Source organism: Diabrotica virgifera, chromosome 1, assembly GCF_917563875.1.
Source record: "Diabrotica virgifera virgifera chromosome 1, PGI_DIABVI_V3a".
Taxonomy (NCBI): Eukaryota; Metazoa; Arthropoda; class Insecta; order Coleoptera; family Chrysomelidae; genus Diabrotica; species Diabrotica virgifera.
The window spans coordinates 139,923,860-140,064,484 of record NC_065443.1 but is presented as its reverse complement, the minus strand read 5'-3'; the positions used below and the strand labels follow the sequence as shown (position 1 = coordinate 140,064,484).

Sequence of the window (140,625 nt, the reverse complement as noted above, 5' to 3'; positions counted from 1 at the left end):
ACTCAATGTTAAAACGTCCTTACAAAATCTGACAGCGTGTCACGTGACTGTAAATAGAGGGAAGACGCACGGAGCCAATACAAAATCAAACTGATAATCAATATTGGAAAGTGAAGAATTTATATCAGATTAAATGCGTTTTTATTTTCTGTTTATATTAATACATAATATCACTAGCGTGACACGGCATTTTTTTTTAAATGTCTCATTTAAACATACACAAAGCGTCCTTATAAAATTTCAAAAAACCGCCACCATGAGCAGGTCGATCTATTTTGCTTTGACACTTTGTTAACGCTCGGAGCGAATAATAAATAGCTTAGATACAACGCGCAGCAACCCTCGAAGACCATTTTTATCATTTGGGCGCCTTTCGTAGGTATAAATACCCGCTATTTCTATTATAATGTGCGCGGCGCCCTCGGAGACCATTTTTACGATTCGGGCCATGATCAATAATCATATGGTAATATACTTTTTGACGAACCAAAATATTATATAATTTTTATATAGCCTGATTTTATACAACCCAAATAACAATGATGATTGATGATGTATAAAATAGTAATGCCATTGAAATGCTGACCTCTTTTGGTTCGGTTGTGCGACGAGTCTTAGCGTCTCCAGCTTGACTCCGTCTATGCCAGGGCCGAGAGCACGCCAAATAGAATTCTATTTTAGTGACGTCACGTTGCCTAGCAACCGTCGATTCTCCCATTATGAAATTCTATTTTGTGACGTCAGCAAAATAGAATTCTATTTTGCTGACGTCACAAAATAGAATTTCATAATGGGAGAATCGACGGTTGCTAGGCAACGTGACGTCAAAATAGAATTCTATTTTGCTGACGTCACAAAATAGAATTTCATAATGGGAGAATCGACGGTTGCTAGGCAACGTGACGTCACTAAAATAGAATTCTATTTGGAGTGCTCCCACAGCTGGTGCCTTTTGGATGCTCCTGACATTGGAGACATCCGTCTAATGCTATCGCTGAGTTCCGACTCAGTAAAGGGTACCGCCTCTACAAAACCGGTAACTCTTGAAACGTGCCCCAAAAAGAGGGTGTTACACAACAAGGAACATGGCCATGGTCGCTACTGTCTCAGAGCTTTGAAAAGGGGTGGATTCTTAAAAGGTGTTATGATATATTCTTATTAGCTTAGAAGAATTAAAAAGATAGAAAAATCGAAATAAGGATGTAAAATAGAAAATAAAAAAATATTGGGCGCCACTGGTTACCTTACGCAACCAAAATTTCACAAAATAGAAATATAAAAAGAAAAATAGATATATCACTCAGAAAATATACATAAAATACAAAATACTATAACGTAACTTAGCTTATTTACTCTATACTCAAATATGCTATACTCAGCCAATTCTTTATTGTTCTTACGATTCAAGAGAGAAGGAAAGAAATAATAAATTTATATTTTGTAAATCAAACATTATTTATTAAAAAACAAACAAAATGAATCTCAGATCTCTCGGTGTTACAGATTGAGACCAGATTACCAAATCAAAAAAAAATGAAACGAAAAGTTCTACAAACATAAAAATGATACCTTTACAATCATTGTCCTGTTTTCTTCTGGTTGTTGGTTGGTTTGTAAGTCCAAGACGCTATTTCACTACGCGAAAATCACTTCACATTGTTAATAGCTACAGCAACAGTACATAAGGTTATCCATAGTTCATTACAAAAGTTATCATAGAAAAATTCAGCTTTCTACTCGAACAAAAATATTTTAAAGTTCATTAAACGGGATCAAAATTTACTAGCAACCTTAGGATCCAATTAGGGGGTTCAAACTAGTATCAGAAAAAAGAAAACTTATACTGCATAATTCCTGGATCTGACTGCATAAAAAAAATTATTTAATACCAAAAGTGGTATGAAATCATATCGGCGATTCGCTTAAAAACAGCGAGAAAATTGCCGGAGCTCACGCTACACACCATCATATACGTCGGGCTGTCTCAACTTAGCCGGCCAGGAAACTGGTAACTACATTTTGAAACACTCTGGAACTCAAAACTAAACTTCCTTGATGACAGAACTGAACTGCTTGATTGCTTCCACGGAACTGACTTACTCGATCTCTCAAACTACCATCTCTCAAAATCAACGCCCTCTCAAAATCATCACAGAATCCATCCCATCGACCAATTAATCAAATCTCAGCCAATAGAAAACTAAAATCATACTTCGTCAAGCCCTAATTTGACGCCATGCAAATTTGTCCACCAATAAGGGATACTTACTTTTTGCATAAACAAGTTTCTCGGTTCTCACAAAATTGCTGAGTCAGGACCAACGGTCAACTCTGAGAATCCAACTACTTAAGAATTTTATCAACACTAAAGACGTTGTTTATGTCGACATCCAGATATAATATAAACACACTTAAAGGCTCTTATCGATATTCCAACTCTAAAATAAATATAACCCCCGACTTTCTGTCGGTAAAAACAATTTACTGAAGGATTTATAGCTTTTAACTTCCTTGGCGGCGAGTTTCCACAAAGCATCGCTGAGGCACTCAAAGACAATTACGTCATATTCTGCGTAAAAACAGATCATAAATGCGACTTTCGTGTGAATCAAGAAAGAACTACGTAATACTTAACATTGTGGGAGCGTGAAATCGACAAACACACATCATGTGAGAGAACTTACGATTCTTCGATACAATATACAGGGCGTAACGAAAGTGTTACAACTGTAAACTGGGTCGGAATTGGTAATATTTAGACGGTGACTTTGAGATTGTTTCACTGCCTCCCCCACGATTTCAACGTCGTGCAAACCAGTTTGAAATCGGAAAAAAAATAAAAAAAAAAATGAAACGGTCAAAACAAAAAAGAAGAAGATTAACATAATGCAATCTCACGACAAAAAAGTTAAACTGGACATTCGACTTGACGAGTCGACTCCAGGAGCGGTTCGTTGGCTCTTAAGCACAACTACCAATAGCAGATTTTTAATAAAATGGCTCTAACCTAACCAAAAGAGTGGAACAGACCAATGCTGAAGTTTCTGGAAACGGAAAAGTGTGGTGCTTCCAGCTCAGCAAAGGCGGGTGGCCAACAGGCATGCTATTCGCATCAAAAAGTAAAAAAAAATCAGCTTCCAACCAGCAATTGAAACTTTCCAACTACAAGTTGAAACTACGAAACAAAAAGAAGAAAAAAGGATGGCCAAAAAAATTTCACAAATAAGGAAACTCCCACAAAGACAAGAGATATATTTTAAAAAAACGTTAAAACAAAAATATAAATTTGAAAACAAAAGGGTAAATGTCAAGAAGAAAAGTTCTTAACGATATCAATTCAACCAAAACAAAAAGAATTGATTCAAAACAAAAAACAAAATAAACAAAAGCAAACTACTAAATAAGTAATTAATTACAGTGGGTTCACTGATAACAAAATAATTACAGCAAAACTAAAATAAACAAAAGCAAAGCTAAATAAACTAATTAGCAATTTGTCATAGTGTAAAACTAATAACAAGAGAGCTAAACAAACTGAACTAAAATAAATATATACAGGAGAAGTCAAGGATTCATTGACCCAGGACCCTTAAAATATTTTAGCAATGACAACACGAAATTGTTGTCCCAAAACACAAATAACTAAATCGTCGTGTAATTGTTCAGAGACCTTAGGCTCACGCTAACAAATACACTCACAACGCATAGACAAAATCGAAAACAAAATACGACCACGCAACGCGTCGTCATAAGCTCAAATAAACTCAAAAAAAATGCGATAACGCAACGCGTCATCCTAAACACAAATAAATCTCAATCGTCAAATACGACGACACTGCGCGTCATCGTTAACAAAATAACGCACAAAAAAGACGACGACGCTCTACGTCATCAGCAACAAAATCTAGCCAAGGTATGTTATCGTTATAATGGACGCATGGGAGTATCTCATACCTGACTAACACCACAAATAACATACGAATAATGATGGTATGCATCATTAACGCCATAAAAAAACATAAAATAACATGTTGTCCTTGTTTTGGATGCGTAAAGTCTTTCATTTACGACTAACTCCAAGGACAACATAGTTTGATAACGCTACAAGCTGTTATCTAACAAAACGAACACATATACACACAAAAAAAAGGTTGCCGATAGTTTACGAACCATTTTAGTTCTTCAAAGGTAAACTATCGTTAGTAACTGGACAAAGATATTTATTTACAAAAAAAATGGGGTGGTGGATGCTTAGATTAGTTGTGATAACCAGAATAAATGATATCTAACGCGTTATCAGACGCCTAATATAAATAGGGACATAATCAGTGAATGGGGTCATAGTCGGTGATTCATAATCAGGTAGGGTCATAATCAGTGAATGGGATCATAGTCGGTAGTGTCTAACATTCCAGGTTACACAACCAAAAAAAGTACCATATTCCACCAAAGATATAGAAAAAATAAAATAAGACCAAGTTTTACTAACACCCTTAAAATTAATAGAAAGTTTGGTCGGGGTAGCAAGAACTAAAATCTGACAAACTAAAATAAACAAAAACTAAACTATATACAAATATTTACACAAAATAGGACAAAGTTCACATCAGTGTAACTTTTCCTGTAACACGGACAAATAAAAATTATGAAGATAAAGTACGCTAGGGCGTAAAACGAATTAAAAAAAAAGAACAAATAAAAAAATAAGCAAGCAGTCAAAGGAATCGATAAAATCAAAAATTAAAAAGAAAATAAAGAATGCTTTAAGAACTATTCTTCACAACGAAACAGATTTGAAATAGTAAATTACGGTCCTGTCCAAAAATAAAAATTGTGATTTTACACATACAGAAAATAACTAAAGAGCAAAACATTTTCACAACCTGGTTGGATTCAAAGATATGCTTGTGATAAGTTTACTAACAAAGCGCAAGAATCCCGAAAAACACTGGATCTGTTGCTGAATTGCAACCATGAACAACTTCTCATTCCGACGGGTCAACTGCCGAGTTTATCCCAAATCAAAACCCTAAGCTTCCCCAGTGTCTGGTCACTCACACTGCCAAACAACAACTCCTAACAACAAAAAAATCGGAACTCATAGGCCCCATAAGCAAGAGCAAACCAAAGCAAACCAAAAGCAAAAAAATGTCTACCATCCGTCGGCAAAACTTCAAAAAAACGTAAAATAAAATAAAGAACAGTATATGTTCTTACTGGGTCAAAGTAAGGTAGTACAAAAATATCAAGGTGGTCTAACAATAAGGTGAGTTGGTGTAACGGTTACCCGTTGCCCATCAATAATTTTTCTTCGCCCGCCTATGGCGACTGAGCAACCAACAGAGGTCGCTCCTCGGACTTGCTTGGCGCTAGGCAAAATCGTAAGCGAGAAACTTTAGTATGGTCAGTATACTCGCCGCGGACACGTCTGAGATTTTATTCTCATTGTTTGTGACAGAATTGAAACCAAATGAAATGTAACCAAAAGGAAATCGAACGCCTAATACATGTGGGAAAACTAATAAATTAAACTTGAATACATCTGGAAACATATTCATATAAACGAATTATATTTCCCGCAACGCGACGTGTCCGCTGTTTCAGTAAGTACATAATACATTTATACTATATCTCACATTTCTTCCTTGTAATATTCCATGCATCATTGTAGTCAGGTGTTTCGTTAGATTGATTTACCACATACATTTATATATAATCCATATTATAATAATGATATTCATTCCCATTTGCAAAGGAACAGTCATTCAAGGTCATAAGTTTTATTGTTACATTTAAATTTCAATTTACTTCATGTGCTACCATTAGGCTTTTTGCCGTTTTTTTTATATAAAAAAATTTTCCATAAGTATTATACAGCCTTCTGCACTCTGCGCATGTTCATGCTTCGCGCAAGTCTGTCATGTCTACATTGAAGTAACTTCATAAATTTTGACGTGAAACATACCTAACCTGAGCTTTTTGTTTTGGATCCCAGTGCAGTGAACTTGTACTGTATACATACTGTTATTAAGAATATAATTAAACTTGATAAACTTTATTTTAGATTCCGTTACATCCTCATTCAGTAACTTAGCCACAGTCAATTAGTGGTTTAATCATTTAGTTACCTTACCTCACTTGAAGTATGTACCAGCAATATTATTAGCAACTTTGCCATGGTTCACTCATAGAGTGTGCTGTTTTTGTTGAAGAAAACCACTACCTGAGTTGACAACATCCAGGATTCTCCAATAAGACTTACCCACCACAGCAGCCAACTAGCTTTGTTGTGCCAAAAGGATTTTTCCTAAGGACTTTTATTTTTTTAACCATCGGCTGTTGTACAAGATAAGTTCTTATTTACTTTAATTATTTACTTTAGGTAATCTAGATTTGTTACTCTGTAAACTAATTGTATATATACAAATAGGTGAACTAAGTGGTACATATTTTCGTGATAGATAGGTTTTAGGTCGTTGTTTTTTCTTTCTTTGGTTCTATATAATTAGTAATTTGCTTAAATAAATAAAATCAGGTCTTCCTTTTCAATAATAATTTTTTTTTTTTTTTTTTTTATTTACACACATAAACCCGCATCAACCACTAAGGGTTATTAGCGGGGGGACATACACAAACAGTAAGATACATATTATTATATAAACATGCTTTACAATCTGGTGTATTGTTTAGTCATTTTGAGATAATTTAATAAGGAGTTTAGGTTTGAAGTCAGTACACTTTTAATATTGTCACTAAGAGCACACGCGATCCTTTCTTTCTGGTACACTGGACACTCGATAATTATATGTTTCACTGTCAGTTGCGTGTTGCAATTGGTACACATCGGAGCGGCCTCCTTGTTGAAGATATGCTTGTGTGTTAGTAACGTATGTCCTATTCGGAGTCGGTTGATGATGACTTGGTCTTTTCTATTTCTTGGTAACATGAGTTTAGTTCCTACTTGACTTAGGCATTCTTTTAGTTTGTTGTTAGTCTGATCCCAAGTAGTTTGCCACGTTCTGTGGACATGACCTTTGATATTTACTTTGTGATCAGTCCAAGGTATTTGATCTGTGATAGAAATACTTTGGTCGGTAGTTGCATTGCTTGCTAGAGAGTCCACTTCCTCGTTGCCAGTTATTCCCATATGGGAAGGTACCCAGATGAAGAGAATATCTTTCTGTTGATTCTGTAGATAAGATAATTCTTCTTTGATTTTGAGAAGAATAGCGTGAGTTGTATATAGCTGTTTTATCCCAAGTAATGCGCTCATTGAATCGGTGATAATCACAAATTTGCTTTCATGGATAGAACCACATTTTTTCATTGCCTGGTGAATTGCTGTAAGTTCTCCGGTATATATACAACAATTTGTTGGGATTCGTACGGTAGACTTGATGTTTCCGCAGATATAAGCTGCAGCATGTCCTTCATCACATTTGGAAGCATCAGTGAAGATTCGATGAGTTGTTGGGTATTTGGAAATTAAATTTTTAAAAGCTTGCTGGATAAGGAAAGGATGTGTGGAATGTTTAGGGAGATCTTTTAGAGACATATCTATTTTTGGAGGATTGATCATCCAGGGAGGAAAATTTACATGAATGGGTATAGTGAGACTGAACTGTTCTAAATTAAAACCAATACGTTTTGTTCGCTCAGGAAATGGTAGCATATTTCTTGCAATGTTTTCGTAATGATCAGAAGATATATTTGTTCTGTAGAATATTGTTGAGTAGGTTACGTTGCTTTTGTTTGCTGAAATTCTGGCAACGTAATTCAGTGATAGAAGTTGCCTTCGTTGGCTTAAAGGGAGTTCATTAGCCAGAACTTGTAAACTACTTACTGGACTAGTTCGTGTGGCACCTAAAACCAATCTCAAGCACGTATTTTGAATGTAGTCAAGTTTTTTTAAAGATGTTTTGTTAGCAGTATCGTAGCATAAACAGCCGTAATCTAATTTACTTCTTATTAATGATCTATATAGATTAAGTAAAGTTGTTGTATCAGCCCCCCAAGAGGTATTTGACAGCATTTTTAGTAGGTTAATTCTGGATTGGCAAGAACGTTGCAGATTCGTTACGTGGTTTTTCCATTTTAAGTCACGTTCAAAAGAAAGTCCTAAGAAATTTATTTCTTCTGACTGCTTCAGCATAACTCCGTTAAGTGTTAATTGAATATTAGGATAGTCTTTCCTTTTGCTAAAAATTAAATAACGTGTCTTTTCGCCAGAAAATATAAAACCCGTGTTTTGCGACCAGTTTTCAATTGTATGTAAGGCCGTTTGCAATATATGTGATCCCAGAGTTACATTATTTGTTTTTAGATAAATGACTAAGTCGTCTGCATATAGGCTAGTAAATACAGGCAGCTTTATTTGATGTATAATACTATTTATTGCAATCAGAAAGAGTGTAGGACTTAGAGTAGATCCTTGTGGAGTGCCATTTTGCAGTACTCGTCTGGAAGATGTGAATCCATTGGCTCTAACTCGAAAAGTTCGTGTTTCTAGAAAATTTTTAATAAACGACAACATATGCCCTTGGACATTCCATTCTTGAAGTGTTTTTAGTATAAGATGTCTCCATGTTGTGTCAAAAGCTTTTCTTATGTCAAAAAATACGGCAATAAGTTTTTGATTGTGCAGAAAAGATTCATGTACAGCTGATTCAAGGGTTATTAGATTGTCTGTTGTGGATCTACCCGTACGAAATCCACTTTGTCTGATACTTATTAGGTTATTGTTTTCGAGATACCATTTAAGACGATAATTAAGGATTTTTTCTAAAAGTTTGCAGGTACAGCAAGTAAGTGAGATTGGACGATAGGAATTTGGATCGTCTTTTGGTTTATTATATTTAAGGATTGGAATTATAGTTGCTTGCGACCATAGATCAGGAAAGTAGTGCTGAATGAAAATATTATTAAAAATATCAACTAATATTAGTTTTGCATTTAGAGGAAGATTTCGTAAGAAAAGAGGGTGGATATCATCAGGTCCTGGCGTCGAATTTTTTGCGCTTAAACAAAATTCTAATTCTTGAAGACTTATGGGTTTGTTTATTGGATTGTCGCTCTCGGTGATTTGTATATTTGACGATTCCATTAGATTTTTATATTCTAAAAAAGATATGCTATAGTTGGAATCACTAGAATTAAGTTCATATATATCTGCTAGTATTTCTGGAATAGCTACCTTGTTTGAATGCATTTGGTTATTGTATGATAGCGTATCTATGCCTCGGAAGTATTTTGTTCCTTTTATTCTGCGTACTTTGTTCCATATGTCGCCTATGGGAGTGGAAGGATTTATTGAAGCCACATACTTTTTCCAACTGTCTCGTTTTCCTTTCTTGATCAATTGTCTGCTTTTTGCTCTGAGATTTTTAAAAATTATAAGGTTATCGATAGTTTTATGTTTCTTATAAACGTTGAAAGCGTGTTTAGACAAAGTAAGTGCTTGCGCAATTTCGTTATTCCACCAAGGAACTGGCTGCCTTTTACTTGATTTTGTTTTTCCCACTGCGATTGTTGCTGCAGAAATAATAATATTATTAAATAGTTCCAGATTTTCGTTTGCGGTATTGGTTAAATTAAAGTTGTTTGTTTGTCCTTCTATAAGTGTTCGATACAAATCCCAGTCAGCTGACTTTATTTTCCATGTTTGGTGAATTGGAAAAGTCAATATATCATTAGTATCTATGTTTATTGTGATAGGGAAATGATCACTATCATATAAATACCCCAATGTGTCCCAGTATAATAAAGTAGCTAGCGACGGACTGCATAAAGAGAGATCTATAGCTGAAAATGTACCATTGTATGAATTGAACCTAGTAGATTTGCCAGTGTTCAGTAACACTAAATTTAAATTGTCGATGAGATTGTTTAAGAGATTACCACATTTGTCGGTTTTGTTACTTCCCCAGGTACTGTTGTGACAGTTAAAATCGCCTAATATTATTTTTGGGTGTGGAATTTGGTTTAAAACATTGCTTAGTTCAGTTATATCTAAATCAGTAGGATGAGGTAAGTATACGTTGCAAATATTGATTTTCATTTTGTGGGTGACTGACACTGCAACTATTTCCAGGTTTGTTTGCAGTTGTATTTCGGTTGACTCTATGTCATCCCTTACGAAAATTGCTGTTCCGCCGCTTGAATGATCTGTAACTCGGTTTCTTAGAAAAGGAACATAATTTTTTAATGTTACATTTTGATGTTTGAAATGGGTTTCTTCTATGCATATGACTAAAGGAAGATAATCGTTTATAAGAAGCTTGATGGATTCTATATGGGTAAAATAACCATTGAGGTTCCACTGTAATATGAATGTATTATTGGCCATTTTAACTATTTACTTGAGAACTTGATTCGTAGTCAGTTTCGTCAGTAGAAGAAAGACTGCTTAGAAGTAGTTTCTTCTTCAATCTGGTAATATTGTTTTTTAAACTTTTATTTTGTGTTTGAGAATATATAAAGTTTAGAATTTCTTTGATTTCATCGCTTTCATTTGAATAATTTTTAGCAATAAGTTCAGGATGTTTTGAGTGAAGGGAATTTGACAGAAAATCACATATTTCATGAAATGAAAGTGTGAAGGAAGGGATTCTATTTTCAATTTTTTCTTTAATTTCATTGAGAATATCTGGAATAGAATCTTGAGTTTTAGGCTTTTTATTTTTTTGTTTTTCAGTAGTGGGAGGAGGTAGGTCATTTTCAAGGATTTCGGGAGAAGTGGAAATTTGTCTTTTAGTAACATGAATAGCTTCAGAGATTTTTCTATCGCTTTCAATTACTGAATCTTGGGATATTTGTGGTTGTGACGAAATCTGTAGTTCTTTGTTTGTTTGTATGGAAGTGGTTTGGTCGTTTGTTGCTGATGTTAATTCGTGATTTTTTGTGATGTTAAGTTTCGGTTCCTTTAATGTCTGGGTACCTTCTTCGTGTTCTTTCCGTGGTTGTTCTTCTGGCTGGCTATATTCTTTATTGGCAGAGTTGAGTACGTTCACTTGATGGTCAGTTTCCGTTTGATTAATTGGACTACTTAATGATGATAAAGAAGGACAGTCAGAATCTTGATGTCCGACCGTCTTGCATCTGGAGCAGTTTAAACCGTCTATGGAAATGTATAATCTATATGATGTATTGTCGAATGAAATTAGGAATGAGTCAGGAATCGATTCATTTTCTAAAGGACTTATGAAGATTTGCCTTCTAAAGCTAAGCACGTGGCTATATTCCGGGTCTTGCATGCCTACTCGTAGAAACGTCATGTTGGAGACGGATTTTATTCCCATAGTTTTTAGATGGTCTTCAATTATGCTATTAGGTATAGTAGGACATACACTTGATATGATTAATCTCTGGGCAGGAGTTATTAATCTTCTTACTTCAATTTGGTTGCCGTCAATAATTACATGTTTGTGGGAGCTAAGAAATTGGTCAACTATATATTTAGACGAGAGGTAGATGCAGATGCGGTTGTTTGCGATTCTGGATGCCCAAATAACGTTTTTGGGCTGTACTATTGATCCAACAGCTTTTACATATTCGAAAACTTGTATTCCTTGTATGGTTGAAAGTATGATACCTTGGTCTTTTGAGGGATGTTTAAAACTGTTTAATGCATGAGAGTAAGAGATATGTGACGTAGTCGGTGTATTTCGTGAAGTAGTAGCTAATTCCGGTTCAGCCATCGTCCCGTTGAAAATTTACATGCATTGGAACAGCGGATCTGAAGCCGGACCTGGCCTCTTAACAAAATTAGACGGCAGCCTAATTACTTGAATCAGCAAAAAGTTGTTGTCGATAATCGATAATTTGGATTGAAATCGATAAAATATTGCCTTTTGACTTCTGATTTTATGGTTATATATAAATAATGCAATTTTGTACTCACAGAATCGTTGGTTTTTTAACACACTGTCACATTTAAACTTTATCTTGCAAACAATGTAAAAATTAAATTATATTTCAACTTTTAACTACTTGAATTTATAAATTTGTCAGGAGTGATATAAAGCTGTAAGATTTGCTTGCTATCAGTCAATAATAATTATAAATCACTGTATCTTAAAATTTAATATGGAATCGGGGGTAAAATTTTGTCGAGGTTTTAAAATAGGGAATATGTCTTGTAGGTTTTTACATTGTATATAGAGTCACTGACCCACTCATTTATATAAGTAATTTTGCTAGGTGACATACATTTTTTTGCAACCGTAGCTGTTATTGTAGTTTACCTATCTCACTCTAGGCTAGTTCAATTTAGGAAATAATTACTAACTTTTTAGTTGTAAGGACTTAGTGCTATTCTGACGGACTTTTGATTTGGATTTTGATTTTAATACCTTTGATTGGCCAGTGATAGTGGATAATTGCTTGTTAAGTGGCCTTTGCGGTCCTATTTGATTTTTCCCCATCCACTATCACTGTTATTACGTTGCGTTATATGTAAATTGTTAATATTTAACATTTATTATTAATATATTTGTATGTATTAAGGTTAGTGTTTTATTTCAGTCTGTATTACCAGTATATGACATAGCAAGACAAGATCAGTATTTAGTATTTTGTATTTCAGGTGGTTGTAACCAGTGTCATAGAGTTCCTGTTGTTCGTTACTTCAAAATCTCGAACCTGTCCAACTTCTTGGTTCTGAGAGCCGAGTTGTTCGTTCGAGTTGGCGCCCTTTGTTCTTCTTCTTTCTTTGTTGTATCTCGATATTATTTTATCTCTAGCTTTCTTATCTATTTTTCTTCCATTTTGTGTTTGCAGGTCTCATTTTCTTCCTAGTTGCTATCATTTCATTACCAAATTTTCTTCTCCTATCTCCAACGCCAATATTCGGTGTATTGAAGCTAGCCCGAATACTCACTTGAGATTTAGTGTCTCTCTGCCCTTTTAACTTTTTTTCCTGAGCTAAGCCCCTCTTCTTGTCGTCTTAAATCTCTGCTCATCTATTTTTCCCCATCTTTTGTCTGTTCTTCTCTTCAAAAATCTCTATACCCAGAGTATAGAGGTTTCAATTGGCGCCCAACGTGGGTAATAGGTCCTGCTTTAGATCCCTATTGTCAATATTATCTTGATGATATTCTAGTCATTACTCCTGATTTCGACACTCATATCTCTGTATTGCAACAGTTGTTTCAGCGTCTCAAAGATGCAAATTTGACTATTAACTTAGATAAAAGCAGCCTTTGTCGTGATTCTATTAAGTTTTTAGGATATGTTGTAGATTCTCATGGTTTACATACTGACCCTGACAAGGTGTCAGCTATTCGTGATTTTCCTGTGCCTAAAAATACCACCCAGGTCCGTCGATTGTTAGGAATGGTGGGCTATTATAAAAAGTTTGTTAAGTCTTATTCTACCTTGTTGTCCCCTATCACTGATTTGCTTCAAAATAGGAAAAAGGGACAAAACATTGTGTGGAGTCCTGAAGCTAATGAAGCTTTCATTAAAATCAAGGAGGCTCTCACCAACTCCCCAGTTATGGTAGCCCCAGATTTCACTAAGCCTTTCTATTTGATGACTGATTGTTCAAACACAGCATCTGGTGGTGTACTCTATCAAATTGTCGATGGAGAGGAACACCCTATAGCCTATACAAGCAGGAAATTAAACAAAGCCCAGAAAAATTATACTACAACCGAAAAAGAGTTGTTAGCTATAATTACTGGTATTGAGCATTTCAGATATTTTCTGGAAGGTCGTTCGTTTACGGTCATAACTGACCATAGTAGTTTGGTGTGGTTACAGAGTATGAAGAACCCATCTCCTCGTTTGGCTAGGTGGATTTTAAAATTGGCACAATATGATTATAAAATTGTTCATCGTAAAGCTGCAGGTGTAGTAGTCGCTGATGCACTATCTAGAACTTTTGATATTAACTTGTTAGATTTATCTACTTTACAACCAGATGACTGGTATCGAAAAATGTTGTATGATGTCCAGAATGTTCCAGGTAAATTTCCCGATTTTAAAGTTGAGCATGGTGTTTTATATAAACATGTTTTAAGTTCTATGGATGCCCTCACGGGAATGTCTGAATGGAAGATAGTCGTTCCAACAGCAAATAGAGCAGAGGTTTTGGCCAATTTTCATGACCATCCTACTGCAGCTCATTTTGGCTTCTACAAAACTTACTGTCGTATATCTGAACTGTATTACTGGCCGAATATGCGTCAGACTATTCGTAGTTATCTCGCTCGATGCAAAATTTGTGCTACGTGCAAGTCGACAAATCTTCCCCAATCAGGTTTAATGGGTAATTATCGACTGATTGATTTTCCATTCCAACTTATATCTTTAGATCTTATTTGTCCTTATCCTAGGTCATATAAAGGTGCTCAATATGCCTTAGTAGTTGTTGATTACTTTACAAAATTTCCTTTGGTTCATACGATGTCTAAAGCAACTACTTCAGCCATTATCAAGTATCTAGAGAATGAAGTTTTCCTAATTTATGGTGTTCCACAGATCGTGTCATGCGACAATGGACCCCAGTTTATAGCTAAGGCTTTTCGCGATCTCATGTCTAAATATAATGTACAAAAGATCTGGTACAATGCGAACTATCATCCTCAAATTAATCCCACTGAAAGAGTTAACATTAGTTAACATATTCATTTCCGGATCAGAGAGCTTGGGATACTCATATCCACTCTGTAGTACAAGCTATCAGGACCTCTTCTCACGAAATAACCAAATGTCCTCCATCGTACTTAATGTTTGGACGTCATGTTCCTCTTTCTGGTGATTATTTTGGTAAAATCTCAGAAAACGCTACCAATTTTCCTGCAATATCAGATAAGTTACACCGCTTAGAAGATATTCAGCATCTTCCTGACATATATGTGGATGTTCGCAAACGCTTGAAAGCATCTTATGACAGAAATAAGAGCCGTTATGACCTGAGAAAGCGAGCCTTATCTTTGCTGCAATTTTCCTGCAATATCAGATAAGTTACACCGCTTAGAAGATATTCAGCATCTTCCTGACATATATGTGGATGTTCGCAAACGCTTGAAAGCATCTTATGACAGAAATAAGAGCCGTTATGACCTGAGAAAGCGAGCCTTATCTTTCAGAGTTGGAGATTCCGTTTTAAAGAAAAATTTTGTTAAATCTGATAAAGTAAATTTCCAATCTGCCAAGCTGTGTCAAAAATACATACCTTGCACCGTTATTAAGGTTATTTCTCCTTTGATCTATGAGTTGAAGGAAACCTCCACTGGCAGGAAACTAGGAAGGTTTCATGTCAAAGATTTACTTGAGGATAAGACTGTAGGTCCACATAACTTGTCTGATAATTCAGATGGTTCATCTTCAGATGAAGATTAAATTAAGATCTGCTTATTTATTTTGTTTACCTGGTTAACATCTGTTGTTGTGCCTTTTATCTTATTTTATCTTATCTTAATGTTGGTTAATATCTTAGTTTATGGACTTGTTCATTTTGCTGTTAGTTGTGTCTTGAAAGCCCAAACTGCCTATCATAGGAGTACAAGATGGATAATGGGAATTTTCCCCATCTTGAATTCTGAGTTAAATAAGTATTTATGGGGATAATTAGGAACACATTTCAAATATTTTCTTTGATTTATGGTTTTGTATAGGTTCGAACCAAAGCCATAAAGCTTAGGCATTCACTTAACTGTGTCGGTGTTTTAGCGTGGGTTCAGGATTGATCACCCTGGACTTGTGCCCTTCACTTGGCTCAGGAATATACCAATACCTATCAGTTTTCCTAGAGTGTCTCTTAGACTGAAATTAGAATGTGTCATATATAATTGGATCGTTCTGATATTCAGCAGTAAGTAAGTCTGTTTAACTTGGTTGTCATCTCCTATGTTATTATCTTTCAAATGATTTGAGTTGTAACATATCATATTACCTTATGTTTGGTTACCTGTCTCTCTACCACTTCCTTGGATTAGTTGATGTGAGTATTTGAGTTACCTTATTTGTCTCTCTACTGAGCAGTATGTTAGTAGATGTCCTTCTGCCTTAAATATGAAAAGGGAGATGTGAGTTTATCTTTACCTTTACCTGAAGTGAGTTTAGCTTTATCTTTACCTTGAGTTTATCTCATACCTTTACCTTGATAACTTTATCTCTTATCTATATCTTGATTGAATATATATCTTATCTTTATCTTGATTATTATAAAGTCCTAAGAATCTGTCCTTCTCTGTGCTTGTCGTGAGTAAAAAATTGGACCACGTCAATAGTACAGTTTAGGTATTACAGTTGGGATTTTATTATCTTTTACCTTGTGCATACCACAAGTAGATGTGGGCTTGCAATTATCTTTTTATACTTTTAGCATACCCTATACCATGAGTATAGTGGGTTTGCTAGTATCTTTATCTAGATTGTGTCTTCCTACTGTTATGAAAGCGAGTAGATGTTATGGATTATCGCTTACCTTGAGTTTTAGATGTTGTTGATATCCGGAACCATATCATATATGTTTAGGTTTGTAGTAATGTAGTTTTAACTGGTCCTAATGAATTCGTCCCTCATTGAACTCTTGGGTGATTAATAGAATCTGTTCGCTCTAGTGTCAATGTTGGGTAAAGTTGATAGGATGTGTTGTAGTTTGATTGTTGTGTATGGTTCTTGGTAATATTGTGTTAGAGGTTGTTAATAAACACCTGTAATTTAGTTTTAATGATGATTTACTATGTAAATAATGAGAATGTAGATAGTAAGTAGTGTTAAGAGTTGACTTACTCTATAAGGTTGTATAATTATATTTAGAATATAAGTGATTAACGCGTAATTATTTGTTTTTCTCTATCTTTGGGTTTACTAAATTAAAGTAAATTATCTTGTTGAATAACTTATGTCGGTCAGTTACACATCCCTTTTATGTTTTATACTTTCTGCAAACATGATTAAATATATCTCGCGTGGCCTCTATACTGGCTGTATTACTTCGTCTCGGTTTTTTGTTCCGTCTCCTCCGCAAATACAATGACTGTTGAGCTTACCATCATTATGTTTTTATACCACAACGTTACTCCTTTACCGTGTCCATCCTCAGGTTCGCCCTAGCGTCAGTCCGTTCTGGAAAATAAAAAAAAAGGAAACTTCTAGAAGTTTTCCTTTTTTTTGTTGGAGATGAGGGAGAATGTAACGGTTACCCGTTGCCCTTCAATAATTTTTCTTCGCCCGCCTATGGCGACTGAGAAACCAACAGAGGTCGCTCCTCGGACTTGCTTGGTCCTAGGCAAAATCGTAAGCGAGAAACTTTAGTGTGGTCAGTATACTCGCCGCGGACACGTCTGAGATTTTATTCTCATTGTTTGTGACGGAATTGAAACCAAATGAAATGTAACTAAAAGTAAATCGAACGCCTAATACATGTGGGAAAACTAATAAATTAAACTTGAATACATCTGGAAACATATTCATATAAAAGAATTATATTTCCCGCAACGCGACGTGTCCGCTGTTTCAGTAAGTACATAATGCATTTATATTATATCTCACATTTCTTCCTTGTAATATTCCATGCATCATTGTAGTCAGGTATTTCGTTAGATTGATTTACCACATACATTTATATATAATCCATATTATAATAATGATATTCATTCCCATTTGCAAAGGAACAGTCATTCAAGGTCATAAGTTTTATTGTTACATTTAAATTTCAATTTACTTCATGTGCTACCATTAGGCTTTTTGCCGTTTTTTTATATAAAAAAATTTTCCATATTATACAGCCTTCTGCACTCTGCGCATGTTCATGCTTCGCGCAAGTCTGTCATGTCTACATTGAAGTAACTTCATAAATTTTGACATGAAACATACCTAACCTGAGTTTTTTGTTTTGGATCCCAGTGCAGTGAACTTGTACTGTATACATACTGTTATTAAGAATATAATTAAACTTGATAAACTTTATTTTAGATTCCGTTACATCCTCATACTTCCGTTACATCCTTCCGACATACTGTCTCTTCTTCTTTTTCTTCAAATGCAAATCCACTAATGGATGTTGGCGATCACATTTTCCATTAACTCTCTGTTTCTTGCAAGGTGTATCAGTGATTGTATGTCGGTAATCCCTGTCCATTGCCTTATGTTTCGGAGCCAGGACATTTTCTTGCGTCCTATTCCTCTCTTGCCTTCAATTTTACCCTGGATTATAAGTTCAAGGAACTGGTATTTTTCGTTTCGCATAATGTGACCCAAATACGCCGTTTTTCTTTTCTTGATGTTTTCGAAAAGCTGACGTTCTTGGTTGATTCTTTTAAGGACATCCACATTTGTGACTTTCGCCGTCCATGGTATCTTTAGGATACAGCGATAAAGCCACATTTCGAAGGCTTCTAATCTGTTTATATCCCTCGTTTTGAGTGTCCAGCCCTCTATGCCATATAGCAGCACCGACCACACGTAGCATTTAGTAAACCTTAGGCTACGGCTCCACGGGCGAGAAATTGACGCTAGCAGCAGCAGTAAAATGAACTTAAGGTTCCGCGGAACGGAATGGGAATAGCCGAACTGAACCGACTACGCACAAGTCCTGTAGTCGGTACAGTTCGGCTATTCCTATTCCGTTCCGCGGAACCTTAAGTTCATTTTACTGCTACTGCTAGCGTCAATTTCTCGCCCGTGGAGCCGTAGCCTTAGTCTCAGTGTAAGGTCGAACTCTGAGCAGCTCAGTACCTTCCTGAATTTTACGAAAGCTTATCGAGCTTGCTCAATGCGACATTTTACTTCCCTGTCCGATGCCCAGTCTTCAAAAAGCCACGTTCCTAGGTATTTGAATTTGCTCACTCTCTCAATGGACTTAGTATTCAGTGTTATGGTGGAGTTTTCAAATGCATCCAAGTTTCTGAAGATGATCATGAATTTGGTCTTTTTGGTATTAATCTCTAATCCCATTCGCTTACTGTATTCTCCTATTATAGTGACAAGTTGTTGAAGATCTGCTATGTTGTCGCAAATTAAGACAGAATCATCAGCATATCGTATGTTGTTGATTAATACTCCATTCACTTTGATTCCCATCTCTGCATCTTCCAAAGACTCTTGAAATATGGCTTCCGGAATAAATGTTAAATAAAAGAGGGGAAAGCACACATCCCTGCCGAACACCCCTTCTTATATGTATGGATTTGGATATAGAATTGTCTATTTTTAATTGTGCTGCCTGATACCAGTACAAGTTTTCAATGCATCTTATGTCTTTTTGGTCTATATCAAGCTTCTTGAGGATCTGCATTAACTTGTGATGTTGGACAGGATCAAACGCTTTCTCGTAGTCTAGAAAGCACAGGAATACGTCCTTCCTCTGATCGTAACAATTTTGGACCAACACCTGTGTTGCTACTATTGCTTCTCTTGTTCCCAAACCTTGCCTAAACCCAAACTGAGAATCACTGATATCCCATTCACATTTTTTGTATAATCTTTGATGTAGTATTTTTAAGAATATTTTTAAAGTGTGACTCATCAGGCTAATGAGTCTGTGATCCTCACATCTTTTTGCACTGACTTTTTTGGGTAGGGGAATAAATGTAGAGAGCAACCACTGCTGAGGATAGCAACCAGTTTCATAAATAAAATTAAATATTTTATGTAGTGCTGAAATTCCCCTTTCATCTAGTAGTTTGAGTATTTCTGAAGGGATTTCATCAGGTCCAGATGCCTTATTGTTTTTTGAATATAATATTGCCTTTTCTATTTCCTCTTTAGTAATTGAAGGGCCAGTCAGCTGGTCGTCTGTATAAACTTCACTCATGGGTCTTTCGTCATGAAAGAGCTCCTGAATATAGTTTTCCCATATATGAATTTTCTCTTTTTCACCTAGCACTACCTGGTTATCCTGATTAACTATAATAGTTGATCTTCGTTTTCTGTATATTCCAGCAGCCTCCTTAAGCTTTTTATGTAAATTCCGATCGTCGTGCTGTCGTTGTAAATGTCCTAGATCGATACATTGTTGCTTAAGCCATTCATTTTTTGCTATTCTTATCTTTGCTTTTATTTGCCTGTTAATGTTTTTATACATATTGCTGCCATCTGGGTCATTCTTGTGTCGTCGTCGTTCATCCATTAGTAATAGTATTTCTTCTGTCATCCATTTTTGCTTCTTGTTATTTGGTTTGTACCCCAAGTTGCTTTTCATGATGTCTGTTACAGCACTTGTAATCGTATTCCATGTTGGTGTTAGATCTTCGGTAATGTTTGTCGTCAATATTTGAATTTGTGTGTTTATTTCATTACTTATTTCTGCTTGTATCATTGGATCTTTCAGTTTATCCAATGCGATCTGTTGTTGAGTTTCGAGCTTGTTTTTGCATGAAAGAGCGATCTTTATGACGGCCACTAATAGTACATGGTCAGAAGGCACATCTGCTCTAGGATATGTGCAAGATCTTTTGACAGTTGTGCTGAATCTACCGTTGATGAGAATGAAGTCTATCTGATTTCTTATTATGTTCTGAGCTCTATCGGCTGGAGATTTCCAAGTATAAAGGCGACGGGGGTGGAGTTGGAACCATGTGTTGGTAACTCTCATGTTTTCTTCCTGACAAAATTGTACAAGTCGGTCACCCTTTTCGTTCCTTGTTCCAAGACCATAAGGTCCAACTACGTCTTCAAAGCTGCCTTTCCCTATTTTGGAATTAAAATCTCCCATAATTATGTTAACATCATGTTTCTTTGTCAATTTAAGCAATTCTTTGATTTCACTATAAAAGTTTTCCACCTCTTCATCTGCTGCATCTGTAGTTGGTGCATAGACCTGTATGATGTTGAGATTATTTGGCTTCGCTTCAATTTTTACCAAGGCTGTGCGGTCGGAATATGGTACAAACTCTGTGACAGCTCTCATCAATTTTTTAATTATCATAATCCCGACTGCACATTTCTTGAGTTAGGTTAGCCAGCTTCCCGGCTTCAAATAAGCTGCGTGTATTCCAGGTGCCTATCTTTAATGTCTTTCTTAAGTTTGCTCGTACATTTCTAACATTCAAGACCGTTCCCCCCGGAGATCCGATTGGGGAACCATTTATACCTCCGGATATTTTTGAGTTGAATGTATTCATGTGATTATCTTGGGAAAAAATAATGAAGGTGGTATCCCGTTGCCTTCCTTCATGCCACTTCCAGGCTTAGTTTTCAGCCGCCCACTATGGAACAGACGCCGTTTGCAACCGCCCATTCTGGGTACAGACGTTGCTATTTTCACTAGACGTTGCTACTGTCTCAGAGCTTTGAAAAGGGGTGGATTCTTAAAAGGTGTTATGATATACTCTTATTAGCTTAGAAGAATTAAAAAGATAGAACAATCGAATTAAGGATGTAAAATAGAAAATAAAAAAATATTGGGCGCCACTGGTTACCTTACGCAACCAAAATTTCACAAAATAGAACTATAATAAGAAAAATAGATAGATCACTCAGAAAATATATATAAAATACAAAATACTATAACGTAACTTACCTTATTTACTCTATACTCAAATATGCTATACTCAGCCAATTCTTTATTGTTCTTACGATTCAAGAGAGTAGGAAAGAAATAATAAATTTATATTTTGTAAATCAAACATTATTTATGAAAAAACAAAAAAATGAATCTCTGATCTCTCGGTGTTACAGATTGAGACCAGATTACCAAATCAAAAAAAAAAATGAAACGAAAAGTTCTACAAACATAAAAATGATACCTTTACAATCATTGTCCTGGTTTCTTCTGGTTGTTGGTTGGTTTGTAAGTCCAAGACGCTATTTCACTACGCGAAAATCACTTCACATTATTAATAGCTACAGCAACAGTACATAAGGTTATCCATAGTTCATTACAAAAGTTATCATAGAAAAATTCAGCTTTCTACTCGAACAAAAATATTTTAAATTTCATTAAACGGGATCAAAATTTACTAGCAACCTTAGGATCCAACTAGGGGGTTCAAACTAGTATCAGAAAAAAGAAAACTTATACTGCATAATTCCTGGATCTGACTGCATAAAAAAAATTATTTAATACCAAAAGTGGTATGAAATCATATCGGCGATTCGCTTAAAAACAGCGAGAAAATTGCCGGAGCTCACGCTACACACCATCATATACGCCGGGCTGGCTCAACTTAGCCGGCCAGGAAACTGGTAACTACATTTTGAAACACTCTGGAACTCAATGCTAAACGTCCTTGATGACAGAACTGAACTGCTTGATGGCTTCCACGGAACTGACTTACTCGATCTCTCAAACTACCATCTCTCAAAATCAACGCCCTCTCAAAATCATCACAGAATCCATCCCATCGACAAATTAATCAAATCTCAGCCAATAGAAAACTATAATCATACTTCGCCAAGCCCTAATTTGACGCCATGCAAATTTGTCCACCAATAAGGGATACTTACTTTTTGCATAAACAAGTTTTTCGGTTCTCACAAAATTGCCGAGTCAGGACCAACGGTCAACTCTGAGAATCCAACTACTTAAGAATTTTATTAACACTAAAGACGTTGTTTATGTCGACATCCAGATATAATATAAACACACTTAAAGGCTCTTATCGATATTCCAACTCTAAAATAAATAGAACCCCCGACTTTTTGTCGGTAAAAACAATGTACTGAAGGATTTATAGCTTTTAACTTCCTTGCCGGCGAGTTTCCACAAAACATCGCTGAGACACTCAAAGACAATCACGTCATATTCTGCGTAAAAACAGATCATAAATGCGACTTTCGTGTGAATCAAGAAAGAACTACGTAATACTTAACATTGTGGGAGCGTGAAATCGACAAACACACATCATGTGAGAGAACTTACGATTCTTCGATACAATATACAGGGCGTAACGAAACTGTTAAAACTGTAAACTGGGTCGGAATTGGTAATATTTAGACGGTGACTTTGAGACTGTTTCACTCTTTTACGTGTATCCTCCATCTGAGGAAAGAGCTACCGTATTAAACGGAGTCTCTCCTACCCTGGAAGGTGGTAGGGTGTCTTTTCCCCTTTCAATTCTCTAAACACAATCTCACTTACATCCTTACATCTCAGAACAATCACGCCAAAAGCATCCACAAAAACCATTTAAAAATCTCTTTAGATCGATATCTTCATATTTCCGTTTCCTCCTTTTGCTCGTTAGTTCAGAACTCGCATACTTATGTAAGCATTCTTCTTCCAAATCCGTTCATCTTACGACCCTGTTTAGAAGTGACGTTGAAATCAGCGAGATGTCCAGAAAGGTTTCACTATTACCTCTCACGAACGTAGGTGCCTTATTGTCATTTAGCACGGTAAGCCCCACGGCGCGGATTTATTCTGATAGGTATGTATTTGCCTCACCCATCTTGCACTCGTGGGTTCCATGAACGATCATTTACACTCAAGTCACCGGTCATGATGACCGGTACACTCTCCCTCCTAGTCTCTTGCATAATCGAGTCGTCAATGTACTCTTCATATACTCGAAACAAAACGTTTGCTGAAACATAGCAATTGTACACCACCAGGTCTCCAACTTATACCTGAATATATCTTTTCTTAATAGAGTGTCTGGTGATGCCAACTCCTCGGTTCACCACTTGTACGGTCACGTGTCCGATCTCCTATCTTTAATGACTCTTTGTCGACAGACCAAATGTCATAACATTCCCTTCGTGCGAGTGCCTCTGCAACGTCGTGAGTGACCCTCGCCCTTCCCACATTTATTTGAAGGAACTTCGTGTTAGATGATTCTAATCTCTCTAACTTACTTACCTGTATGCTGTCTGATTAATGGTCCTAGCTGCTTTCACTCGCCCTTTCCTCATCCCTTGTGGCAGGGTCTCTCTTGAGGCATATACTCCGAGCACTGTGAGCTGTCGGCTACGTCACCGGATTCTTTTCCCTTATAGAGACGAGTTTGACGTCGTTAAACTCCTTACTTCCGGTATACCTTTGAACCTGTTTCAGGATTTCTTCCTTTGTGGCATCTCCGTCTATATCGAATATGTACACGTGGACCTGATAGCCCGGACGTCCTCTACTGTGTTTCCCTCCGTGTAGTCTTCTTCAGAAGCTCGGCCTGTTCTTTCCCTGCCACTTCAAGGAGGAGATCCCAGTCCCTAGTTTTCTTAGCGCTTTTGGCGCTAATTCCCTCCTTCCTCATGTCTACGCTACCCTTGATTTGCTTGAGCAACTCGGCGTAGGATTTTCCACCTCCATTCACGATCACTTTCTGTGTCCCCACTCTCCTTTTCAAGCATTCATACTCCTCCAGTGCGAGGTGGAGGTCCATACCAATAAAGGTGACTTCCAGGAGCTTCCTGAGGTTTCTACCTCTGTAGCTGCACTACTCTTAAAGACGCCTCACTGGTATCTAGTATCTTCATTTCTTCCCTCAATTTAGAGAGAATTATCAGTAGTCTCATGTCCCTGTCCATTTCCGTCATCCCTTTCTCTACAGAAACCATGAAAACAGTCTGACGGACCTCCCGGTTCTCTTTCTCCTGACCTTTTCTTGTAATTGTGGTCATAGTATTAAGGGAGGTACTCCACCTCTCCTGATCTGTATGTACCTCCTCCGCATCCTCCCAGTTCCTGCTTTTCTCTTATCAGGTCATGGAACCTTTCCCCTCACCGAAAAGTCACTAATTTTTTCGGGAAAGAACTCTTCGAAGTCGATATGTGTGGACACACTTGCCGTCTCCTTAATCGTCCCTTCCTCACCGATTTTCTCCACTATTCTATTTCTCCACTATTCTATTTTTTTCTTAATGCTGCCGAGGGCGACTTGTCTGAAAATGCCCTCCATGTCTTCGGTGACTCTCTTAAGGTTTTTTTTTACTTCACTATTGATCTCTACTTTCACTAAATTATTTGTAACTCTGGTAAGTTTCTCCATTGCTTTTAACATGGCTGTTATGTCGGAGCTCTCTATGTCTTTTCTCCCCAAGTGAGGATGGGCGATGCCTCCCCTGGAAGATCTGTCTTGGTCAGGTCCCTATCCCAGGCACTTCTTGGAAAAACTCATTAAAACTTGTTTGAAGGGTTAAAAAAAACCTTTTTTTTAACAAGAAACAAGATTACACTCAAACAAGAAACTACACTCACCGGCACAAAAAACGGGCACCCCAAAAAATGGGTCATTTTTAATGTCTTGTATTTCCTAAACCTGATGTCCGATTTAAGAGGATCGGTACGTATTTTCGGCTGCAATGCTATTCAAGTGGGGATTCATTTTTTTCGAATCCTGAGAAAACTAATAAGTATTTTTGAAAAATTTAAATGCAGAATGAAAGATTACGTTATTAGCGAGGGCCGAAAGTCCCTGAGAACTTCTATAATGTTTATTTTAATAAGTTACAGGGGTGAAAATCTAAGGGAAAATTTAGTGTGATTTTTAATTTCAAATATCTCATTCAAAATAAACTTTTTATTTATTCTAAGGGACTTTCAGTCCTCGGTAATAATTTAGTCTTTCATTCTGCGTTTAAATTTTTCAAAAATATTTATTGGTTTTTTCAGGATTCGAAAAAAATTAACACAATGCCGTGGTAATATTTTCCAAATCTGTCTTTGTCTTATAACGCACTCAGCCGAATATAATATTGTCAGCATATATTGTCAGTCACACACTGACAATCAATGACAATTTTAAATATTTGACATTGCATCGGGAATATTTTGAGAAATTGATTAAATATTATTGATATATAGTGTATTTGATAAATAATTGATTAAAGACGTGAACTTAATAAAAAGTTATTTATTGTGTATTATTTGTGGAAAATCCAAGCAGAGAATACATCAGATATATCCTGTGATCCAAGTATTTTGTTGTTAGAGATGTTCAAAATTTTAAGCGTTCCATAATAACAATATATTATTAAAAAATTACTTTAACACTTTTCCTCTTTTCTCGATTGATTATTAGTTTTTGTTGTACAAATAAATTATTACAATCACTGAAAACATAGTTAGCGAAAAAATTATCACATTTATTAACTGAATTAATAATTTGCAATTATAAAAATAACAGTTATCCAAGAACATTCAAAAGCCATCTTTTTAAATTATTTATGACATTTTCAAGTAGAATGACATTCTAGTAATGTTTACATATCCATACCAGTGTGAATTTTACTACACGTAATTTGCCGTGTAGAGACAGAAAAAGTAGGGATACACGTAAAATATTTGCGGATTATGTACCCATAGCCTTAAGTAATTTTTTTAATATGTTATAGCCTTATTCTTTATCAATATCACTGTAATAATATTTTTGCTAGACAGGTACATTGTCATTGTATACAGGGTGCACGAATCAAACTGTGTTTTTTTCTCAAACTTTGAAAAACCCTGTGGAATGTTCTAGCTTTTATAAAATACTGAAATTAAAACCAAACTATAGTTTCAGGTTTTCTTAACATTCTGCTTTTTGATTCATTCGCTTATGTTGGATAGTAAAAAAGCTAGGCACTTTAACAACTACCCCTGTTTTTCGTCAATACAGGGTGTTTTTAAATAAGTACGGCAAACTTTAAGGGGTAATTCTGCATGATAAAATAATGACAGTTTGTTTTATAAACGTATGCCCGCAAATGCTTCGTTTCCGAGATAGGGGGTGTTGAAATTGTTCTTACAAACTGACGATTTATTTATTGCTGTAAAACGGTTTGTGATATAAAAATGAAATTTGGTAGATTTTAAGAGGTAGTTATTGCGCATTTTTGGCATAGAATTGAGAATTTTATATTCACCATTGGCGTGCATACGGGTATAAACATTTTAGATATATCCCGTATCCCGTATTTTATGCGAATATAAAATTCTTAATTGTATGCCAAAAAATGCGCAATAACTTTCTCTTAAAATCTACCAAATCCCATTTGCATATCACAACCCGTTTTAGAGCAATAAATAAATCGTCAGTTTGTAAGAACAATTTCAACACCCCTATCTCGGAAACGAAGCATTTGCGGGCATACGTTTATAAAGCAAACTGTCATTATTTTATCATGCAGAACTATCCCTTAAAGTTTGCCGTACTTATTTAAAAACACCCTGTATTGACGAAAAACAGGGCTAGTTGTTAAAGTGCCTAACTTTTTTATTATCCAACATAAGCGAATGAATCAAAAAACAGAATGTTAAGAAAATCTGAGGCTATAGTTGGTATAAAAAACACAGTTTGATTCGTACACCCTGTATACAATGACAATGTACCTGTCTAGCAACAATATTATTACAGCGATATTGATAAAGAATAAGGCTATAACATATTAAAAAAATTACTTAAATCGGACATCAGGTTTAGGAAATACAAGACATTAAAAATGACCCATTTTTTGTGGTGCCCATTTTTTGTGCCGGTGAGTGTAGCATCAAAACTAAGCAAGCTACGCTCAAAATAAAGTTGGTCCTTTTTTTAGTAAAAAGATCGTGAAAATCACCCCCTAATTAGCATCCCAAATGAAATTAATCGTTACCTCTTCACAAATCGCTTTATTGTGTATGTATTTTTTATAAATATGATCTGTAACTTTCATCGGTTCAAAGTGCATACATATCATTGAAAGGGCTGTAGTTGAATGGGCTTGTACGAGTCACTAATCACTAATGTATGCAAATTTTGAACAACCATATCTTTCAGAAAAACAAAATATCCAAAATATTCAGAAAAGCAAAACTTACATTTCTTACATTGTTTTCAAAATTAAAAGTTAAAAAAATTTACTTTAAAACCAATTTTTTTCAAAAATAAGCACTTTGAACCGATAAAATTTACAGACCAAATAAACAACACATACACGAGTAAAGCAGCTTGCGAAGCGGTAACGATTAATTTCATTTGGGGTGCTAATTAGGGAGTGATTTTCACGTTTTTTTTTACAAAAAAGGGGAACAACTTTATTTTGACGTAGCTTGCTTAGTTTTGACGCTAGAAACTTTTTTTCAAAATAACAGTATTTTTTTAAACACTTAAAAAGATTGTAATGAGTTTTCCTCAAGAAGTTCTTTACTTTTTTATTATTTCATGTAGAAATATTCAATTTATAATTTGAAGAGTATAAACCTATTTTCATTAGCTTTAACTCTTCTTCCACTGACTGGGTGGAAAAACTCACCCCTAGAGGTAAAGCACACGTCTGCACAATATCACTTTTTTTCTTTGACATGTTAGCTATGCGTATGCCAAAGTTCATGTCAATCGAAGCGTTTGTTTAAAATTTGGAGCAAAAACCATGGACTATGTAAAGACGGTTCTTAGACCATTTTTAGATGCGCCATAATACGCAAATTAGTGCCTTCTCAAATGACGGGACCTAAATAGTTGTTAATATCCTAATGATGGATAAAAAATCCTAAGGAGAAATCAATAAATAAATAATAGAAAACACAAACACATTTTTCTACTACCCAAATGCTAGGTAATTAAAATTTCAAAAATTTATTAACTGACAGAAATGAAATTAAACTAGAAGTAGAAAATGGATGATTTAAATTCTACAACATTCATATATAATGTAAAAAGGTTAAAGTTATCAAAAGTTGTCTAACTAGTTCTATAAATTAATTGTTACTTGTTAAGTGTTCAAAACTACTTAATAATGCTTATTATGTCCTCTATATAAACTGTGTTCTAGTTTAACAGTTTTCAAATATTATTTCATTTCCAATGCCAGAGAAAGTATCAAAAGTAAGTAACAATGATTTTAATTATTTATCCAACGATCTTATGGGCAAACAATTTTTTTTCGTGTTGCTGCGTTTAATCTTTTAGTGTTTTTGATGTAGGTACTAGGGCTTCCAATCCCGCAGCCTGAGTTCAATCTCGGTATTTGCGGGACTACGAATTTTCAATCCCGCGGGATCTCGGTATTTGCGGGATCCCGCATGTTGAAAATAGTCATTGTATTTATATAAGGCAAATAAAACAATAAATTAATCAACTAACTCCACATTTATTTAACTATCACTATTAGTATGAGATCAAAACTGTTTTTTCTTCAAAAAAAAACAGTTACAAATACTGAAAAAAACAAAAAATCTATCTTCTTCAAAAAACACACCAACAAAATTTTAAAAATCAACCAAAAAAACCTATTTTCAACTAAAAATTAATATAGTTTACTAATTTAGTTGCTATATTACTTTAGCTATAAGTTACTATCTATTATTTAGCTAAAGCTTTCAATTGAAAGTTTTGCAATGGAAACACAACATACTGGATGGTATAAATAAAAACGGAGTATTAACTCCGAATACGTTCTCATGAGTATGAGCATAAAGTACCAGTTTATACTACATTTATTTCATATGAATAAAAATATGTTGATGAGTTTGTTTCATGAGTTTCTACTCACCGTACATAAGAGTAGATATTACCGCGTGGAATATGTACTCCAAAATTTGGAGTATAAACTACATTCCTATTTTTATTCATACGAGCCAATATCTAAATCTAAACTGTCATCTGCCAAACTCCTGCGTATTTTAGACACAATATAGCCAGCAGCAGAAAATGACCCTTCGGCTTCCATACGTCGACGGTATTCCTTTTTAGGCTTTATATGTAAATGTAAGATATTATCCCATTGACTCCCCAGATTCGTAGAGAGTCATTTCTATTTTAATAATGGACTCAAGTGTATTAGCTCGAGATGGCGACGGGCAAAGTAAATAACACATGCTGACGATATAGTTAACTCTAACTCCTGTTACAATGTAAGATCAAGATCGGAACCCCATGATGGAACCTCTACATTGTTTCTCACGTGTTTCTGACTTAATCAGAATCTTCCTCATCATTGCTCTCAGATGAATTTAAAAGGCTGAAGTTCATTCCCGTTACAATATCATTAATTTCTTTTCGAAGTAAACTTTTCGGTGGGAGATGAAATGTTTCATCGTCACACGACGCTTGGTAACTACGAGGCTTTTGGAGATAAATTAGTAGTGCCGTCACATGTCTACATCGTTGTAAAATACGGCGCAAAGACAAAGCTAATTCTGAAGCTAACCTTGAATAATTTTTTTCCAGTTTTTTGATAATTTTGAGCGTAGCTACAGCAGTAATTTACGCTTTTTTCAGTCCCGCAAATTCCGCGGATCCCGCAAATCCCGCGGATCCCGCGCCTGTAATCCCGCATCAAGCGGGATTGGAAAATGACGCGGGATCCCGCAATACCGAGATCTCGGTACTGCGGGATTGGAAGCCCTAGTAGGTACGTTCTCGATTATTGTACGATATAATAGGTACCCTAATAATATTATTTGTATTGCGTATTGTCTCCTTAGCTTTATCTTTCTCGGTACATACACTTCAAGAATAATTGTTTATTCTCTGATTCCCTGTAGATCTTCCAACTACTTTTTATTTTTTCTTCTTTTATATTTCAATGAAAATAACTAGTAAACATATTGAGTACTGATGCTCTTTGTAATGCTATTGATAATGCTAATCACATATCCCTTTCGTGACCGACTGACACGATCGTGAGCTCATGTTTATGTGGGTATCAATATCAAAATAAACATATTTTTACTAGGAAAGATGATATCAATATGTTGTGTCTATCGTGTATTATTATCAGAGTAACTGAAATTATTTAACGAATTCGCGCTTAGTTTGCAATAGAATAATCTACAAGATCGCTGTGTATTTTGACGACAAAACCGGTAAAGGTAAGTAAAAGATATCTTGTTTTTATGTGTTTAGTGTTTAGGTTATTGTAACGGGGTTGTGGTATAGCTAAAGTTTCAACTTCAAGATAATAAACAAGATTTAAGAAATTATTGGTTTGTTTGTAGAGATCTTGTCCCTTAATGTTTGAATAGCACGATAGTTAGTTGCCGTCACACATTCAATTTTCAATGGCAGGAAATTAAAATACTAAATATTTATTGGTTTGACTTTTTATTAGTTTTTCTATATTTTAAGGGGGGGGGGGGGTATGGTTTGAAATCAACATATCAAGCACATTTTTGTGAATTTTTTTTCGAACCTATGGTAGAATTATTTTATTTTTAAATTAAATAATCATAATAAGTGCAATTCAAAGAATATTTATAAAAAAATTCAATCCAAAATATTGAAAAGTAAGCCATTGGTGACACATTTTGATAGGCAGCTCACAAAAAAATGGATTTTGCGGTGGACATCAGAACTCGTCACTAGATCATACGAAACAAAAAATTTAAAAAGAGTTAATTAGTTTATGAGTTTCACGAGGTCACAACGTCGAGTTTTTTTTATTTTTAATGATTTTTGAATATTTGGTATCCCTCAGAAATCAAAAAACTGAAATTTTTGGTAAAAATTTTGTGAAAATCAACAGATTTATTATTGTTGAACAAAAAATAAGCAAAAAAAGAAAAATACCTCGACGTTGTTACCTCATGAAATGTCTCAAGAAAATCTGTGCAAAATATGAGGTAGATCGGCCAAGTAGTTTTTCAGTTACAATGTCCACCGCATTTGAAAAAGCAGTTTTGAGAAAAATGCGTTTAAAGTTTTGACAACTGCATCTTCATCTTCTTATTTGTCTGCCAAATCGTAAAGTGATGCACATTGGAATATGTTTTTTGAATCGAGGAGTAATCTACAAAAGAGAAGGCGAACAGTTGTTTAACGTTTCTCACTACGCTCAAGCGAGTCGAAGGTAGAGATATTCAACACGCTGTATCTCTGGTAATTTTACTCCGATTATTTTGAAATTTTCAGAGAGTATTCTTGAAAGTATGCACTTTTATTTAAAATAATAAAAAAAATTAAATATTTTTTTAAATAAAAATATTTAATATTTTTTAATATAAAAATAAATATTTTTTTAAGATAAAAGTAGTTTTTCTAATTATTACAGGTGTGCCTCTCACCCACGATTTGGCTCTAGAGGTGTTAAATGATGGTAACAAGTCCAAAATAGAAGATTTAGATGGCGAAGATGATGTTACTTTTGACGTTCAAATGTTTAAAAATAACACCGATGACAAGGATATTGAAGAAACTGTATTAGATGAAGAACCTGTATTGGATGAAGAACCTGTTCCTTCAACGAGCTCTTCTTCAGCAAAGAGGCGATGGAAAGACATGACATTTCAGCAAAAAATTTTTGTTCTATTTTAGTTAGTATATAATAGCATATTAAACAATTATAAAAGTAATTTTTATTTGGTCCTAATGGTGTTTTACGTTTAATAAAAATGAATTTTTTCATACACTTACGATCCTGCATTCATAGAACATAAGCCCACAGCGCACGAACGTGGCATGTCATTTGTGACAGATACACCTTTTTTAAATACCGTATATCGTATTTATTCAAAGGGAAACTTCATTTTCAATCAAAAAAAATTCAGGCCTGAAAGGGATATCACATATTATAGTACGGGATCCGAATCTAGGTCGACCTTCACCATCGGCTTTCCTGATAAAACATTTTTTTATTCAATTTCATACCTACATAGATAAATATGACTTGCATGACTTGCAACATTTCAATCACATTTTTGTGAACTTTTTTGAAAGTATGGTGTACCTAATTATTTTATTTTTAAATTAAATAAGCACATTCAGTACAATTCATAGATTACTCAAGGAAAAATACTGAAAAATAAGCCAACGGTGGCAAACTTTTAAAGACACCTCAAAAACAATGGATTTTGCGGTGGACATCAGAACTCATCATTGGATCATGTTAAACAAAAAATTCAAAAAGATATATTCTTATGAGTTTCTCTAGGTAACGCTGCAGCGCGCTGTTGAGTTTTTTAGTTTTAACGATTTTTGATTTATGGTATCACTAGAGATTTAACATATCGGAAAAAAAACGGAAAAAATTTAGCAAAAAACAGGTTTTTTTAAAGACCATTGGAAAAATTGGAAAAAATTTAAATTTTTCATTAAGACTTGAAACGTGAAAAAATACCAATTTTCAACTCGTTTAAATATATTTTGTAATAATAATATCGAAGATATAAGTACAAACATGTAGTATATAGGGTCAAAAATTATAATTATTAATTATTATCTAATAATTCAAAGTATCAAATCCGAAACTTCAAACGTAGAAAGCACATTATTTAACCAAAGCGCTCAGTGGTATATTTTCATCTGAGTCTAAACCTGAATCTTCAGACCAAGCATCTGATTCAGACTCGAAATCAGCCTCATCATCCTGGATGCATAAAACAACACGATTTTTGTCAGTCCCTTCAAAAATGGATCTGGTCTAGCATCGTAAATGAATATCTGTTTTCCTTTTATAACCAAATTTAAATGAATACCAACAACTTCTGAATTTTTTCCTGTGATAATATATTTAGTTCGCTTGTACGACCGATATATTGTATGAGACCGTGTAAAGACCAGTTTCTTTCCGAAGAGGCAGAAGATGGAGATCCCTTTAAAATTCGAGAGGCAATTGGCATAAGTGGCTGCGATGTACACAAACCTTGCCACCATATAACGGGATGAGTATATTCGCAGTATCCCATAAAGAATTTCGACCAAAAGAATCCAGTTTTTGTTCTAAATCGGGCCAGATTTGCCACCACCTTCCCTACATCTAGATTTAGGGCTTTCCATATGAGGGCGGTTTGCCAACGTCGACTGCGCGGTTTTCCTGTTTTCCTTGGTAACTTCAAAGGCGGCATTAGGGTGAGAACAAGTAAAACAGGTAAACCGCGCAGTCGACGTCGGCAAACCGCCCTCATATGGAGAAGCCCTTAGTGAATGAACCATTTCAGCAATATAAGTAAGTCTATAGCTTCCATTAGCTGGTTTTCATTCAAGTGTTCTCCTTTAAGGCGAGCACCAAGAAAATGAATTGGCATAGAACAAAATTCGTAACTTTCTTCAACATATTATTTTAGCAAGCTTTCGATAAAAGAAATAGTCTGGTAAACTTGTTGGAAATATTTATTATTGTAAAAAAATTGAAGAATCTCAGATGCAGAATCCACCAATTTAATAAATTAAAATGGTAGAAAACTGAGATCCTTCGTGTTTGAAAGTTCTTACTGGTACATCCTCAATCTGCGACTTTTTCAATTAATAAGACAGCAGACGACGAATATAGAAAACGAAAGGGAAACGATCACATTTCGCTTTCATTCGTCTAGGAAAAACGGGCAGCAGAGGAACTTTCAGTACTCAAATCCGAGTAATAGGAAATATTACTCGGATTATTATATACTCTATTATTTTATTATTATTATTATTATTTATATTTATTATTGTGTTTATTATATACTTAGATATTAAAGACAAAGATATATTGTCTATTAAAGACAAAGGCACTTCTGATAATATAGATCTATCCGATTCTACTAAATTTATCAATTTTGATACGGGATGCAGAATTTGTTTAGTATATTGTAGCAAATTTCAATTTTTCCGTATTTTTCCTGTTTTTTCCGGAAAAAAAACAGGCTTTTTTCCTGAATCCAATTTTTCGGGAAATATTAAATCTCTAGGTATCACTCATAAGTCAAATCAAAGAATTATTTTGAAAAAAACGGGTGAAAATCAACATATTTATTATTGTTAAACAAAAAGTCAGTATAAAACTAAAAATATCTTGACAGCGTTACCTCACGAAATGTCTAAAGGAAATATATACAAAATTCCAGGTGGATCAGTCTAGTAGATTTTTAGTTAAAATATCTGCCTTATGTCTTGTTACTGCCTTTGAAAAAAACAGTTTTGAAAAAAACTCTTTTAACGTTTTGTCAACTTTTAATTTCAATTTATTTTTTGTCTGTCAAATCGTAAAGTGATGCAAACCGGAGTGTGTTTTGAATCGCGGAGTATTTTACAAAAAAGCGTGGGTACAGCTATTGACCGTTACTCACTACGTTCAACAGACAAGGCGAAAACGGCGGGTTCGTTGGAAGAAATATTCCCATAAGATTTTTTTCCATAATTACATTCGTGAGACATCCCAGAATAAGGCTCAAGAAGTCGCCCACGTAAAAAGGTCCATTGGCCCATTGGTCCGAAATTTTGCGCCTACGGTCTTAATCTCTTTTATGCGATTTGGCTAAAATCAACAGTATTAGTGTTCGTAGTCTTCGTATAAATAATGAATATTTATCTTCTGCTTTTCTTAAATACGTCTGTGTGTTTAATCTGGCGCAGTTGCGAATATTTTTCGGCCAGGGTATTGGTCGTCTACCAGGACCCCTTTTCTTCGGATTTTAGCCTTCATAATCAGCTGCTGCAACAACTTACAACAACTTACTTGCGTTATCATTTCTAAGTATGTACCCTTTCTCCTTGCTGTCTTTTTCCTTTTAATGATGGTCAAAAGTTCTCTATTCCTTTTCCATTTTGTACAACACCATTTCGTTCGTAATATGATCGATCCATGGTATTTTCAAAATTCCCCTAAAATGCCACATCTCAAAAGCTTGCAGCTTTTTCATTAAGTCAGCATTAACAATCCAATAACGAAGAATAGAGTGGACATAACATTGGTGTTATTATCCCTGATTTTTATAGTGTTCTCCGCCTTCCGGTTGCCAGTTTCCAGCTTCGTCCGTCCTTGCATTCGTCAGGGTGAAGGTTCCTTTCCGAAATTGCCTTTTGAATGCCGCCTAGCCAGGATTGTTTCGGCGTTCCTTTCTTTCTTTCCCTTGGCGTCCATTTTAAAATTTGTTTTGGCAGCCTGTCGTCGTCCATTGACGTCGTACATGACAATACCAGATCAGTTGCCTCCTTTGAATTTCGTCTATGATAGTTGACTTGACATAACATTTTACCATCCGATATCAAATTTGCAGATTGAATCTTTGGTCACTCAGAAATTTCCTCATCTTTAAAAAAGCTGCTCTTGATTACTCTATTCTTGATCGAATTTCTGAAGTTCATTTTTTATCCGGATCCTTGTTATGGTCTGGATCCTTGTTATAATGGACCATATTAAAAATTTTGTAATCTTACTAAGAACAAATTGTTCGAATGTACACACCAGAAAGACAATTTATTATTATTAACAGTCAAATGTCTTTCTCCAAATGCTTTAAAATGATACTTATAGTATTTTTTCAAAAGAATTTCTTGGGCAGAGAAAAACCTCCACCAAAAACATTAGCATACATTACATACTGGGTATAGTACTGCGGCCCGGGAGACATTTTGAAAATTTCATTTTGGCCCGCGCTTAAAAGTATTTGCCCACCCCTGCACTAGAGTGAGAATTCAAGCCGCATGTTGTGCTAAGAGACCTGGGAGCTCTTTATATTAGGAGCTTGTTAGGTACGAGTTCTTATTTATCTCATACTCGTTAAACCAGAATAATTCAAATTAATGAAAAAAAAATCTGGTCTTGTCTAAGACAAGGGGAAGAATTCTGCATGTCTTCTCTTTTAGGATCGTATTGATTATTTTTTCAATTTTAAGTAGGTATTCAGTAATATATTATTTTTGTTCATTATACTGTTTAATAAATACAATGCGATACAAAAGATGAGCGCGTTGTCTTCTTTTAATAGGGCTACGATTATCTAGCCTTTATTTGTATAATATTTACTAATATTTTCTGTATGGGACTTGTGTGCTTCCATTCCAATGCTATTACTGTATCCGTTTCATTGTTTGTTTTTGTCAAAATATTCGTTTAATAACCAATCAAACAATGTTTTAATCGTCTTTTGACACCCATTCCATGCACTATTATTTTAATATTTCCTTATCGGAAACATCTAATATTATTAGATTTTTGTTTTGATTTTTATTATAGTAATTTCCCTTTTAGAATGCAGCATTTACTGGTAGCAAAAGTACTCATGGTTTGTACCGGATCATGGAGAGTGAAAATGGAATCATTAACTGATACTACGCAAAAGCTGTACAAATTATGGTCCGTCATCATGCACATATATCTTATAATGCTTGTGATCTCATTGTATTTGGCAATAATAGTGGACAAACAAAGAGACCTGGATAAACTTATTGAGGCTGTTTCTATTATCATTCTGTGTACTTTGATACTTATAAAAGCCGGTATATGCCAGAGACGAAAAGTTACAGAAATTGTCAGGTGCGTACTATATCGGTATGACAATCAATCAAAATACTAAAGGCGCATCCTCACGGTTTGATTTTAGTTGATCAACTTTAGTGGATCAACTAAAATCGAATGAGAATTCGCTCCATGCATGACTGACGCGACACCTAACGTAGCCGCCTGAAATTTTTGGCGGACACAATTTGGCGGTAAACATATGATACACATATTTGACGTTAATGTAATATTTATTTACCATTTTTGATAAAATTTATTATACAAACAATAAGTTCCCCGTGTACAATAAACGTCAAATTAAAAAGTTGATATTTGAAAGTTCTCTGAAGAAAATATCAATTTTAAGGGGTTTTCTTCACGTTTTCGTTATAGTTTAGTTGTCGGTGTTAACATTAATGCATTAAGTGTACATCAAAAGCAATTAGGCAGTGTGAATTATTAATTTTGTGGTGTATGCGTAACATAAATTGGAAATAAGTAGATGACGATAGGAATATACCACCAGCTCGGGGAAGGAAAAAGAATCAGTATGAAAATATAAATATAAATAATAAAAATCAAAACGGCAATAATAAGGTAAGAGAAATATCTATTGAAAAAAAATATTATTCAATCATTATTCGCCAAAGTTTTCATATTTCGCCGCTATGGGCGCTGGCATAGTTTCGTGTATCCCCACAATGGTCACGCACAGAGCGAATAGCTGTGAGAACATATGTTTCAATTTTAATCGGTCAACTTTTGTTGATTCGACAAAAGATCATTACCAATAGACATTGGGTCTATTGAATAAAAAGAAGTATTAGCTTTTACTTACTCGTATTTCAGTAATTACTTAATAGTAATTGAATAAAAGAATAGTAACTACTTTATGTAAAAGAGTTTACTTGGAGCAAAAAGTAATCTGTTATTTTCAAGTAGTTACTGGAAATATAAAGTTACAGTGGGTGATCATATTATTAGAGCCACCTCAGAAAATTTTACTTTTGTTTAATAATGGTATGTAAGTTTTTTCTTTATACGGTCCACGTTGCCTTTGAAACTTTAGAAATAGATGCTATGTTTCTGTTGGAGTGATTAGTATTGAATATTAAAGTTTTTATTTCTGCTATTTTCCTTGGTGAGATGTCCTTGGATTTCCCATGATGTTCTGGTACAACTAGTGTAACGAACGCGCAATTTTTACTAAATTCACAAAATATAGTATATGACTGTGAGAATATCACTAGAGAGCAATTGAAACTAACAAAGTTTATTATAACTCTAAACACCAAGAATACAAAATAATAGGCACACGAGTTGCAAGCTAGGCTGGGCAGCACTGACAAACAATGACATCTGAGTCATGCATTGCCACACATGCGTGTTGTCACTATTGTCAGACTATTTATTGCACTTTCATAAAGTGTAACAAGACAGCCAAATGGAAACAAATGCATTAATATATATATATATATATATATATATATATATATATATATATATATATATATATATATATATATATATGATACAGCTCAATTATATACCCTTCCTCTAAAACATTGAATTTTACTAGGTGGCTCTAATAATATGATCACCCACTGTATACATAAATTTTTCCAGTTCTTACTTATTTTTAGTTGAATAAAAAGAAGGCTATTATAATTAGTAAGTAATACCTTAATATTTGGCAGCATGTTCTCCAAATACCAGAACATGCTGCCAAATTAAAATGTAGCTTCTCAGGACACAATGCCCGACTGAAGGATAAAAGATGGAATCACGAAATACAACAATGGAGACCGTGGTTAGGAAGAAGAAGTAGAGGAAGGCCACAAATGAGATGAGACGATGACATAAAGAAGTTTGGAGAACACAACTGGAAACAGGTAGCGCAAAATAGACAACACTGGATTGAATTGGGGGAGGCCTATGTCCAAAGTTGGATTACTGAAGGATGAAGAAGAAGACCTTAATATTTGTTAAGGGATCTCAAACGAATACTTACGCCAGTAGAGTACGCATACTTACACTAGTAAAGTGGTGTTTCTAAATATTTTTCCTTTGATATAATTATGGTGGACTTTATAAATGTTAGTAAAAATAAACACTACAAGCAAAGAAAAAGCATATGTCCCAGTAAATCTAAGGTTTTATTACGTTTTGAAAGCGAAAGTATAGATTTTCTATCAGATTATTTTTTGCCACAGCTTAATGATACCACAGGAGGTGCACTTTGCTCTCAAAAAAGGATGGATATTTTTCTGCGATACGTTAGTGATACTGGATTTCAGCCAGGTATTACTGAAGATTTCGGCGTTCACCATACGACGGTATGTAAAACCATAAATAATATTGCTGACAGAATTTTTCAGAAATCACATCAGTGGATCAAGTTTCCGTCTGACCTGGAAAGTATGGAAGAAGCAAGAATAAGGTGGGAAAATCGATTCCAAATACCTACAGTCATTGGTGCACCGGATTGTACCCATGTTCAAATTAAAAAACCTTAAGAATTTGGTGACGACTTTATTAATAGAAAAGGATTTCCTAGCATAAATGTACAAGTAACGTGTGATGCAAATGAAGTGATTACAAGTGTAGACACTCAGTGGCCTGGAAGTGTTCACGATTCGAGAATTTGGAAACAAAGTTCGATTTATCAAATTTTACATAGGTTTAGAGGAAATTTCTGCCTTCTTGGAGATAGTGGATATGGAATTGCTCCAATACCAGAGAACGGCAGTTCTCGTCAGTGGCGCACACCCACACCCCCCTACACGCGACACTATATACGACACTATATACAGCGTGTCTACTTGAGTTGGAAACATATGGGAAACTTTTTTATTATTAATTTTACGAAAAAAAGTTATTCTTTATAAAAAGTTCTGCATGCCCCAAAACCTAAGATTCAATCATCAGATATCAAATTTTCAGAATATTATACGAGGTATGTCAAAAAATATGAACTTCGTTCAAGAGTAAAGTACCTTTATTTCTCTCAATATCGAAAATGCTTATTCTGAAAAGTTGTTTGGAAATAAAAACTAAGCTCAAATATGCAATTACATGCTTCTAATTGGAAAAAAATATTTTCCAAATTTTTCTCAAATTTATTGATACTAACTTCGTTTTGATTCATTACACATACGATAACTCTTTTATTATTACTTTTACGAAAAAAAGGTGTTCTTTATAAAAAGCTCTGTAGGTCATAAGGCCGAAGATGCAACCAACAGATATCACATTTTATTAATTTTATACGAGTTATGTCAAAAAATATGAATTTCACTCAAGAGTAAAGTAATTTTATTTTTCACAATATTGAAAAGTTATTAAAAAAGTTGTTTTAGAACTAAAAACTATGTGTCAATATGCAATTACATCCTTCTAATTGAAATACTGTGAAATGTAAAGGTGGTATAATATTGAGCGAATTTCATATTTTTTGACACACTGTAGCATTTATTGCTACCCCGTAAGTGTTTTATTTGATGCGCCTATGTATCTTTATAACTCCCTAACGCTTCGACGTGTCGGCGCAGGCCGAACGACCTACGGGACGGTAGAGAGAAGCGAAACTCGTAATAGTAAAATCAGTTGGTTAAAGAACATCCGCTCTGATACGTGAGCTGTTGCTATTTGTAGACGAACTCTGGGAAAATAATGGACTGAAATTAAATATATTACATACCACCAGTAAACTAAACATCAGGAAACTCAACAGACAATCTCCAAAGTAACAAAAAAAAAACAAGAATTCAAGAAATTATAACATAAATTATACCACGTGGTCACGTATCAGAGATCCCAGGGTAAGCGAAATCAAATTATTTATCCTTCTGTTCTGATATATGTACATATACATATTGCTACCGTTTCATCGTAACCCAACATTTAATCATGTTTTTATGTCCTGTTAGGAGAGTGCTTTGATATTTTTTTTATTATTAGTGCGTATAAGGTGTGGCATTCATATTGGTTTTTTTTTGGGTTTTTATGAATCCATTTGAAAAACTGGTAAGTGTGTAGACCATTCTATAAACGCGCAGCTGCGAAAATGTCAGAAAGTGACATTGATCAGATTGACAAGTTTGACGGGACATAACCTAATGTTTACTTGTTTGGGACAGCAATGCTTTGTTTGGGTCCGGGGAAATGGATGTAATTGCATTATAGAGAGTGGCTAGAGGTCTTAAATGTGTATTTTTAGGTTCGTTTTACATTCTACATCATATTTCCATTCCACCCATAGTATGGATACTTAACTGGATTTTTTTTATGGTTAAATATACCTTATATAACTAATTTGGATACTTAATTGGATTTTTTTTATGGATAAATAAATGGATAAACATACTTTATATAACTAATAGTAGGACATCATAAACCATTACCGACCCGTTTCACCAAATACATCCACAGAACCTCTCAACTTCAGACCGCTCCACACAGATGTTATAGTGCCCAGAGATTTCCCAAATCTAGTGGACCTTCCTATGAATATACCCAGGAGTTGCAAAAGATAAGAGTTTTTTTTTCTTTATTTCAATTCATACCTATAAATATTTTGGTTTTTACTCTACAGTAATAAATTTGTGTAAACTGTTTATATGCATATAACAGGTACCTATACTACACTATATACATAGGTTTTTGAAGTAGGATTTTAAATAAAGCTAGGTAATGGTAAATAATAAATAAATATTCAAATAAAATAAATTAATTGATAAGGGAAAGGGGAATTAAGACATATATAAAGATTGTCGATAGGTTTTAAATAATATTTCTGGATAAGTCTTTAACCAAACTCATTTTGTTAGTTTTATATAGCTTCCAGCATCTATGTTTACTTAGGTATAGTACTTAGACATAGATCTGGTATTTCGATTGTTTCGGACACTTAATAGTTCGATTGGTGAGTACGTCACCCTTTAAGTCTCTGCTAGATAAGGTATTAAACTTTTTTTGTGTAACCATTAGTTGTTCTAGTATTAACTATACCTTATCTAGTCTAGGATCAATTAATATTAGTATACTAACCATAGTATAGGATTTTGCTACGCTTACGGACACTGACCTGGTTTTCGTTATTGATATTTTTATATTGCGCAATAGCGGTGGTAATTTACTTGGCGTAACCCTTTGGGTTCTGGATTGTTATTTTTCTCAACTCCACCACTATTGTTTATCTCACATGTTTTATAAGTATCATGGATACATTGTAAGTTGTGAAATATTATAAATATATTTGTTCTTAGTAAGGTTGATTTTTATTTCAGTCTCGTATCACCAGTTGATAATATAGCAGAACAAGGTAAATAGTGAATATTTTTTTTTGTATTTCAGGTCATTGTATCACTGTCATTTATTTATTGGTCGTTTATTCTGTTTTTCTTTATTTCAAAAAATCTCGAACTTTTCAAATCCTCGGTTCAGAAATCGCGAGTTCGTTCGAGTTGGCGCCCTTTTTCTTCTTCTTTCCTTGTCGTATCTTCATATTATTCTGTCTCCAGCGTTCTTATCTCGTTGCGTTCCCTTCTCGCATTAACCAGTCTCATTTTCTTCCTTGTTTCTACCCCTTCATTATCCCATATCTCTGTTTGTATATTTTAAAGCCAATATTTAGTGCACTGAAGCTAGCCCGAGTCCTCACTTGAGATATAGTGTCTCTCTGCCTCTTTGATTTGTTCGTCTGAGCTAAGCCACTCTCCATTAGTATCTTAACCCTCTTCTCTTCTCTTTTCCCCCTCTTTCATCAGCTCTTTTTCTTCCAAATCCCAATACCCAGAGTATTGGGTTACAAATTGGCGCCCAACGTGGGGCTTCTTTTGCACTTCTGGCTTTAAAAATATCTCCTTGAACTTTTGGTTTTCTCTGGGGTAGTTGTATTTTAACATTTATTTTTCTACTTCAACTTGCTTTGCACATTATTTTATATCTATTATAGATATTAAATAAACTTGTTTTGCTATATACTGGATAGACTGAATAAATTGCCTTGTTTTTTTATTAACTAGAGATCTATTTTGGACTAAAAATAATTAAAGTAAATTTAAATTTTAAAATTCTAAATACCTTAACATCAATAACGTCATCGTTATAAAAGTTCGTAGCATCCAAATAGCTCACTTCACTACCTTGAAGTAACATTCTCTTAAAATTTTAGGTTTCTTTGGAGTTACAGCAGTGCATTGCATCAGGATTAGCGGCTGGACCGAACAAATAAGCATTGCTGGTAAAACCATTCATAGTGAACATTAGCTTGAGGATAGAGAGTAAGTTGAACTTTGCCTACTTTTATATCGCATTCTCAAGTGTATTCCCCAGTTGCATAAAATGGCATCTTTTAAGGTAGAGCATCTGCTAACTCCTGAATTGGATTATGAATTAAAAATTCGTCAGCTGACCGACCCATCGTTAACTACGGATGAGGCTAAAGTAGTCTTGTTGAGAGGTGCCTTAAAGCAAGCTTCAGCAAATCGGAGTCATGCTGTTCTGTCAGCTTTCCACCTAAAGTTTGATGATGAGGTCCGTGAAATAGAAGTCACTATTGCAGATCTCAAGGCCCAAATTAGCTCTTTTGTTGGCTCCCATAATGATGTGTTATATGGTCGCTTGACTTCCCGTTTAGGTCATGTTTCAGGTAGGGTTCATTTGTTAGAGTCAGCGACCGATGAAGAGGATGCCATCAAGAAGTCTCTTAACTTCAAGATTCTTAATTTGGAAGGAGAACTTGAGTTTAAAGTAACTCCACAGGCTCACTCCACTCCTCATAACGCTAGTGTCTCGGTAAATTCATTTCCTTTTATTAGGTCGGCTCCTATTCATAAATGGGGTGTACGTTTTTCTGGTGGTTCTGATGAAAATGTAGTTAGCTTCTTGGAGAAAGTAGAATGTTTGCGTCTAGCGCGTGGCAACAGCGAGGATGAATGCTTTTCATCGGCAGGAGACTTGTTTAAGGATTCAGCCTTTACTTGGTACCTCAATAACCGAGGTAGTTTTGCTTCATGGCAACAGTTAGTTGCCAAACTTAGGTCAGATTTTCTTCCTTACAATTATGAAGACAGCCTTTTGGACGAAATTAAATCCCGCAAACAAGCTCCACAGGAGAAAGTTACCATATTTATTAACGAGATTGTTAGTCTGTGTAAACATCTGGAGACTCCTCTCTCTGAATCTCATATTGTCCGGATCATTAACAGAAATTTGTTGCCAGCGTATCATTCCAGTCTGGCACTTACAGACATTTCTTCTATTGCGGATCTTACTCAAAAATGTAAGAAATTGGAAGAAGTTTTGTCATGGTCTTCTGACACTGCATCTAGTGTCCCTAGCCGTTCTAATTTTAAAAATCATGAATCATCCTATTCTGGTAGGCAAAATTATTCTCGGTCTGGTAACGTATCTACCTTTAATTCGAAGATTATCTGTTGGAACTGTCGTCAGCAAGGACACGGGTACTACGACTGTCCTGAGCCTAGAATTCGGTTTTGCTATGGATGTGGACGTCAAGGGGTCCGTAAATTCGAATGCCAATTCTGTTCGGGAAACGAGAGAAGGGGTGGATCGTCCCTGGCAGCCGCCCCTCATCAAGATACAGGGAATACTACCGAAAATCCTCAAAACCAAGGAACTGGTTTCTCGAGCCTGGAAGCACAAGCTTCGACAAGTCAACCATCTCACCCTCTATCGAAAGACAAACGACCTCAGAACGGCAAACACCAACCGAAAAGAGGACAACGTTAGTCGATTATGTACAGTGTGATTCTTCTGTAGTTTCTCCAAGTAATTCTTTACCTTCACTTATTGATGTTGACATAAATTCATTGTTAGTCCGTAAAACCAAGGATAATCGTCCGTACCTTGAAATCTCTATCTTGGGACATTCTTGTTTAGCTTTGCTGGACACAGGGTCCAATATCTCTATTTTGGGTTCTTTAGGTCTGGAATTTCTCCAGAATTCTAATGTTAAGATAGGAATGGATAAGAGTTTGCAGGTGACTACAGCAGATGGTCAAGTTCAACCGATTTTAGGTCAGTTTACAACTGAGATTTCTGTTAGTTCGTGTACAAGGATGGTTACATTTTTTGTTATACCTTCTGTTAAGAATTCAGTTATCCTAGGGATGGATTTTCTGAGAACGTTTAATAGTGAATTAAATTTTACTGAATTTTCCTTATCTGTGTCCTCTTTTAATGTCTCTTGTGTGAATGCAGTTAAAGATATGAGTAAACTTAATGCTCAGGAGTTAGAACAGTTGGATAATGTTATCAAATCATTCTCTTCTATCTCTTCGAAGAATCAGTTAGGTAGAACTCACCTCATCGAACACCACATTGAAGTGGGTTCGTCTAAGCCCTTCAGGCAATACCAATATCCCTTGCCTCAAGCCTGGCATGAAAGCTTGGTAAAGGAGGTGGATGAAATGCTTAAGCTTGGTATTATCGAGCAGTCTTCGTCCAGCTTTTGTAGCCCCTTATGGTTAACAAAGAAGAAGGATGGGACTTTTCGTGTCTGTTTCGACGGACGTAAACTTAACAGCATTACGATGAATAGGGATGCCTATCCTATACCTCGTATAGATATCATCCTCACTAAGCTACAAAATGCTAAATACATTTCATCCATTGACCTAAAGAAGGCATTTCTACAGATTCCATTAAGCGAAGAGAGTAAGAAGCTTACTGCCTTTGCAGTAAGTGGCAAAGGATTGTACCAGTTTACTACAATGCCTTTTGGTCTGGTGTCTGCTCCCCAGACTATGTGTAGATTAATGGATTTGGTAATAGGTCCTGCTTTAGATCCCTATTGTCAATATTACCTTGATGATATTCTAGTCATTACTCCTGATTTCGACACTCATATCTCTGTATTGCAACAGTTGTTTCAGCGTCTCAAAGATGCAAATTTGACGATTAATTTGGATAAAAGCAGCTTTTGTCGTGACTCGATTAAGTTTTTAGGATATGTTGTTGATTCACATGGCCTTCATACTGACCCTGATAAAGTGTCAGCTATTCGTGATTTTCCTGTGCCTAAAAATACCACTCAGGTCCGTAGATTGTTAGGAATGGTGGGTTATTATAAGAAGTTCGTTAAGTCTTATTCTACCTTGTTGTCCCCTATCACTGATTTGCTTCAAAATAGGAAAAAGGGACAAAATATTGTGTGGACTCCTGAAGCTAATGAAGCTTTCATTAAAATCAAGGAGGCTCTCACAAATTCCCCAGTTATGGTAGCCCCAGACTTTAATAAACCTTTTTATTTGATGACAGATTGTTCAAACACCGCATCTGGAGGTGTACTGTATCAAATCGTTGATGGAGAAGAACACCCTATAGCTTACACAAGCAGGAAATTAAATAAAGCCCAGAAAAATTATACTACAACTGAAAAAGAGTTGTTAGCTATAATTACGGGCATAGAACATTTCAGATATTTTCTTGAGGGTCGTTCTTTTACAGTCATAACTGACCATAGTAGTCTGGTGTGGTTACAAAGCATGAAGAACCCATCTCCTCGTTTGGCTAGGTGGATTTTAAACTTGGCACAATACGATTATAAAATCGTTCATCGCAAGGCTGCAGGCGTCGTAGTCGCTGATGCACTTTCTAGGACATTTGATATTAATTTGTTAGACTTATCTTCGTTACAACCAGATGATTGGTATAAAAAAATGTTGTATGATGTACAGAATGTACCAGGCAAATTTCCTGATTTTAAAGTTGAGCATGGTGTTTTGTATAAACATGTGCTAAGTTCTATGGATGCCCTTACTGGAATGTCGGAGTGGAAGATAGTAGTTCCAACTCCTAATAGAGCAGAGGTTTTGGCCACTTTTCATGACCATCCTACTGCAGCTCATTTTGGTTTTTACAAAACTTTTCGTCGTATATCCGAACTTTATTACTGGCCGAAGATGCGCCAGACTATTCGTGGCTATATCGCTCGATGCAAAATTTGTGCTACGTGTAAGTCGACAAATCTTCCTCAACCAGGTTTAATGGGTAGTTATCGACGGATTGATTTTCCTTTTCAACTTGTCTCTTTAGATCTCATTGGTCCTTATCCTAGATCATATAAAGGTTCGCAATATGCTTTAGTAGTTGTTGATTACTTTACCAAATTCCCTTTGGTTCATACCATGCCTAAGGCAACTACTTCATCTATTATTAAGTATCTGGAGAATGAAGTTTTCCTGATTTATGGAGTCCCACAGATCGTGTCATGCGACAATGGACCCCAGTTCACAGCTAAGGCTTTTCGTGATCTCATGGCAAAATATAATGTACAAAAGATCTGGTACAATGCAAATTATCATCCACAAGTTAATCATACGGAAAGAGTTAATAAATCAATCGTGACTGCTTTAAGATCTTATTCATTTCCTGATCAGAGGGCTTGGGATACTCATATCCATTCTATAGTACAGGCTATCAGGACTTCTTCACATGAAATAACCAAATGCCCACCATCTTATTTAATGTTTGGTCGTCATGTACCTCTTTCTGGTGATTATTTTGGTAAGATTTCGGATAATGCCACTAATTTTCCGACCATATCAGATAAGTTACACCGCTTAGAAGATATCCAGCATCTTCCTGATATTTATGTTGATGTTCGAAAACGTTTAAAGGCATCTTATGACAGAAATAAGTGCCATTATAACCTGAGAAAGCGAGCCTTATCTTTCAGGGTTGGAGATTCCGTTTTAAAGAAAAATTTTGTCAAATCTGATAAAGTGAATTTCCAATCTGCCAAGCTGTGTCAAAAATACATACCTTGTACTGTCATTAAAGTTATTTCTCCTTTAATTTATGAGTTAAAGGAAACTTCTACTGGTAAGAAACTGGGAAGGTTTCATATTAAAGACTTACTCGAGGATAAGACAGTAGGTCCACATAACTTGGTTGATAATTTAGATTATTCATCTTCAGACGAAGATTAACGTGTAAGGGACCAGTTTGTTTATTTAAGACCTATTTACCGGTTTTGTTTGCCTGGCCAACATATGTCTTTGCCATCCATTTTTTTTTTAATTTTTATCTTATCTTAATATTGTTTAGTAGCTCGGTCACTAAAGCCCGGTTACTAACTCGGTCATTTTATTGTTAGTTGTCTCTTGGAGGTACAAATTTTATGTCATAGGAGTACTGGATGGATAATGGGAATTTTCCCCATCTTGAGTTCTTGGTTAGATGGATGTTTACAGGGATAGTTAGGGAATTTTTTTTCAAAATCTTTGATTTATGGTTTTGCATGGGTCGCGAACCATGGCCATAGAACTTATATAGTCACATAACTGTTTCAGGGTTTTAGCGTGGGTTCAGGATTGATCACCCTGGACTTGTGCACTCCACTTGGCTCAGAAATATATTAATACCTATCAGTTGTTCCTTGAGTGTCTCTTAGGCTGAAATTAGAATGTGTCATTTAGAATTGGATCGTTCTAATATTCGGCAGTAAGTAAGTCCATTTGACTTCGATGTCATCTCCTACACTATTATTTATTTTAAACGATTCGAGTTTAATATACCTCATTACCTGAAGTTGTTTACCTCTCTCTCCACCACCTGCTTGGATGTGAGTATGTGAGTTACCTTATTTGTCTCTCTAATGAGCATTATGCTAGTAGATGTTCTTCTGCCTTAAATATGAAAAGGTAGATGTGAGGTTATCGTTATCTTTACCTGAATTGACGTTGTCTTTACCTTTATCTTGGGTTCATGTTGTACCTTTACCTTGATGAGTTTGTCACTTATCTATATCTTGATTGAGTATACCTCTTACCTTTATCTTGTGTATAGAGTCCTAAGAATCTGTCCTTCACTGTCTTTGTCGTGAGTGTGGAATTGGACCACGTAAATAGTACAGTTTAGGTATTAAAATTAGGACATTTAATGTCTTTTACCTTTGTGCAGACCCTCTACCAAGAGTAGATGCGGGCTTGCCAGTATCTTTACCTTTTTGCATACCCTATACCATGAGTATAGTGGCATTGCTAGGGTCTTTACCTTATTATGTCTTCCTACTGCTATGAAAGCTAGTAGAGATGTTATGGATTATTTTTACCTTGAATTTTCTATGTTCTTGATATCCAGAACCACATCATATATGTTTAGGTTTCTAGTAATATAGTTTTAACTAGTCCTAATAAATTAGGCCCTCAGTGAACTCTTGGGTGATTAATAGAATCTGGTCATTCTAGTGTCATTGTTGGGTATATTGATAGGATTCGTTTTAGGTTAGTTGTTGTAAATGGTTCTTGGTAGTAGTATTTTAAAGGGTTGTTAATATACAACCATAATGTAGTTTTAATGAGGTTTATACTAACACTTGAGAATGTAGATGATAAGTAGTCTAAATAGTTAACTTTCTCTATAAGATTATAGTATTGTAGTTAAAACGTAGGTGATTAAGATGTAATTTATTTTTTTTTCTTTTTGTATCTTCTTCCTTTCTTAACCTGTAGTCCTACTAAATTAAATTACATTATCTCGTTTGATAACTCTGGTCAGTTACACATCCCCTCTCTGTTATGTCTTATGAAAAACGTAATTCAATGTATCTCGCGTATTCTCTATCTCTCTCTTACTGCGTCATTGATTTCGGTCCGGTCTCTCCTTTGCCAATGGTTTAGGTGGTAAAATTAACATCATGTCATCCCTGAAGAAAACAAAAAAAAAGGAAACTTCTGGAAGTTTTCCTTTTTTTTTACTGAAGATAGGGGAGAATGTAGCATTTATTGCTACCCCGTAAGTGTTTTATTTGATGCGCCTATGTATCTTTATAACTCCCTAACGCTTCGACGTGTCGGCGCAGGCCGAACGACCTACGGGACGGTAGAGAGAAGCGAAACTCGTAATAGTAAAATCAGTTGGTTAAAGAACATCCGCTCTGATACGTGAGCTGTTGCTATTTGTAGACGAACTCTGGGAAAATAATGGACTGAAATTAAATATATTACATACCACCAGTAAACTAAACATCAGGAAACTCAACAGACAATCTCCAAAGTAACAAAAAAAAACAAGAATTCAAGAAATTATAACATAAATTATACCACGTGGTCACGTATCAGAGATCCCAGGGTAAGCGAAATCAAATTATTTATCCTTCTGTTCTGATATATGTACATATACATATTGCTACCGTTTCATCGTAACCCAACATTTAATCATGTTTTTATGTCCTGTTAGGAGAGTGCTTTGATATTTTTTTTATTATTAGTGCGTATAAGGTGTGGCATTCATATTGGTTTTTTTTGGGTTTTTATGAATCCATTTGAAAAACTGGTAAGTGTGTAGACCATTCTATAAACGCGCAGCTGCGAAAATGTCAGAAAGTGACATTGATCAGATTGACAAGTTTGACGGGACATAACCTAATGTTTACTTGTTTGGGACAGCAATGCTTTGTTTGGGTCCGGGGAAATGGATGTAATTGCATTATAGAGAGTGGCTAGAGGTCTTAAATGTGTATTTTTAGGTTCGTTTTACATTCTACATCATATTTCCATTCCACCCATAGTATGGATACTTAACTGGATTTTTTTTATGGTTAAATATACCTTATATAACTAATTTGGATACTTAATTGGATTTTTTTTATGGATAAATAAATGGATAAACATACTTTATATAACTAATAGTAGGACATCATAAACCATTACCGACCCGTTTCACTAAATACATCCACAGAACCTCTCAACTTCAGACCGCTCCACACAGATGTTATAGTGCCCAGAGATTTCCCAAATCTAGTGGACCTTCCTATGAATATACCCAGGAGTTGCAAAAGATAAGAGTTTTTTTTTCTTTATTTCAATTCATACCTATAAATATTTTGGTTTTTACTCTACAGTAATAAATTTGTGTAAACTGTTTATATGCATATAACAGGTACCTATACTACACTATATACATAGGTTTTTGAAGTAAGATTTTAAATAAAGCTAGGTAATGGTAAATAATAAATAAATATTCAAATAAAATAAATTAATTGATAAGGGAAAGGGGAATTAAGACATATATAAAAATTGTCGATAGGTTTTAAATAATATTTCTGGATAAGTCTTTAACCAAACTCATTTTGTTAGTTTTATATAGCTTCCAGCATCTATGTTTACTTAGGTATAGTACTTAGACATAGATCTGGTATTTCGATTGTTTCGGACACTTAATAGTTCGATTGGTGAGTACGTCACCCTTTAAGTCTCTGCTAGATAAGGTATTAAACTTTTTTTGTGTAACCATTAGTTGTTCTAGTATTAACTATACCTTATCTAGTCTAGGATCAATTAATATTAGTATACTAACCATAGTATAGGATTTTGCTACGCTTACGGACACTGACCTGGTTTTCGTTATTGATATTTTTATATTGCGCAATAGCGGTGGTAATTTACTTGGCGTAACCCTTTGGGTTCTGGATTGTTATTTTTCTCAACTCCACCACTATTGTTTATCTCACATGTTTTATAAGTATCATGGATACATTGTAAGTTGTGAAATATTATAAATATATTTGTTCTTAGTAAGGTTGATTTTTATTTCAGTCTCGTATCACCAGTTGATAATATAGCAGAACAAGGTAAATAGTGAATATTTTTTTTTGTATTTCAGGTCATTGTATCACTGTCATTTATTTATTGGTCGTTTATTCTGTTTTTCTTTATTTCAAAAAATCTCGAACTTTTCAAATCCTCGGTTCAGAAATCTGAGCTGTTCGTTCGAGTTGGCGCCCTTTTTCTTCTTCTTTCCTTGTCGTATCTTCATATTATTCTGTCTCCAGCGTTCTTATCTCGTTGCGTTCCCTTCTCGCATTAACCAGTCTCATTTTCTTCCTTGTTTCTACCCCTTCATTATCCCATATCTCTGTTTGTATATTTTAAAGCCAATATTTAGTGCACTGAAGCTAGCCCGAGTCCTCACTTGAGATATAGTGTCTCTCTGCCTCTTTGATTTGTTCGTCTGAGCTAAGCCACTCTCCATTAGTATCTTAACCCTCTTCTCTTCTCTTTTCCCCCTCTTTCATCAGCTCTTTTTCTTCCAAATCCCAATACCCAGAGTATTGGGTTACAACACCTCGTATAAAATTAATAAAAGTTGATATATCATGGTTGTGTCTTAGATTTTAGACCATGCAAAGCTTTTTACGAAGAATAACTTTTTTTCGTAAAATGAATAATAAACGAGTTATCATATTTGTAATAATTAAAAACAATGTTGGGTATCCTTAAATTTGAGAAAATTTTTTTTTCAATAAGAAGCATGTAATTGCATATTTGATCTTAGTTTTTAATTCCAAACAATTTTTTATCATAAGAATTTTCGATATTGAGAGAAATAAAGGTACTTTACCCTTGACCGAAATTCATATTTTTTGACATACCTCGTATAATATTCAGAAAATTTGATATCTGATGATTGAATCTTAGGTTTTGGGGCATGCAGAACTTTTTATAAAGAATAACTTTTTTTCGTAAAATTAATAATAAAAAAGTTTCCCATATGTTTCCAACTCAAGTAGACACGCTGTAGATATACACGAAATTTTCGATTTTATAAATCTGAGTGAATTGAAAATTGAGCCAACTCCCATCTTAAAGTTCAGGGAAAGACACCCATTCATATGTCAACCATCCATTTTGGTCCAGGGGTGTGGATTTTACGGCCCTTCCTATTTAGGGTCTGTTTTTTGTTCTCGTCCCCAAAACTCTCAAAAACTTCGAAAATTTAAGTCCGACCTTTGCGGCTTCTAACAGTACTGATCACTACCTTTCCAACGCATGTCTAATTTTAAAAATCGGTTATACCATTCAAAAGTACCGAGCTCAGAAATATGACTCAATTTCTAATAAAAAAAGGGAAAATGTTTGTGGATATGTATGTATGTATGTATGTGTGTGGAAAAGTTAAACCGATCTGAATTTTTTTTCTGTGTTTGAAGAGGGGGTCAGGACCGATTCAGAACCGGTATAGTTTGTGACTTTTGACCACCCATAAGCCAGCTATAGGACTTGGTAGGTACAAAACGGCATATTTTTGGGGGTATATATCTTCGTTTTAAGAAGAGACAGGAGAACCAAAAATACACTAAATCAATAGTGTTGAGTTAAGCTTTCAAATGGTGTATACGTTAGGATCAGACATACACACGGCTCAGTGTAGCCGAAAAACTGAAAAACTAAACTTCGAAAATTTTGGTTTTTTGACAATTACTCAAAATTTCAACTTACGAATTGCGTCAATAACTGAGCGTTTGTAGAAGGGCTCTAGACGAATCTAACGGGGTATACCTCATATCCGGGAAAATTCGAATTTTTAAGTTACAGGGTTCTTAAGTATGATCAAATCTAATATCTATGGGGAAAAACGGTTTTCAAGCTCAATAATTCCTGTAATCGCTTCAGTTATCATACTTGACCTTATATGCATCAGATACTACTTGTCAGTATGTTTCAAACTCATGTTTAGTGATCAAAATCGGTTAAGCCGTTTAGAAGTTATTAAGCTACACAAGTATAATAAAATTAACGATTATTCCCGAAATGGTCTATGTAGTTGTAGTGGTTACGACGCTAAATTTGATCTGGCAGCGGGCAATCCGAGTTTATTAACCGGCCATCCCAATATTTTTTTCCATCTATTTCGAATAGAAAAAAAAATCTAGTGTACATTTGATGGACACTAGATCATTTGGGAGATAATGCGACAAAGGCGACCCTTTATAAAGCTTAACGTGTAATCGAGAAACATTGCATTCAACTTCATACATTTAATTTATAAATGACTTTGACAAACTCTTGATACAAGAATAAGAAACCGCTAAACCGTAAAAATCAGTAGCGCATACAATATTCCAGCTACAAAAGATCTGATATTAATATTACGTGTTACTTTTCCGCACGCGTGTTAATTTAGATATGTTAATATGGCCTTAAAGGAATTATAATACATGCAATAAACTAATATTTAGATATTATTTACTAATTTATTTCAAATCTATCTTATTGTGTTCCTGTTTTAATGAAATTAATGCGACAATTCGATGAAATAAAATTATTTTGACATAATATTCGAAAGTCAAATCGGTAGACAATAACAGTCGTTTTGAATCATCGTCATGGAAACCACGATCGTCGTCATGGTAACTAATTATATTGAAAGTTTGGTTTTGACAACCTTGTCGAAGAAATAATTTGTGTATGTATTTTCATATTAATTAAATTAATTGATTAAGATTTGGTAATTTTTTAAAGACTCTTGGAAAAAATATTGTTCCTAACTCTTGCAGAAAGTCTCTTTTCCGCACTCGACTGCTTGTCGCAGTCGCGTGCGGAAAAGAATGACTTTCTGCACTTGTTAGGAAAATAACTATTTCATTTTGATGCAAAACAAAATGATAGTTTTATTTTAAAAGATTTTTCCATAATATTTGCTAAATTTGAAGTAAACGCGCCACAAAAGAGTTTCAAAATTCAAACTGTATCAAAGTTACTCTTTTGTGACGCGTTTTACTTAAAATTGAGCAAATATTATGGAAAAATCTTTTAAAATAGAACTAGAATTTTGTTTTGCATCAAAATGAAAATACATTTTCGCGCCACGTAATATTCATATCAGATCTTTTGTAGCTGGGCTGGAATATTGTATGCGCCACTGATTGTTACGGTTTAGCGGTTTTTTATTCTTGTGGTTATTATGCCCATTCAAAAACCCCCAAAAAAAGAAGCGAGGAATTATTTAATATCACTCATTCCAGAGAAAGGGTGATAATTGAAAGAGTATTTGGGCAGCTTAAGCAGAGATTTCCTATATTAGAGTCAAAAGTAAGAGTATCTTTGGAAAAAGTTCCAAAAATCATTGTTTGTTGTGCTGCTTTGCATAATATTTGCAAACACCTACAGGATGATTTTGAGTTTCTCGAAAATGAACTGGAAAACCCACAGGACCTCCATGATGTACACCACAATGAAGCGGAAGCAGATAACATCCGTCTAAGAGAAGCTGCAAAACGTTATATAATAATGGAAACAATATTTAACAATAATATTTAAAAACAATATTTTATTTGAATTTGTAATTTTCTAGCGTTAATTTGTTCTTAATCTGTTTACTTAAATGTCATTGTCAATTTTTGTATTATAGATGCTACAAATATACAAAGTGTCCCGAAAAGATTGGTCATAAATTATACCACACATTCTGGGGTCAAAAATAGTTAGATTGAACCTAACTTACCTTAGTACAAATGTGCTCATAAAAAAAGTTACAGCCCTTTGAAGTTACAAAATGAAAATCAATTTTTTTCAATATTTTTTTTTCAATATATTAAAACTTAGTAGGACAAAAACAGAGTATTTTGAGTGTTCATTTAAAGATGGAGTTACTACAAATAAAATGGTATCTTTGAATGGTGAACTGATTGTAAAAAGCAATAGTTTTAAGTACTAAGTTCCTGGGATCGGTATTACAGAGTAATGGAGAAATAGATGGAGATGCATGCAGTAGAATTAGGGCTGGATGGATGAAGTGGAAAAAAGTAAGTGGTGTGTTGTGTGACAGAAAAATCCCAATGAAGCTGAAGGAAAAAGTCTATAAAACAGCCATAAGACCGGCTATGATGTACGGAACTGAATGTTGGGCAGTGAAATAAACGAGGAACAACCAATTCATGTAGCGGAAATGAGAATGCTTAGATGGATGAGTGGAGTGACAAAGAAGGATAAAATTAGAAATGAGTATATTAGGGGAAGTCTAGGTGTGGCACCAATTAATGCCAAAATGAGAGAGCATAGGTTAAGATGGTTTGGTCATGTTCAACGTCGAGACGTTAATCACCCAATACGAAGAATAGCTGAAGTGCAGATTCCTGGAAGGAGTAGGAGAGGAAGACCAAAGAAGACCTGGGGGAGACGATAAGGCAGGACATGTTGGTAAAGGGGATTAACATTGATATGACCCAAGATAGAATTGTGTGGAGAAATGCAATTAGGGAAGCCGACCCGCATAGGGATAAGGCAAAGAGAATGATGATGAATTTTTTTCAATATATCCAAAACTATTAGAGATTTTTTATTGAAAATGAACATGTATCATTCTTGTGGCAGGAACATCTTAAAACAAAATTATAGTGAAATTTGTCTACCCCATAAAAAAATTATGGGGATTTTGTTTCATTAATCCCCCCAAACTTTTGTGTACGTTCCAATTAATTCATTATTGTGGTACCATTAGTTAAACACAACATTTTTAAAACTTTTTGGCCTCTTAGTATTTTTTCGATAAGCCAGTATTTATCGAGATGCGGCTTCTTTTTCAATATATTTACGTAAAAATTTTATGGGGGTTTTGTTCCTTTAAACCCCCCAAATCTTTGTGTACGTTCCAATTAAACTATTATTGTGGTACCATTAGTTAAACACAGTGTTTTTAAAACTTTGGCCTCTTAGTCTTTTTTTTTCATAAGTCACCTTTTATCGAGATGTAGCTTCTTTTTCAAAATATACCTAAAAATGTAAATTATAAATAAATTTTCAGATTATTAACAGGTCTCTAACCATATATAAATATGTGGTGGATTCGACAAATATTCAAAATATCTCAATAAACACTGGCTTATCGAAAAAGTACTAAAAGGCAAAAAGTTTTAAAAACATTGTGTTTAACTAATGGTGCCACAATAATAATTTAATTGGAACGTACACAAAAGTTTGTGAGGGTTTAAGAGAACCCTCACATACCCTGAGGGTATAATAGAAGGAAAACGGAATCCAGGCCGTAGAAGAATGTCGTGGATGCGGAATTTGAGAGAGTGGTTTGGCTGCACCACTAATGAACTTTTTAGGTCAGCTGTAAACAAAGTCAGGGTAGCCTTGATGATTTCCAATCTCCGATAGGAGTGGCACAAGAAGAAGAAGAAGAGAACAAAACCCCCACAAAATTTTTATGGGGTGCACAATTTTCACTTTAATTTTTTTTAAGATGTTGCTGCCATAAAAGTGCCACATGTCCATTTTCAATAAAAAATCTGAGAGTTTTCGATATATGAAAAAAGATTGATTTTCATTTTGTAACTTCAAAGGGCTGTAACTTTTTTTGTATGCACTATTGTATATAGGTAAGTGAGGTTCAATCAACCTATTTTTGACCCCGATTTATTAACGTATTTGAAAATATCATTTGAAAATATTAGCCACATTTTTAAAATAGTTTGAAATAAAAAAAATCGATTTATCCATTCAGGGTGATTGATTAGGGGGAAAAGCTCCTTAGACCCGTTATAGTAATAAATAGCAATAAAAATTAATAACAAAAATTGTAGCCAACTTTGATTACAGATTGATAATCAGTAATCGTAAATTGTCAGTTTTAGACAATTCAGTCATGGCTTACCTAAAATTTGGAAAGATTTAGACCCGTAATTAATAATTTGCTCTGAAAAATGAAAATATCTCAAAAACTAATAAATTTAGACATAGGGAATGTTATATATAAATTAAAGTAAGGTAATAGTACTTTTCGATAATGATATAAAAGAACAGGGTGTTTCATTTAAAATTACTGAGAAAATAATGTATTTGCGTTTTGACTCACCCTGTATTCAATATAAAGAAAATCAGGAATATCAATCACATATGAAAATTTTGACAAAAGTTAAAAAATATGGATTAATAAACCATTGCCGTTGTGCTTATTTTTATTTATACAGGGAGTTGAACTTGTTACGATTTTCATATAAAATTTGTTACATCTTTGTAAATAGTCTGTATAATATACCAAACCTTTATATTTTTGTAATGGAGAAGTTAAGAAGATTTCAAATATAAAATAAAATATAGGGTGTTCCATTTAAAAAAAAACATAGGTTTGATCTGCCACTATGTTATCGAACACCCTGTAAAATTCTAACTAATTTTGTAATGTGAAGCTCAAAGTTGGCTACAATTTTTGTTATTAACTTTTATCGCTATCCATTACTATAACAGATCTATGGAGCTTTACCCTACTAATCAATCACACTGTATAATAGCAGTTAAATATTACATTGTTAGCTAGTTCAAAGCTATTCTGAAAATTTCAGGTACCTACGTAGCCTAGAACTATTTCTAAAATAGATTACAAAATTTGGAGTCCGTAACACCGACCAAGCCAAGTATATAAAAACGTTTTAAAAACTGGGGGTTGATGTGGGGCAGTAGGAGGTTACATTTGAGGGCATGAATTTTGCATGAAATTTCATCCCCTTCCCAGTATAAATTGACGTATTTTTTAAATTTTCAAGAAGTTCTTGGTTCCTGAGTTTCTGTGGGGTCAAATGTTCGTTGAAACACAGTGTATATTTACAATTATATATTTCCTTTCTTGTTTATTGTAGTCGCATACACGATTAATTATACTTTTCTTATCCTTCTTCTATATCACCTTGTCACTTCTCGTGACGCTTTCACGTTTGTGTTGAAGTAGTTGAAGCTAATATAGACAAGGCTACTACTACTGTATAGGTTTGTACAGGGAAACTGTACAACCTTTGTGTGCCTGTACAAACTTATGGAGCAGAGACTTTAACACTGATGCAAAAATCCGCAAATAAACTTAGAGTTACACAACGAGGCATGGAACGGGCAATGCTGAACAAAGATTAGGAGTTCAAGACGTCATCGAAAGAGCTGCGACGCTTAAGTGGAACTTGACAGGACAAGATAAACGGTGGACATGACGAGTCATGGAATAAAGGCTCAGAAACTATAAAAGAAGCCGAAGAAGACCACTGACTAGATGGACCGACGACATGAGTAGAGGGAAACTGGCTACAAGTGGCCCAGTTTAGAGGACACTGGAAAGAACTGAGGGAGGCCTATGTCCAGCATAGCGATTAAACGCGATTAGCTGATTGATCATGATGATGATGATTACTACTGTATAATATGGATGACGTCTTATGTTAATCTATCTAATAAGTCTATCGATTATGTACAATCATTTGATAACCCCTGTACTTAATTGTATGTTTTTCTTTCTGCTCCTTGTACATAAATTCTCTAACGTGCGTGAAAGGGTTCCAGGTTACAGTGTACAGTAAAGTTGTGCTCACTACGGAGAGCAATGGATTGTATCCTCGCTCCGACCATCATCTCATTGTTTGATTTGCGTGTCCGACCCTTGCTCCCTGGTATTTATATTCGTTATATTCGTGAATTCTCGCATTTAAAATAATGTATTTATTTTACATAGCGATCGATAATATAGTTTCGATCACTATGTAAAATAAATACATTATTTTAAATGCGAGAATTCACGAATATAAATACCAGGGAGCAAGGGTAGGAGAGAGGACACAATCCATTGCTCTCCGTAGTGAGTAAGCCCTTAGGGTACAAACCCTTGAATTATACCTAATATTGTATATTATAATAAATTAAGGGGATGGGTACGTATTTTGGCCTGCAATGCTATTCAAATGGGGATTAATTTTTTTCGAATCCTAAAAAACTAATAAGTATTTTTGAAAAATTTAAACGCAGAATGAAAGATTACGTAATTAGCGAGGGCCGAAAGTCCCTGAGAACTTCTATAATGTTTACTTTATTAAGTTACAGGGGTGACAAACTAAGAGATAATTTAGTGTGATTTTTAATTTCAAATATCTCATTCAAAATAAACTTTTTATTTATTCTAAGGGACTTTCGGTCCTCGGTAATAATTTAGTCTTTCATTCTGCGTTTAAATTTTTCAAAAATATTTATTGCTTTTTTCAGGATTCGAAAAAAATTAACACAATGTCCGTGGTAATATTTTCCAAATCTATCTTTGTCTTACAACGCACTCAGTTGAATAGAACATTGTCAGAATATTGTCAGTCAGACAGTGACAATCAGTGACAATTTTAAATATTTGACATGGCATAATGCCATGTCACACGGCATGGTGTAATGATTGTTTCTCCAACTTTAATGTTTCCCTGTTTGAAGTCTTTTGCACCATAAATTGATCTGAAATGTGACCGTGCCAAGCAACTTCAAAAACCCTCCGAGTAGCGAGTTTGCATTGATTTTGCATCATGAACTCCACAACACTAGTGGAAAAGTGGCCCCGGTCGAAGTTAACGAAAGTTTGGTCAATAATAGTTCTAAGTAAGTAAATTAAAAAAGTCCATGGGACTTAGGTCTAAAAAACTATTATTCTGAAGCTACAGCCTTCTGAAATTATTGGATTCAGCTGTTCAGGTACGTCAAGTGCACTGACTAATTCACTGTCAAGTGAACGAACATGTTTATTATTGAAATAACAGAGACTCATTTCCTTCATGCATATTTGCATGTTGCATACGAATTCGTGGTCAAAAATAGATGCATCGTATTTTAGTAATCAGAAAACATCCGAAAAGTTCTCAGAAAACCGAAGAAGAGCGATAGAAAATATGCTGCTAAAGAGACATCAGTTACTCCTTATCTTCAGAAAACTACTGAGCAGGGGCGGATCTAGGGGCGTTTAAAGGAAATCTCCCCCCCAATACGATTCAAAATTAGAGAAAAAATAAATTAACGTACGTATAGATAGTTGAAGATGACTTAAACCCGATTTTTTCATAAACGATTCAAATTGACCTTATCTTCTTCTTCTTACGATAAGATTAGAAATCGTCCAATTGTGGATGTATTGAACCATTTTCTCAGGTTTTGAAGCCAAGATATTCTTCTCCTCCCCAGGGCCGGATTTACATGTTGAACCCGACTAGGCATTAATATTTCTGGCGCCCCACGCCTTGATCCCCCGCTCCCCCGTGCAGTTTGTAGCTGGTGTACTAAGAGTCATCCTTAATGCTATTTCAACACTTGGGTAGGCATCAGTTACATCTTCTTTCCGCAATAGTTTATTCAGTTCAAGGAGACTTAAATCAGTTTTTTTTATGTCACTTTGCTCCAAATCCAACAAAAAAGATTTAAGATGTAAACATTCTTGAACCACTGACTCTTCAAAATCATTCACGTACACTGTCCATAGTTCTGTAGCCTTCTCGGTAATTGTTGATGATGTCAGCTGCTTCAGTTCTTCAACAAAACCAAACCAAGTTTGCAAGTGTTTGTACTTTTCTTCTCGAATCCCTAGCTCAGTGCTGAGAGAATCTACCATAACAAAAAAAAAAGGTTTATGCGAAAATTCTCGGATCCTTTTAAAACTTCAGATTAAGTGTTGCCAAATTCATCATGAGGTAAGGTTCTTTTCTGTTTTCTTTGTTGTTCTGATTTGTACTAAGTCAAACCAGGCTTTTATTTTGCCAAGGTTTCTTATCACCAAAAATCATTTCTAAGCTCTACCAAAAAAACCAGCCAACGACTGGTAATATCCTTTTACTTTACTTAAAGTTGTAGTTTCATACTGAAGCTTAGTACTGACTTTTTGGAATCGTTCTAAAAGGGTACTCCAAAATATGGACAAAAATGCTGTCTCTAGTGATTGAAGATCTTAGAGCAGATGCATTACTTCACTATGAATGTTTTTCGTTCCTGTCATTCTTTATTAGCTTTAAAGTTTCTGTAATTGCCGGCCAATTTTCTTTCAGAGCTCGACAAGCATCGTTTCTCGCTGACCAACGTGTTTTAGATAGGCTTTGAAGTACCACAGAGCATTTGTGGTTCAAATAAAGCTCCCATTGATCTGTTGAACTTGTGAAAAAATTGTACAGTTCTTGAAGTGGACAAAAAAAAAAGAAACAGCAATCACACATAAACTAACGGCCACAGATCCTACCAGATTTAAGGATTGAGCGGCACATGGGACATACTCATCCTGAGGACCTAGTTTTTTATTCTGGCTTAAACACCTGAGTATGTCCCTCCCATATTACTGGCATTGTCATATGACCATGAATTAGTAAATAATATATTCTTACGGTTATGTTTAAAAATGGTATGCTAAATCATCGCTCTTATATATTTTTTAAACTATTAATGTATGGTAAAATGTGCCAGCGTGTACTCGGAGCTAGGCAATGCGAACAAAATCCGCCCGTTCCGCGCCCTAACAAATTTGGCGCTCTAGGTCAGTGCCTTGTTGGCCTAGTGGTAAATCCGGCCCTGCTCCTCCCTTGTCCTCTCTTTCCAAATACCTTACCATGAAGAATGACTTGCAACAAGCCATATTTATCTCCGTTCATTCCTCGTAGCAAAGCCAAGGTGTTCCAATTTGTGATCTTTGAGTGTATTAATAATATCCCTGCATCCTTGTCTCACTTTTCTATCTACGGAGACCGCCTCCGTCAACTGATTATCTACTTTAATGTTGGTAGTTTGGTTGTAATGTAAATTATGTATGATTCTCAAGTCTCCATAACTTAAGCCCTCTTCTTTCAAGATGATTATGAGCTTATCTTGTTTTACTGTATAATATGCCTTTTGTAGTCAATAAAACAAATATATAAGTACGTCACAGTTGTCATCCCTGCAACTTTGTATAAACTTCTAAGCGAATAGGGCCTCTTGGGTACCTAAGGAATCGTGGAAACCAAATTGTGTCCAAGATACTTGTTTTCCGGATTTTTTTTTATACAGAGTGGGCCAAAGAAAAGAGTCCACCTCGATATTTGGCAGTATTTATTAGATTTTAAGGAAATAACGAAACAGGTCGATTTTTGATCTAAGGGGGACACATTTTTACGGCACATATATCCGTCATTTGTCAACCACCTCCCTTCCATTTCCCCCACCCCTTATTTTTAAATAAGGAATAGGGATCGTGTGCTACTTAATTTGAAAGGTTATTCAATATTATTAACATTGACATAATTATTTATACAGGGTTTTCAAGAAAAATTATTTTGAAATAAATTAATTGACACAAAAAGAAAAATGTATGCAATTAATTTAACTCAAAATGCATTCTACTACTGACAGAAAACAGAGGAACATGTTTATTTAACAAATAAATATTGATTTTCGCGTAAATTCGATATTCAACCTACCAAGAGGTAGATGGGTGGCAGCTTGAACATTGAATCAGCGAAAAGCAATGTTTATTTATCAAAAAAAACATTTTTTTCTGTTTTGTGACAGCGGTGGAATGTATTTTGAATTAAATAAATTACATACATTCTTCTTTTTGTGTCAATTAATTTAATAAAAATATTTTTGAAGTTATACTTCTTTAGGCGCGATTGAGATTGAGGGTGAATTTATATTGACCGACAGTATGGTATTAGTCGTTATACGGGCTCTGATTGGGTGTTGAAATGATCTGTCAATAATAAATAATTGTTCAATATGAAGGTAAACAAATGTATTAGTTTTATTGTTGTTAGGACAGAAACAAAAAAGTTTATAATTGTAGTGACTTTTAAATAGTTTTTAAAGCAACAGGTACGTAATAATTGTAAATGTATCATAGGTACCTACCTATTTGAACCTACCAAAATACATAGTATGTAATACTTTTATTTACATAATTTGATTATCATCAAAATTTCTATCAATATTCACCTAATATATTGTTTTCTTACTCTATGTTTTGTTGTATTTTTTCAATTCTAAATCATTTCAATTCAAAATCAAAATAATTTGATTTACATAATTCAAAAATGTCAAAAGTTTAATCCGTTTAGTTAGTCGATCTTCGCACATAATGGCACACTGTCTCCGTGGCGAAGCGTTTAATGCGAGTGAACCCCAATACAACGTTAATACCAGCCGCGCTGGTAAGTTGGTTTGAATCCCAATAGAAACTTTTATTTTTTTATTTTTTTTATACATTTTATGATTGTAAGTATATTTATTATATATTTATTTATTTAGCGTATGGCTCTATAACAGTTTTTGTATAAAAATAAAGATCACATTTCACAGTTACCTCGTGGATGTTGTTCTTGGTAGAAGTAGAAATCAAGGCTGCATTTTCTATGTCTGTACGTACGTAAGTTGCTACACCGTAGGCTCTGTCGTAGGTAGCACCATTGATTATAGACTCCGTGTCTATAATCAATGGTAGCACCCAGTAGATCATAGCCGGGGATTTTTCATCTTGAACTCAATTGAAATTCGTTTTCTGTAAAATTTATTATATAATTTTATTTTTAGAAAATACGTATTTAGTTAAAAAAATTTCCGACAATTAATGTTCAGAAATCATTTGTGACATTTTTAATGTGTTTGTGTGTGTGTTATATTCTTTTAATATTTTAATTTTTGGCACTGTTTTAATAAAAATGTTTGAGAAGTAGTAAGTATAAATTAGTTTAATATTTAAATAAAATATAAATAAAAAGTATATTAATTTCGTTTATAATCATATAATCATATAATAGAAGTATAACTTCTTACGTGCGTACAAAGTACACACACATTCTTTTTTTCTTGCACACCCTGTATAAATAATTATGTTAATGTTTATATTACTGAATAGAGAATTTAATAACCTTTTAAAGAGCTAGCGCACGACCACTATTCCCTATTTAAAAATAAGGGGTGTGGGAAGTGGAAGGGATTAACAAATGACAAATGTATGTACCTACCGTAAAAATGTGTCCCCCTTAGATCAAAAATACCTATTTCTTCATTTCCTTAAAATCTAATAAATACTGCCAAATATTGAGGTGGACTGTTTTCTTTGGCTTACTCTGTATATTATTCTGCCATGTATCACTTTGGTATTGTTACAGTTCAAGTTGATTATCCAGTTGGAGTTGACTCCAACTAGTTGGAGTCGACTCTAACGGCTGGTTTCAGTAAAAGTTGATTATAAATATAAAATGAAGATTTATATTCAACATTTACTAGTAAAAGTAGACTCCAACTAGGAAAAGTATACTCTTCCCAATGCCATTTAGTAAAAGTTGATTCTGATTCACACAAACAGCCGATTCTAGAAATTAAATGTTACTGAATATGTTCAAATTAGTCCAGGCTGTATCGTCGCCCCCGTTAAATAAATTACTCCGATTCGAATTTTTTGCACAAACTTACTCAAAAAGAGGTCCTTATAACAAATCTACTGGGTGCCAGGCAGTACCTTGATCGATAAATTGTTTAAACACTTTTTTTTTAGACAAATTCACAAAAATAATTTTTTCACTTCGAACAATTTTTTTTTAATCATTTGGGTTATTCTGAGCAAAAAAAGGTATTTTGTGATTTTTCTCTAAAATTGATTGTTGTCGAGTTATACGCGATTTAAAATTTGAAGAATGCGAAAATAGCCATTTTCAAGGCTAAATAACTCGGTTAAAATCCATTATTATGAAAGTCAGAAAGTGACCAAATCAAAGTTTATAGCCCCCTCTACAAGATCCAGCAGAAACTTTTGTCACTATTTTATTACTAAGCTTTATCTTTAATTATTAGCAATGAGCGCTAAGTGCGTATTAGGCGGCCGTCAATGGTGAGTGCTAAAGAGATGCACCATACCAGCCGTCCAATGGTGAATCTCACTCGCACTTTGACGGCCGCCTCAATACACGGTTAGCGCTCATTGTTGATAATTAAAAATAATATCTTATTAATGAAATAATGACAAAAATTTCTTCAGGATCTTATAGAGGTAGCTTTAATCTTTGTTTTTGTTTAGTTTCCGACTTTCATAATATATAATATCGGATTGCCTTTCGGACAGGGCCTAGATTCTGTGCACTGTAGATATCTACAGTCGCTTTCTGTCGATGGCAATTGTCGTGAAAATATTTGAATTTTTAGTTTTAATCCAAATATTTTCTTGTTTTACTAAGTGTCACTTCAGCATCAATTAGAGTATAACCTAGCAAAACTAAAAAATAATTCAATTAAAGCTAAAAATTCAAATATTTTCATGACAATTGACATCGATGAAAGCGATTGTAGATATCTACAGTGCACGGAATCTAGCCCCAGTTCCGGCGCCAATTACATCTTTAACCCTGTTTCAAGTAACTAGTGTCGATGTACACTAGCCCAGGGGGACCTACGGCTTAACGTGCTCTCCGAGGCACGGTGAGACGGCTCGTGTCATTATTGGAAATGAAAATGGTTTGTCTTTAGCAGGGCTCGAACCCACGTGCACTGGCGTATGAGGCCAGTGATTATGCCGTTACTCCACGGCCGCTCGCTCGACTTTCACAATAATTATCTTTAACCGAGTTATTAAACCTTGAAAATGGTTATTTTGACGTTTTTCAAATTTTAAGTCGCTAATAACTCCATAAGAGTCAATTTTAGAGAAAAAAAGGCCCAACGGATCTAAAAAAATTTGTACGAAATGAAAAAATTACACACACCGGCAAAATTAGCCGAACACCTTAAAAATGGGACATGTTTGATGTCTCGAATTTCCTAAACCTGTTGTCCGATTTGAGTGATTCTTTTAGTAAGTTATAGCCTTATTAGTTAAGAATATCGGTGTAATAATATTGTTGCTAGACAGGTACATGTCATTTTATACCGGGTGTTACAATCATACTGTCTTTTTTTCTTAAAGTTCGGAACACCCTGTGGAATATTCTAGTATATATTATAATATTTTAAAATTAAAACTCGATTGTAGACTTAGGCTTTCTTAACATTTTCTTTTTTTGATTCATTTGCTTATGTTGGAAAATAAAAAGTTATGTGCTTTAACAACTAGCCATGTTTTTTATCAATAAATCCTCATAGTAGGGGAGGAAAGTATGCTAAATTTGCAGTTTGTAAAGATGTCTCTTATTTAAGATTTTAAAGTAACCCCCCAGCCCACCTCCGTCGGGGTCGTGTTTGGTGCCATTCGGTAGATTTTTGAAAAATATTGAATAGGTATATTTTGCAGTTTTACGATCTGATGTTTATTTCGCGAAATATCGCAGGGTTCGTATTTAAAATTTTTAATTTACCCCCTCCCCTCTCCGTGGGGTGTCACGAACCTCCACGGAGGTGGGGTGGGGGACTTAATTTAAAATCCCAAATAGGAGCCCCCAATTTTTATTGCAGATTTGGATTTTTTACGTAAAAATAAGCAACTTTTAGTCAACACATTTTTTCTAATTATGGATAGATAGCGCTATAATCGGAGAAAAATGATTGTTTCAAATGGGAAATTAAATTAAAAAATGGAAAGTCCCCCACTTTATGGAAAATTTAACTTAACCTTTTTCTGATTTTAGCACATACTCTTCACAATCCAATAGGTTCCCTTAAAGCTCGAGTAACTGCAAATTTAGTATACTTTCCTCCCCTACTATGAGGATTTATTGATGAAAAACATGGATAGTTGTTAACGCACATAACTTTTTTATTATCACACATAAGTAAATGAATCAAAAAGAAAAATGTTAAGAAAGCCTAAATCTACAATCGAGAGTTAATTTTAATATTTTACATGTGCGTGCTAAAATATTCCACAGGGTGTTCCAAACTTTAAGAAAAAAACACAGCATGATTTGTACACCCGGTATAAAATGATATTTACCTGTCTAGCAACAATATTATTACATCGATATTCTTAAATAATAAGGCTATAACATACTAAAAGAATCACCCAAATCGGATCAGTGGTTTAGGAAACTCGAGACATCAAACATGTCCCATTTTTAAGGTGTTCAGCTAATTTTGCTGGTGTGTGTATTTTTGCGAATTTGTTTAAAATCATTGTTTATCGCCAAATGTCACTAAAATCATTCATTATTAGCCCTCATTTTCGGCAGTAAAGTAACACTTTTTTGTATTGAAAGAAGAATGTTACTTTACCTGCCGCGATAATTAATCAAATTAACCGAGATTAAATGAAGTGGTCAATGGCAGCAATCGATTATTTATTTGAGTGAAATTAAAATTTATTTACTGTAATTATTAAAAATATTGTACAAAATTTATCTTATTTATTAATAAAATGTATGCGAAAAAGGAAAATTCTGTAGTGTTTCGCAATTATATTCATTCAAAATAAATCAAAACTTTACAGATTTAGTAATTAGGTAGGTATACAATATTGATAACTATCGATTAAACATCAAAACCGGCCATCATGCAAAATTCATCTGTGATTACTGTCATTGCTATAATACGAATTTTTTATTTCGTCTAAAATTAAAAAAATTTCCTCAAAGTTGTAAGTAAGTGTTAATGTTTTTTATGATTGACGGTACAATTTTGTACGCACCACCTCAATACTCTTTATCGAACGCGTATGTTCCTCTGCTCGTAATATCAGACTCGTTCGATAAAGTGTCACTTTACTGACTGACTTTACTGAAATCGGTTAAACAATTTTTCGACCGCGGTACCGCGTGACACCCTATGTATTTGTTATAAGGATTGTTATACGGATGTATTTCTTTGAGTAAGTTTGTGCAAAAAATCGAATCAGAATAATTTACCTTACGGGGGCGACGTTACAGACTATACTAATAAGTAGCTGAAACGGTCAAAACAAAGAAACGTACACTCATCAAAAATGCACTTGAGATTCTCGTATAATCAACATTTACTGAATCGATCCAGGAAGAGTCAACTCCAACTAGTAAAAGTTGATTTAAATTTTTAAAATCAACTTTTACTGCTCGTTTCAGTTGGAGTTGACTCCAACTAGTTGGAGTCAACTCTAACTGAGAATCAACTTGAACTGTAACAGTATGACTTTGAATCACCTTACTGGTTCGATAAAAATCAACTTTGCGTGAACTCGTCGAACTGAGCACGTTCTTGCCTTAAATGGCCGGATTGAGTCCAATCTTACCTTAACTACTGGTCGAACTGAGATCGCCCTTGCCTTAACTGGTTATTCATTTTTTAATAGTGATTTAGCGTTTTTTTGAAAATCAAATCGTGATGTTGCAATGCTGAAGTCAGGTATGTGTGTGAAGATGTATGTACGTGAGATGTCTTGTGTCGCTCTAGGAACACTGATCGTTGTAGTTGTTCCTCAATTTTCTAAACTTCCAATGAAAATCAAACCAACATACATAAGAAAGTTAAACCAAAACTACATAAAACACATAAAATTTAATAAAAACTTGTATGCATTAAGTTCCATTAATTTTCCGAACTAGCGGGTTTATTGGGCTGAATTTTTCAGTATTTGGTTGAAGTTTAATGTCAGCTAATATATATTTTTTACGTTTTAACTATTTTTTCTTTAATTTTGGACCATGTTGGGGGGGAGGAGATTCTGCCTCTGATCTTTAATTTTTTGAAGATGGAGCGCAACTGCAGCTATACTGGTATTGAATAAGTGTGAAGCATTCGTGAAAACATGATGTCTTATGTCGCTCTAGCAGCATATTTTTACCGCTTTTCTTCAGTTTCTGATGACTTTTCATTTTGGTTTGTTTTCTAAAGACTAAAATAGGATGCATCTATTTTTGACCACTGATTCATACGCAGCACGCATATAGACATAAAGTAAATGAGTATTTGTTCTTTTATTAATAAATATTTTCGTTTATTTGATTGTGAATTAGTGCACTTGACGTACACTGAACAACTGAATTCAATAACTTCAGAAGGCTGTAGCTTCCTAGCTAGATTAGATTAAGATTTACTTTAAATTAAAAAGAACTATCATTGACCAAAGTTTCGTTAAATTTGACCGAGCTCACTTTTCCATAAGGAGTGTTGTGTCGTCTTTTCCATAAAGCTCCAGGAAACGAGACCCATCCTTGGCACAAGGTGCCTCTATATGACGAAACAATAAGTCAGGAGACTTCTCAGTCAGGATAACGAAATAGGTGAACCTCAAATCCATGAAATTAATATTTAAACTACTGTAGATATTAATATTTGTTTTACTTTGTTTAGCCAAATTGAAGTTGCCGAAAGAGATTATAACAAATGGAATACAGAAACAGTTAATATTTATGACTCATATGCTAAATATACTCAACGTTTATCACTTTTTATGTTCCTATCTTCTGGAATGTGTGGAGTTACAATTGTTATTACTAAGTTTGTAGGTAAGTTATCCTAAAAGATAATCCTTGCATAATGTTTTACCAATTACCTATATCATCAATGTTGACAAAAAGCTTTAGGTTAAAAAGTTTTTATTAAATAAATTATGTCTGGAACCCAAACTATTATCAGGACTGATCTGTAACACAAAAAGATTAACATTGTTAACTGCAATTTTAATATCAAAATAAAACAAATATTTAGTTGTTCGTGTTTTATATAAATTTTAAATATACCAAAATTATTAAAATAATGTAATGAAAATACACTTTTTCAAAAGGTTTGTTCCAACACAACGAGAAACCGTCCATGTAATGATCACCGTCATGCGCACTACCATGGAACGCAGGATATACAGGCACATAACGCATGAAACCTATTATTTTATAGTAACGTGATCGTTACATGATGGTTCTTCGTTGTGTTGGAACAAACCTAAAGCTTCCTCTCTGTATATTTAAGCATACAACATATAAATTATAAAATAATGTTAACACTGCCGTATGCAAAATTTCGTTCTGTGGACATCATTAATTTGTAGCTCTCTTCACCGGGACGTAGTCTGGACATTACATGCTGTCAAAAGTAAATCAATATGGCGGCTGGGAGGCAGACATAAATGATACAAACATTGTAAATCATGATTTGGATTGGTAAAATGTATACACATTGCAAATCATGATTTGGGAGTGCTCCTAGTATCTTAAGGTATCTTGGTTTGTTTATTTCTAGTGCATGTTAATTGTGATTTAGTATAGGGTGTTTTAGATCATTTTAGTTACGTTTCTTTGTAATGTAATTTCATTTTGTACAAGGATTAATTTAACATTTTCACTGGAAAAATTAATTCAAAAAGATAATAATAGGCCTCATTTCTGTTGAGTATTGAAGTGTGAAATGCGAAGAAATCGTGATAAAGTTCAGTTTTATGGGTTAACATCAGTATATCCCATTCCACGAATATACGACCCTCTTGGATTATCGCGACAACGAATATATTTTACTGTGCAAAATATGAAGAACGAAAGTAAATTGCAAATTATATTGTTGTTTATTGAAGTAATTATTAGAGCAAAATACTTTCGTACTTCTTATGTTGCACACTACAATATCCGTTGTCGCGATAATCCAAAACAGTCGTATATTCGTGGAATACACCATACTACATTTTAAGCATAAACTGAACTAAATAAGTTATTATCTGAGATAACTCAGATGATAACTTTGATTATAACTAAGATGATAACTCAGATAATGATTAAATACTATAAAATGTCCTATAAAAATGCTGAATAAATGCTGAGTTAGTTACTAACTGTATATGTTACTTACGCTTGGAAAACTTTCTCCACTGTAGGTTTATTCAGTCTCCTATAAGGGAAAATTCTCCTAACGGAAAATGAATCTATATTATTTATTTTGCCAATCGTTTGCTTGTACCTACTAGTAATATCTGTATTGTCTACCAACAACTTTCGAAAATATTCGTGTTCATTATGTTATTTATTCACTGTTTAAAACTAAATAAAGTCGTGCAAGTACTTCTACAACTAAAAACAACACAAAATCAACAACAAAATGTTCGGAGTATACAACTAAAAACCTATTAAAGGTAAAAAACTTTGTGGAATACAATGTGGTAAAATAAAATGTTTGACAGTTTGACTCCCAGCAATGTCATAAACTATTAAAGGTAAAAAACTTTGTGGAATACCATATGGTACGAATGTAAACAAATACAATGTTTGACAGTTTGACTCCCAGCAGTATCATAAACGTCAAAGTCTTGGACTGTCCTGGGACTTCGGCTGAACTAGTTTTTAGGGTGTTTTCAATGTCAAACGCTGAGCGCACATGCATTTGAAATATGTAAGTTGGTAATATTCATTATTTATTTTTATATGTTTTAAATTAATTATTGGGCAATATAATAGTTATTTTCCTAACAAGTGCAGAAAGTCATACTTTTCCGCACGCGACTGAAGTTTGCCGAACGACGCGAAGCGGGAGTTCGGCAAGCAGTTGAGTGCGGAAAAGAGACTTTCTGCAAGCGTTAGGAACAATATTTTTTCTACGAGTCTTTAAAAAATGACCAAATCTTAATCAATTAATTTAATTAATATGAAAATACATACACAAATTAATTCTTTGACAAGATTGTCAAAACCAAAGTTTTAGCATAATTGGTTAGCATGACGACGATCTTGGTTTCCATGACGACGATTCAAAACCACTGTTATTGTCTACTGATTTTCGAATATTATGTCAAAATTATTTTATTTCATCGAATTCTCGCGTTAATTTCATTAAAACATGAACACAATTAGATATATTTGAAATAAATTAGTAAATAATATCTAAATATTAGTTTATTGCATATATTATAATTACTTTAAGGCCATATTAACATATCTAAATTAACACGCGTGCGGGAAAGTAAAACGCGTGCGGAAAAGTAAAACGCGTACGGAAAAGTAACACGAGTGCGGAAAAGTAAAACTTTCTAAACTAAAATGCGTGCGCGAAAGTAGACATTTTTGCACGCTCGCGCTCGTAGAAAAAATGATTAACATGGAATCTTCACATTTCAATAAAGTTGGCGTCAATGTTGTATGTATAATACTTGTGAAAAACATATAAAAATAAATAATGAATATTATTTATTTGATTCAAATGCATGTGCGCTTAGCGTTTGACATTGAAAATACCCTAAAAGCTAGTTCAGCCGAAATCCACGAGAGGTCGTCGTTGTGAGTTAACATCGCAAATTTTGCATCTATTTGTATAACTTTTTGAGGTATTTAATAAAATGATTTGATTTTAAAAGTGTTTAAACATTTTCAATTTCTTTGCTATCCGAAAATGCAGCAGCATTATATTCTAGTTAAATCGGAGAGTGCAGGAAGAGTGTATACCGGTTTTTGGGTATTTTTTACCCTCATCAATAGTCCCATATCCTTTTCTCTCCGATTTCACCAGGTACGCTGCTTTGGGCCTTTCCGAATCGCAAATAAAGAAATACCTCGGATGTACTAGAGACATCTACCGAAAAACAAAATAAGTTATCAATCGAAGTAGCACTGAAAACGACAATAAATATCGTTCTCATACCACCAGATTGACAACCGGTGGAAAACTTTCTTTTGTTACAACCTCCCGTGATTTTCAAAAATTATAAATCATGTAGGGTGCGGAGGAAATTAAGATGAGGGAATTTTAAGTAGTTCAGTTCCCAACTGCTCAGCGTGGTAAAAAATCCAAAAAGAAAGATTCCTTATTAGTACTCAACAAAAGAGTAAATGAATTAAAAATGTATAAACATTTTCAATTTCTTTGCAATCTGAAAATGCAGCAGCATTATACTCTATACCTCGTCCAATTTACTTACCGTTGCACGTCATCCGCGCCATAGCCTGTGACACGATACCAACACGAAATATCTAGGCGATAGGTGTGTTCACCTTTAGAATCATTTTGATTCTAAAAAAGAACACACCCACCGCCTAAATATTTCGTGTTGGTATCGTGTCACAGGCTATGGCGCGGATGACGTGCAACGGTAAGTAAATTGGACGAGGTATAGTTAAATAGGAGAGTGCAGGAAGAGTCTATACCGGTTTCGGGTATTTTTTTATTAAATTCCCTCATCTTAATTTCTTCGGCACCCTGTATGATTTATAATTTTTGAAAATCATGGGAGGTTGTAACCAAAGAAAGTTTTCCACTTGTTGTCAATCTGGTGGTATGGGAACAATATTTATTGTCGTTTTCTGTGCTACTTCGATTGATAACTTATTTTGTTTTTCGGTAGATGTCTCTAGTACATCCGCGGCATTTCTTTCTTTGCAATTCAGCAAGGCCCAAAGCAGGGTACCTGGTGAAATCGGAGAGAAGAGGATATGTGACTACTGATGAGGGTAAAAAAATACCCGTAACCGGTATAGACTCTTCCTGTACTCTCCAATTTAACTAGAGTATAATGCTGCTGCATTTCCGGATTGCAAAGAAATTGAAAATGTTTATACATTTTTAATTCATTTACTCTTTTTTTGAGTACTAAGGAATCTTTATTGTTGGAATTGTGGTGTTGGGTCCTTAAGGGACGGAAAGGGAGCCAACTATCGAAACTAGGGAAACACTGACTCTAAACTATATTTTTATTTAAAGGTTTACAACATCCATAATTGTAAGGTTAGGAACATGTTGTTTCGCGGGGTAGTCATTCAGACACCCATCTCGCATAAATGCTAACTATAATAGTACTCTTAATAATGAAATACTTGCCTCTATTTTACTCTATGAATGCCTCTATTTTACTTTACCCCTCTTCGGGATTTTATATCAATCTTTATTTTGGACTTTGAAAGTAAACGGTACGTGAGTATTGTTACTTACTAGCGAGGTTACCTACGCAAACTCCATCAATCAACCTTCGCTTTGTTTGTGATTATAGAAACAACATCTTCTGTATCGACTTAATTATGCTTAAATTATATACATATTTTGGATACATATTATATTATACAGTAAGGGTTTTTTCCCTTACTGTACAGAACTTTTACCACGCTGAGCAGATGGGACGTGAATTATTTAAAATGCCCTTATCTTAATTTCCTCGGCATCCTGTATGATTTATAACTTTTGAAAATCACGGGAGGTTGTAACCAAAGAAAGTTTTCCACCTATTGTCAATCTGGTGGTATGGGAACGATATTTATTGTCGTTTTCTGTACTACTTCGATTGATAACTTATTTTGATTTAATTTTAGTTTATGTCCAACAACTAAACGCAGCAGCTGCAGGTTTTCTAAATGATACCATAATAGAGAAACCTCTACCTTATATTATCTGGCGTCCAGTTGACGAAACGAAGCATTATATTATTGCCTTCACTCTCGATACTTTTTCTGCAACGATTGGATGTTCCTTTAATTCTGTAACTCAGATTATATTTATTTCGCTAATGACATACATCTCTGGGCAACTTATAATCTTACAGAATAACTTTAAAGAGTACGGGCCAAAATGCTCGAATCTAAAAAATTACGAAGAGAAATACGCTTATTTAAGACAGTTAATATTGGAACATAAAAAAATTATTAAGTAAGTTTTTTGTACATTAACAGATTAGTAATATTATTATTTTATATTAAGATTAAACAGTAGCGATCAACAGGTAGCAACAAAATATAACTTCAGGATATAGTATCATAAACTTTGGCAACAGTGGTAATCTTTGACATTATCTAAGATTAATATTTTGACAATATCATAGTCGCGCTAAATGGAAGTAATAGAAAACGATTTTATTATTAATAAATAGATATTTATAAAAATAAAACAAAATGGGTGAAAATTTTATGTTAAGATAGGTATTTAGAAACGTATTTGCATGAAATATCTAATAATAAAACAATAATAAATAATCATTTTTTGTTGTGAAGCGAAACAAATTTCGATTTTCGCATAATTTTGGTATGGTTTTTAATCGACTTTTTCTTGGAAGGTTTCACTTTATTTTTCGTTTGATTTACTTTTTCCATTTTGTTAAACTATTGATAATATTTTTAGAATAAAAAATCCTCCTAAAACTTTATATACTTGCATTAGAATTCGAAATGTTTTTACGTAAAATATACTTACATACCTACATATTATAACTAAAACTCACAATTAACAACAATCTATTCTTTCAAAGAGGCCAACAACTTATACAACAACAAATATATAATAAATTAACTATCAATAAACCCTACTTTCCTATGAAACAACAATAACGAATTCTTAAATTAACACACTACTGCACTGAACAGATATCGATAAAGATGACAGAACAGATTAGAGAAAATCTGATGCAGGTTTGTCAAAATGACAGTGATAATTTCACTAGGTTGCCTAATTAGTTATTTAGTTATATGTTCGATTTCTTGTTAGAAATAAAAAATTTTAGTAGTTCCAAGATTACACAAAATCTAGGCATGAGATAAAAAAATTTATTTGAAGAAAGTTTATTTTTTTTGTTCTTAATGGCGGTACAGGCTCCTTTTTTCAATATTTTATTTAGTTATAAAGTAATTTCCACGTCCTAACATATTTCTGAAATTGGCCTCTGTACCGCCATTCTTTATTATATTACGAATATGTCTGCCAAATATCTCGACAAAATATTCAAAATTAGAGCCGCAATCTTAGAACGCGTTTGTTGCTACCTGTTGATCGCTACTGTGGCCTCTTAAGATTTTATTTTTAATCAGAATACAGCAGGAAAGAATATTAGCGTCGAATACAACATCACTTTGTTAAGTTTAAAACTAGTTCTTCTTCTTCTTAAATGAGGCGAGACTCATTAGTCTCTGGTACTTGATCGTAAACCATTTTGTACCATACCTTGTTTTTTCCCTTAAACTCTAATATGTGATCTGGCCAACAGTTTTCTTATTGGTAGGTAGTTTTAGGATCTCTCGTGTATGCCAGCATTTTCATCGATGTCGCCCTATCTGCACCATGGTTCATTCCCCTTACCTAGTTTGAATAGGTGGTTTCTTAAACGGCAATGTCCAGCCACTATTTCAATGACTGTTTTGATCTCTCGTTTATTATGGTTCATCAAACTGTTCTAGAGTTTCTTATTAATACTAGGTTGTTCAATAAGTTTTGCGGTTCGATAAGAAAAACACAATTTTATGACTTGAAATACACTTTATTATTCGGTGTAGTCTTCCTGAACATCAATACACTTGTTTCCATGGGATTTTAATTTATAAATTCCATTCCTCAGGGCGAATCGGGAAGGACTGCAAAATACTCTTCCACAGTTGTTATATACTCATCATTTGATGAAAAACGCTTTTCACGCATACATTTTTTTAGGTATTAAAACAAGTGGAAGTCGCTAGGAACCAAATCTGATTAATACTGTGGATGTTCCAACAATTTTAACTTTACTTCATGGATTTTAGCCATTGGTAAAATGCTTATATGACACGGTGCATTGTTCTGATGAAAAAGGATTTTTTCTTTTGCAAACCGGGTCTTTTTTTACGAATTTTTTCCTTCAACTGGTCTGAAAGGTTACGATAATATCCAGAATTTATTATTTTGTCTGTTTGCAAGTAATCCACAAAAAAAAATCCTCTAACATCCCAAAAACTAATTCTAAAAACTTTTAAGGGCGATTTCTAGACACAAAACTCATTTTGCAGCCAAAAACCAGATTCTACCAATCTTTAACCTCTTGTTTTGATTCAGGATCATGGTGATAGACCAAGTCTCATTCATTGTGATGAATAAACACACAAAATCTACTTTATCCCTTCGAAAACGCCCTAAATATTGCTGAGAAAGTCGCATTCTAATCTGTTTGTGTTCCGTTGTCAGCTAATGTGGCACCCATTGTGACCACAGCTTCTTGACACCCAATACTTTGATCAAAATATTTCTTACACTGTCCAATGTAATGCCTAGGGATTCTACTAAATCACTTACTCGACGAGTTTCCAATACCATTGGCTGTGTTTTTTCTACGTTTTTTGGTGTTGTTGCTACTTTTGGGCGTTCTTGACGTGGATCGTCTTCAAGGCTTGAACGACCACGTTTAAATTCACCAACTCATCTTTTCACTGTAATAATTAAAGGAGAAGAGTCCTTATATACTGGTTCGTCCACATAAGTAGGAATAACAATTTTTAATTTTCTTGTTTTTGTAAAGAATATTTTAATTCATTTTCTTTTCAATATTATGGGACACCCCGTATATACGAGTAGGCCAATACCTAATTCAGTGAGTATGTATTAATTTTTATCATTATTTTCAAGTAAAAACCTTAAAGTTTTTTGTATGTAATTACCTGCCTACTCGCCTCATTTTTTAAAAAGACAATTCGCCAACCAACTCTCTTGGTTAACAGTCACTTACAATTATTCCGAAAAGTGTATAGAAACTCAATATAGTCCTCGCGAGTGATTTATACTACTCAGAATAGCAGTACGAAAAATAGCAGGCCTGCTCCAGCTTGTGCAACGAGAAATGACAAGGTAGGAAATATTTTTATTACAATTTACTTTAAGGTCTGGTTTTTTTACTGTTATTTTTTTTATTCTATTTTAAATTCACCCTATGCTAAACAGTCCACTAATAAAGCTCTCACTGAGTTAGTAGTCTCCTCCAAGATGATTTATTGATCCGTTACGAGCCGGATAGATCCATTTTCTATATTTTTTTCTTGCATTTTTCATTTTTCTAAGAGGGTAATATAGTCGGGGAAAGTTTCTTTTAAACCTGAATTGTTTGATTTTATTGTCATACTTTGCTAATTTACAGAGATCAGAATCAAATTCAGGTTATTTAACCGCATTTCCTTTGACTTTATTTTTTTGTTATTCTTTAACATAAGGCGATAAAATATTCTTTACAAAATTAAAATCACGTATCAATTAGTAAATTGGTTTTTTGTTTGTGCCGATCGTTAGTGGTACCTATACCTCAGTTAATGTTGTTTTTAAGTAAAAAAGGAACACATTAATGTAAAAGTAATTATTATTAAATTGTCAACGTCGGCCAATAGACAAATTTTGTTATAATAATTATTATACAGGTTGACTCTATTATAGATGACACTGTGTGTTTATTTTACACAGTAATTTTTATTTAAAGGGTTTATGTTTTATAATTATTTTTTGTCTATAAATATTCAAATAGCAGAGGACATAGTTTTCTATTTTATTAGCACAAAGTTCGGTTGTATTTTATTAATTTTCGTGTGGTGAACCTATTTTATTTCCTAACGCTAATTTCATATTTTTCTAAATTTATTCATTCTTCATTTAAATTTACAAAATGGCAGATAAAATTAAAAAATATCAATCTTTAAGACAAGTTGAAGTGCAACAAATGACTGAAATTCATGCTGTTGCTTTAAAGGTAGCTGCTGACGATAAGAATTTTTACCCGGTTTTGGAAGTTATGTATGAAGGATTGGAAAAAATTCGTGACAATTTTTATGATCTTCATAATAAAATAATTATGTTAGTTTCTGAGCAAGATAATGAGGACGCGCTATTTAAAGTCGAAGATGATTGCCGTAGTAATTTTGACAAATTATATTATAAAATTAAATTAACATACGTGCAAGCCTTTAGAAAATCTTCAACATCAAGTCAGCAAACTACATCAACTTCACAGTCTCAAAATCCTTTACCTATAAATTATTTTAATTTACCGAAACCGGAATTGCCATCTTTCAGTGGAAAAATAACTGAATTTAGAAGTTTTATAGATCAGTTTGATGCTCGCGTTCATACTCTTACTTACTTACAACCAATTGACAAATTTAATTTGTTACTATCGTGTTTAAAGGGTGCAGCGCGCGATGCTGTGGATCATATTGACATCACAGCAAACAATTATCCAATTGCCTATGATCTGCTTTGTGAAAGGTTTAATAATGTTAGGGTAATCGCTGCCAATTTATGGAATAACCTTGAAAGTTCACCACAACTGACTTCAGAAGATCCAAAAGAACTACGCAAGTTGTTAGATACATTTTCGAAAAATGTGGCATCTCTAAATAAGCTAGGACTACCCACAGTACATTGGGATTTTATACTTGTTCAAATGATTTTAAAACGATTAACTGTTTCTTTAGTAACACGTTTTGAGCTTTTTCATAATAATTCAACCATCCCAAGCTATAAAAAACTGATTGATTTTTTAAATCAAAGTTGTCTCGCTTTAGATAATATTGATTTTCACACTAAACCAAAATCTAACTTTTCTAAAAAACCTAATTCTTCCAAATCTACATCATTGCTTGCTCAAACAGAACCTGAACCAAAATGTTCTATCTGTAAAACTAATGATACCCATGCCATTTATAAATGCTCCGTTTTTTTGGCAAAATCTCCTGTAGATCGATTTCAATTAATAAAAAAGAACAAGATGTGTATTAACTGTCTTGGATCACATCGTTCTAGCCTATGCAAATCTACATGGACTTGTCACTCGTGCCATAAAAAACATCATACACTACTTTGCTTCTCCTCTTCTAAGAAAGAAGAGAATGTTCAAGATTCGGCGGCATCCACTTTAAATTCAACGACTGGATCATCCGTTTCTGTGTGTTTTTCTTCCGCTGATAAAAGTACTTTGCTTTCCACTGCATGTATTGAGGTGCTTGATTGTCACGGTAACTACCAACCTGTTAGGTGTCTGTTAGATTCGGGAAGCATGACATCCTTCATCTGTCAAAAGACCCTTAGGCGTTTAGGTTTACGTCCCATGAAAACTTCAGCTAACATCCAAGGATTAGGTTCTATGCAGTCGAACACTAATTTAGGTGGGGTTACCATTTCTTTTAAACCAGTACGTAAATCTTCTCCTATTTTGACAACCGATGCGTTAGTCTTGACAAAAATATGTGAGGATCAGCCTTTATGTAATTTAGAAGTTAATACTTGGCCCCATATTGCTAATTTAAAGTTAGCAGATGATAACTTCTTTCGTAGAGGATCCATAGACATTCTTTTAGGAGCTGATGTATTCTCTACAATTCTTTTGGATGGACGTATTTACGGCAATCAAGATGAACCTGATGCAATTAATACTATATTTGGCTATGTGCTTATGGGAAAAGTAAATATTTCAAAGGCACCTACTCTTACGTCTTTATTTTGCCAAGTTGAAGATACGGTTTCTTTGGATCAGCAAATAAAGAAATTCTGGGAATTAGAAGCAGTCCCTGAAGTTTTTTGCTTAGCTCCTGATGACGCTAAAGTGGAAAATATGTTTATGAATACTTATACGCGTGAACATTCAGGACGCTTTGTAGTAGATCTACCTTTTAAGGAAGAAAATCCTGTCTTTCCTAATATTAGATCACTTGCTCTTAGTAGGTTTTATTCATTAGAAAGAAGGCTTCAAAAATCTCCTGAACTTTATGACCAATACCGCACCTTTATGAAGGAATTCGTTGAGCTCGGTCACATGGAACCTGTCCCATTGAATAACTTCGATTCACCTTATGTTTACTATTTATCGCATCATTGTGTTTTAAGACCTGAAAGTCTAACAAGTAAATTAAGGGTCGTTTTTAATGGTTCCGGGCATCTTCCAAATCAACCCTCACTCAATGACAAATTATTCACTGGTCCTAAGCTTCAGACTGACATCTGTACAATTTTGATTAATTTTCGATTGCATGGTTATATAATTACGGCCGATATTTCTAAAATGTATAGGCAAATTTTAATTAATCCTACTCAAACAGATTATCAAAGAGTACTTTGGCGTTCTAATAATTCTGAACCTGTTCGAGATCTTCGTATCAACAGAGTTGTTTATGGTCTCTCTTGTTCTCCTTATCTTGCTATTAGATGTCTACATCAGTTGGCTAATGATGACGGGGATTCGTTTCCTCTAGCAGCCGAGGCACTTAAAACTGGAACCTACGTTGATGATATCGTTTCTTCCTGTCCTAGTTTCGAAAATGCCTTAGCACTAAGAGACGAACTTATTGCCTTACTTGCCAAAGGAGGTTTTGAGTTGAAAAAATGGTCCAGTAATGTACCCGATTTATTGAAAGGATTAGCTGTATCAGATTTAGCAATAAAACCTCTTACATTTAATGATGATATTTCGTCCAAAACACTTAAAGTATTAGGGTTGGAATGGGACGCTTCTTCGGATACATTTGCTTTTAAAGTTCAAGTTTTAGACTCTTCTTGTACAAAACGTCATCTTTTGTCCAATTTAGCAAAAATATTTGATCCTCTTGGATTTTTATCTCCAATAACATTTCTAATTAAACACCTTATTCAAAGAATATGGACTCAAAAGATTGGTTGGGATGATGCTCCATCAAAAGAAATTATCCGTTTGTGGAAAAAATACATTGATGATGTAGCATATTTGAGTAAATTAAATTTACCTCGTCGTTTATTAATTGACGATATTTTACGCTTAGAAGTTCACTGTTTTGGTGACGCTAGCGAGAAAGGTTACTGCGCTGTTTTGTACTTTCGATGCTTATCACCTTCAGGCCAACCTTTTGTTTCTTTTGTTATAGCTAAATCTAAGGTCGCACCCATTAATAAGGGACTTACTATTCCCAGATTAGAATTGTCTGCTGCGGTTTTAGTGGCTCGACTAGTCTCCTTTGTTTCTTCTGTTATTAAAGATAAAGTAGAAATCAAGGAAATATACTGTTATTCTGATTCGGCTGTTACATTACGTTGGTTACAATCTTCCCCTCATCAGTGGAAAACTTTTGTGAGCAATAGAGTAGCTTTTGTGCAGGATCGAGTAACTTCTTCATGTTGGCACTATGTTCCTTCTGAAGAAAATCCTGCTGACATTGCTTCAAGGGGTTGCTTACCCTCTGAGTTAATTAACTGTTCCAAATGGTGGGTGGGGCCAACCTTCTTACAATCTGATCCGCTAACGTTCTTTGAACTTAATTCAAAGGAGTCTACTAATGTAAATTTGGAAGTGCGGACTGTCGCATTGATTGCTGAAATTCCCAATAATTTTTTAGATATTTTATTGGATCGTCATTCGTCTTTAAATAGGTGTGTTCGATGTTTGTGTTACATTATTCGTTTTTTCCATTATGTAACCAAAAACCGATATGGTAATCTGGAAATAGGTTGTTTAAGTTTATTGGAGCAACATAACTCCTTACTGGTTTTTGTTAAACGAACACAGCAGATCTTTTTTAATACTTTAATAAATTTTATCCAAGATAAGCAGCTGCTTCCAAAAAATTTAAGAAAGCTTTCACCTTTTATCGATGCAAAGGGAATTCTACGTGTAGGTAGTCGCCTAGCTAATGCGCCCATTTCGTATGATCGCAAATTTCCGGCATTACTTCCTAACAGTTGTAAATTAACTGATATGATTATTGAATCTACTCATCTGCAATATCTACACGCCGGGCTTCAAACTGTTCAATACCTAATTTCTCAGCGTTTTTGGATTATATCTTCCAAACGAGCCATTCGTAGAGTACTGTCTAAATGTGTTAAATGTTTTAAGGTGAATCCTTTGTCTCCAGTTCCGTTAATGGGAAATTTACCGCTAGCTCGAATATCTCAACTAAAACCTTTCAGTAATGTTGGAGTTGATTTTGCGGGCCCTTTTCCTATAAGAGCTTCCAAACTTCGAAAGTCTCAAACTCTTAAAGCGTATTTGTCGTTTTTTATTTGTTTCTCAACAAAAGCTCTTCATTTAGAGCTCGTATCTGATTTATCCACTGACGCGTTTTTAGCTGCGTTTAAGCGATTTGTCAGTCGTAGAGGCCGATGTCAACATGTTTATAGTGACAATGGCACTAACTTTGTTGGAGCCAGAGCAGAACTTAACAGATTGGCATCACAAGCTGCTTCTCATGAATCTATTCAATGGCATCTCATTCCCCCTTCTTCTCCACACTTTGGAGGTTTATGGGAATCTAATATTAAGACGGTAAAGGGTCATTTAATTCGCACAATTGGAGAACAAGTACTAACTTTTGAAGAGTTATATACTATTTTTTCTCAAATTGAGGCCATCATGAATTCGAGGCCAATATGCCCGTTAAGTTCAGACCCAAACGATCTTAGTGCGTTAACTCCAGGACATTTTTTGACCATGGAGCCTTTGAGTGCTCCGCCCGAAGAAACGTTGCTCGATGTTCCGCACAATCGGTTGAATCGTTGGCAATTATTAAATAAGTTGCACCAACAGATTTGGGAACGGTGGTCTAAGGAGTACCTCCAAACTCTTCATCAAAGGGCTAAATGGAATTCTCCGTCTCCAAACGTCCAACTAGGTACCTTAGTGGTAATCCGCCAAAATAATATTCCCCCGCTACAATGGCCTTTGGGCCGTATAATTGAGGTTCATCCTGGATCTGATGGTATAGTTAGAGTGGCCACAGTGAAAACTAATAGTGGTATATATAAACGCTCTATAGTAAAATTATGTCCTTTGCCTTTTGAGCCGTAACAATACTGCGTATTGTGGTGGGCGGTTGTGGTTCGTCCACATAAGTAGGAATAACAATTTTTAATTTTCTTGTTTTTGTAAAGAATATTTTAATTCATTTTCTTTTCAATATTATGGGACACCCCGTATATACGAGTAGGCTAATACCTAATTCAGTGAGTATGTATTAATTTTTATCATTATTTTCAAGTAAAAACCTTAAAGTTTTTTGTATGTAATTACCTGCCTACTCGCCTCATTTTTTAAAAAGACAATTCGCCAACCAACTCTCTTGGTTAACAGTCACTTACAATTATTCCGAAAAGTGTATAGAAACTCAATATAGTCCTCGCGAGTGATTTATACTACTCAGAATAGCAGTACGAAAAATAGCAGGCCTGCTCCAGCTTGTGCAACGAGAAATGACAAGGTAGGAAATATTTTTATTACAATTTACTTTAAGGTCTGGTTTTTTTACTGTTATTTTTTTTATTCTATTTTAAATTCACCCTATGCTAAACAATCCACTAATAAAGCTCTCACTGAGTTAGTAGTCTCCTCCAAGATGATTTATATACTTTCAACATTCGCTAATAAATTTCGTTTGCTTTTAAACCTTCCAAAAATAAAAATTCAATCAGTGGACGATACTTGATTATTTCCATTGTAAAAATACTGTGACCCATTGATACTAAATGGCTTCTAAAAAAATAATGAATTGACAGATTGAAATAAAACTTCACATACGTTCATATGAAGAAAGTACCAATATAACAAAAAAAATTAGGCCGGTAGCATCGCCCTCTCTTATCGAACCGCAAAACTTATTGAACAACCTAATGTCTGTCCCACCTTGACTCTTGACTTTACAGTTACAGTACACGAACATACGGCCGCGGCGATGCCGATTTTCTTCAAAAGAATTTTCAGTCGGACATTACCAAGGTCCCAAAAATGTAGGTCCCTAAAATTGTTAAATTAAAATTAACCCGTTACAGTCAAATAAAACAATATTTTTCATTGTTTTTTTTTGTGAGTGATAGTCTTTTTCGAAAAGTAATCAGCAATTTTATAATCGTAATAACTTTTTTTGGTTAAGAATGTTAGAATATTCAACATTAAAAGTGGATATTGTTCTATGGTTGTTAATTTATGTATTGACAGTATAGACAGTTATGAAGTAATGTCAAGAAAAATATAAAATAGATTGTCAAATTGTCAGTCAAGTTTAAGTAAAGTTTTATATTGTCCTACCATAATAGTCCATGTGGTGAGACCGCCTCCGTCTGATAAACATTTCTAATTCGGTTTCTCTGCGGATTCATTTTCAAAAATGTCACCTTAAACAAATCTGAAGGGTGCCGGATGGAATTTTTGGGCAGAAATTGTTTAAACAATTTTTTTAAACAAATACATAAGATCACCTTTTATTGCTCCAAAAAAATATATATATTTTTAGTTTTTTTGGGTCATTCTAAACAAGAAAGGTATCTTGTGATTTTTCTCAAAAACTGACAGTTTTCGAGTTATTTATTTATTAAGCGCAACAGGCCGTGTAGGCCTAGGGCTAAAATGTTTACATATCTGATTACATAAATAATATAGTAAATAACTTAATATAACTTACATAACTTATAAATTTTATTTAAATACACTTCAGTCTTTTTATACACTCCTTCACAACCTCTCTCCATCTCCTTCTGTCCAATGCTAGTTCTTTCCATCTCTCAATGTTACTTTTCTTCAAGTCTTCATATACACTGTCCTTCCATCTTTTCCTTGGCCTGCCTTTCCTCCTCTTTTGTATTGGTTTTCGTGAAAGTACCATTTTTGGCATTCGTTTACTTCCCATTCTCTCTATGTGCCCCAAGTATCGTATTCTCTGTGCTTTGATCGTCGTCGTAATCGTTGGCTCTTGATATAGTTCTTCCAATTCTTTATTGGTTTTTCTTCTCCACTGACCTTCTATTTTCACACCTCCATATATTGCTCTTTGCATTTTCTTAAGATGGGAGAGAAAAATGCAAAGAGCAATATATGGAGGTGTGAAAATAGAAGGTCAGTGGAGAAGAAAAACCAATAAAGAATTGGAAGAACTATATCAAGAGCCAACGATTACGACGACGATCAAAGCACAGAGAATACGATACTTGGGGCACATAGAGAGAATGGGAAGTAAACGAATGCCAAAAATTTCTAACAGGTCTGTGTCTGACTTTTTGAGCACCCATGTTTCGCTTGCGTATGTTACTGTAGGTCTGATAACAGTCTTATAAATTCTTATTTTTGTTTTTCTTGATACGTATTTGGATTTCAATAATGTGCGTAATGCTCCATATTTTTTATTTCCTTTAGCTATTCTTGCCTTTATCTCCCCTTCTTCATGACCATTTTCATCTATTTTGGCTCCCAGGTAAATAATTTCTTTGGCTCTTTTAAACGAGTATGTTTTTTCTCCATCTATTTGTACTAAGATGTTATTCTCTTTTTCTTTTTGGATCTCTCCCATTATCATATACTTTGTCTTTTCTTCATTTATTTTAAGTCCGAATTTTTTGGCTTCTGTTATTATGTTTTTCATTAACTTTTGTAGTTCTTTTTTGCTTGTTGCTAATAGCGTCAGATCATCTGCAAATGCTATGCATTGGTGGCCGTTTTTAAATATCGTTTCTTGCATGTTTATTCTGCTTTTCCTGATTATTCCTTCCAATGTTAGATTGAATGCCATTGTTGATAGTGGGTCTCCTTGTCGTAATCCTTCCTTGGTTTCAAACTTTTTGGATGTATACCCTTTCCAAGCTATTTCGTTTGTTGTGTTTTCCATCGTCATCTTTATCATCTTGACAATTTTACTTGGTATCCCCAATTCTTTCATCAGTTCGTACATCTGCTGTCTATTTACTGTGTCGTAAGCCTGCTTAAAGTCTATGAACAAAGCATATAGTACTGTTTTATGTTCGTAACAGGTAGTCTGTATTTCTTTTAAGGCAAATATTTGGTCAGTCGTTGATCTGTTGTTTCTAAAACCTGCCTGGTATTCCCCCAGTATTTTTTCCGAATAATGACTTAGCCTTTTACTTATACTTTGTGCCAAGATTTTGTAAACTATTTCTAATAGTGCGATGCCTCTATAGTTTTCGCATAGCATTCTATCACCTTTTTTATGTATAGGGCATATTCTTGCTATGGTCCACTCTTCTGGCATTTTTTCTACTTCCCATATTCTTTTTATCAGAACATATATCTCTTTCTGTAGTCTTTTCCCTCCTGATTTTATCATTTCGGCCGATATTTCTGTTATTCCTGGGCTTTTGTTATTTTTCAAGCTCTTTATTTCGTTCTTTATTTCTTGTTCTGTGGGTATTTCTATTGCTATCTGATCATCTTCAATTTCATGTTTTGTTTCCTTTTGTACTTCGCTCTTATTTAGCAGTTCTGTGAAATAGTTTTGCCAGTTTTCCATTATTTTTTCAGGCTCATTTAGCAACATCCCTTTATCATCTCTCATATATGGGTTGTTTTTTTGATATCCTCTTTCCATTTTTTTTGCTTCCTGGTAGAATGATCTTATTTCTTTTTTTTGAAATTTTTCTTCTATTTCTTTCAGTTTGTTCTCGTTGTATTTTCTCTTTTTGCTTCTACATTTTCTTTTCATGATTTTTCTCAATTCTCTGTATTCTTCTCTAGTGCTTTCTTCGTCATTTGTGAGATTTTTGAGTCTTACTTTTCTTATTGCTTCTGCTATTTCTTGACATTCTTCATCATACCAATCTTTTGTTTTGTGTTTTCTTTTGGTTTTCGCTAGTATTGCTTTACTTGTGTCCAAGATTGCTTCTTTGATATTTTGCCATTGTTTGTCTGGGCTTGACGTTTCTTGTTCCCTGATTAGTCTGTTGGTTATTCCCTGTTCATACTTCTTCTGTGTGTTGTTATCTTTTAGTAGTCCTATGTTAAATTGTTTTCCAATTTTTTCTGTTGTTTTATTGTTTCGCTTTATGTTATGCTCGATTATATATTCTGCTCTCACCAGGTAGTGGTCAGAGTTACAGTCCGCTTCTCTCATGCTCTTTACATTTATTACATTGTTTGCATGCTTCTTCTCTATTAAAATATGGTCTATCTGATTTACTGTCTTCTTATCAGGGGAAATCCACGTTCCTTTATATATATCTTTTCGGCGTAATTGTGTGCTTCGTATCACCATTTGCCTTTCTGTTGCAAAGCCTATTATTCTTTGGCCATTATCGTTCGACACCTCATGCTTACTATATTTCCCTATTATGTGTTCGTATATATTCTCTCTTCCTACTTTGGCGTTGCAGTCTCTCATTATTATTTTGATGTCAAACCCTGGTAATTTATCATATTCTCTTTCCAATTGCTCGTAGAATTCATCTTTTTCTTCTTCTGTGGCATCTTCAATCGGTGCGTGTGCATTTATTATACTTATGTTTCGTTTGTCCCCTTTTAATCTTATTGTGCATAGTCTATCTGATATTGGTTGGAATGCCATTACCCTTTCCTTCCATTTTCGCTGTATTATAAAACCTGTTCCTAACCTTCTGGTTTCTCCCCCGCTTTTAAAAAATACCACGTCTTCTATTTCTACTATTTCTGTTTCCAATTGTTTTGTCTCTTGTAAAGCTGTTATTTCTACATTATATCTTTTAATTTCTCTAATTAATTCTTTGAGTTTTCCTGTTTCGTATGTGCCTCTTACATTCCATGTACCCAAGTTGACTTTAGTTTTCTTTTTGTTATCTTTACTTATTGCCTTGTCCATTGCCTGCGTCGTTTCCTTCTTATTTATCCCTGTTGCAAACTGTATCTTGTCGTTTTTCGGCTTTTATTTTTTATTGCTGTCTTGATTTGTTTTATTTCCATAGTTCGTAATCCTATTCTTTGCATTTTTCGTCGTCATTTGTTTCCTTTCATTGCTATTGCTTAGTTTTTTGCTTTGGTCTCTACCACCAACGTTTGGGTCATTCCATCCCAGCGCCATATTTCATGATCGGCATATATTTTCTTATACCCTACTTTCACTTTTCTCCCTTCCTTTCTTAGTTCTTGCGCTTTTTGTCTGACATGTTTCTGTACAATTCTGTCGTTCTTTGATAGGTCATCGTTGATATAAACTAGACCTTCTTCTCGATTTCTCAATTTGGTTTTGTTTCGCATGATTTTTCTTTTATCTTCTTCCTTTTCAATCTCAACCAGACAAACTTTTTCTCCTAACTTCAGAGCCTTCTCTATTTGTACATCTACTTTTAATTCTGTCTGCATAAAATTTTTCATTGCATGTTTTAGGATATCTGGCCCATTTGTATCTATGTTCAATCCCTGTATAATTATATTTTTCCGCCTTTTTTGATTTTCTAAACTTTCAAGCCGTTCTTCTATTTGATAAACTGCCTGTTTTAGTTTCGTGTTTTCTTCTCTTAATGTTACATTCTCCTGGCGTAGCTCTCTTATTTCATCTCTATATTCTTTCTGCTCTCTACGCATCTCGCTAAGTTCTCTTGATTGTTCCTCGATTTTTAGACTTACTCCTGCCATCATTTCCATAATTTTTTGTATATTCTCCTCCATTTTCTCCTTTCTGTAGGAGGGAGGGTTTTCGAGTTATAGGCGATTTAAAATCTAAAAAATGCGAAAATACGCATTTTCGAGGCTTAAAAACTCATATTTAAATTAGTATTTTTAAGGGTGCCAATAACTTGGATTAAAGTTTAAACATTAATTTTCAAGATTACGAAGAGTTATCGGGTCTAACTTTAATTTAGACCGTAGTTTTTTAATTGTTAATTATGCGTGTCCATCGGGTTTTTTTGTCGGTGCGGCGCGCAATTGTTTAAACAATTTCTGCCCAAAAATTTCGTCCGGCACCCTTCAGATTTGTTTAAAGGGGACATTTTTGAATATGAATCCGCAGAGAAACCAAATCAGAAATGTTTTTCAGACGGGAGCGGTCTCACCACATGGACTACCAGGTCCTACAGTTGAGAATAAAAATAAAGTATAGTTGTTGATGGTCAGTTCACCTAAATTAAATTATAACAAAGAATATTAAATAAGCTTAAAATTATTACTGATATATAACATTTTATTGAGTAACTCATTGGTTATTTGGAAAATTTGGATCCTAATTGCAGTTTATTGTTATTCTTAATGACTGATTTCCAAGATGAAATTAATGTAATTTTAATGTGTTTACACCCTACGACAGTGGCAGTGAAAGTGAGAAAGACGGGATTATAGAAAGAAGCTAAAATATGTAGTTTAAATGTATTCTAATTATTTCTGTAGGTACCTACGTTACGTATTTATTAAGGTTTAACATATTTATGCGCTTAAATACATTATTATACAGGGTGTCCCGAAAAGATTGGTCATAAATTATACCACAGATTCTAGGGTTAAAAATAGGTTGACTTAACCTCGTTTACCTATATACAGTAGTGCACACAAAAAAAGTTACAGCCCTTTGAAGTTACCAAATGAAAATTGATTATTTTTCATATATCCAAAACTCTTAGAGATTTTTTATTAAAAGTGGACATGTATCATTCTTATGGCAGGAACATCTTAAAACAAAATTATGGTGAGGTTTGTCTACCCCATAAAAATTTTATGGGGGTTTTGTTCCCTTAAACCCCCCCCCCCCCAAACTTTTGTGTACGTCCTAATTCATTCATTATTGTGGTATCATCAGTTAAACACAACGTTTTTAAAACTTTTTTGCCTCTTAATACTTTTTTGATAAGCCAGTATTTATCGAGATATTTTGAATATTTGTCGAACCCACCACATATTTATATGGTTAAGTACGACTATATAGTATAAGAGCTGTGAGACATTTTTGAGTAGGTATTTTAGGCAACCTGAAAATTTTTCAGGTGACTTTTCTATGATAGCCTAATACAAAAATGCCGGTCTGGCTGGAGGGTAGCGGTTATTTTCCCCAAAAATCCCCCCCAAAGTTAAAAAAAGGGCAAAAATTGATATTACAAAAAATACCATTGACGTGACTTTAAAGTAAATTTAAATATTCAAATATAAAGAAAATAAACAGACCAGGCGATTTGAGGGCGATTTTAACTCTGCAAGATACTTGCATGGGCGTCCCAGGATTATTTTCAGGGGATGCATCTGAACTTCACAAGATTTCATCTGAATCTGTACATACTATTAACGAGTATAAAATATACAACTATACATGCATAGCTATGTACACTCCTTCCGGGCAGGGAGGTGCAATTGTTATTTTGACAGGGTATTTTTTAATATTAAAAATAAATATTCTAAAAAAGACAGGTTTTTTTTGGTGAAATTTTCCAACTGCCATGTGATCAAACAAATTACGGGTGCATATAAATGAAAAGCGCTATAGGTAAGCACCAGTGTGAGAAAGAGCGTATACCGATAGCTGTTTGCGTCCTCTGTTCTAACTGAGCGAGTCCGTTCGCTCGAGAAAAATCACGTGACCTAGCGATAACCATGTTGTTGTAACTTTTTCTTAATTAAAGGAAAATAATACGTACTATACAATACAGTGATGAGCAAGCTAATAACCGGTAAAATAGCTCAAAAGGTTGAAAACATAACACATTGCGAAACAAAAAGAGTTTCATCTCTTTTTGTTTCGAGATGTATTATGTTTTCCATCTTTTGAGCTGTTTTGCCGGTTATTAGCGCGCTCATCACTGTAGATTTTGCAAATATGATAGAAAAAAAACAAATGTATTATTATAAATATATAGGTAGAAAAGTATTAAACTATAGACTAAATTAATTCTGTGTCTTGTACTTCTTCTTCAAACTCCTCATCTGAGCTTAAATATTCATTCTCTTCTTCTTTGTTAGACTCCCCTCAAGACTCAGATTCGTCTTCTACCTAATCTGTAAATAGTTATAATATGTATTTAGAGTTAATTAAAAGATTATTAGTGATTAATTAATTGAGTTGCTACGTATTCTTTCTTTTAAAACCAATACTTAATACTTTTCCTTATATAACCAATCACATCAGGTTTTTTATTTCTTAGTATATGACCAAAGTAGCTAATTTTTTTCCTTCATAGTGTTGAGTATTTCTTGTCTAATTTTCATCTTTCTTAATGTTTCCGCGTTTGTTACGTGTTGTGTACATTATTTTTTTACATTATTCGATAACACCACATCTCAACAATGGCAAGTCTTTCTTCAGATGCGCCCGTGGTTGTGCAGGCTTCGACTCCGTACAAAATGACAGAGAATACGTAGCAAATCAATTAATTAATCAGTAATTAATTTTTAATAAATTCTAAATGCATATTACAACTATCTACAGTTCATGTAGAAGAAGAATCTGAGTCTCGAGGGGAGTCTGACGAAGAAGAAAATAATGAATATTTAAGCTCAGATGAGGAGTTTGAAGAAGAAGTACAAGATTCGGACACAGAATTTATTTAGTTTATAGTTTTATAATTTTCTACCTATATATTTATAATAATAAATTTGTCATTTCCTATCATATTTGCAAAATCTATTGTATAGTACGTATTATTTTCCTTTAATTAAGGAAAAGTTACTTAAAAAACTATAATATATAACAATTACTCTAACGTTTCGAGGCACAACAACATGGGTATCACCAGGTCACGTGATTTTTCTCGAGCGAACGGACTCACTTCGCTAGAACAGAGGACGCAAACAGCTATCGGTATACGCTCTTTCTCACACTGCTGCTTACCTATAGCGCTTTTCATTTATATGAACCCGTAATTTGTTTGATCACATGGCAGTTGAAAAATTTCACCAAAAAGCTGCCTTTTTTAGAATATTTATTTTTAATATTAAAAAATACCCTGTCAAAATAACAATTGTACCTCCCTGTCCAGAAGGAATATACATAGCTATGCATGTATAGTTGTATATTTTATACTTGTTAATAGTATGTACAGATTCAGATAAAATCTTCTGAAGTTAATATGCATCCCCTGAAAATAATCCTGGGACGCCCATGCAAGTATCTTGCAGAGCTAAAATCGCCCTCAAATCGCCTGGCTTGTTTATTTTCCTAATATTTGAATATTTAAATTTACTTTAAAGTCACGTCAATGATATTTTTTGTAATAACAATTTTTACCCTTTTTTAACTTTGGGGGGGATTTTTGGGGAAAATAACCGCTACCCTCCAGCCAGACCGGCATTTTTGTATTAGGCTATTATGGAAGAGTCACCTGAAAAATTTTCAGCTTGCCTAAAATACCTACTCAAAAATGTCTCACAGCTCTTGGACCAATATAAGAGACCTGGTAATAATATGAGAATTTCTTTATAATTTACATTTTTAGGTATGTTTTGAACCATATTAAAAAATAAGCCATATCTCAATAAAAGGTGCTTTATCCAAAAATATTAAGAGGTAAAAAAGTTTTAAAAACACTGTGTTTAACTAATGATATCGCAATAATAGTTTAATTGGAACGTACACAAACATTTGGGGGGGTTAAAGGAACAAAACCCCCATAAATTTTTTATGTAAATATATTTAAAAAGGAGCCGCATCTCAATAAAAACTGGCTTATCGAAAAAATACTAAGAGACAAAAAAGTTTTAAAAACGTTGTGTTTAACTAATGGTACCACATTAATTAGAACGTACACAACAGTTTGGGAAGGTTTAAGGGAACAAAACCCCCATAAAATTTTTATGGGGTAGACAAACTTCACTATAATTTTGTTTTAACATGTTCCTGCCATAAGAACGCTACATGTCCATTTGCAATAAAAAATCTCTAATCGTTTTCGATATATTCAAAAAAATCGATTTCCATTTTGTAATTTCAAAGGGCTGTAACTTTTTTTATGAGCACATTTGTACTAAGGTAAGTTAGGTTCAATCGAACTATTTTTGACCCCAGAATATGTGGTATAATTTATGACCAATCTTTTCAGGTCACCCTGTATAAATGTTTTATACAAAATTATTTTTATTTTGTTCACATAAAGGTATTTTTCGAAAAAAAAATGTTTTAGAACCCCTGACAGCCACAAGATGTCAATAATATTAATTCCTAAAGTGCACTTTACATCAACAATAAATTGAACAATAAATTGACCAAGTTATTCAAGGCCAAATTTGACGTGTTCTCAAAGCACAATTTGACATCCAAGTTTGTTCGTTATTAACTTGACGCCAATAAATTCGTGAATTTCTTGAAAGCAAAATTTTCTTGTCCTCAAAAAAATTGAAGGAACTTGGAATAAATGTTGTAAAAATGTCAATATTTTCAGTAGTACCAATGCAATGATTTTTTTATTAGAAGCTTTTGAATGTCGTTTGTTTCTTTGTTTGAGTAAAGTGTTTGATTTGAAACAGAATAGAATAGAACAGATTAATAAAATAAATAAAATAGAGAGATAGATTAGAATAGATATATAGTATAAAATAAACTGAAATAGAATAGAGTAGAATATAATAGAATAGATGTAATATATATGTAGATACTTACTAATAAAGTATTTGATTTAAAACAGAATAGAGTAGAATGTAACAGATTAAATGAAATATATAGATAGATTAGAATAGATATATAGTATAGAATAAAGTAAAATATAATATAATAGGTGAAATGATTGTGAAAAGCAATAGTTTTAAGTACCTAGGATCGGTATTACAGAGTAATGGAGAAATAGATGGAGATGCATGCAGTAGAATTAGGGCTGGATGGATGAAGTGGAAAGAAGCGAGTGGTGTGTTGTGACAGAAAAATTCCAATGAAGCTGAAGGGAAAATTCTATAAAACAGCCACAAGACCGGCTATGATGCGCGGAACTGAATGTTGGGCAGTGAAAAAGAAAGCGGAACAACGAATGCATGTGGTGGAAATGAGAATGCTTAGATGGATGAGTGGAGTGACAAAGAAGGATAAAATTAGATATGAGTATATTAGGGGAAGTCTAGGTGTGGCACCAATTGATGCCAAAATGAGAGAGCATAGGTTAAGATGGTTTGGTCATGTTCAACATCGAGACGTTAATCACCCAATACGAAGAATAGCTGAAGTGCAGATTCCTGGAAGGAGTAGGAGAGGAAGACCAAAGAAGACGATAAGGCAGGACATGTTGGTAAAGGGGATTAACATTGATATGACTCAAGATAGAATTGTGTGGAGAAATGCAATTAGGGAAGCCGACACTGCATAGGGATAAGGCAAAGAGAATGATGATGATGATAATAGGTGTAATGTGTAGATACTTATATAGAATAGGTTTGAAATAGAGTAGAATATAATAGAATAAAGATACTATATACCTACATCCCTAATAGCACAAGGATGTCCTTCACAGACTTTAGGGAGGTCCGTTTTCGTCCAAGGAACGCCCTATTTTGGTCCAAATGTCGCGCTACCGAATGTCTGTTGGACGTCCACTTAAGGTCCGAAGGGACGTACATTGGACCTTAATCGGACGTCCTAGGGGACGTAAATTGGACCTTAACAGGACGTCCTATTTTGGTCCAAATGCCACGTTGCCAAACGTCCAATGGACGTCCACCTAACGTCCGAGGGGACGTTCAGTGAATGTCAATTGGACCTTCATAGGATGTCCCAGTTTGGTCCAATGTCTTGCTGCCGAACGTCCATCTAACGTCCTGAGAGGACCTCCGGTGGACGTCTAGCATCGATATTTAGACCTGTGGAGAATGTATGGTGGGAAATAAAAAATATATTTTTAAGGAACTTATATTACATCTTATATTAAATTACAATTATTGGATATTACATTATTTACATTAAATTACAATACACTTCTCCAAGAAATTAACGCACCACCTTAAAAATAGGGCATTTTTGATGTCTCGAATTTTCTAAACCTGTTGTCTCATCTGAGTGATTTTTTTATAATATAGCCTAGGCTATAGGTTACATCCTTAAGCTTGTCATGCACTGGTAGCTATACTGTAATATATGTATATTATATCATATCGCTCTCTATAGTAATGAGTGAGCCTGCAGACAGGGAACTAATGGTTCCGTATGTGCAGGCTCACTCATTACTATAGAGAGCGACGTGATATAATATATATTACAGTATAGCTCCCCGTGCATGACAAGCATAAGGCAGTAACCTATAGCCTCAGGCTATATTATTATAAAAAAATCACTTAGATGGGACAACAGGTTTAGGAAATTCGAGACATCAAAAATGCCCAATTTTTAAGGTGGTGCGTAATGCACTGTATATATAGGTAAACTTATATACAGGCTGTAACAAAAATAAAATTTTTGTGTTTATTTAGTTGGCTATCTATTATAGTGTACAATCATCTAGAATATTTTGAACAAACTAAAAACATGAATATATCATCGAAAAAATAATAAAAAGGTCTTAAAATGCTTGGTTAGATATTAAGATCTAGTTAAAAAGAAACCAAAAACTGTATATTTTCTACAGAACGTAGATTATGAATTTTTAAGCCAGCTATCCCATTTATTATACAGGGTGTCCCGAAAAGATTGGTCGTAAATTAAATCACATATTCTGGGACCAAAAATAATTTGAATGAACCTAACTTACCTTAGTACAAATATGCACACAAAAAAAGTTACAGCCCTTTGAAGATACAAAATGAAAATTCGATTTTTTCGAATATATCGAAAACTATTAAAGATTTTTTATTGAAAATGGACATGAAGCAATATTATTGCAGTAACATCTTAAAGAAAAATTATAGTGAAATTTGTGCACCCCATAAAAATTTTATGGGGGTTTTGTTCCCTTTAACCCCCCCAAACTTTTGGGTACGTTCCAATTAAATTATTTCTGCGGTACCATTAGTTAAACACTGTGTTTTTAAAACTTTTTTACCTCTTTCTATTTTTTCGATAAAGCTCTTTTTATCAAGATATGGCTTCTTTTTAAAATGGTTCAAAATATACCTAAAAATGTAAATCATAAATAAATTTTCATATTATTAGTCTCTACAATCGTACTTAACCATATACAAATATGTGGTGGATTTGACAAATATTCAAAATATCACGATAAAAACTGACTTCAAAAAAGTACTAAGAGGCAAAAAAGTTTTAAAAACATTGTGTTTAATAGTACCACAATAATAATTCAATTGTAACTTACACAAAAGTTTGGGGGGGGGGGGGTTTAAACGAACAAAACCCCCATAAAATTTGTATGGGGTGTCGGGTGTCCAAATTTCACTATACAGTGGAACCTCGATTATCTGTCTCTCTATTAACTGTTAACCATTTTGTAAGAGAGACTAAAAACTTTTTTTACAGTCACCTCCTGTTTTCATATGATATTTTTTGACATGTTTTGTAGTAAATTCAATTATCTATTTACTACAAAACATGTCAAAATTTACATGTGAAAACAGATGACCCTAAAAATGGTTTTTCGTCTCCTACAAAATTCATGAAAAAGCAGATAGGAGGTATTGTCACATCACTGACGATATACCAGAAGTATATGTGGCCATACCAAATAATACATCCTTGATAAATATAAACATTTTTATTGCACAAAATATATATATTTCTATATATATATATTTTTTTCCATAATCATCACTACGATGATGATTCATTTGTATTGAATTGTACATTGCAATTCTCTGATGTTTGGGAAAAAGGGCTTAAGTCAGAATTGCACATCGATAATGTTTTGATGATTTCTGGACCAGAAAAATCGGCTCTTTTTATTGGTACATACAGTTTAAGTATGCAACACTTTTTTTATGGTCCAGAAATCATCAAAACATTATTGATGTGCAATTCTGACTTCAGCCCTTTTTGCCAAACATCAGAGAATTACAATCTGGTCATAACTGACCAATGAGCAATTTTAATTTAACCTAAATTACTACTGTTCCTTAAAATGAAGAGCTTACCCTATAGCATCTCTTATCTAATCTAACAAGATCGTGCACTATTCTAACATACACAGGCACACAAGCACTACGCTCTGCTTTTTCACTATCACCTATCACTCAAACTAGTTCAAAAGGCTTTGTCCTCTTCAATCTTCTAGTTTGTCCAGTAGTAGATATCGAGGAGCTGGATTTCCTCAATATTCTCATACTTATGAAGTTGTTGTTGCTCATGACCTCCTGCTATCTTCTTGATGACTATATTATCCAGGTTCCATTCCTAGGTCTTGATATTTGTTTATAAAGTAATATCTTATTATGCATCGACAATGTGGAGTTTCTTCCAACTAGTCAATACACTTTTTATAGGTATCTTTCTTTTGCCTTTCATAGCCACAACAAGGCTATAATACGTTTCCTTCCTGGTTTTTTTGTAGACCACTTTCCGCTGATTCTAAAAAATTAAAATGAATGGTAATTTTTCTATTCTTTACAATTAAAAATCAAAAGAAATAGGAAATAGGTACTACTATTTACAGGTAATAATATGCATAAATAATTCGTTTCCTAAAGAATACAGAAAATTGAAAACATTTTTATAATACTTACATAATTGTTTAAACAAAAAAGACCCAGCCAGAGCAAAACTAACAGACAGAACTGCAAAAAAGCCACTAATTTCCATTTTCCCACCCCCTCATCTTATATGCATTTTCCAATCAAAATTTTTAGGTTGTCATGAACATGAAAGACTCACCCTCAACTCTCAACAAATAATAATAAACAAAAAGCTCTACAGCTCTACTTCCACTTCCCGCCAAATGGACACAGGTTGGTGACACTGAATTCACGCCAAATAAATGAAAAAATAGAACAATTTTCTTTTTCGTCAATTTCTTCACGTGAAGTTTATAACGAACAAACTTAGATGTCAAAGTGTGCTTTTACACGTCAAATTTGGCCTTGAATAACTTGGTCAATTTCTTGTCCAATTTATTGTTGATGTAAAGTGGACTTTTAGTTATTAATGAAAAAAGTATGTTTGCTTAAAACCTGTTTCTGATAAAATTTGGCATCACTGTTGGTCATAAGAATCTGTACTGTAAAGTCAAGGTGAGACGGCCTGATTCTAATTCATTTCGACAGTCGCAATTTCATTTCGACACCGCCATGACAGCCGGAGAGTATTCGCCCCGAGCGTTAACAAAGTGTCAAAGCAAAATCGACCGACCTGCTCATGGTGGCGGATTTTTGAAATTTTATAAGGACGCTTTGTGTATGTTTAAATGAGACATTTAAAAAAAATGCCGTGTCACGCTAGTGATATTATGTATTAATATAAACAGAAAATAAAAACGCACTTAATCTGATATAAATTCTTCACTTTCCAATATTAATTATCAGTTCGATTTTGTATACATAACCTCACTATCGCAGTTTATGTCAATAAATCTTTATTAACGCAAAAGAAAATATTTTTGTTGCACTATAAATTACAGTATAAATTAATAACTAATGAATTCTAACAATTTTTTTCGGTTATTATCACTACAAAATAAAATATTCAAGTTTAACAAAATAATCCCATAAGACTCAATGTTAAAACGTCCTTACAAAATCTGACAGCGTGTCACGTGACTGTAAGTAGAGGGGAGACGCACGGAGCCAATAGCGATTCTTGGGGATATTAACCTTATCATGTTGAGACTGCTCAGAATTTGGGTTGGCGCTTCGGTTTCTTGGATTTTGTTGATAGTCTGGGAAAATTATCGAAAAAATACCATTTTTGGGAAAAATTATTTACCAGCTATTTTATTGCTAAAATCGAATCTTAAGATTGCATATATTATAATATGGGGTATGACAAGTCCGCAGAAAGTGTGTTATTTTATTTATAAACAAATTAGCACTCCTAAATCTTTTTTTTTTTTCAATTAGTGGTCTGTAACTCCTATAATTTTTCCTTTGAGCCAAAAACACTCAAATAAAAATTCACCGTAATTTAGTTCTGCACAAAGTTATTTTTTTTCCGATTTCCTTCAACAAAAATTTTACTCAGAAAATCCGAGTTTTCCCAAAAAATCTGCCATTTTCAATTAAAATTTTAGGGAAGTACCTAATTATTTATCAATAATTAAATAATTGAAGACATGAAAGATTTATTATAGTAGATTATACAGAGGGGCTAAATTATGGAATAAATTCATTTCTTTAAAACGGACGATTTTGGAGCAAAATCCCGAAAGAGGTCGATTTTTATTTTTAAATTACAATTTCTTGGCATATATTTCATACTAGTGACGTCATCCATCTGAGCGTGATGACGTAATCGATAATTTTGTTAATAGGAATAGGGGTCGTGTGGTAGGTCATTTGAAAGGGCGTTTAATTCTCTATTCAGTAATATAAACATTAATATCATTAGCTATTTATACAGGGTTGCCAAAAAAAATTTTGAATTAAATTAATTGGCGCAAAAAGAAGAATGTATGTAATTTATTTAACTCAAAATACATTGTACTGCTGTCAGAAAATAGAAAAAAAGGTTTATTTCACAAATAAACATTTCTTTTCGCTTAAATTAAATCACAAACAGCCTCCCTCCTACCTATTGGCAGTTTGAACTTTTAATTTAAGCTAAAAGCAATGTTTATTTGCAAAATAAACATTTTTTTCTATTTTCTGACAGCAATAGAATGTATTTTGAGTTAAATAAATTACATGCATTCTTCTTCTTGCGTCAATTAATTTAATTCAAAATTTTTTTTGGCCTCCCTGTATAAATAATGATATTAATGTTTATAATACTGAATAGAGCATTGAACGCCTTTGTAAATGAGCTACAACACGAACCCATATTCCTATTTAAAAAAATAATTACGTCATCACGCTCGGATGGATGACGTCACTAGTTTGAAATATATGCCAAGAAATTTAATTTAAAAATAAAAATCGACCTGTTTCGGGATTTTTCTCTAAAATCGTCCATTTTAGAGAAAATGAATGTATTCCATAATTTAGCCCCTCTCTGTATATCAGGAGACCGGCGACAATCTAACCAATAGTTTAGCAATAATTAAAATGTTAATTAAAAAATTTCGGTCGAAATAATAACCAGAAAGATTATGATACACCAGAATAACTATGATTTTCATATAAAAAATCACTATACGCTCTGAGCTTCGCTGGTGGCGCTCCTAGCGGATTACTGGAATTATCTTTCACCGGTAATTTTTAAATTTATTATTTAATTGTTATCGCTTAACATTTACAACGCAAAAAATTAATTAAATTGTAATCGATTTTTTTAAGATTCTGCTAATCATTTTGACGTTCTATTGATAAAATATGAATTTCTTACTTCGGATACTTTCACAATTATCGTGTAGATGGCGCTAAGATTTTTAGATTAAATTATAATTACATATTACGGAACATTAAAAAAACTTAAATTCAGTATTTAAAACGTAAGTATATTTAAGGTAAAAATATATACCACAGCTTTGACCAACTAATATTTTTTATAATTAATGTTTTTAATTTTAATTTTACATTAACCACTTTGACATGTATGTCAAATTTCCGGTAAACGTTTACAGACTTGCCACTACTGGCGCTCGAGAATTTGTAAATATCCCCTCTACGTACGAGCTCACAGCGGATACCTATTCAACGTACCTTACAGGATTGAAATTGGACCATTTGAGCGGTCTCAGGAATGTTATAAAGAAACAATTTTTTGGCTTATAAACAAATAGAACCCCTCAGAAAATATTAGATTAAATTAAATTAAGTTAACGCTGTTGAAAAGAGCACGGCTTCTGTGTCCTTTTCGAAGAAAAACAAATTGAATTGCGAGGAGTGATTCCAGGTATAACCGGTCAAATTTGACCGGCATTTGCGACAGAGTTATAAACAACAGGATTTTAATCTTTGAACCATTAGATACCTTTTAATTCCGGTCCTCTTTGTACATACAAATTTTCATATCTTCAAGACACTCATAACAAAAAAGATTTATGTCACTGTCACCAAATTATTTAATTATTGATAAATAATTACTTCCCTTAAATTTTAGTTGAAAATTAAAGATTTTGTTTGGAAAACCCGAATTTTCCGAAGAAAATTTCCGTCGAAGGAAATTGGAATAAATTATCAATGTGCAGAATTAAATTACTGTCAATTTTTATGTGAGTGTTTTGGTTTAAAGTTAAAATTTTCGGAGTTATAGGGCAATAATAAAAAAAAAAGATTTCGGAGTGCTAATTTGTTTATAAACAAAATAGCACACTTTCTGTGGACTTTGCACAGCTATATTACTAATATAGGAAATCTTAAGATTTGATTTCAGCATGTCCAGCAATAAAATAGCTGGTAATTAATTTTCCTTGTTTTTTACTAATTTTCCCAGATTATTACCTCACATCTTTCATTGGGTGCGTTCGGACGACCACAGCGGCTGGACAGCTGAGCCAGCAGTAGCTGTCAGACGTCACCGCTGGAAGCCAGCCGCTGAGAGATTTACTAAGCTTTCCCTATCACGGCTGGATACAACCACTCAGCCGATTTCTGCTGAATGCCAGCCGCTATGGTCGTCCGAACGCACCCATTGAGTTGATGATTCATGTTGTGGACATTCTCAATTATTATATTTCTAATTTAATACTATTCTATCTAATTCCTCAAAACAAGCAAATTTCAATTAAACCCAGCTATATTATACCTGTTGATTTAGTTTTCCTTGCAAGAAATAAACAAAACACATCTAAACTAAACCTAACCTCGCTTTTGGCCATTCATTCATCTCCGTGTCAAATAATTTCGACAGTCGCCATATTGAAAGCGACTTGTTTTTGGTCGAAATTTGATTTAGAATCAGGGCCCGGTGGGACGCACAATAGTATTCTTGATTATTAGACTTAGGCAAATATGCAAATAAAAAAGTATGAAATATGCGCATAAATATGCAGTATTTTATCCAAGAATATGCAATATTTTATGAAAAATATGCATATTTATCTAGAAAATATGCATGCATTTTTTATTTACAAAAATACTTACAATAAATATTATAAATACATAACGTATACAATTATTTTAACATATAAATATTATTTTGAATTGTGGTAACAATAGATTCAAATGGTGTTCAAAATTTTCTAATAAATAGAAAAACTTCTTTCGACATCAACTGATGTAACTGGGGCATTTTTCAAATTGACTATAATAGATGGTTCTAAATTAAGTGGTTAGGAAAATGTCCCAGCTAGTACTTGAACCACTTCAGAAAGAACCTGGAAACCACTATTTTTTTCCATGGTTACTTCAAATGTTTGAAAAATTTCCTTTGCAATAGTACCTTTAACGTTTTGACATAATGAGTCAAATTCTTTTATTAAAACTGTACTCTCTGACAATGATAATTTGGAGGATTCTATTGAGTTATATTTTTCTGAACAAAACTATAATTTGATTTTATTAATGACAGTTGCTGTTGGTGGATGTTATTTTGGAAGGCTTGCTTAGCTTCCAATAAAGATTGGCAACTATCATCCGTTAAAAGGTTAATTTTTTTTAATCAACAAAATGATCAGCATAGAAATTAGCTGCTTCCAACCATGTTCCCCAACGTGTTAAAATGGGTTGTGGTGGCAGTGGAACAGCAGGAAGCATATCTCTGTAACATTGTATTCTTACAGATGATTTCATTCAGATGATTTCTTTTTGACGCTCCCTATTAAACTGTTAACTAGTGGAAATTTTTTTCTCACTTCCTCCGCAACTCTGTTTATTCCATGCCCTAAACAAGTGACATGTATTGTCACATGTATTGTCACAACAAGTTTGGATAAAATATTTTAAATTTTGTCCTGCTTTCACCATATATGGTGCGGCATCAGGTAAAATAAGCAATAATTTATTCAAAGTTACGGAGGTAGTATAATATAATTGGTCAAAAAAAAGGCCTAACCCAGACATCCAAAATAAAAGTTTTTCTCCAACACCAAATTGTTCTATATGGTCCACATATTGTTCAGTAAAAAGTTACACCATTTTGAGCATCCGGTTTGGGGGGAAGATGGGGGAGAAGTCTGTAAATTAGTAGTTTCTTTACGTTTTTCGTCAATATTTCTAAAACTATGTTTAATTGTAAACAATGTTCCATAAAAAACGTTCTACATAAAATTTAAAACAAAAATGGTTCTATCCATAATTGTTATAAAATCAACGGTTCCAGAGTTATGGAGGGTGAAATGTGGAGGTTTTCGATACTTTTTATATTATTTGGGCAATTGATGATGATTTTGGGTGGTGAGGTTGACGTTTCTTCAAGGGCTTATCACTAACATACCATCGGCCACTGAAATAGCAAATCCTGTTCTTTCAATCAGTAAAAATATTATAAATTGCCCAAAAAATATAAAAAGTATCGAAAACCTCCACTTTTCACCCTCCGTAACTCTGGAATCGTTGATTTTATAACAATTATGTATAAGAACTTTTTTGTTTTAAATTTGATGTAGAACATTTTTGTATAGAATATTGTTTACGCTAAAGCATATTTTTAGAAATATTGACGAAAAACCTACAAAAACTACTAATTTACCGATTTTCCCCCATCTCCCCCCAAACCGGACGCTTAAAATGATGTAACTTTTTATTGAACAATATCTGGACCATATAGAACAATTTGGTGTTGGAGGAAAACTTTTACTTTCAATGTCTGGGTTAGGCCTTTTTTGGACCAATTATACTATACTACCTCCGTCACTTTGAAACCGTTCATTTTAGAAGGATTATGCATAGGGCCTTTTTTGTTTCAAATTTAATGTAGAACATTTTTGTATAGAAGGTTGTTCAGGCTAAACCGCATAGTTTTAGAAATATTGACGAAAAACTTAAAAAACTACGAATTTACCGATTTCTCCCCCCTCTCCCCCCCCCCCAAATCCGACGCTCAAAATGGTATGACCTTTTTCTGAACATTATGTGGACCATATAGAACAATTTGGTGTTGGAGGATAACTTTCACGTTGGATATCTGGGTTTGGATCTAGTTATACCATACTAATACCAAGAATTTGAATACCAAATGATTATAAAACAAAATTAAATATTTGCATTTTCAAGCTATCTATAACTTTGAATATAAAAATATACAGTTAACACCAAATTTTAAAATTATATGCACTTTATGCTCACTTTTATAAAAATATGCAAAATTTGACATTTTTGCATTTTTTATGCATTATATGCAAAATATGCAATTTGCATGTTTGCCTAAGTCTAATTGATTATTATTTTAGTCTATATTTGTCCTTGCGTGGCTCTCCATTTCTTTTGATGATTCCTTATCAGCCATCTCTGATTATCGTTTTTCCTTTTCGTAGCATTTTTAGTGATACCACAGAAAGGTTCTGGGCCTCTAAAGCCAACATATATAGTCTTTCATTTCCAAGCACACGTTCATGACCTGGAATCCATATTAAAGGCACTTTATTATCTTTTGCCAGGTTATTGAGGAGATCTTTGCAGTACTTCACCAGTTTTGATTTCGTGATTGAGTTCTTTACTGCGAGAATAGCCGCTTGACTATTTGTGTAAATGTTAATTGTCTTAGCTTAATGGTCGCCATTTATGATTTCATCAATGCAGGTCACCAAAGCAAAAACTTCACCCTGGAATACAGGTGTATATTTCTCTAGGCTCTAAGATTTTTATAGTTGCATGTTTGCCCAAAGACTCTTGATCCAGTATCATGGGCAATTAATGTTTGATCTATCAGTGAATTTTATTAAATCCTTCTTCATATTAGGGACTTTCTGTTCCCTAGATGGTATAATTGAGGAGCAACTGAGCAAAAAGCAATAAATCCAGTTTTTGACATTTTTGAAGTAAATAGTACAAGGTACAGTATGAGGAAAAATAAACAGTACTGAAATGAATATTAAAATGTTTACGACTATTTATAATATATCTAATATGATATAGCCGTGCAAACATTATTCACAACGATGCACGTTCCCAATAAAACAGATGTTAAAGATGCCCTCTGGCCAGTGGCGGATCTACGGGGAGGGAAAATGAGGAAATTTCCCCCCTAACAAGATCCAAAAATTAAAGAAAAAAATTTGTTCAAACATAAAAATATATTAGCTGACATGAAACCGAAACCACAGAAAGACAAATTCAACCCAATAAACACGCTAGTTAGGAAAATTAATGCCTATAAGTTATTATTTGTGTCTTTTATGTAATCTGAGTTTATCTTTTTTACGTCTTTTGGTTGGTTTTTCATTGGAAGTTCCCCCTAAGGCAAATTTTCCCTCTCAAGGCAAATTTCTTGATCCGTCACTGCCTCTGGATGAAAAAATTTTTAGTCCGCAAAATTCTAGTCCACAATTCCGAAATGGCAGACTTTGGATATGTCTGGCCCCTTCAGCATTCCCCATGTGTACGCATCTGGTGGCGTTAGTTCTGGTAAGTGAAAACTCCCAACATGATCGCGCAGTATTCGACTCCCTGGCAGTGTAACAGGTTGTCCCGTCCTGCTGAAACCATTGTCGATTTTAAGCTTGGACCGTTTTTGTGATATTTTCCGTATGACCGAAAATAGTACTCCACCATAAAATTTTTTTCTGCAAAACTGAGTAGCATTCTAAAGCATCTAAAATTATCATTCACATAGGTTATAACGACCTTCGGGAACTACTTAGTACGTTTCGGCACCTGACACATACAAATTTGAGACATACGAATTTCAGTACTGTTTATTTTGCCGCATACCGTACTTGGTTTAGTTCAATCTACATTGTGAACTATTCATTTCAGGCAATTTGCTTTAAATCCAATACACACACACATACCGGCAAAATTAGCCGAACACCTTAAAAATGGGACATGTTTGATGTCTCAAATTTCCTAAATCTGTTGTCCGATTTGAGTGATTCTTTTAGTAGATCAGCCTTATTATTTAAGAATATCGGTGTAATATTGTTGCTAGACAGGTAAATGTCATTTTATACCGGGTGTACCAATCATACTGTGTTTTTTTCTTAAAGTTCGGAACACCCTGTGGAATATTCTAGCATATATAAAATATTGAAATTAAAACTCAATTATAGCTTCAGGCTTTCTTAACATTTTCTTTTTTGATTCATTTGCTTATGTTGGAAAATAAAAAAGTCTTGTGCTTTAACAACTAGCCATGTTTTTCATCAATAAATCCTCAGTAGGAGAGAAAAGTACGCTTTTGCAGTTACTCGAGCGTTATGGGGACCTATTGGATTGTGAAGAGTGGCTGCTAAAACCAAAAAAAGTTAAGTTAAGTTTTCCATAAAGTGTGGGACTCTTCATTTTTTAATTTAATTTTCCATTTCCACCAATCGTTTTTTCCGATTATAGCACCATCTATCCATAATTGGAAAAAATGTTGCGAATAAAAGTTGCTTATTTTTACGTCAAGAATCCAAATCTGCAATAAAAATTGGGGGCTCCTATTTAAGATTTTAAAGTAACCTCCCACCGCACGTCCGTGGGGGGTCGTGTTTGGTGCCATTCGATAGATTTTTGAAAAATATTGAATAAGTACGTGTATTTTGCAGATGGAATTCATTAAGGAGGGACCGAAAAAAAAAAATAATCTATTCTTAGAAAAACTCGAAATCGTCAGATTAAGATAAGGTAGTCAAGTATGTACATGCAAAATAGTGTTTATTTCAAAAATCTGACGATTTGAGCGGGGCGTAAGAAAATGGGCGAGTCACAAAGTTTCACAAAAAAAGCGAATATTTCGCGAAATTAACGTCAGATCGAAAAACTAAAAAATACTTGTTCAATATTTTTCAAAAATATATCGAACAATACTAAACACGACACCCCACAGAGAGGGGTGGAGGGTATATTAAAAATTTTAAATACGAACCCTGCGATATTTCGCGAAATGAACATCAGATCGTAAAACTGCAAAATACATGTATTCAATATTTTTCAAAAATCTATCGAATGGCACCAAACACCCCCCCAATTTTTATTGCAAATTTGGATTCTTGACGTAAAAATAAGCAACTTTTATTCGCAACATTTTTTCCAATTATGGATAGATAGCGCTTTAATCGGAAAAAAAGCGATTGAAAAACTTAACCTAATGTTTTTCTGGTTTTAGCACATACTCTCCACAATCCAATAGGTACCCATAACGCTCGAGTAACTGCAAATTTAGCATACTTTCCTCCCCTACTATGAGGATTTATTGATGAAAAACATGGATAGTTGTTAACGCACATAACTTTTTCATTATCCCACATAAGTAAATGAATCGAAAAGCAAAATGTTAAGAACGCCTAATTCTACAATCGAGTTTTAATTTTAATATTTTACATATGCTAGAATATTCCACAGGGTGTTCCAAACTTTAAGAAAAAAACAGAGTATGATTCGTACACCCGGTATAAAATGATATTTACCTGTCTAGCTACAATATTATTACAACGATATTCCTAAATAATAAGGCTATAACATACTAAAAGAATCACTCAAATTGGACCACTGGTTTAGGAAATTCGAGACATCAAACATGTCCCATTTTTAAGGTGTTCGGCTAATTTTGCCGGTGTGTGTATATCGCTATATGAATTATTATTCAAAACTAAACAAAAATGCATTAAATCCCATTTTGAGACCAAGCAAACTGACGTAAATCCATCGTGTTTAACCAAACTGCAATAAATCCTTGAAAAAATATTTATTGGGAATAAGAAGAAGACCTTAATGGTATAAGGACATTCTAGAAAACCAAGAAGATGATATTGATAATGAAGGTGATGAAATTGAAAAGGAATGCGATTGTCTAGAAAATGATATACAGGGTGTCCCGAAAAGATTGGTCATAAATTATACCGCAGATTCTGGGGTCAAAAATAGGTTGATTGAACATCACTTACCTATATACAATAGTGCACACAAAAAAAGTTACAGCCCTTTGAAGTTATAAAATGAAAATGGATTTTTTTTCATATATCGAAAACTTCCAGAGATTTTTTATTGAAAATAGACATGTAGCATTTTTTATGGTAGCAGAATCTTAAAAAAAAATTAAAGTGAAATTTGTGCACCCCATAAAAGTTTTATGGGGGTTTCGTTCCCTTAAACCCCCCCAAACTTTTGTGTACGTTCCAATTAAATTATTATTGTGGCACCATTAGTTAAAGACAATGTTTCTTAAACTTTTTTGCCTCTTAGTACTTTTTCAATAAGTCAGTGTTTATTGAGATATTTTGAATATTTGTCGAAATCCACCACATATTTGTATATGGTTAAGTACGATTATAGAGACCTGTTAATAATCTGAAAATTTATTTATAATTTACATTTTTAGATATATTTTGAAAAAGAAGCTACATCTCGATAAAAGATGACGTATGAAAAAAAGACTAAGAGGCAAAAGTTTTAAAAACAATGTGTTTAACTAATGGTGCCACAATAATAGTTTAATTGGAACGTACACAAACATTTGGGGGGTTTAAAGGAACAAAACCCCCATAAAAATTTTACGTAAATATATTGAAAAAAAAGCCACATCGCGATAAAACCTGCATTAGCGAAAAAATACTAAGAAGCAAAAAAGTTTTAAAAACGTTGTGTTTAACTAATGGTACCACAATAAAGAATTAATTGGAACGTACACAAAAGTTTGGGGGGGTTTAAGGGAACAAAATCCCCATAATTTTTTTATGGGGTGGACAAATTTCACTATAATTTTGTTTTAAGATGTTCCTGCCATAAGAATGATACATGTCCATTTTCAATAAAAAATCTCTAATAGTTTTCGATATATTGAAAAAAATCGATTTTCATTTTGTAACTTCAAAGGGCTGTAACTTTTTTTGCGAGCACATTTGTACTAAGGTAAGTTAGGTTCAATCGAACTATTTTTGAGCTTAAAATGTGTGGTATAATTTATGACCAATCTTTTCGGGACACCCTGTATATTTGAGAAGCTTTATTTTATAAATTAATAGTATTTTCGTAAACTGGTGTTTTATTTTCGACATTTCGGTATTTACATATTTGGCAAAAAGACATAAATCCAACCAACGTTTCATAAAACCGAAATAAATCCATTCATATGGAGAAAAATGCTATAAATCTACATAATGTTTAAGCAAACTGCAATAAATCCAACAAATTAAAGCTTTAAAAATTGAAAACTTATAGGTTTAATTCGATTAGTTTTTTGTCGAGAACTCAAAATCATATATTTTGAATTTAATACCTTTTGCTCAGTTGCCCCTCAATTTTTCCTCATGCTTCCCCAAGTTTTGTGAAATTTCGATACAAAAACAGTGCAGTCAAAAATACAGTAAAAAAAGTCGTTACTCGGGTGTTTTTTGGGTCGCTGAATACCACTATCATATCCATAATGGTCTTTGAGGCACCTGGTGCCCAAGAAAGAACTCGTCTTCTTGAGTTTTATTAAAGTTCGATACAAAATTAGTTCGTCCTGGGTACCAGGTGCCTTGGACACCATCACCAACATGATATTCTTGTTGAGCGGCCCCAAAAACCCCGGAGTAGTAATATTGAACTCGTTTCCTACAACTATTAGTTCTAAATTATTTTATTATTTTTGAGCACTTCTACCGAATTTCCAAACTTAGTTCCAAAAAGTTGGTAGGTTTCTTTTTACTGATTCATTGCATCGCCTATTTGATCGCTTACAAAATGAAGGATTAACAGAGAGCTTCTGTGTATCATACGTACTCCGATTGTCATTAAATAGGGTTATACAATTTAAGTCGATTGTTAATATGTAATTCATAAAACTAATTTCTCAAGTAAATAGCTTCCTTTATTGAAGCCTCAAATATTCTCAGGTATTCAGCTTTAGTGCTTGAAATAGTAATGAGAACTCCTAGTGTTATTAGTTTTAGTCTGAAAAATTGTTCTTTAACTGATGATTGTTTAGCTTTTTCTGTTTTAGATATGTAGAAGAATTAGATGATAATATGAAGTATCTTATGCTCATGGAATTTACAATTAACTCATTTCAGATTACAGCCATATTTTATGAGTTATTAACAGTAAGATAGATATTTGACGTACTATTTGCAGAAACAAAAAAAATCTTCTAATTTTAGTTTGAACGCGATGCAGTTATAGTTTTTCGGCTGACGTATCTATGTGTAATGATTATGCAAATATTTTTACTTGCATGGCATGCAAATGAAATTAGTCTCAACGTGAGTATTTGTAGTAAATTATTATTTATACAATAAGAGATTAAACTAGTGGAGGTGGAAATGATCTTTATAAACGTATAAATTAACATTACATTACCTAGTTTTCCACCTTTAGACGTCTGTGACAGGAGTATTAATAAATTTCTACTGTAACAGTGACAGTTGTCATAGTCCTCTGGTACGTCTAAAGATGGGAAACTATGTAATGTAATGTTAATTTATACGTTTATAACGATCATTCGTAACGAGAGAGGAGAAAGATTGGCTCAATTCTGCCAAGAGACCGATTTTATTGTCACGAATACTTATCATGATCTGCCGACCAGGAGACTCTATACATGGAAATCACCAGCAGACAACCAACATTGACAACAAATTGACTACCTTCTCATCTGCAAACGATACCGAAATTCCATAAAATCAGTAAAATCATACCCTGGAGCTGATGTGAGATATGATCACAACCCAGTTGTAGGAAGGTTTAGAATTAATCTAAAGAAGCCTGTGGTTAAAACTAAAGTAGAGACGATACAAGTATCTCGTTTAAGAGATCCACCAACAAAAGAGCAAGTCACACTAAAAATTAAAGAATAGCTCACCAAAATAGAAATTATTCCTATTGAAGATGCGAACAAGAAATGGCACATGTTAAAAGATGCTCTTCTCCGCAGATGTGAGACAACACTAACACCTAAACTAATTAAGAATAAAAATGAATGGATGACCGAGGAGATTCTAGATCTCATGGAAGCAAGGCGATCTTATAAAACCAAAGACAAAAACATGTATAATATTATACACAGAAATAAGGAGAAAGATCAGAGAGGCAAAGAAAAGATGGTATAGTGACAGATGCGCAGAGATTGAACAGTTGGTAGAGAAACATGATAACTTAAACCTTCATAAGAAAATTAAAGAAATAATAGTAGAAATAGTACTAGAGCAGGAAAAGTTCGACAACGGCCCAGACATAACAGAAGATGAGGTATTAGAGGCGATAAAGCGAACAAAGAACAACAAGGCAACAGGTCCTGACCAAATACCTGTAGACATAATACGGTTAATAGAAGAACAGCAAATTGGAATATTGGTCGACTTATTTAATACAATATACAGTACAGGAATCATTCCCAGAGATTGGCTGCTGTCAACGATCATAACACTGCCAAAAAAACCAAACGCAAAAGAATGCCAAGACCACCGGATAATAAGTTTAATGAGTCATACACCCAAAATATTTTTAAAAATTATACACCGGAGAATACATAACAAACTTGAGCAGGACATAAGCGACACGCAATTTGGATTTAGAAATGCAATGGGAACGAGGGACTGTTCGTTGTAAATGTACTTGTGCAAAGGTGCATGGATGTTAATCAGCCAGTATATATGTGTTTCTTGGATTACAACAAAGCCTTCGATAAAGTCAGACATAACCGCCTTATCGAATTACTTGAAAAGAAAAACTTAGATATGAGGGACATCAGGATCATTAGTGCTATCTATTATAATCAGATCGCTGTGGTAAAAGAGAACAACGCCTTTTCAAATGAAATACAGATTGAGAGGGGCGTCAGACAGGGCTGTGTCCTGTCTCCTACTTTGTTCAATTTGTATTCAGAGGAAATAATCCAGGTAGCACTAGAAGACCTAACCACGGGAATAAAAGTAAATGGCCGACCAATCAATAATATACGGTTTGCCGACGACACTATTTTATTAGCCGAATGTCTTGAGGATTTAAAACAAATTGTTGACAGAGTGGTAGAAGTCAGCCAAGAAAACGGACTGTCCCTAAACACAAAAAAGACACAATTTATGGTAATCACAAAAGTTCAACAGCGCCAAGAAAGCATAACAATACATGGAGAACAAATTAAAAAGGTTGAAAAATATAAATATTTGGGTACAATAATTAATGAAACTAATGAGTATATAGAAGAGATTAAAGCAAGAATAGGAGAGGCAAGGAATGCTTTCAACAAACTGAAAAAAGTGCTCTGTAGCAGGGACATTACAATTTCTTTAATGATAAGACTTCTGAGATGCTACGTGTTCTCCGTATTATTCTATGGGTTGGAGGCTTGGACATTAAAGAAGGATGTTTCGGACAGAATAGGAACCTTTGAGTTATGGGCCTACAGAAGAATATTAAGAATAAGTTGGGTGGATAGAGTCACGAATATCGAGGTGTTGAGAAGAATGGGAAAAGATAAAGAGGTTTTAAATACAATTAAAGTCAGAAAACTGCAATAGCTGGGACATGTTATGAGGGGCAAGCGTTGTAACTTGTTACAATTAATAATACAATGAAGAATACAGGGTAGAAGGAGTCGCGGAAGAAGACGCATCTCCTGGTTAAACAATTTGAGAGCTTGGTTTAATTGCACTTCTGCTGATCTCTTTAGAGCAGCGGTATCGAAAGTGCGAATTGCCGTGATGGTTGCCAACCTTCTTAGAGGAGATGGCACATGAAGAAGAAGAAAAACTATCCTTCCCATCTTCACTAGTTTCATCTCTTTTTGTTTTGCAATGTATTATGTTTTCCATCTTTTGCGCTATTTTGCCGGTTATAGGGCGCTCGTCACTATATTAGTTGTGCAGGGATCTCAAGCCGGCCACTCATAGTATTGCGGCGTCGAGCGTCGTATGACAAAACCGTCGATGATATTAATTCTGCAGTACTCCAGCATAAAACCAGTTTCTCTGTGCTAAAATTGTAACGATTTTGTTGGATGCACGGTCACACACGATCAAAATTTTTGTCAATTAGTCGAATTCAACAAAATTGAACGACGTCGCAGTACCGTGAGTGGCCGGTTTAGTACATAGTTCCAAACTCTGACAGTTAATAGCGGCACAATTGAAGTTACACCTTTCAAATTGACTGTTTCGGACCGTTTTTTAAATTACCATATTAGTGCAATAGGGAACTTGCATAAATTTTTAAATTCGAAAAAAATGGTATAAATCACAACAGAACATAATTTAGAACCTGTATCAAAGATAAGAAAGTTTTGTTTGTCTTTCGTTTGGCCCCTAAAGACGACTAAAAATTTAGCTTATACCAGCCACCCCAAAACGCGTCGTGACGTCACGGGGTTGTATGTTTACATTCTACACCAATTGTATAATATATAATTTTAAATTAGACAATATAAACGTCAGTAAAAAGTAGAGTTATGTGCAGGCCCGTTTTTAGGGTCTTTGGCGCTATGGGCACCATTTTGACAAGCGCCCCCCCCCTCCCAACCACCAAATATACGCCAACACAACCCGGCCACTAGCGCCATATTTCGAAATAGATTTCCGCTTTTTCTTGTACTTTTTTTCTTATTTGCCAGTTTTGGTTCGGGGGGGATCTAACCCCTATTCTCTTTACAAATAGAGAATATTCCATTATCCACCACCTATGGACCCGCCGTGTCCCGGACTGGCAACCGTAAAACAAAACAAAACCGTTATTGACGCTTAAACAATAACAGATTAGCATAATAATCAATAGGTTTTGTTACTACGGTATCACGGACCACCCTCCCACCCTTATTATTATAATTGTAATTATTATTCTACTATATACACTGTACTCTGCCTTTATAACATTACATCTTGATATACTAGTTCAATATTAATAATAACATCACACTTTCATGTTATATTATCTTTGTTGTAAGTTCATCAGTTCATCGGTTTCTATTTACATTGGTTTCTTCCGCATTTTCAAGTTTGAAAATGTGGAAATCAGTTTATCACAGTCAAGTTTCAAGGTTATGTCACTTTGAGTGCACAGTAATATCAAGCTGTTTAGCTTTTCATCTGCAATTGTACTTCTATTTTCTGACTTGATTTTCTTCAAGGCCGAAAAACTCCTCTCTGCCGAACAGTTTGTAACTGGCAGAGTCAAATACACCCTAATGGCTACTTCCAAATTCGGAAATGTGCTTGTTAAACTATTTTCTTTGATGTATGAGTAGCAGTCTCTTATTCTCTTCAGTTTCTCAGCCTTCATGTACATTTGAAAGTGATGACACTCTTGTACGAAGTCATTTTCGCAAATGTCATTGGAGTAGTACTGAGCAACCTTTTTAGCTTGTTCCACTAGATCTTCATACTTCTTCTCGTGAAGTTGACTGAATATTTCAAATCTTTTACTTAGATTTTCGTAACTATTTTTCCGGCTACTGAGCTGCACTACTAGATGGTCGAAAATGGGTTTGAAAACTCCAGTTCTATATCTTGTTCTAGGATCCATTTTCTCAAACTGTTCATCCCTTTGTTCATCAAAAAACATGGTACGTTTTCTTGCTCTGTCATAAGAAGGGGTACTTAAATTAGCCATTTTCAAAGCTTCAGCTTCAAAGTCATCAAATTTTTCACTTTTCTCGTTTAAGAACAACGATAAAGACTCAAGCTCTTTTGTAGCACCAAGTAGGTCTAATTCTTCTGTTTGCAACGTTTTGCTAACTTTGTCCACTCTTTGCAAGATATCATTCCAAATTACAATTAAAAGAACTGTTTGGAAATTCTCCAAGGTTTTAACAAACCCTTCTGCTGTCAGCCGTGTGTCTGGTGTTTGTGTTTTATCCTTAATCAAATCTTCAAGGGCAGCTTTGATTTCTTTATGGCTGGTAACCAAAGCAAGTAGTGCGTCGGACCTGGCTGACCACCTAGTGTCACTCATGGATTTTAACATCAGAGTTTTCTTTTCTTTTTGTGGTTTTCCATCATTGCTCTTCCCTATTAATGCTTTTAGGACATTCCATCTATGCGTAGATGCTGAAAAAAAATTGAAGAAGTTTTGAACAAAGTTGAAAAAGATTACAACCTCCACACAAGCCTTTTCGGCCGCATAGCTGCCTACAAGATTAAGGGAATGTGCGACGCACGGAACATAATCTGCAAGGTGGTTTATTCGTTTAATCCTTGACTGTAATCCACTGTAAGGGCCCGACATGTTTGATGCATTGTCATAACTTTGGCCACGACAATTTCGAATGTCCAGTTTCAGATCTTGAAGAGACAAAAGGATTGCCTCTTCAAGACCTTCAGACTTGTGCGATATACGTGGCAAGAGTTTTACAAGCCGCTCTGTGGCACAAGCATCTTTTAGGGACACATACCGTAAAACTACCGCCAGCTGGTCACTATGTGACGCATCAGGTGTCGAATCAACAACCAGGGCAAAATATCGTGCTTGATTAATCTCATCAATTATTGTACGAAGCACCTCGTTGCTCATGACGGTAATAAATTCATTGCATACGTCTGATGACAAGTATGATACATTTCCTTTACCCTTATTGCCGTATTTAGTGAAATGTTGTGCTAAGAATGGATCAAACTCACTAATTAGCTCAAGGCATCCTAAATAAAGGCCATTGGAAGTTGAACCTAATTCTTGATTGTCACCTCGAAACGGAAGTCCTCTAGATGCCAAAAATTTTACAACTGTCACTATTCTAGTTAGAACGTCTCTCCAATACTTCACCTCTTGTTGATGCTGTGAAGAGACCAAGGACTCTACGGAAAGAGACTTTTTTCTTGAAATTAATTTAAGGACATTAATCCTGTGGTCATTTGATTGTTCGTGTGACTTGGCTAAAGTTAATGAATGTTTCCAGTCACAGAAACCTTCACAAAAAGAAGTTCTTTTATTTTCTGGTTGAAAGAGAAGACATGGAATGCAAAATACACAACCAGTGGATTTTGAATACAAAAGCCAATCTCTTCTAAAACGTTCTCCGTTCGGGATTTCGCCTGAAAACAAATTTACTGAAAGCTTACGGTTTTTTTTAACATCATTTTTATAGTACCGTTCTGACTTTGAAAAATCTTCTTGCAAATCTTGCTTGACATTTGAATTGATTATTTGAAGAACTTGTTCATCGTTTTTTGTGTCCCAAGTGGCCGGATCATCTAGTGTAAAATCAAAACTATTTCTAGAATATGGGTTTAGTGGTTCTACGGTAACCTGCTTAGGCCTACTAGGCGAATGATGTGTACGAGATGTGGTGGATGGTAAGGATAGTTCAGAAGCTGAACAAAAATTCTGATCATTTGAAGCTGGATTTATGTTATCTGAACATGATGAGGCAGAAGCTTCATTTTGAGGCAAGCTTTTTTGAGTGTCAACATTTTTGTCATTAGAATTATGTTGACTCGTATGAACATCAGATACAACGTTAAAGAAATTACTTATTCTAGGAACCTTTTTTAGGAAGATCGCCTCTTGCGCTATTCTCTGATTTGCACGTTTACGGAATTCAGCGCCACTAGGTTTCTTTTTCTCACTCATAGTAGCCTACTACACTCACTAGTCACCAATCACATCAAAAAAGAAGCAGCGAAGCGCTCGACTGAAAGAACTGATGCACGATGCACGTAAACAAACAGCGCAACCGTGGAAAGACCACGCCACAATAGACTGTCCAGTGTCTAATACCTGACTGTGGAGTCAAGAGACAAAAGGGATGTTGTGGTGAGGATGGTGGGGGGAGGCGGGCGGGCTAAAAATAGACACATGTATAGCGGCGCGCTTCCGCTTTGTTCCGTCGTCTAGGACCGGCGCGGGCGCGGCGTTGAGGTCGGGTTGTGGTGGTGTATTTTACGCTGATACCCTCCCAATGATTAAATCGCTATTCGTAGTTTTTGTTTACAATTTGCCGCGATCTCCAGAAAATATTTGTTTATTTTAAACTATTATTAAAATTTTTATTTTTTTTATTATTTTTTTTCTTGCGCCCTCTTGGCGCCCCCAGGCTCGTGCGCCCCTGGGCACGTGCCCAGCGTGCCCATTTATAGAATCGGGCCTGGTTATGTGACATTAAAAGTGTTTTTGATCGTTTGAATTATTCATAGAAAATTTGTACTTTTACAAAATGGTTTTATTTTCAATAGTAAACCTTCTTTCCTTTCCTTCAAATACTGTATCAAACTCCAATCTCAACAAACTGGTATACAGGGTGAGTCATGAGGAACTGTACATACTCCTACCTCGTATAGAGGCCCGTATGGGGAATAACAAATGACCATTAAAACGTGTCCCATTGTTTAATAATATACAGGGCGAGTTTCGCATTTTGACAGAAATTTATATTCGTCATAATTTTTGAACGGTCAGATCGATGTGTCTCTTATTTTGGTCAATCGTTACACTATTACCACCTAATCAACTGATTTATTCAAACTAGAAAAAAATCAGGTCCGGCTTTAAAAAATTAGTTCGTTTGGGTCTTAGAAAAAAATTCACCCTGTATACGCTTTTTGAAAACTCTAATATTAATTTTACAAATTAGACAAATAGGCAATTAAAATGACATATTTATTTTTTTCCCACACGATTACTTAAATTTTTATAAAAATATCTTTGACTATGAATTAAAAATTTGGTAAAGTGAACCATAGATTTAAAAAAAAATTACTTTTATTATAAAAATTAATTTTTTTAAACAAATATTTGATTAATGTTACCACCCAATCATCTGATTTATTCAAACTAGAAAAAAATCAGGTCCTGCTTTAAAAAATTAGTTCGTTTGGGTCTTAAAAAAAATTTTACCCTGTATAAGCTTTTTGAAAACTCTAATATGAATTTTACAAATTAGACAAATAGGCAATTAAAATGGCATATTTATTTTTTTCCCCACACGATTACCTAATTTTTTATTAAAAAATCAAATTTTTCAAAATCGCAATGTTACCATAAAAATAAAAAAAAAATTAAACGTTTCTCTTAAAATTAAAAGTTTCACCATTTTTTTTTTCTATAACACGTCTAGATCTAAAACTCCCCATAACACTTCTCTTTGGGCTCTATAGTTTAACATAGACGTGATCAAATAGATAAATTTTAAATTTTTTTACTTAATTTTTGCGATTTAACTTTGCAATTCACGAATCTGCACCTTTTATTTTTTTAAATTCATAACTTTTACGAGGAGAAGACTGAAAGTCTACAACAATTGTTATAGTCTTCACAATGGTAAGAGATATGTGCTGTAAAAATTTCAGAAAAAAAAATATTAAACTGGAACAAGAGTTGTAGCGAGTTAAACCGAGATTTCATTTTTTTTTTTCATTTTTAGGTTAAAATTCCGATTTTGACAAATTTGATTTTTTAATAAAAAATTAAGTAATCGTGTGGGGAAAAAATAAATACGCCATTTTAATTGCCTATTTGTCTAATTTGTAAAATTCATATTAGAGTTTTCAAAAAGCGTATACAGGGTGAAATTTTTTCTAAGACCAAAACGAAATAATTTTTTAAATCCGGGCCTGATTTTTTTCTAGTTTGAATAAATCAGTTGATTGGGTGATAACATAAATTAAATATTTGTTCAAAAAAAATTAATTTTTGTAATAATAATAATAATTTTTTTTAAATCTATGGTTCACTTTACCAAACTTTTAATTATTATTCATAGTCAAATTTGATTTTTTTATAAAAAATTAAGTAATCATGTGGGAAAAAATACATATGCCATTTTACTTGCCTATTTATCTAATTTGTAAAATTCATATTAGAGTTTTCAAAAAGCGTATACAGAGTGAAATTTTTTCTAAGACCCAAACGAACTAATTTTTTAAAGCCAGACCTGATTTTTTTCTAGTTTGAATAAATCAGTTGATTAGGGGGTAATAGTGTAACGATTGACCAAAATAAGAGACACATCGATCTGACCGTTCAAAAATTATGACCAATATAAATTTCTGTCAAAATGCGCAACTCACCCTGTATATTATTAAACAAGGGGAGCAAACACTTTTTAATGGTCATTTTTTATTTCCCATAGAAGCCTCTATACGAGGTAGGAGTATGTACAGTTCCTCATGACTCACCCTGTATATTATAACAACGACATACGATAAATGTCATTAGAATATAAATATTTTTCCTTTATTCCCCGACGACGAGCTGGCCAAATACTTAAGTAGGTGGAGGCCAATAAACTAAAGAAGAAGAAGAAGAATATACGTAAATATAACCATAAACGGAACCACATTGTTAAAGCACCGAACAACTCGGTGTTCGGTGGTTAAACTCTGTGACGTCACGGGTCGTTTGAACTATTTTAAGATAAAGAAGACTTTAAATTTGTACCTCTAAGTTATTATGAGTTTTTTAAGCGTGAAATTTTGGAAGTCTCATTTTTATACAAAACTAAATATTATTATGTAATAAAAAATGTGTAAGTTCCCTATTACTGAAGGCATTCACCTTCGATTTGGTTGAATCTCCATCGATTTTCATGAAAATTGGAGAGTGGTTAGATGACACCTCAAGAAACAAAAGTAATATGGTGCCAACTTGTGCTTTTACCCTGGGGTGGCTGCCACCCCTTCTCGAGGGTGAAAATTATTTTATTAAAAAAAATTATCAAAACAAAACAATACTTTTTGAGTTTAAAGAGTTTATTTATTCGATTTTCTATTAACTTAAATTTTAATAATAACTTTTTTGAAAAAACTTCTTCTGAAACCTTCTGAAAATAATTTTTGAGTAATTTATGAAAAACCGCTTCATAACATGCATTTCATTCACGAAAAATTAAAATGTTGCATCTTTAATAACTCAAAAAGTATTGACTTATTTTAATAACGTTATACAGGGTGTTTCTTTGTGAAACAAAAATACTTGAATAGTGCATAGAGGTCACTGAGGCGCTTCTAGATATAGGTACTACATTTATTGCCTCAATGATTTTTATAACTGAGTTACAGGGTGTTTTATCGATTTTGTTCATTTCTTTCAGGACCTACACATTTAGAACCACCGTGTATATTTTTTTAATATTTGGAATACATATGTCTCATTAAAAATCTAAACCACCCAACTACTAATCACAAAAAAATTCCAGGTCTGGACTAAAAAAAAAAATTATAAATTCATTATGACCTTGAAACAACACCCTGTATATTGAAATTTTCAAAATCAGTTTGCATATTTGAAGATAGCACAAAAACTAAGTTTAATGGTATGGAGTATGGTTCAATTTTATGGCCAGACAATTTAATGACTTTAATTTTAAAGTTATATTGAAATTTTTAAGATCGGAGTTTAAAATATATATTTATTAAACGCAACAGGCCTTGCAGGCCTAGGCCTAAAATGTTCACATTTCTGATTACATAAATAATAAATAACTTTATATAACTTACATAACTTATAAATTTTATTTAATTACACTTCAGTCTATTTATACACTCCCTCCACCTCCCTCCATTTCCTTCTGTCCAATGCTAGTTCTTTCCATCTCTCAATTTTACTTCATACACACTGACCGTCCATCTTTTCCTTGGTCTGCCTTTCCTTCTCTTTTTTATTGGTCTCCGTGAGTGTACCATTTTCGGCATTCGTTTACTTCCCATTCTCTCGATGTGTCCCAAATACCGTATTCTCTGTGCTTTGATCGTCGCGTCGTCGTGATCGTTGGCTCTTGATATAATTCTTCCAATTCTTTATTGGTTCTTCTTCTCCACTGACCTTCTATTTTCACACCTTCTTTGCATCTTTCTCTCCCATCTTTCTAAAAGGTCTGTTTCTGACTTTTTGAGCACCCATGTTTCGCATGCGTATTTGTTACTGTAGGTCTGATCACAGAACAGTCTTATAAATTCTTATTTTTGTTTTTCTTGACACGTATTTGGATTTTAATAATGTGCGTAATGCTCCATATTTTTTATTTACTTTAGCTATTCTTGCCTTTATCTCCCCTTCTTCATGACCATTTTCATCTATTTTGGCTCCTAGGTAAATAATTTCTTTGGCTCTTTTGAACGAGTATGTTTTTTCTCCATCTATTTGTACTATGATGTTATTTTCTTTTTCATTTTGGATCTCTCCCATTATCATATACTTTGTCTTTTCTTCATTTATTTTAAGTCCGAATTTTTTGGCTTCTGTTATTATGTTTTTCATTAACTTTTGTAGTTATTTTTTGCTTGTTGCTAATAGAGTCAAATCACCTGTAAATGATATGCCTTGGTGGCCGTTTTTAAATATCGTTTCTTGCATATTTATTCTGCTTTTCCTGACTATTCCTTCCAATGTTAGATTGAATGCAGTTGTTGATAGTGGGTCTCCTTGTCGTAATCCTTCCTTGGTTTCAAACTTTTTGGATGTATTATTAACCAAGATAGATTAAAATTGAGTTTAAATCCAGGTATTATTAACTTTTAATAAGAAATATTAAAGTTAATGAACAAATACTCATTTTAAACATAATCAATACCCTTTTACTACATTGGAATGACCCACTTAATAATTACAAGAAAAATCCAGGTCCGGAGTAACAAAAAAACATAAAATAATTTTGACCTTGAAATAACACCGTGTATATTGAAATTTTCAAAATTTGTTTGCACATTTGAAAAGAGCACAAAAAACTGAGTTTATAGGTTCGCTATAATCTTTTGCTCAGAAAATTTAATGAATAAATACTTATTCAAAAAAAATTAATAATTATTTACTGCATTGTAACGACTCATTTAGTAATCACAAGAAAAATCCAGGGCCGGATTAACAAAAAAATATAAAGTAATTGTGAACTTGAAACAACACCCTATACATTGAAATTTTTCAAAGTCCGTTTGCACATTTGAAAAGAGTACAAAAAACTAAGTTTACTGATTCACTTCCATTTTTTACTCAGACAATTTAATGATTTTAATTTTCAAATTATGCCAAAATTTTCAAGAACTATGAGAACCCGCGAAAAAATTTCGATATGATTTCAAAAGTATTGTCATTAAATTGTCTGGGTTAAAAATTCAACCGAGCCATTAAACTTAGTTTTTTGTGCTTTTTCAAATGTGCAAACGGATTTTGAAAATTTCAGTATACAGTGTGTTGATCCAAGATTACAATTACTTTATATTTTTTTGTTAATCCGGACCTGGATTTTTCTCGTGATTAGTAAGTGGGTCTTTCCAATGTAGTGAATAATTATTGATTATTTTGAGATGAGTATTTATTCATTAACTTTAATAATTTTTTATTAAAAGTTCTTTAAAAACCCCCTATTTAATTTCAGTTCTTAAAAATTTCAATATATTTAATATCAAAATTAAAGACATTAAATTTTCTGCGCAAAAAATTAAAGCGAACCTGTAAACTCAGTATTTTGTGCTCTTTTCAAATGTACAAACGGATTTTGAATATTTCAATATACAGGGTGTTATTTCAAGGTTAAAATTATTTTATGTTTTTTTGTTAATCCGGACCTGGATTTTTCTTGTGATTACTAAATGGGTCGTTCCAATATAGTAAATAAGTACCTATTGATTATTTTTAAAACGAGTATTTGTTCATAAACTTTAATAATTTATTGTTAAAAGTTAATATTATCTACCTGCTTTTCAATCTCAGCGTTCTTAAAAATCTAAATATTATTTCAAAATTAAAGTCATTAAATTGTCTGGTCAAAAAATTGAACAGAACCATTAAACTTAGTTTTTTGTGCTCTCATCAAATATGCAAACAGATTTTCAAAAATTCAATATTATAAGGTGTTTTTTCAAGGTCACAATGAATTTATAATTTTTCTTTAGTCCAGACCTGGATTTTTCTAGTAATTAGTAGTTGGGTAATTTGTGTTTTAAATGAGACATATGTATACCAAATATCAAAAAAATATACAAGGTGGTTCTAAAGTTATGGGTCCAGAAAGAAATGAGCAAAATCGATGAAACACCCTGTAACTCAGTTATAAAAATCATTAAGGCAATAAATGTAGTATATATAGAACCGCCTCAGTGACTTCTATTCATCATTCAAGTATTTCTGTTTCCCAATGAAACACCCTGTATAATAAAAACAAGAAAATAAGAACAGAGGAGGAGTTAGACAGGGAGACACTATATCTCCAAAATTATTTACTCTTGCATTAGAAGATGTGTTCAAGAACTTAAAGTGGGAACAACGAGGAATTAATATTAATGGCAGATTTTTAAGTCATCTAAGATTTGCCATGACGTAGTACTCATAAGCGACAATACAGAAGATCTAATCCTCAAGGAGCTTAAACGAGAATCTGAGAAAGTCGATTTAAAAATGAATTTAAGTAAAACAAAAGTGATGACAAATCAAGATATCACAATCGACTTAGATGGAAGTGAGATCGAAAGTGTAGAAGAGTATATATACCTAGATCACACGATCAAGCTAGACAAACAGAATCAAACGACAAATATAACTAGAAGAATCCGAATGACTTTGGCAGCAGTAGGAAGACTCAGTGATGTGTTGAGAAACAAAAGGATACCAATAAATCTAAAAAAAAAAGATACTCAACAGTTGTATTCTACCAATTATGACCTATGGAATGGAGACCATGACACTTACAGAGGGCAGCCGGTATCAGCCAATAGATTGAGAACGACACAGAGGGAGATCGAATGAGCTATATTAGGAGTATCCGAGTATCCCTGAGGGAACATATATGAAATGAGGCAGTGCGAAGGACTAAGGTGGAAGATGTAATTGGAAGAATTGCGCAAATGAAATGGAACTGGGTAGGACACGTCCCATATAGCACACAACGTTCAATGGACGTCCATGTAACGTACATTTAAAGTCCAAACGTCCATGGACCAAAACTGGACGTACTATGTAAGTACATTACGTTTGATTTCAACGTACATTGGACATCCATTTGTGGCCCATGGAGATTTTACACAAAATGCGACTATTATTATTAGTAATTATATAGGTTATTGTTTTAATCAAAGCAATATTATTAGTAAAATAGTAGAAGCTTCTAATAAATGTAGTCATATATTTTTTCATCGTAGAATTAAAATACTGAACCACTAAAATTATTTTAATTAAACCTATATAATATTAGACGATGATAAAGTGATCGTAAACTTTTTCCGTATAAAGGTAATACATCGGTAATTATAGACCTTACAATAATTAGACACTACCAATTTAAATCTTAAATGTGCATTTTGTAACTGTTAAATTTCCCGCCTTCCAATATTGTCGGTCGTCGGGTATCGTGTCGGGTCGGGTCTCGAACGCCTTTTTAGTTACCAACTGGCCCGGCGAGGAGTGAGGTGTTTATTTTGTTATTTTGTTTTGTTAATTCATCTCCATGCTCATGCTCCTCTTAACACTGTTTTCTATGTGCATGCTTCATAGGCCGCCATTATCTGAATCTCGTTTTTATTAAATTATTACATACAATATTCTGTGATAATACCTTTGTGTTTGCTGTTTATCGTGCAAGTGCAGTAGTGCATTAATGAAGTTCCTATAATAAAGTTTATTATGGTAAAAAATAAAGTTTATTAATAGAATTATGGTAAAGAAAAAACTAAAAAAAAGGTCTTTTGTGTATTATTTTAAAGTATAAGTTTCAGTATTATAGGAACTATTTTCTATAAAGGTTTTTTGCTATGTATTCATAAAATTATGGATACTAGATTGTTTTATGAAAAGTTCCCTACAAATGTCCCTAAGACGTACATTGAATGTACATCACATGTACATTGAATGTACATAAGGTGTACACTGAAAGCTCCAACAACGTACACTGTACTACTGTACGTTTGTTGCGGACGTTCTATGGACGTCCAATTTTGTGAACTCGTTCGTTGGACGTCCATCGGATGTCCATTGTACCTTAGCGGGACGTCCATTGGACGTTTCAATGTACACAGATGTACGTCCATTGGATGTCCATAAAACGTACTTGTGCTATCTGGGATGGCACGACAAAACATCGAAAGGTGGACGAGAAACATTGTACATTAGAGACCACGCGAGCACAGCCGTAGGAGGAAGACCACAAAAATGATGACTAGACGACATCAAAGCAAAAATGGTACGAAACTGGCACCAAACAGCACAAAACAGAGAAGAGTGGAGAACTCATGGGGTGGCCTTTGTCCAGGAGTGGATGCAAATAGGCTGAAGAAAAGAAAGAAGAATAATAATATATACTTAATAATTATATAATAAAAATATCTGAAATTATATTTTACATTTTGAAAATAAACTGTTTTAGAGTATTGACGTATCACAAGCAATTTATGAATGCGAATGGTATGATTTACCATATATGATAAAGCAGTACCTACTTATAATTATGGTTCGAGCTCAAAAACCACTAAGTATATCTGTTGGCCCCTTCTTTAATTTAACAAATTCTACAGCAGTTACAGTAAGTAGATTAATATTTTGTAAACTTTCATTTTTTTATTATACATTTCGGATGTTTTTGTTTCAATACTGAAGTTGGAGACGTGAATATGGACTCTTCTTCTTCTTTAAGTGCCATCTCCGCGACGAAGGTTGGCAATCATCATGGCTATTCTGACCTTCAAGACAGCTGCTCTGAACAGTTGCCTTGAGCTGCAACCAAACCATTCTCTCAGGTTCTTCAACCAGGAAATGCGTCTTCTTCCTACGCTTCCCCTACCCTCTATTTTTCCTTGAATTATGAGTCTCAAGATGTTATATCTTTCGCCTCTCATCATATGCCCGAGTATTGCATTTCGGTTTAATGATTCTAATAAAGCACACTGTGTACATAACTTTTAATTAGTCTTATTCTGAGGGCTAATGATGCCAATGTCAAGTCTTTTCTGCATAAAATCATTTTCATTTTCACGAAGTTGGCACGTGCTTTTTCAAATCTTTTTCATTTACCCAGGTTCCCAAATATGTGTAGTGATTTACCCTTTCTACTTATTTTCCCTCGATATCTAGCCTTCCTATTGCATCTTACTTAGAAATAATCATGAACTAGGTTTTCTTAACTTAACGTTCATTTGTAGTCCATATTTTATACTGACTGGATGTATTTAATTTAGTTACACTAATTGTTGCAGTGCTTCTAGACCTAGACTGTCTGCAAAAATAGCGGTGTCGTCTTAGTATCTTATGTTGCTCAAGCTTTTCCGTTTATTGATATACCCTGTTCTTCCTCTGATATTGCTTCTTTAAAAATAGCTTCGCTATACAGATTGAATAACAATGGGGACAACCCGCAACCCTCTCGAGCACCTCTATAGTCTCTGTTTCGACATTTTCGATTCTTACCTTTGCTTTTTGATTTAACAGTAGGTACCTGAATTAAGACACGAAATAGAAATCAGTTTTCAGGAAGTAGAGATAGCCATAAATTCACTCAAAAATAGAAAGTCGCCAGGACCAGACGGAATAACCAACGAGCTTCTAAAATACGGAGGAGAAAGTATAACCCTAGAGATGACAAAACTTATACCAAAACTAATATTGCACTGCAAGATACCAGACGCATGGAGAAACAGCATAATGATACCAATGTTCAAGAAAGGAGACAAAGAAGACCCCAACAATTATAGAGGTATAAATCTACTGAACACCGCACTTAAGTTAGCCATAAAAGTCCTAACCAACAAAATCAATAAACTAACAACTTTATCAGATGAACAACAAGGATTCAGATCCGGAAGATCCTGCGTAGACGCCGTATTTGTACTGAGACAAATCACAGAAAAGGCCATTGAGTACAATAAACCAGCATATTATGTTTTATAGACCTGACAAAGGCTTTCGGTCGTATCCAAGTCGAAGACGTCCTACATTTACTGTATAGAAGAATCATACCAATCAATGTTATACAAACCATCGAAAACATCTACTTTCATAATCGAATACAGGCAAAGATAAATGGAAAACTAACGCAGTTTATACCAGTACAAAGCGGAGTCAGACAAGGTGACTCGTTAAGCCCACTACTCTTTAATATAATAATGGACGAAATAATAGAAGCAGTACGTAAATGTCATGGTTACAGAATGGGGAGCAAAGAAATCCAAATATTATGTTATGCAGACGACGCCGGATTAATCGCCGAGACAGAAGACGATCTCCAAAGATTAACACACATCTTCAATACAACAGCCAAGAAATACAATATGATAATATCAGCAGAAAAAAACCAAATGTATGACAATATCTAAATACCCACTACGGTGTAAAATCGAAATTGATGGGAAAATAATAAAGCAGGAAGCAAGGTTTAGATATCTGGGAATAGATATAACCAGATACGGAGATGTTGAAGAGGAAGTACGACAACAAAGCTTAAAAGCAAGTAAAGCGGCGGGATCTCTTAATGACACAATCTGGAAGAACAAACACCTAACACAAGACACAAAATCAAGAGTCTATAAAGCAGCAATTAGACCTATATTGACATACACGGCGGAGACAAGACCTGACACATCTAAAACGAGACGACTACTAGAAACAACAGAGGGAAAAACAGGGAAAAGTCTGTTGGATAGGGAGAGAAGCGAAAACATAAGAAGATCATGCAATGTAGAAGACATAAAGGGATGGGTGACAAAACGGAAACAGGAGTGAAACGAACACATTAGTAGAATGGCTGAGGATAGGATAGTACGAATAGCACGAGATAAGTCACCAAATCGACGAAGAAGTATTGGCAGACCAAGAAAAAAATGGTGCGATAACTTAAACAATTTAGGAGGCTAATATTTAAGAAGATACAGGCTTTAAAGCCTACATACAAGAAGGAAGAAGAAGAAGAAGCTTTTTGATTTCAATACAGATTAGCAATAACCCGTATATATTTAACTATCCACATTCCAAAATAATGCCCTAAATTCCCAAACATAGTTGCTGTTTATGTTGCACATAGTATCTTTATTTGGTGATGGAGAACCTTTGTTTATTTATTGTTTACTCCTTTAGTTGGTTTCAATTTTATTGTGGCGTACATAAGTATTAAATCATTATAAGTTTTAAAACTAGAAAAATGACTTTAAAAGGTACTTGCAATTGAGTAGCTATGCGGTGTGAGCAACCAAACCAGTCAATTTGTTGATTTTTTCAGTTTAAATTCGTCTGTTATTAGTATGTGGACTGTAATTTCATATACCCAATGTATGAGTTTATGAGTTATTTCATACCATTTTACTTCAAGACTATCAAATACAATAGAGTGAACTTACATAGATTAGGTATATGCAGAACAATAGCAGTTTCTGGTGTTACAATAGGTACAACATTTTTATCATTTGTGTTTTCGTTCTTCATTAAGATTTTTTTCATTATTTATGCATCTGCTCTTTACTTTGGGTTAATTTCAAAATCAAATACTTACTGACATATGGGGAAAGTTCCTCTAAAAGCGAGCAATCACAGTCTTAGACCATACTTATCAAACAAGTCTCGAAAATAAAAACTACTACGAAAAAATTGAATATTATGCTTAATTTTAATACCTAATTTTGTTTTCAGTCAATGAAAGCAGCGTACTCATACTTAGCACTTTTAACAAACAGCAAAAAACGTCAAAGATCATAAGAATGAATGCTTGTTCAACATTATTTTTCAACACAACAGTTAATCAACAATTGGTTGATGCAGTGTACCTGCATCCAAATTTTTGAAAAAGCGTGAAATATACTAAATATGTATATGTTAGTTATTATCTAATGGTAGGGGAGCCCAAGCGGGGACTTTTGCAGTTACTCGAGCGCGTCAGATTATGACATGAGGAGAAACCTTGTACCCTGTAAATGTAGCCCTACCATATATTGGATCTTAATACAGGGGAGTTCGTTAAGGGGGGCCCGAAAAAATCTATCCTTAGAAAAATTCGAAATCGTCAGATTAAGGTAAGGTAAGTTAAGTACATGCAGAACAGTATATATTTCAAAAATCTGAAGGTTAGAGCGGGGCGTAAGGAAATGGGTGAGTCACAAAGTTTCACAAGAAAAAAGCGATTATTTCGAGAAATAAACTTCAGATCGAAAAACTAACATCTTTAATATGTTTTAAAATCTATCCAATGATACCAAACACGACCCCTAACGGAGGTGGGGTGGGGGTTACTTTAACATATTAAATAGGAGTCCCCATTTTTATTGCTGATTTGGATTCCTTGCGTAAAAATAAGTTACTTTTATTCGAGACATTTTTAGAATTATGGATAGATGTCGCTATAATCGGAAAAAAGGATTGTTGGAAATGGAAAATTAAATTAAAAAATGGAAAGTCCCCTTAAATGGAAAACTTTACTTAACTTTTTTTGGTTTTAGGTCCTAATTTTCACAACGCAATAAATTCCCATACCGCTCGAGTAACTGCAAATTTAGCATAATTTCCTCCCCTACTATAAGTAGGGATATACATTTATCTACACTAAATATACCAAATATTAAGTACACGTGTATACAAACTCAACCACTGTAAATGTCTTACATCTATTGAGGTTGAGAAGCTAGTGGTTATTAGATGTTTATGATCAATGTATATGCTTTTCAAAAGAAGTGACGTATTTAGTAATTAAGACTAGTTTATACACAGTTTTTATTACTCATTGGCGCATTCCTTGAAACGCCAACAATGCTTTTGATTGCTTCATTTTTTTTTCCAAAAAAAAAAACAAAAACACATGCCATACAGCCAGTGATAAAATTCAATTGCTGCCTAGATCGTGTGCTTTACACCATGAATTTATTTTTATGGAGGTATTTAAAGTCAATGGTCTATGCCAACAAGCCTACAACCACCCGTGGAAGAATGAAATTCAATGCTGCATTAACGAAATTCAGCCACATTCATGCAGAAGAGTTATGGAAAATTTCAACAAAACAGTGCATAAGTATTGTGTGCCAGCAAAATTGTGGAGGTCATTTTCTTGATGATTCCATACATAACCCTATCCTATGTACATTGTGATTCAATAAAAAATTACAATCTAAAGAAAAAACAGTGTTTTCGTCCAAATAACTTTAAATCTTTCGTAAATTTTGGGACACCCTTTATATACAGGGTGATTGATTAGTGGGGTAAAGCTCATCCGTAGATCAGTTATAGTAATATACAGAGAGAGTCTGTAAAGTGGAATAAATTCAATATCTTGTAACAAAAATACTACTTTGCAGTAGTATTTGTTGAACTAAAGTGATAAGAAGAAATGAGTGAAGGAAAGTGGAAAGATGTAGAAATGAAGAGAAGGGGATAACAGTAAAGAAGAAGTATGGAGAGACAGAGGCAAACTAAATAGAATGGGCTAGCAAGAGATACAAGAGAACAACTTGACACTCAAGGATGGATACGGCTCGTTTGCATGCCTGTCGAAGAACAGTAGATCAAAGTAGAGAGTGATGATAACTAAGAAGGGAAATATTAAGATAAGAATATATGCTCAGAAAATAGATTAAATAAATATAATAATATAATAAAAATAGAAGAATGTAGAAGATAAATAAAATAAACTGAATTATGGGCGCCAGAAGTTGGAATGGACCAAACTTCCAGGTATCTTACACTGCTGTTAAATAGTAAATATATTAAATTATTAAATTCAAAAATGGGAAAAAAATAATTGGTATACAAAAACAAATAAATATTTATTAAATATAACTACTTAGATTTTTGACAACCTCTGAGTTAGAAAAATACAAACTATGTAACTCTAAAATGACAATGGGAAATAATTACCTATAGTAATATAAATATCATCTATAGTTACATTAGTAATGGAGTAGCTCTTATATGGAGCATACCCCCAACTTACATATACTAGGTTAAATAACAACCTTCACCAAATAATTGTACGATTGCAATACGTACAGCAACGTTAAACCCTATAGAACTAATGAACCAGAATATAATTAAGGGAGGATTATTCACAATGAATAATTTCCGTAACTCTCAAAGAGTTAAATAGGCACTAGCCTCATTAAGGTGAACCTACGGTCTACTTGATATATAAAAATCAGTTGCTTCGACACGTAGTCACTAAAAAATATAACAAGTAAAATGGATAGCTATTCAAAGGGAATAGCGTCCAAAGATATAATTAAAAATTGATTAAATGAATTTAAGTAAAGTTAAGCAAATAAGTTAAATAATTATGATTGACTAAAGAAAGATTAAAGTTATATGAATAAGTTAATAAATTAAGCAAATTAAGAGGAAAAAGTATATAAATTTAAATTGATAAGTGGAGACAAGCAAGGTTAGTACTAAAAATATAAAGTTAATTAAGTAAATAAATGGTACAAGTAAATTTCAGGTAATATATAAAGGTAAAGAGAATCTCATATGGGGAAAAGATGATCTGAGCTCAAACCTCTTTGACCAGAGAGTTTACTGGTTTGGGGAACACTATCAACTATTATAGATATATAAAAACAATATGCAACTTAAATATTGAAACAAAATATGTGCGATAAACTATAAAACTTAATCATCAAAATAAATGTCCCGAGTCTTATACAAAAAAATGAATGTGGTGTAATAGTGGAAGTGACAATCACTAGCAGATACCAAGTGTCCCAAAACAAACCCTATATGGTCCCCGAGAGTGTCCTTGCTACGGATTCCAAAATCCCTGGTAGGCGAATTAGCACAGGGATGGTGCTAGCTTGTACCAATTAATATACCGATGCCCTTCTGGGGTGCAGAGGGCAGGATACAAAGTAGGTATGTGGGAGGTTCTCCAGGCTGGTCTCCAAATGACCTGGCTTGGCGTAGAACGGTTGCTCCCAGGTGTGAGGGGAGCTGACGGACTGGTTACAGTTTAAGATTTCCCCCAAGTGGCGGATGACATGACTTCCAATTCCTCCGGGATCTCCCAAAACTTAGTCTCCTAGCTTCTCCAAAACACCACCAATAATTTGCCTGCCACTAAATATCACTTATAAAAGCTTGAAACTATTGTATTAAAATTTCCGTCCTTTTCAATCAGCCATCCGCCACTTTTCCGTTCTAGCGTATCAAGCGAAGTCCCAATATTTCCTGTCGTTAGACGAGAAGCCCCACAGAACGAAACTCACATGACAGCGAATCGTGTCTAATACCAACTGAAGTACTTGTGCCAACTAATAGTTAAGTATGACGTCAGTCAAAGATTTATTTTAGTTAGATCTTATTATTTTTAAGTATAATTTAATGACAAACCGTTATTAAAATTTAAATAAAATAACTATAAAGATAATTAAAGTTAACGGACTGTTATAATCTCAAATACTAATTGTTTTTTTGGAAAATGCTCAGACCCGTCGATTAGTATTTCAAATTGTCCTTTTTGACATTCAATAAAAATGTATACAGGGTGTACCAATTTAGAGATATGACGTCATCGTCGATTTTCTTAAATGGCAACACTGTCATTTTGATAGCTAATTTGATAGGGTTTGTAAAGTTATACATAACTGCAAAATATCAAATTTTTATTCTCTACCATTTACAAGATAATAGAAAATAACAAAGTTATATCTGTAATTTGGAATATATTCAATAATTAAAATACTAACTGTTTTTTTGAAAAATGCTCAGACCCGTCGATTACTATATCAAATTGTCATTTTTGACATATAATAATAATGTATACAGGGTGTCCCAATTTAGAGATATGACGTCATCGTTGATTTTCTTAAATGGCAACACTATCATTTTGATAGCTATTTTGATAGCGTGTGTAAAGTTATACACATCTGAAAAATTTCAAAATTTTATTCCCTACCATTTACAAGATAATAAAAAATAACAAAGTTATGAAGAACAAGAAGTAATCAAATAATAATTGAATTTATTTATTTCAATTAAGCAAATGCTCATAACGTTGCCCATTTATTGAATTTATTGAAATAATTAAATTCAATTATTAGTTGATTACTTCTTTTTCATAACTTTGTTATTTTTTATTATCATCTAAATGGTAGAGAATACAAATTTGAAATTTTGCAGTTGTGTATAACTTTACACACCCTATCAAAATAGCTATCAAAATGACAGTGTTGCCATTTAAGAAAATCAACGATGACGTCATATCTCTAAATTGGGACACCCTGTATACATTATTATTATATGTCAAAAAGGACAATATGATATACTAATCTACGGGTCTGAGCATTTTTCAAAAAAACAGTTAGTATTTTAATTATTGAATATATTCCAAATTACAGATATAACTTTGTTATTTTCTATTATCTTGTAAATGGTAGAGAATAAAAATTTGATATTTTGCAGTTATGTATAACTTTACAAACCCTATCAAATTAGCTATCAAAATGACAGTGTTGCCATTTAAGAAAATCGACGATGACGTCATATCTCTAAATTGGGACACCCTGTATACATTATTATTGAATGTCAAAAAGGACAATTTGAAATACTAATCGACGGGTCTGAGCATTTTCCAAAAAAACAATTAGTATTTGAGATATTGAATTTATTCCACTTTACAGACTCTCTCTGTATAGCAATAAAAGTTAAAACAACAATTGTAGCCAACTTTGAGCTTCACATTTCAAAATTAATTAGAATGTTACAGGGTTTTCCATAACATAGTGGCAGAACAAACTTATGTTTTTTTTAATGGAACACTTTGTATTTTATTTTATATTCGAAATCTTCTTGACTTCTCCATTACAAAAATATAAAGGTTTGTTATGTTATACTTGTTATTTACACCCGTGTTGAGCTGCCCCCCCCCCCAACTTGCAAAAATTAAAAAACAAATAGCCCTGATTTATGAGCTATTTATGAGCTCTCATATTCCGCAAACTAAAAATTTTGAGCTCGTTCCACTGAGCAGGAATTTAATACCCTAGTGGGGGGGGGGGGGCTGAGTCAGCCCCCCCCACTACTTAAAAATAGGAATATTGAATCGGTTTTTGCGGCAGAATTACGAGCTATTTATGAGCTCTTGAAATTATATACTTTCGATTTTTGAGCTCATCCCCTTCACCCCCAAACAACCCTTTAATTGATTTAACTTAAGAGAAAGATGCTGAGAAAACTTAAAATAGATCGTATTGCGAATATAATTCCTATAGCTTATATACTCTAAGAATAAACTATTAAATCAAGAGCATTTCGATTATTGAGCTACAACCCCTTCGCCAGAAGACCACCCTATCTTCCCGGCTTAAGAGAAAGTTGTACTTAAAATGCGTTAAACTAATTATTTGGCGACTACATATCATTTAATAATTTATAAGCTTCCAAATTACGCGCATTTAGATCAGTAAATTGCAATTTATTTTGTATAGTGCAGTCACTGAAGGTAAAAATAAACGATTACCTTCAATTTCGGTGAACCTTCATCGATTTTCACGAAAATTGGTCAGTGGTTAGAGGATACGTCAAGAAACAAAGGTGACATGGTACCACCTTGCGCCTTTACCCTGAGGGTGGATACCGCCCCTTCTCGGGGGTGAAAATTATTTTATAAAAAATAACTGCACAAATCAATAAAAGAACAAATTAAAAGCAAAATTTATTATATAAAGTTAATAAAATAAGTAAATACTTTTTAAGTTATTAAAGATCAAAGATTTTAATTATTTGTGAAAAAAATGCATGTTTTGAAGAAGTTTTTTGTAAATCATTGAAAAACTGTAAGTTTTTACAAAAAAGTTAATAGTAGTTTAATTCGTATAGGTTATATTCTAAGAATAAACTCTAAAATCACGCGCCTTTCGATTATTGAACTACAACCCCTTCGCAAGAAAACCATCCCATATTCCTGGCTTAAGAGAGGGTTGTACTTAAAATAATTTAAATTAATTATTTGTCGACTATATATTGTTTAATAATTTATGAGCTCGCAAAATATACGCATCTCAATTATTGAATTGCCATTTTCTTTCTATAGTCACTGAAGGTAAAAATCAACTATGACCTTCAATTTCGGTAAATCTCCATTCATTTTCACGAAAATTGGTGAGCGGATTTTGATACTATCAATTTTTGTCTGGATCTTATTTTTCATAGGTATTTCTAAGTACTTTGACAAGTATTTAGTACCTAAGTGTTATAAAATGCATCTCTTTCCCGTTATTTAAGCTTGAACCCTTAGATTTGAACAGTCGCGGAAAAAAATATACATTTAATTACCAATAACTTACATTAAATTAACATTAAAGGGTTTTTCAAGTAAGCACTTTATTATATTTTTTATTAGCTTCAATTTTAGTGATGAAAACTTTTTTGTAAAAACTTACAGTTTTTGAGTCATTTATGAAAAATCGCTCTAAAGCATGCATTTTCTTTTCAAAAATTAAAATATTTGATCTTTAATAACTCAAAAAGTATTGATTTATTTTAATCACATTATATAACAAATTTTGCTTACAATTTGTCCCTCTCTCGATTTGTGGGGTTATTTTTAATAAAGTAATTTTCACTCCCGAGAAGGGGTGACATATACTCCAGGCTAAAACCCCAAGTTGTTATTGTCAATTCGTGAAAATAAATGGCGATTTACCGAAATCGAAGGTAATAGTTGATTTTTACCTTCAGTAACTGCACTATAGAAAGAAAATGGCAATTCAATAATTGAGATGCGTATATTTTGCAAGCTCATAAATTATTAAACGATATGTAGTCGCCAAATAATTAACTTAAATTATTTTAAGAACAACTCTCTCTTAAGCCGGGAATATGGGGTCGTTTTCTTGCGAAGGGGTTGTAGCTCTATAATCGAAAGACGCGTGATTTAAGAGTTTATTCTTAGAATATAAGCTATACGAATTAAACTACTATTAACTTTTTTGTAAAAACTTAAAGTTTTTCAGTGATTTACAAAAAACCTCTTCAAAACATGCATTTTTTTCACAAATAATTAAAATCTTTGATCTTTAATAACTTAAAAAGTATTGACTTATTTTATTAACTTTAGATAATAAATTTTGCTTTTAATTTGTTCTTTTATTGATTTGTGCATTTATTTTTTATAAAATAATTTTCACCCCCGAGAAAGGGGCGGTATCCACCCTCAGGGTAAAGGCGCAAGGTGGTACCATGTCACCTTTGTTTCTTGATGTATCCTCTAACTACTGACCAATTTTCGTGAAAATCGATGAAGGTTCACCGAAATTGAAGGTAATCGTTGATTTTTACCTTCAGTGACTGCACTATACAAAATAAATTGCAATTTACTGATCTAAATGCGCGTAATTTGGAAGGTTATAAATTATTAAATGATATGTAGTCGCCAAATAATTAGTTTAATGCATTTTAAGTACAACTTTCTCTAAGCCGGGAAGATAGGGTGGTTTTCTTGCGAAGGGGTTGTAGCTCAATAATCGAAATGCTCTTGATTTAATAGTTTATTCTTAGAGTATATAAGCTATATGAATTATATCCGCAATACGATATATTTTAAGTTTTCTCAGCATCTTTCTCTTAAGTTAAATCAATTAAAGGGTTGTTTGGGGGTGAAAGGGATGAGCTCAAAAATCGAAAGTATATAATTTCAAGAGCTCATAAATAGCTCGTAATTCTGCCGCAAAAACCGATTCAATATTCCTATTTTTAAGTAGTGGGGGGGGGCTGACTCAGCCCCCCCCACTAGGGTATTAAATTCCTGCTCAGTGGAACGAGCTCAAAATTTTTAGTTTGCGGAATATGAGAGCTCATAAATAGCTCATAAATCAGGGCTATTTGTTTTTTAATTTTTGCAAGTGGGGGGGGCCAGCTCAACACGGGTGTTATTTACAAAGTTATAACCAACTTTATATGAAAATCGTAACAAGTTCAACTCACTGTATAAATAAAAATAAGCACAAAAGCAATGGATTATTTATGCCATATTTTTTTACTTGTTGTCAAAATTTTCATAAATGATTGATATTGCTAATTTTCCTTATATTGAATACAGGGTTAGTCAAAACGCAAGTACATTATTTTCTCAGTAATTTTGAATGGGACACCCTGTATTTTATATCACTATCGAAAAGTGCCATTACCCTACTTATATCACTATCGAAAAGTCCCATTACCCTACCCTATTTTTATATACATTACCTATGTCTAAACATTACCTATGTCTAAACATTACCTATGTCTAAATTTATTAGTTTTCGAGATATTTTCATTTTTCAGAGCAAATTATTAATTACGGGTCTAAATCTTTTCAAATTTTAAGAAAGGCATTCAATATACACTTTGTACTCTATTTTTCATATCATCTCTTGTTGTTAGAGGCATTTTATAACCTTCATTCTTAAAGTAACCCCAAGAAAATCAGTCCAGTTTATTAAATTCTGGTAATTTGGGTGGCCACGCTACTGGTCCATTGAAAAATGAAAATATCTCGAAAACTAATAAATTTAGACATAGGGAATGATGTATACAAATTAAAGTATGGTAATGGTACTTTTCAATAGTGATATAAAATACAGGGTGTTCCATTTAAAATTACTGAGAAAATAATGTACTTGCGTTTTAACTCACCCGCTGTATGGGATATAAGGAAAATTAGCAATATCAATCATTTTTAAAAATTTTGACAATAAATAAAAAAGTATGGCTTCAATAAACCATGGCCGGTGTGCTTATTTTTATTTATACGGGGAGTTGAACTTGTTACGATTTTCATATAAAATTGGTTATAACTTTGTAAATACCCTGTATAACATACCTACCAAACCTTTATATTTTTGTGATACAGAAGTTAACAATATCTTGAATATAAAATAAAATAGAGGGTGTTCCATTTAAATAAAAAAACATAAGTTTGGTTTGCCACTATGTTATCGAACATTCTAACTAATTTTGTAATGTGAAGCTCAAAGTTGGCTACAATTTTTGTTATTAACTTTTATCGCCGTCTATTACTATAACGGATCTACGGTGCTTTGCCCACTAATAAATCACCCTGTATAATATTTTTTTAATATCAGGTTTTTTTCGGTAAGGAATAAAAACAATTATATTTACTTGTCAACTTGATATTTCGCCCACTAAAATTGTTGGCTCCACCAAATATCATTGTACTACATAACAGTTTATTAACCTTCCGATGACCAACCTTTTTTTGTTACACGGATGACCAAGAGGGGGAAAAATGACCCCAGGTCAAAAATGTCAAAAATGACAACAAAAAAATGAAGTTTTTTTTTATGGCATGGACTTTATGTCATTCAGCCAATCACAACATGAGTATTAGTGTCATGTGTAGTGTGTATGTTGAGTAAGTGTCTTGTTACTTTGCAAAGTAGACGTCATTAGCGTAAAACTACTTGGAATTACACATAATAGACGGTATTTTACTAATCATCAAATTCAGAATATATTTTTTATTCGTAAAATATAGGGAATTTTTTTTATTTCAAAATGTGAGGATATCTAGAATGATATTAAAGTCAAATAAAAAAATAATGAGTTAAAAATTGAAAATACATTTGAATTTATTAAAGAAAAACATACACTGGGGTCACAACTTCCCCCGCTTGGTCATCCGAAGATTAAAACAAAGAGATAAGCAACATAAAAATAAAATTACACGAGTGCTCACAACTCACAAAGGTGGAATTGTTCACAAAAATAAGAGAAACATTAATATCACATTAAGATAAATTACTTTCTTTATACATTTATACATATAAAATAGATGAGTTTAAGTAGCAGGTACATGGTATATTAATTTTAAATTAAATAGATTGTAGAATATTACAGTAAATATTACTTAATAATTGATTGGTGTTTGCTTTATAATTTGTTACATTGTTTGTTCAGGTTATGTAAAAAAAAAACAAAAATTATATTATATATCAAATTAAGGTTAAAACGAATCCAGCGATAAAAACCATAAAGTCCTGTACTTAACGATATAAACTAAACGATAATATCAAACAACAATTTAACACTAGGATAAAGAACATAGGAGAACAACCAGAAGATCCAGTGGAAATATGGGGTAAATTTTAAAACTCTTTTAACGAAATTTGCAAAAATTATAAGAATTATAGGAATAAGGGCCAGGATAGAAATAGCAAGAAATGCATTTGTCAAAATGAAGTCGATTCTCTGCAATAAAGACCTTAGATTAGAACTAAGAGTAAGACAACAAACAACAGCTAATGCCAAGCTGCAAAAAGCGCAGCGGCTAGCTTGTCTGGGAATCACAGGGGCAATGTCAACATGCCCCACGGCAGCCTTAGAGGCGATGCTGAACCTTCCTCCCCTGCAGTTCTGCATAAGGAGGGAGGCATTAACCACCGACTTAAAGCTGCGACAGACACAAATAATGAAACCTGGTGATCTAGTGGGCCATCTTAAAATCTCGGAAGAAATTCCTTTGAATTCTAAGGATAAGCCGACAGACTTACCAGTCAAATTTGACTTTGAAACACCATTTGAAGTGGTCATAAAAAACCACCAAATGGATGAAACAGTTGAACCGAAACTGGAGGAAGGTTCACTCGTATGGTATACGGATGGATCTAAGATAGATGAAAGGGCAGGAGTGGGAGTTACTGGGCCGAATTTCAGGCTATCCAAATCTCTTGGAAACACCCCAACTATCTTTCAGGCAGAAATACATGCCATACAGATTAGCGCCCAAGAATGTCTCAACCGAGATACTCGTGGGGCAAAAGTCTTCATTTTATCAGACAGCCAAGCTGCCTTAAAGGCTCTAAAGTCATTTACTTGTGAGTCAAAGTTGGTTTGGGAATGTAAACAATCCCTTAAGAAGCTGGCGGAACGCAACAAAGTAACTTGGATGTGGGTGCCAGGTCACAAGGGAATTTCAGGAAATGAGGAAGCTGATAGCCTCGCAAAAGAAGGGGCCAATACCCCATTCCAAGGTCCAGGACCCTTCTGTGGACTACCAAAAAGCCACATCAGAGAGGAACTCCGGACCTGGGAACTCAATCAACTACAACTATATTGGTCCAACAC

The 140,625-nt window shown here is 33.9% G+C and overlaps 1 protein-coding gene and 3 long non-coding RNA genes across 4 annotated transcripts; 2 read left to right on the top strand and 2 right to left on the bottom strand.

The window, feature by feature from the left end:
- The first annotated feature begins 29,615 nt into the window (after positions 1 to 29,615).
- On the top strand, positions 29,616 to 130,737 carry LOC126891705 (putative odorant receptor 85d). The gene is made up of 9 exons (XM_050660969.1): positions 29,616 to 29,655; positions 31,843 to 32,080; positions 36,739 to 37,023; positions 69,729 to 69,883; positions 74,651 to 74,984; positions 110,699 to 110,798; positions 110,856 to 110,957; positions 125,969 to 126,124; positions 129,217 to 130,737. The coding sequence occupies exons 1-9, from the start codon at positions 29,616 to 29,618 to the stop codon at positions 129,280 to 129,282; spliced, it is 1,476 nt and encodes a 491-aa protein (XP_050516926.1). The 3' UTR covers positions 129,283 to 130,737.
- Positions 40,457 to 42,257, top strand: LOC126881042 (uncharacterized). Its single transcript, XR_007696707.1, has 2 exons — positions 40,457 to 40,808; positions 41,207 to 42,257. It is a non-coding gene; the product is annotated as an uncharacterized LOC126881042 (long non-coding RNA).
- Positions 41,200 to 52,075, bottom strand: LOC126881051 (uncharacterized). Its single transcript, XR_007696708.1, has 2 exons — positions 51,236 to 52,075; positions 41,200 to 41,955 (listed from the first exon to the last, which is right to left on the bottom strand). It is a non-coding gene; the product is annotated as an uncharacterized LOC126881051 (long non-coding RNA).
- LOC126881059 (uncharacterized) lies at positions 97,347 to 98,627 on the bottom strand. The gene is made up of 2 exons (XR_007696709.1): positions 98,326 to 98,627; positions 97,347 to 98,170 (listed from the first exon to the last, which is right to left on the bottom strand). It is a non-coding gene; the product is annotated as an uncharacterized LOC126881059 (long non-coding RNA).
- Positions 130,738 to 140,625: the final 9,888 nt, after the last annotated feature.

Coding starts and splice junctions, on each gene's coding strand:
- LOC126891705 (XM_050660969.1), top strand. CDS start 29,616: ATGGACTCAAGTGTATTAGCTCGAGATGGCGACGGGCAAA. Junction 37,024..69,728: donor AAAGTTACAGAAATTGTCAG/GTGCGTACTATA, acceptor TACTTTGTTTAG/CCAAATTGAAGTTGCCGAAA. Junction 69,884..74,650: donor TGTTATTACTAAGTTTGTAG/GTAAGTTATCCT, acceptor ATTTAATTTTAG/TTTATGTCCAACAACTAAAC.